The sequence below is a fragment of the Rhinichthys klamathensis genome, unplaced genomic scaffold (genome assembly GCF_029890125.1).
Source record: "Rhinichthys klamathensis goyatoka isolate OS25496 unplaced genomic scaffold, OSU_Roscu_1.1 h1tg000571l_1, whole genome shotgun sequence".
In the NCBI taxonomy this organism is placed as follows: Eukaryota; Metazoa; Chordata; class Actinopteri; order Cypriniformes; family Leuciscidae; genus Rhinichthys; species Rhinichthys klamathensis.
This window is the reverse complement of record NW_026607037.1, coordinates 367,312-511,490: the sequence shown is the minus strand read 5'-3', so window position 1 is coordinate 511,490 and position 144,179 is coordinate 367,312.

The following is a 144,179-nucleotide window of genomic DNA, read 5'->3' as shown; positions in this document are numbered from 1 at the left end:
GCTCATTCTTTCCATTGGACTAGTTGACATTGATGCTCAGACGCATTCACGCTGGGGGCGTTCCCAAAGCGTCAAGTGACGCATCGTCTCGTTCCCTTTCTCAGGGAACTATGGTTACAGTAGTAACCTGAGACGATTTTCTTATTGCTGAAAGACTGATGTTTCACACTCAAAGTAAATGTGAAAAACTGATGCACCCACTGACTTTTCTCCCAGCAATATCCTTGCAGGTGTAAGTGTAGGCGTGCTTTGCCAATTTGTATTCCTCTTACAAGGCTTTTAAAATATCAGAAGGGCTCTTTTGATTAGAGTACTGATTTCGGGAATCAGTACGTCAGTCACTTGGCATTTTCATAAAAGCATTACTTGACTAAATTAAATTGCATTTTTGGATTTCTAATGGCAGAAACCTAAAAATTGTACAGGGCTGGCAGAGCCATGACAAGTAAATAAATAGTTTGGGAAGGACAGCAACTGCTCAAAACTGCTAACATTGTGACAAGGTTGTGACAATATCTGATATGAGAGGTGCCTTTTGTATTGAGTCCAAGTGTTGTGTTTTCCCTTAAGGCAGAAAACACTGATACTTCATCTGTTAAGCTATAGATCTGACAACATATTTTATGTTTTTGAAAGAAGTCTATTATGTTCACCAAGGCTGCATTTATTTGATCAAAAATACAGAAAAAAAATGTAATTGTGAAATATTATTACAATTTATAATACGTTTGAATATTCCATTTTAAAATATAATCTATTCCAGTGATACAAAGCTGAATTTTCAGCACCATTACTCCAGTCTTCAGTGTCGTATGATCCTTTAGAAATCGTTCTAATATGCTGATTTGCTGCTCAAGAAACATTACTTATTAATCATTTTGAAAACAGTTGTGCTGATTAATATTGGAATTGTGGCAACCATAATATTTTTTTCAGGATTCTTTGATTAATATAAAGTTAAAAAGAAAAGCATTTATTTGAAATAGTAAAGACTTTTACATTTTTTTTATTTAATGCATAATTGTCAGGGTTACGTTGGGTTCAATGTGTTTTGTTTCTGTTCTCCCTCCCTGTGCTTGTCATTTGACCCAGTTTCCCAAGTGTGTCTGATTATTGATTCTATTCACCTGTCCTATTTATCTTGTTTTCTCCTGTGTATTTATACTCCCTGTTCTGGGGTGCGTTTCCCGAAAGCATCGTTAGCCAACTATGGTCGCAAATTGGTCGCAAATCCCATTGAACTCTATTGGTAACGACGGAACTTGCGACCATAGTTGGCTAACGATGCTTTCGGGAAACGCACCCCTGGTCAGTTCTTTGTCTCGTCTAATAAATGCTTCGTGGTTGTTTCTCCTGTTTCCCTGAGTTTTTGCCTGCCTTTAGCCTACCGTGAGTTCTGTATTAAAGACTGTTCTAATGATATCTTCGTCTTTGTGTGCTTCTATTGTGCAGCCACTCGTGACACATAATGGGTCCTATTTTAACAATCTAAGCACATGGTCTTAAGCGCATGGCGCAAGTGCACTTAGGGCATGTCCGAACGACGTTTGATGATGGGAAAAGGTCGGCGTGCCCGCCGCATGGTCTAAAAGGGTTATTCCTATTCTCTTAGTGAGTAATGGGTGTGTTTTGGGCGTATGTGCAATAAACCAATCAGAGTCTCATCTCCCATTCCCTTTAAAAGCCAGTTGCACTCGCACCATGGCAGATTCGCTATTTACACAGCGGATTTTACAAGCGGAAAAAAGGAATGCTTCTCTAGCGAGGAAATGGATCTGCTTGTGCGTGAGGTTAAAGCACCCGCGTTGTGGACCCGCTTATAGGCACATATTACAAACGCGCTTTTTAAAAAACAAACAAAAAATTGTTTACGCAGTTTATTCAGCTGCCTCACGCCAACAATGCGCCTGAACACACCTCGTTTTCCGACCAGGGCGAACAGATGGGCACAAATGCATTATTTAAACAACGTGGCGCAGGACGTGAAAATGATAACTGTGTCGGGCTGAAACTAGCAAAAAACACTTGCGCTGCATTGCGCCAGGTGTATGATAGGGCCCATAGTATGCTATATTGAAAGTATTCTTTTTTCTTTTTTTTTTAAAAACCCCAAACTTTTGAATGCATTAATCCCTCAACACCAAATATGAATGAGCTTTTCATGCTGATTGTACCAAAATGGTGGAACTTCTGACAAGATTTTAAAAATAGTCCTGTCGATGTAACTGAATATAGCATTTTATTTTATTATATTATTTATATTAATTTAATTTTCATAGATGTTTTCAAGATGATGTTAAAATCTCTCTGAAGAAGTTTCAAAAGGTGCGATTATATATTTATAAGCGCTATGAAAAGTTAGATATTTAGACTTTACTGACTATATCTGCTTATCCAGAGCGAGTTTGAAGACTTTTGCTAAAAGACTATTGCACAAACATCATAACGAGCACTAAAAAAAACATGCACACACATCCTAACAAGACATGCTGATGTTGCGACATACCGATCTACCTGTCAAGCCTTTTGTACTGCTGCTGCAAAAAGCCATGCTAATTATGTGTGTGCTTTTTTTTTTTTTTCTGGGCCAGCCTAACTGAATAGCACAACACTTACGGACAGACTCATTATACCTGGTCGGCTTGGCCAAAGGGCTTAAATAGCTTTTGTCCTGATTCATAATATGCACTCAGACTGGGATAGCCTAGAGCTTATTTAACTAGTTATTTAGCCTAGTGTACTCCTAAGCTTTATTTAAACTAATGACCCAAGATAGCTGTGTGTGCATGAATCAGATTTGGCTAAGGCTTATCTAAATACACTAAAAGTGTCCTTGCTGAAGGTCAAAGCAAAAAAAAACTTGTGCAAAGTTTTGTCTGATTAAATAGCAGGAAAATCCCTTATTATGGAATTTACACAAGTCTTAGGCCGTGTGTCCACCAAAGCGTTTTTAGGCAGCTGAAAACGCTTGACGCACTGCTGAAAACGCCTAGCTGTGAGAGCGTTTTGGAAGCGCAGCGTTTTTTCCGTTGAGACGTTCCGTTGCTATGATACAGAATATCCGCAGCACAGTTTACTTGTAACTGATTTCGCAGGTAATTTGTTTCATACTAAAAAAATATTTTTCATCCATTTTGTTCGGTTTGCTCTGCTGGTTGATGTCGTTGTACAGAAAGAATGTTGTGACAGTTGGTCGGTGTGATATTAGTCTCGCCCCTCCTCCACTGTGATTGGACGGTTGGTGAAAAGTGACAGTGATGAGCGCTGCGTTTTATCCAAAAGTTGAAAATTTTTCAACTCTCGGCGACCAGTAAAAACGCCGGGCGCTCAGCGCTTCAGCGTGTAAAAAACGCCGAACGCTCAGCGCTTGAGCGTTAAATACACGCTCAGCGCCTCGTTGCGCTCATGGCGTTTAAAAAACGCGGCGCTCCCATTGAAAACAATTGAAAACGTACGCCAGGCGCGAGTAAAAACGCTTTGGTGGACACACGGCCTTATAGTCTCTCAATAAAAATCATTCACTCAGTTTCAAACACTGTCTCACTGTTTACCTTGGAAATTGTTGATTTGCTGCTAATAGCTTAAAGTCAAATACGCACAAAAGGTGAAAGTGAACGGTTATATCAAACGGTGTTTCTGATCGTCTAGTTGCTTTTATCTCAGCAGTCTGCCTGCATCACTCATCTCAGCTTCCTCTGTCTTCTGTCATCCCACATCCTGCTATCCAGGTGCTGTCCAAAAATAAGTAATTGGTTTCCCCCTACAGGCTACCAACCTAAGACACACAAAGGACTAATGAAATCACCTAAAACCAGAGAGGGCCCCGGAGGTTGTTTCTATAAATACAAAGAAAAGGCGTACATGTTTGACATACTAATTTTCCGCCGGCACATCCAGGATTGGTTGGAGTCGTTAACAAAAAGAAGAAAAAAAAAAGGGAGGTGGGGGAGAGGAACTGGAGGTCTTTATATTAATGACTTTGTACCATGTTTGTATCTTTATCATATTTTTCAGTGCTATACAGTGCACATGGTTTGATGGCATACAATGATTTCAAAGCCGGAGATCCATAATTTGAGAATGTAGAGCTTTTTGTGCTTATAGGAGTTCATATGATCAGGTTATTGCTTATTTAATTAGTGACCTAGAAAGAGTGCAGCATATATAAAGCAATATATTACTTTAGACTTTGTTTAGAAAGTTTCAAAATCTAAATAAAATTCTGGGTTTAAATTAAAAAACGATTTTCAGTGTGGTCTCTGACTTTTGAACTGTTTTGGTTTCTGTCTGAGGGTTTCAGTGTTTATATGGCTTAAAATCTATCATTTCTTATCTTATTGTTGATATCAACCTTACATTCCATCAATTTCAGCTTTTGGATTCTATTTGTTCTCTTATTATTATTAATTTTATTATTATTATTTGACTTTTATTATTATTATTATTATTTGACTTTTGGAGACGGACAGCTTTAAGAGGACTTCTAATTGGTTAAAATCTTTCAGTTTTAAATTATTATAATGAATCATGTCAAAAATTTGGTTTCCACACAATTATCAACCAATCTAAAAGGTTTCATTTAGAATTGTCATGATTAATTTTGATTAAATTTGAAAAGTCCAGCAATTAAAAACCGTAACTGCACATGTACCATGATAACTTATCACCAGGGGCGTCACTAGGATTTTCATTTTAGGGGGGCTAAGCCCCCAATATGATTTTTTTTTTAAAAATAAAAAAATGTAACACTTTAGTTTAGGATCTAAAGATCACTATTAACCATTTTCATTACGATGCAAAGGCACGGTTTTATAATAACTGTGGTCCCTAATGTGAGGTAGGGCAAATAAGGGGGTTCGGGGTCTCCCCGAGAAAATTTTGATTTCTCTGATCTACATATGTGCATTTTAAGATGTTCTGAAGGCCAAAAAACTTGGATAGTGGGCAGCTGATTATTTTTCTCTCCTCATCAGCATCACACTCTTTTTCTCTTTGTTTTTATCTTGCCCTGTCTCTTCCCCTCCTAAAGCTGAGCTTTGACTGATATAGGCTTTTCATTTTTGTCTGTCAGTGAAGAAAGTAAACATAGGGTCAATTGATAGGTTGATTTTGCCTATGAATCATTTTCTCAGACGCGTTTATTTACTGAAAGCTACTAAAGGGAATTAAGTTTATTAAATGCATTCACAATATGTAGGCTACACATTTATTATTGATCTTATGCCTAACACAGGGCCGTAGACAGGGCTTTAGTCACAGAGGTCCTAAATTTGAGGTTGGTAGGGGGTTCAAATTTTTTATTTCTCTGATATGTGCATTTCAAGACGTTTGAAGACCAAAAAAGGATAAGAAATAGCTTTAAAACCATGTCAGTGGGCAGATTATTTGTCAATACCTGCTCTCTTCTCATCTCCATCACTCTTCCTTTTTTTCTCAGTCTCTTCATCCCTTTCTCTTCCCCTCCTAAAGCTGAGGTTTTTTAATTTACTAAAGGCTACAATTTGTATTATATCCTCAATATGTACACATTCATTATTAATCTTGTGCCTAACATGATGAAAACGGCTTTGTTAATGTTTCTTGTAAACTAATTATTACATTACATGAGTCACGTTACAGCCTATTTTCAGTTCAAAATGGCGAAATTAGACAAAACTATATTAGTTTGCCTGATTATTTTTTGTCATTCGTTTAACATTTATGACCTAAAAAAAGTAAAATATGAAATGTTAAGTTTAGCTACTTACATCTTATCTCGCACTTGACCGTACGCGTCGAGTCGCACTGTTAAAATTCGCGCTCAGCAGCGTCTGTGAACATAAAGCCTGCCTACTTTGATTTGATTGGTCATCTCAAATATTCTGACATTGACGAGCAGTGACAGACCAATGAGGCTCAGATGAACACACATGAACACACACACACACACACACACACACCCTGTCCTCTGTTTCTGACGTGCTCTCTGTCGGCGCCGCTGCGGATTGAAGATGAAGAACGCGCTGAATCTGATTATAACAAGACTGAAGCGAACACGAATTTGTGTAGCCTACATTAATCGCACATTTTTAGGGGGGCTAGGCAGAAGTTTAGGGGGGCTGAAGCCCCCCTAAAAAGGGCCTAGTGACGCCCCTGCTTATCACCGAGTAATTTATTTATATGTTTGTTTGTTTGACTGTATGTTTTTACAGCATCAAAAACTGCTGCAAAAATAAACCAAAAACTTTTGTATGCAGTGTTTCTGTACATAGGTAAAAAGACTCTTAAATTGCTATGAAACATTTTTCTTAATTTTATCCTCCTAAACTAAGGGAACAATTACACGACAATGATATGCTGAAAAACGGATACGTTTTTCCTTTGAGTTTTTATCCACGTACAGACGACACCATTGTCAAAACGATCCCCATTCACACAGATCCACGAAAATGACTAGAAAAGCTGTATTCTGCTGCCAGGCCATTATATGTCAATGAAACACTATAGATTTAACACGTAATACACACGTGCATGACATCTTCATTTTCAGAGATTCGCATTTTTGTTGTTTACACAGAGATCGTTTTCAAAACTATACACTCCCTCAGTCACTTTATTAAGCCCACCTGCTCAACTGCTCATTAATGCAAATATCTAATTAGCCAATCCCATGGCAGCAAATCAATGCATTTTGGCATTTAGACATGGTCAAGACAATCTGCTGAAGTTCAAACTGAGCATCAGAATAGGAAAGAAAGGTGATTTAAGTGAGTTTGAACGTGGCAACATTTTTTCATGCACAACCATCTCTATGATTTACAGACAACAGTCAGAAAAAGAGAAAATATCCAGTGAGCGACAGTTTTGTGGGTGAAAATGTCATGTTGATGCCAGAGGTCAGAAGAGAATGGCCAGACTGGTTCGAGCTGATAGAAAGGCAGCAATAACTCAAATAACATCTCTGAACGCACAACACATTGAACATTGAAGCAGATGGGCTACAGCAGCGGTCCCCAACCTTTTTTGCGCCACGGACTGGTTTAATGTCAGACAATATTTTCACGGACCGGCCTTTAAGGTGCTCCTAAAAACGCGTAGAAAACGCTAGGCGCGAAGTTGCACTTCGGCCTCCGTTGCTAAGCAACCATCAGCTGCGCTCTCCGTTACAGCAAGGAAATTTCAGCAATGGATTTCCACCACCGAAAAACCCTTGCTGTAACTCTGTTACAAGATTTATTTACTAAGAAGAGTTAAAAAAAAAAAACGCTGCAGTGTTTGGGTGCAAGACCGTGCAACCGATACTACAATGCAAACGCAAAAACCATGGGGAATTTCACCAGCTGATTCAGGAGCTCCGCCTCAATGGGAGGTTCAAAGCCTATTTCAGAGTGGACAAGGACCAGTTTGATTATATTTTAAGAAAAGTTGGCCCAAGCATCAGTAAACGGAGCTTCTGCCGTGAAACTAACTTATCTCTCCTGCGCAACGGCTCTGTATTTGTCTGAGGTTAGACTATAACTGAAGTGGTCATAAAACACCAGAAATAGCAAACACATACACATTTATATATAGAATATAGAACAATTCTGTATAAACAATGATGGATTTAACAAGGAATCAGTTGTGAGCATTAATATTTTTAGTAAAAATATTTTTTACTAGTAACTAGTGCAGCAGTTTACAGTGTGGAAGATGATTGGTTGGTTCTTGTCACGTGACCTACAGTGCGCTTTCGGCATTCTGAAAAGTTGAGATGTTTTTATCTCGATGCGGCGCGGACGCACTTGGAAAAAACGGGCGCGTCGCTTCAATTATGAGCGCGCATACCGCGCGCCTACATTTGAAATAACAAACTTGAGCGCGCAAAAGACACGATATGTGAACAGGTAAATGTGTGAATAAATAAAACGGAAATAAGTTATTTATTCTTTCTGTGCGGCCCGGTACCAAATGACCCACGGACCGGTACCGGTCCGCGGCCCGGGGGTTGGGGACCCCTGGGCTACAGCACATTGGGTGCCACTCCTGTTAGTAGATTATCAATTTTACAAAGTCTACAATTACATTTACATTTTACATTTACATTTAGTCATTTAGCAGACGCTTTTATCCAAAGCGACTTACAACTGAGGACTAAACCAAGCGAGTCATCGTGAAGAGGCAAAAGCAACGCAAGAAGTGCTCAAAATACAAAGTTCAGACATAGCTCGGAGTAGCATAAGCCAGGCAAGCGAGGATTTAGAGGAAAGGATTTATTTTTTTATTTTTTTTATGTTAAGTGCTCCCGGAAGAGATGAGTTTTCAGTTGTCTTTTGAATGTTGTCAGGGATTCTGCATTCCGGATGAGGGTGGGGAGATCATTCCACCAGCATGGAACCGTGAATGAGAATGTTCTGGAGAGTGATTTTGTGCCCCGCTGTGATGGTACCACGAGCCGTCGCTCATTGACCGATCGTAGGCTTCTGGTAGGGATGTAGACTTGTAGTAGAGAGTGGAAGTAGGAGGGAGCTGAACCTGTGGTCAATCTGTAAGCAAGCGTCAGAGCCTTGAACTTGATGCGAGCAGCGAGTGGTAGCCAGTGCAGAGAGATGAACAGAGGAGTGACGTGGGCCCTTTTGGGCTCGTTGAAGACCAGACGAGCTGCAGCATTCTGGATCATTTGTAGAGGTTTAGTTGCACATGATGGAAGTCCAGCCAGAAGAGCATTGCAGTAATCAAGCCTAGAAATGACCAGGGCCTGGACGAGAAGTTGTGTTGCATGCTCAGTTAGGAAAGGCCTGATCTTCCTGATGTTGTGCATAGCAAACCTGCATGATCGAGCTGTCTTTGTAATGTGGTCTGTGAAGGTCAGCTGATCATCAAAGATTACTCCAAGATTTCTGACCGACCTTGATGGGGTGATTGAGGATGAATCTAGCTGGATAGTGAGGTCGTGCTGTAGAGACGGATTGGCAGGGAGGACGAGAAGCTCAGTCTTTGCCAGGTTGAGCTGCAGGTGATGTTCCTTCATCCATGCCGAGATGTCCGCCAGACAGCTTGAGATCCGTACAGCTACTGTGGGATCATCTGGTTGAAATGAGAGGTAGAGCTGGGTGTCATCAGCATAGCAATGGTAAGAGAAACCATGTGCCTGTATGATAGGTCCCAGTGATGTGGTGTAAATGGAGAAGAGGAGCGGTCCGAGAACTGAACCCTGAGGAACGCCTGTGCTCAGTTGATGTGCTTTGGATACCTCACCTCTCCATGTGACCTTGAAGGACCTACCTGTGAGATAGGACTCAAACCAGTTGAAGGAGGTTCCAGTGATGCCCAGTGATGAGAGGGCGGACAAGAGGATCTGATGATTCACAGTGTCGAAGGCAGCAGACAGGTCCAGTAGAATGAGAACTGATGATTTGGAAGCAGCTTTTGCGATCCGCAGGGCTTCCGTGACTGACAGCAATGCAGTCTCAGTTGAATGTCCTTTCTTGAAGCCAGATTGGTTGACATCCAGCTGGTTGTTCAGAGATAGGAAGGATGATACTTGGTTAAAAGCAACTCGTTCAAGTGTTTTCGCAATGAATGGTAGGAGAGAGACAGGTCTGTAGTTCTCTAGAAGTGATGTGTTTAATGTTGATTTTTTAAGCAGAGGGGTTACCCGAGCCTGCTTAAATGCTGTAGGGAAAATGCCAGTGTGGAGGGATGAGTTGATAATGTGTGTGAGAGCTGGTAGAAGTGTGGGAGAGATGGCTTGTAGAAGGTGTGAGGGGATGGGGTCTGAAAGGGCAGGTGGTAGGATGACTGGAGAGGAGAAGTTTAGATACTTGTGTGGGAGAGGTTAGTCTGGGTTCCTGTGTTGAGAACTGACTGCTGATAGTGGTAGTTTTGTTAGTGAAGAAGTTAGCAAAATCATCAGCAGTTAAAGAGGAGGTGGGTGGTGGTGGAGGTGGACAGAGGAGAGAATTGAATGTCTTGAACAGTGAACGTGTGTTAGAGGCGCTGTTGATCTTGTTGTGGAAATATGAAGATTTTGCGGCGTGAACATCAACAGAGAAGGCAGAGAGCAGAGATTGATACCTACTGAGGTCAGATGTGTCTTTTGATTTGCGCCATTTCCTCTCCGCTGTCCTGAGCTTGGTCCGGTGTTCACGAAGAACCTCAGATAACCAGGGGTTAGAGGGAGCGGTGCGTGCTGGCCTAGAGGAGAGAGGGCAGATATTGTCTAAAGAAGAGGTTAGGATGGAGCATAAAGTATCCGTTGCAGTATTCACATCCAGAGATGAGAAATGTGAGGGTGAGGGAAGAGAAGATGACACAGCAGAGGAAAGATGGGATGGAGAAAGTGAGCGCAGGTTTCGTCTGAAAGTAAATGGTGGGGAGGTTGGTGGAGCATGGTTAGTGAGTTGTAGATTGAAAGTAATGAGGAAATGATCTGAAACTTGGAGAGGTTTCACCAAAATGTTGTCTGTGATACAGTTGCGTGTGTAAACCAGGTCCAGTTGGTTGCCTGACTTGTGAGTACCGGTGGTGATGAGCCGTTTTAGATCGAAAGAGGCTAGGAGAGAGATGAAGTCTGTTGCATACGGCTTCGCTAGGTGAATGTTGAAATCGCCAAAGACTACAAGTGGGATGCCATCCTGAGGGAAAGAGGACAGCAACACATCCAGCTCTTCTACAAAGCTTCCCAGTTGACCTGGGGGGCGATAAATAACTACAATATGGATCTTCATGGGAGTTGTAAGTGTAATAGCATGATATTCAAATGAGTTGTTATTGCATAGAGAAGAGAGAGTTGAATATTTCCAATTGTTAGAAATGAGAAGACCAGTGCCCCCACCCCTGCCCGACTGGCGAGGGGTGTGAGAGAAAGAGAAGTTGTTAGAGAGAGCAGCAGGGGTTGCTGAGTCTTCTGGACGGATCCAGGTCTCAGTCAAGCCCAAGATATTAAGAGTAGAATGAGATGCAAAGGCTGGAATGAAGTCAGCTTTATTGACTGCTGATTGACAATTCCATAGACCCATAGAAAGAGTGAGAGGTGAGTGTGAGGATGAGAGAAAAGGGCGCAGATAAGCAGTATTGCGCTGCCTTCTGTGCGTGGTGAGAGAGCGTTGTCGAGAGACAACAGGAATGTGTTGAAAGCACATAATGATAATGGGAAATAAGATAAAGGTAGGAAAGGGAAGGGTGTAGAAGATACTTTAAGTGCCTTGCAGGTGTCCTTGCTCGGTGGAGTCGCGCAGGTAGAGTCGCAGGTCTTTCCCCTGAGTAGGACTTTACACGAGGAGGCTGAACACGAGAGCTGAATGCTTCCGCTGACGCTTCCGCGACAGCGCGCACACTACATAGAAATAATGCTATCAATCGTCTGAGTGAGGACAGCTGTGGTAGTCCTTGCAATTAGCACAGCGAAAGCAAATATCCCGACAATGGCCCAAATCGAAACTAGCTGTTATGAACAGCAATACTTAAGTGCTACAATAACAAACAGACTACAACCCTTAAGACGGCAGATATTCAAAATAGGAACGCGACTAATTAAAATAAAGATATTTAGTGAAGATAAAAATTACAAAGAAGCAAAGAATCGAAAATAGCCCTACTTACTTGACAAATGGTAAACAGAGCAACAGGAGAACTGGATATTAAGAAAAAAAAAAAACTTACGCGCTCTTGACGTTCTCGCCGAGTGACTGCTTGTCCTGGCTTTCACCTGAATTTACTTCTAATTTATATCTGCTTTAACAGCCCTTGCAATTAGCACAGCGAAAGCAAATATCCCGACAATGGCCCAAATCGAAACTAGCTGTTATGAACAGCAATACTTAAGTGCTACAATAACAAACAGACTACAACCCTTAAGACGGCAGATATTCAAAATAGGAACGCGACTAATTAAAATAAAGATATTTAGTGAAGATAAAAATTACAAAGAAGCAAAGAATCGAAAATAGCCCTACTTACTTGACAAATGGTAAACAGAGCAACAGGAGAACTGGATATTAAGAAAAAAACAACTTACGCGCTCTTGACGTTCTCGCCGAGTGACTGCTTGTCCTGGCTTTCACCTGAATTTACTTCTAATTTATATCTGCTTTAACAGCCCTTGCAATTAGCACAGCGAAAGCAAATATCCCGACAATGGCCCAAATCGAAACTAGCTGTTATGAACAGCAATACTTAAGTGCTACAATAACAAACAGACTACAACCCTTAAGACGGCAGATATTCAAAATAGGAACGCGACTAATTAAAATAAAGATATTTAGTGAAGATAAAAATTACAAAGAAGCAAAGAATCGAAAATAGCCCTACTTACTTGACAAATGGTAAACAGAGCAACAGGAGAACTGGATATTAAGAAAAAAACAACTTACGCGCTCTTGACGTTCTCGCCGAGTGACTGCTTGTCCTGGCTTTCACCTGAATTTACTTCTAATTTATATCTGCTTTAACAGCCCTTGCAATTAGCACAGCGAAAGCAAATATCCCGACAATGGCCCAAATCGAAACTAGCTGTTATGAACAGCAATACTTAAGTGCTACAATAACAAACAGACTACAACCCTTAAGACGGCAGATATTCAAAATAGGAACGCGACTAATTAAAATAAAGATATTTAGTGAAGATAAAAATTACAAAGAAGCAAAGAATCGAAAATAGCCCTACTTACTTGACAAATGGTAAACAGAGCAACAGGAGAACTGGATATTAAGAAAAAAACAACTTACGCGCTCTTGACGTTCTCGCCGAGTGACTGCTTGTCCTGGCTTTCACCTGAATTTACTTCTAATTTATATCTGCTTTAACAGCCCTTGCAATTAGCACAGCGAAAGCAAATATCCCGACAATGGCCCAAATCGAAACTAGCTGTTATGAACAGCAATACTTAAGTGCTACAATAACAAACAGACTACAACCCTTAAGACGGCAGATATTCAAAATAGGAACGCGACTAATTAAAATAAAGATAAAAGACAATTCACACGGGCTCACCAAAATTGGACAATAGAAGATTGGAAAAATGTTGCCTGGTCTGACGAGTCTCGATTTCTGCTGCAACATTCAGATGGTAGGATCAGAATCTAGCATTCACAACATGAAAGCATGGATCCATCCTGCCTTGTACCCTGGCTCCTGCCTCTGTTAAGTCTTCGTCATCAGTTAGGAACCTGGGTGTGCTCTTTGATACCAATCTTTCATTTGAAAGTCACGTGTCTAGTATCTGTAAAACCGCATTTTTCCATCTTAAAAATATATCTAAATTACGCCATATGCTATCATTGACAAATGCGGAACAATTAGTTCATGCGTTCATGACATCAAGGCTAGATTATTATAATGCTATTATGGGTGGTTGCCCTGCACGCTTAATAAACAAACTACAGCTGCTTCAAAACGCTGCAGCTCGAGTTCTTACCAGTTTATCTCTGTAAAGCTGCTTTGAAACAATCTACATTGTTAAAAGCGCTATATAAATGAGGATGACTTGACTTGTATTAATGGTTCAGGCTGGTGGTGGTGGTGTAATGGTTGAGGTATACTATTTTTTTTTTTTACTTAGCCTGGCTCTGCCCTCCTACATACTTCCACTCAATTTTCATTTTGGGATACGCTGGGATTGTGGTGTATTCTTTGGTTTTCTCAGGTAAATTTTTTACCGGTCCAATCACCGAACAGAGTGAGTGGCTGAGAGTGATTAATTTGATGTCGTGCGCTAGTTTGAGTGGTTTGAGTCGTCATAGTCACGACCAAACGTCAGCGATTGGTTATGGCAGATCCAGAGTGACTCTGGGCAGATCCAATAGTTTTAAACTTCAACAGAGTACCCGCCTACAAGGAAGTTAACGCTTGTCAATGGAGAGAGGCCAGACTCTCGTACAAATGAAATGTACGACTACGAGAGTCTGGTGGGACCAATTGAGCATCGTTTAAACTCCACAGCCTATACCTGAGTATTGTTGCTGATTATGTCCACCCCTTTATGACCACAGTGTACCCATCTTCGATTGCATACATCCAGCAGGATAACGTGCCATGCCACAAAGCTCAAATCATCTCAAACTGGTTTCTTGAACATGACAAAAAGTTCACTATACTCCAATGGCCTCCACAGTCACCAGATCTCAATCCAATAGCGCACCTATGGGATGTAGTGGAATGAGAGATTCACATCATGGATGTGCAGATGACAAATATGCAGCAACCGCGTGATGCTATCATCTTTAAATGGACTAAATCTCTGAGGAATGTTTCTGGTACCTTGTTCCTTCTATGCCACGAAAAAAATGAAAACAGTTCTGAAGGCAAAAGGGAGTCCAACCCGGTACTTTTAAGGTGTACCTAATAAAGTGGCCAGTGAGTGTACAGTATAATGATTTTACAATTATTTAACATTTAAAGTTTTTGCTGAAATCTTGTAATAATTTGTTTACTGGCAGGTTCCCATGGTAACATCTTATAAACCATAGTATTAATTAAAGGGGTCATATAATGGTACATGCACTTTTACAAGTTGATTGTACTGAAATGTGTGTTGGCAGTGCCTGTACACAACCATCATATAATGATAAACATCCATCCAGTGTTTTTGTTTTAATCTCCTTATATGTTTTCCCCTGCCTCAAATCAAGCCGTTCGACCGTGTTACGTCACACGGTCGGACGCCCCTCCTGCAATTGTTGATTGACAGCAGCGATTCTACACAGACCCGCCCTCGCTCGTCCTGTCAATCATAGTCCGCGCGGATCGGCGCGGTCATTGTTGATATGCTGGAGCACTGTCTATGAGCAGAATGGCGTCTAAGCGATTGTGGTGTTCTGTTCTTAGGTGCAATAACACAGCAGTCATTTTAAGTTCCTAAATCCGAACCGCTGAAGACGCAGTGGCTGAGTTTGTTTTCGAAGGGAATATTCCCCACGAGCAACGTCAATGCTTTCGTGTTTGCGCGAATCATTTCTCAGTGGACTGCTTTATAAACGAGGAGGGTCAGTATAAAGCTGGTTTTGCTAAGAAGCTGCACCTGAATAAAGGATCGGAACCTATTCGTGTTCCTGCTGAACTTTCAGAAGAACTAAAGTGAGTGTAACGTTTTATTAATCTTTATATTAATATTTATATTAATCTTTGCAAATCGCTAGCTGCACGCTTCACGATGAATGTGTCGGTTTACACTCAGGGTACATTACAGCATGTTTTCTATGTACAACTGTAAAGACGAGGCTGAGGCAGCATTAGAATCCATTTGCTGGTGTTTATTAGCAGCAGGTTGTAGTGAAGGGAATGTTAAGCCAGGCAATAGGTCAATATCACAATAGCAGTCCGATCTAGCGACATACACAAGGGTAATCCAAAAGGCAGGAAACAGGCAAAAGGTCCAAACACAGTCATCAGTCCGAAAAACAGGAAACCAGAACAGAAGGGTAATCCAAAGAGCGTGAATCAGATAAACAGGCAGAATCATACACAAGGTCAGAAGGCAGAGAACAAAGGTAACGCTTGGTAAGGCAGATGAACTGGCAATACTTCGCAATGTGCAAACACACAAACTCTTCTGAAATACAATCCAAACAGGAAATGAAAGTAGAAGCAGAGGGAGCGGTACACAGTCAATATTCAGGAGAGGGCTCCCTCTGCTGGCGTGGCATTACAACAACGTTCTCAATATAATTCATAATCCCACGTTTATAATGAACAACGCGTTATGGTTATTGTGTTATTGTGTTACAAACGGTGTATGCGCAGAACAGAGAGGCGGGGTGAGCAAAACTCATTATCATTTAAAGTCATATGCACTGAAACGGCGTGCTGAAAACAGAGCTGTTTTTGACCAGGTAAAATAAGTGTTTTCTTACAATACTAATGAGAATTTTTAATTAAAGTATATTACAAACTTTTAATTTAGACCCTAAAGAATCATATTAGCTTGTACAAAAATGGCATTATATGACCCCTTTAAGGCCAATGTGTTTCGGGAAACTGTATCATTGTACAGTGCAATAACTGGAAATAACCGAAAATAAAACACTGAGCTGAAATGCAAAGTAGTAATGTGTGACAACTAGCCCCGTTCTCTCATATAATTTAGTATGGAAGAAAAAAAAAACTACATGGGGAAATATCTGATAGCAACACTTTGCAGTCTTTTAAACAGAGATAAATGTATTGATGGTAATGCCAGTGAGAAAGTCTTTAGTGTCCTTGTGGGGCGGCAGTGGCTCAGTGGTTCACGTAGGTTGTCTGCGAACCGAAAGGTTGGTGGTTTTTAGCAAGACACCTAACCCCAGATGCTCCCGACGAGCTGGATGGCGCCTTGTATGGCAGACACCGCCGTCGGTGTATGAATGAGTGTGTGAATGGGTGAATGTGAGGCAAATGTAAAGCGCTTTGGTGGCCATTGGGTCTGTGAAAGCGCTACATAAATGCAGTCCATTTACCATTTGTGTGCCGAGGGTCTGTTCAGCTCAGCTGGAGACCACCAATGTTCTTTCTTCTTACATTTGATTATTTTATTTGGAATGACCAATACTGATTAAAACAACACAGCATCCAAATATTCACAAAGAGCCTGTTATGTTTCACCTGACAATACACACATCGACAATAGTCACAACCACATGAATATATAAATAAATAGACTATGGATAGAGGTGACATCGCCTTTTCCAAACATGCAGACTGCCTATGATTGCTGACACAGAACAGTATTTGGCTGTTTGCTTAGAGATCTTTTTACTCAGTCCAGCAATTTGCAAACCCCTGACGCATAATCTGTGCACATGTCCTACTACCAAACTACCAAAGATTAGGATGATCAATTTTGTGCTGTAACCAGCATTTGTTAATGACGGGTATTTTAACATTTTCTCAGAAAAACACAAGTCCATGTAAATATCAAAACAACAACCCACTTCCAGAATCAGAATGTTTTTAGAGAGTTCATTGACAACTACAATGTCTGGAGTATTTGGATTTTCTCTGAGGACACTTCGTAGAAGGTTTGTGTTATCATTCAGATTTGAAAACCAACTAGTTTGAACAGTCTTGTTTGTATGTATTGCACTTTGTCCAGAAACTTTGCGCAGTTCTTGAGCTGTTGTATTTACGATGCGATCGTGGCGCGCAATGTAAAGGCCTTTGAACGCAGGGCACCCGTTCATTATGTGCTCTATAGATTCCAGTGTTTTATCGCTGTGTAATAAGCAGAATGGTTCGTGGTGTTTGGGAAACCACAGGGAAAGATTGTACTTAGTTTGGGAGAGTTTGCAGCCGGGCTTTAATAACAAATTTTAGGATACCTCCATTAACGGCTGAGTTTTGTAACGCCGAGTGTGAGACCGTATGATCCGCGCACTGCAGGCATGCAAGCTTACCTTGAAGGCGCAGGTTAACCCAATAATCGCGCTGTTGAGCTTGAAAATATTGGAGGATCTCATACCTGCACATCCGGTTGTTCAGTTTCTTACTGGTTCCAGTGTGATGTATAGTCGCCTCAGCATGCACGTTTAGATCCATGATCTGCCCCTCGCTGATCTTCACCTGCTCCCCGCCTGTGTGTGCCCAGTTCAGCTGTATACTGGTGTCGCTGCACGAGTCATTCAGATCGGGCCAATCCGAACGTACTCCAAATCCTGTTGCCTTGGTATCCAGCTTTCCGCTAGTTCGGAAGCCGAGGAAACCTGGTTCTCCATCTGCAGCATAGGGGACCTTGCGTTTACTCAGATCCAGCAGAAATGAGCGCCGGGCCACTTCTCGAACTGTCAGATTGTCGTTATTCAACATGTGCAGTAAATGTTTTATTCTGGTAGCTGTATATATCCATTCAATGTTGGGAATCCCCAGTCCCCCCTTAGATTTGTTCATAAAGAGAATACTTCTTGATGTGTGTGTATTGAGACTTAACCATTTTCTTACCAGCTGCACGGTCTTACTGTTCAGCTCCTTCAGATGCTTTTTAGCAATGTGGACATTGGCAAACAGATGTTGGATCTTAGATAGATGTAGCATATATAAGTGCTGCAAATATAAATAAATTAGTGGACCAGTATCAGAAGATCTTAGTTTGGCTCAGGGAGGAAATGGTAGAGTTCAATGATACACAAGAGTCATGGCTGCAGTGCAATTGTGAATTGTATTACCTATAAGACAACACGTATTTACAATATTTACACGTGCACATAGGAGGTATTCAGTTCAAAGTTATTAATGAGCATACAACAATTTCAGAATTCACTCAATCATAAAAAGGTGCTTGAAGCCGCCGCGGTTCACAACACACAGCCACGAGACAGACAGAGTCCAAAGAGTCCAGGATGGAACAGTTCATAAGATCAGTACCAATATATAGATGTATAAAGTGTCCAAAGGTGTGTGAAAATGTCTCTGAGGGTGTGCGCGCAGGTGTAGCAAAGTTAGCAGCTGCAGCACCTCCTACCACACCGGTAGATGCACTCCAATGCATCAGGGTTGGGCCTAGTTGCTCGCCATCAATGCACAGAACCTGGCCTGTACAAAACAGGACCAATTAATACATCACTCTGGTTCCAAGCATCACAACTAATCACCATAATCATAATATAATAAAGTCATCATATTATCATAATCATAATCTCAGTTCATTCGTTTCATCATGTACATGATTCAATATAAATACTGCATATAGCAATAAATAATTTAACAATCAGCAAGAATACTCTTATAAATAGACAATATCGATAAATAACTTCAAAATACATTTCAGAATCAAAGAATAGTTGATAACTTTATAATTCTACAATATTAAGATTAATTATTAATGTTTTGCTCATTTAAATAAGCACAAAGTGTATATATATAGTCAGACTCAGTATGATTAAGCACAGCCAGCGCCAGCACCGACTAACAGAACCATATACATACAACACACTTTTAGCATTGTATAACAAACAGTGACAACTCACCAGTTCCCACATCATTAAGTCACTCAACAGCAGTCATTTGCAACGGTAGAGGCAATCTAAAAGATTGGCATACATAATAGATAAACCAGCAGTTTAATTAATAAAATGTTTTACAGGGCTAAATGCCTACCTGCAGCAGCTCAACACACAGCTCGCGCACACACATACCAAACAACAGTGCGCGGCCGTATTTAAAGAAAATGACGCAACACTCCATCTCAAGTCTCAAGACAACGCGAACACAGAAGGGAGCCGCGAATAAGGAGAATATAAGGAGAATAAGGCAAAAACCATCTGGGTTACATAGAGCTATATCTCAAACTGCCTGGAGCTTCATGCAGGTCGGCAGGGGACACTGGTCTATCATGTCCAGTCTGCTGGAGAATTCCTTACAGATATCGCTCACTTGCTCTTGCCATTCTCCTGCAACATTAAAAATGTGTCCTAGATAATTGTATGATTCATGTCTTGAATAGACTCGAATTGTGCTTCCAGCAATTGTGAATAATGGAGGCTGATCATGCTTGGCTCTATACCATCTATTGCCACCGCTGTGTCGCTCATAGAACACCGCACATTTGTTGTTCTTGACTTCAAGTCCAGACCATTGTTCTTGACTTCAAGTCCAGACCATTGCAGAAAGCGATTGGTGTGTGACAGCATGTTGTTAATGACGTTCTCCTCCCTTGATAATATGAGGACGTCGTCGGCAAAGGCCTGAACTGGGTTTGGAGATGTAATCCCAGGCGGGGCAAGGAGGCATAACCATTTCAGCCAATGGTTTAAGGCCACTTTGAAATTCACAGCGCTCCAGGGACACCCCGTCTTAATCCCAACTTCAAGTTTAACCGGTTTAGTTAGTTGATGTCCGCAAATCACTTGTAAAAATGAATTGTCATATACATTCTTGATTATATGTATATACTGTTCCGGCAGTTTTATTTCCTCAAGGGAATGAAGCATTACACTATGAGGTAAAGAACCAAAAGCGTCTCGAAAGTCAAGGAACACCGCATAAAAACGGGAGGATTCATGTTTAAAATCATCAATGGCAGTCTTCAAACAAAACACGTGCTCATTCATTCCTTGCCTCTCTATACGCTTTTTGTTTTGTTGTTAATGTTCCTGATTCCACCAGCCAGGGTAAAATTCGGCCGAGAATACACTTCATAAATACCTTGTATATGGTGGGGAGCAGCGAAATATCTCTCCAGGTGGAGGGGTCTTCTGGAATGTTGTTCTTTTTGGTAATCCTATAAATAATAGCCCCCTTCCAGGAGTCGGGAACTTTCCGATTAATTAAGCAGACATTAAAAATCTGAGTGAGAGTCACTATTGAAAATTGTTTTGTTGCTTTGAGCACTTCATAAGTCACGCCGTCTGCACCACATGCCTTGTTGTTCGGAAGGCTGCAGAGAACTCTTGAGATCTCCTCTGTGGTGAAGTCCGAGGTTGCGGGGTGATCTTTCGGGTTATCCAGGTCAAGAGCGCCAAGCCATGGAGGGCTGCTTATCTGCTGATGTAACTGTGCAGGTTGACATTTTGCAGCATAATACTCATAGACTTTATCCACGTCACTTACCGCAGGATCTGGGTAAGTGCTATAATTTAGAATAATATGTATTGCCTTGCTCCTACGGTGTTCCCAAAGATAAGCTAGTTCGTTTTCGCTTACCACTGACCACCAATGTTCTTTCTTCTTACACACACACACACACACACACACACACACACACACACGCACACACACACACACACACACACTCTCTCTCTCTCTCTCTCACACACACACACACACACACACATCTTTGTTAATTATCACCAACGTCCTGTCATAATTTTGTTTACTCGTGTTCCTGTGAAAAAGAGCCTTGACCTATAAAGGTCAATGTTGCCACTGGTCAGAGTAATTAGAAGAAACAAATGTTTCACAGTGTGAGGGAGGCACAGGTTCCTGTGAGTGATGACAGAGCAGAAGACCAGGAGAATCTGGATCTGTTTGTCTCTAAAGAGATCTGGAGAAAACTCTCTTAGTATTGCCATTTCCCTTTTCTTTTCTTTTTTTAAAAACTAAGGAATACACTTCAACAAACGTGAGGTCCAAAAGCAAGACAACAGTATGGCACATTTAAATACAGAAATAAGTGGAGACATAGATTAGATGGATGGATGGAAGATGGATGGATAGATGGATAGATAATGAACACAGGATAAACACATTACTAAAAATACAATGACAGACGGAGGACTACGGAGCCCGGGAAGTCACCTGTGGGGGAAAAAAAAACAATCCGAGGCGACGGTTTTGCAATCCGTCCCCTCAGTTTAGAAAACTGTACTCACGAATTCTTAAACTGTTCCCTCGGTTTAACAATTCGTGCCCACGGATTAATAAACCGTACCCTCGAGTTCCCAATCCGTGCTCTTAGATTTGTAAACCGTGCCTTCAGTTTTTGCAATCTGTACCCACAAATTCATAAACCGTGCCCACGCTTTCGCAATCCGTACTCACGGGTTTGTAATCCGTACTCACGGGTTTGTGGCTCGTCCCCCAGAGTGTGCCGCGTGATTCAACCAGGCCTCCTGTTTAGATGCGGGATGCATTGTTTTTAAAAGGACTTCACATAAAAAAAAAAATAAAAAAAAAATATATATATATATATATATATATAACACAAACACAAAGTTATAGGCCTATAAAAATAAAACATTCATAAATTGTTTTATGATTAACATATTCCTGTCTTAAGTGAACTCATTTAAAGTTATAAACGCAAATAATAGGCCTAATAATAATAATTAGGCTATTATTATTACATTTAGGCTACATATTTAGATATAAGACGCTTTTATCAAAAAAAAAGAAACAAAGCAATTCGTCAAATGTCAGTCATAATACAGGTTAGACAATAATACAGGGCTGAGATTATCACAAATAAACACAAGATTTTGACGCATATCCAAGTGTTTGTGCACAAAAAATAAATACCATTGACTTTTTGCCTTTATTAAACATTTAAAATTTTCGCAAATTAATATGGAAAAAAAATGGATTTTACTTTCTAAAAACTATATTTTGCCCGCAGTGCTAAATGAGAAGAGCATGTCTCTGGAACCATAAAGAGAGATGATTTATAGGTGATTTATAGGCTAATCATAATAAATGTTTCTGAAAAATAACGATGGATTTTTATTGTTTAAATGAACATTTTTCTAGTGACGGGCTAAACATATCTCCATCTCCGCTGTAAAGGATGCACCTTTAGAGAAATGCAGCTTTCGGATTGTATAATCAGACGGTATTTGCTTTCGATTCGAATTTGTTCGTTTAAAAGTGGACATTTCAAGCTTTATATAGGCTTTTGTTTCAGTTCATTTATGAGACGCGCTCCGGAGATCATGAAAGCGAGCCTGATTGTTTTATTTTATTTTACAAATACACAACGTTTTCTTGTTATTGTGAGTTTACACAAATAAAAGTAGTTGCAAATAATGTATTATGTATAATGTATTTTTTCTGTATGACCAGAAATGCTAGATTATTTTAAATTGTTCCACTGTTGATAGGAACATCATATGCAAGCGTTTGCGGCCGCGGATCAGTGCGCGCTCCACACAAACACTTGGATATGCGTTAAAAACCTGTGTTTGTTTGTTATCTTAGCCCATTATTATTGTCTAAGACTGACATTTGACGAATTGCTTTGTTCTTTTTTTTTTTCTTTTTTTTTTTTTTGTGGATAAAAGCGTCTTCTAAATAGGCCTATGTAGCCTAAATGGATTTTGATAGCTAATTATTATTTGCGTTTATTACTATGAATGAGTTCACCGAAGACAGTAATATGTTTAGCCTAACATAAAATAATTTATAACTTATAACCAAATCTTTTACAGTTTTTGAACTGTGTTATTATTATTATTATTATTATTATTATTTTCGCTTACTATAGGCCTACTGAGCTTTTTCCTCTAAAAAATGGACTTTAAAGATAAAAGTAGCCTAAATGTTTTTTTTTTTAGAAAATGCAAGAAATTATCCATTTAAAAAAAAGGGGTTTAAAAACAATGCAATGCATCCCGCATCTAAACAGGAGGCCTGGTTGAATCACGCGGCACACTCTGGGGGACGAGCCACAAACCCGCGAGTACGGATTGCGAAAGCGTGGGCACGGTTTATGAATTTGTGGGTACAGATTGCAAAAACTGAGGGCACGGTTTACAAATCTGAGAGCACGGATTAGGAACTCGTGGGTACGGTTTATTAATCCGTGGGCACGAATTGTTAAACCGAGGGAACAGTTTAAGAATTCGTGAGTACAGTTTATAAACTGAGGGGACGGATTGCAAAACCGTCGCCTCGGATTGTTTTTTTTTCCCCCACAGGTGACTTCCCGGGCTCCGTAGTTGACTGAACTGAAGATGGAGTATATGTCGGAGATAAGAATTAACTAAATAAAACACAGCTGATGATTATAAGTAACCATAGAAACTAACAGGAACATGATCAGACACTGAAACTAAACAGAGCAGGAACACACTAAAGAAGACAGAACAGAATATCAAAATAAGAGTCCAAGACCGTGAGTTTTTTTTATTTTTTTTTTTTGTTAGGTTTTGTATGATAAACAATTTTGATACCAGTGTTGGGCCGCCACTTGATGGAAGAATCTTTGGAAAAGGGTTTTGTACAATATCAGTATAAATATCATTTTTTGATTTCTATGCATTAATAAGAAAAAACAAAAACAATGAAAACAGTTTATTTTAAATAAAAATGTTAAAAAAACAAACAAACAAATTAACAAAAACAAACAAACATCTTTAACCAGCCTAATCTGGGGCCTGTACCATTATGGCAGTTGAACAAACTCAGGGTTACTGATTGGTCCAAGTTCGGTTTGCAACCCCTTGCCTGGAGCATAACCTGCCCCGGACCAGGTTAGCCATGAAATGCAAATTACTATGGCGACGAACACTGCTAAAAGCCAAACCACTTTCATGGTACCTAAAACCCAGGGTTGGCGCAAACTAAACTGAAACATACCTGGCTAGCCACCTAAACAGGCTTAATGGTATAGGCCCCAGATTTGCTTGTTTTATTGGGGTTTTGGTAGGTTGGGAGTCCAGCTAGACTAGCTGAAGATCGGTTTGGCGACAATTTTAAACTAAGGCCAGTAAAGCCATGTTCCCTTTCGTAGTCACTTCTAGTTACATCGAATGACGACAAAATGGGGTTTCACTTAGAAAGCCTATCAACTTCGAGTTTTACAAAACAAGCCAATGGCAAAGAAATGCCATGAGTCTGCGGAATTTGCATAGCGTAACTCCGCCCCACCTCGTGGGTATAAAAGGAAGGAAGCTGGCAACATGCAGATATGTTTTCGCTTCGGAGCCAAGAGGATCTCTTCGCTCCACAAGCCAACTCTGAGTTTTCTTCACTCTACGAGACGAGCGACTTGGTGTGACGGCGATCTCCAGCGAGTACACATTGCCTGCTGATCTGTGCAGTGGTCTGCCAGTGTGTGTGTTCTCCCTGGTCGCTTCAGCATCCGCAGAGTTTTTTCCTCTCTAAAAGAGCTTGCACGAGGCACGTCTTTTTAAAGACATCCCCCTCTGTCACCAGACCCCTGGCAAAGCAGGTCCCCGTGGAACGCTGGTTCTTCCCTGGCCTCCTCTGTCAGGACGTGGCTAATGACCATGCCCCCAAACCGGGCCGCTATGCCACCCACGTCCAGGCCGGTCATTCCGCCTCGCTGCACCACCGAGGGGACGTCTGTGATTCGCATGACCCCGCTGGTACAGTCCTTGGGAGCCTGGCTAGAGCTTCCCAACCTGGAGGTTGCTACCCTGCTGGCGAGGGGTGAGATCGAGATTGTCCCTCCAGCCTAAATGAGGTCCGGGTTCTACAGCCCCTACTTCATTGTCCTGAAGAAATCCGGTGGGTTACGGCCAATCCTGGACCTGCGCGTCTAGAACCGCTCCCTTCACAGGCTGCCATTCAAGATGCTCACGGCCAAACGCATTTTCGAATGTGTGCGGCCACAGGATTGGTTTGCAGCGATCGACCTGAAGGACTCCTACTTCCATGTCTCCATTCTTCCTCGACACAGACCGTTCCTACGGTTTGCTTTCGAGGGGCGGGCATACCAGTACGTGGTTCTCCCATTCGGGTTAGCCCTGTCTCCTTGCGTCTTCATGAAGGTCGTTAAGGCAGCCCTTGTGCCGCCACGGCAACACGGGGTTCGCATCCTGAACTATCTTGAAAACTGGCTAATCCTAGCTCACTCTCGAGACCAGGTTTGCGAACACAGGGACCTAGTGCTCCGGCACCTAGCCCGTCTGGGCCTTCTGGTCAACTGGGAGAAGAGCAAACTTTGCCCCGTGCAGAGGATCTCTTTTCTCGGTATGGAGATTGACTCGGTCGCCATGTGCGCGCAGCTTACAAGCGAGCGTGCCAGGACCTACTGCTGACTTGCCTTCGACAATTCGAGGGCAAGAGTGCGGTTCCACTGAAACTATTTCAGAGGGTCCTGGGGCATATGGCATCCGCAGCCAGAGCAACACCGCTCGGATTGCTTCATATGAGACCGCTTCAGCACTGGCTTCGTGATCGACTCCAGAGGTGGGCATGGCAACACGGCACGCTCCGAGTACCAGTAACTCCAGACCATTAGAACAAGTTTCCAGGCATGTTGTTGTCTCAACAGATGCCTCCACCACAGGCTGGGGCACCATGTGCAATGGACATGCTGCCGCGGGCTCCTGGACAGGACCCCAGCGCCTTTTGCATGTCAACTGCCTCGAGTTGCTGGCAGTACGTCTCACTCTGCACCGCTTCCATGTGTTGCTCAAGAACCAGCACGTAGTAGTCCGATCAGACAATACCACGACAGTAGTGTACATCAACCGACAAGGTGGTCTACGCTCCCGCTGTGTCGCAACTCGCCCGCCACCTCCTCCTATGAAGTCAGAAGCATCTGAGGTCGCTTCAAGCCATTTATATCCCGGGAGACCTGAACTGTGCAGCCGACAAGCTCTCATGACTTCAGCCTCTTCCTGGAGAATGTAGACTCCATCCCCAGTCGGTCCAGCTGATTTGGGATCAGATCGGGGACGCACAGGTAGACCTGTTTGCCTCCCACGACTCGTCCCATTGCAACCTGTTTTACTCCCTGACCGAGGGCACGCTCGGCACGGACGCACTGGCACACAGCTGGCCGCGGGGCCTCCGCAAGTATGCATTTCCCCCAGTGAGCCCAGACCCTGTGCAAGATCAGGGAGGACGATGAGCAGGTCATTTTGGTTACGCCTCATTGGCTCAGCAGGACCTGGTTCTCCGAACTTGTACTCCTCGCGACAGCACCTCCCTGGCCAATTCCTCTGAGGAAGGACCTTCTTTCTCAGAGACGGGGCACCCGATGGCACCTTTGGAACCTCCACGTGTGGCTCCTGGATGCGGCGAGGTAGATTTGAGTACCCTAGCACCAGCGGTGGTGGCTACCATCACTTCCGCTAGAGCATCGTCCACTCGACATGCGTTGAAGTGGAACCTCTTCGTCAACTGTTGCTCTTCTCACCGAGAAGACCCCAGAAAGTGATCAATCAGTGTCGTGCTTTCCTTCCTGCAAGAAGGGTTGGAGCGAAGGCTGTCCCCCTCTACCCTGAAAGTGTACTTTGACACTATCGCCACACATCCCGACGCAGTTGAGGGTAAGCCCGTGGGAAAGCACGACCTGATCATCAGGTTCCTGAGGGGAGTGAGGAGACTGAATCCTCCTCGCCCTCCTCTCGTTCCCTCTTGGGATCTTTCAGTGGTTCTAACTGCCCTGCAGAGTGCTCCCTTTGAGCCTCTGCAATCAGTGGTGCTTAAGTTCCTGTCAGTTAAGACAGCGCTCCTAGTTGCATTGGCCTCCATCAAGAGGGTAGGGGACCTGCACGCATTTTTTGTTGACGAAGCGTGCTTGGAATTCGGGCCGGCGTATTCTCAAGTGATCCTGAGACCCCGGCCTGGATACGTGCCCAAGGTTCCCACCACTCCCTTTCGAGATCGGTTGGTGAACCTGCAAGCGCTGCCCCTGGAGGAGGCAGACCCAGCCTTGGCACTGCTCTGTCCAGTACGCGCCCTCCATGCTTACATAGACAGAACGCAGTGTTTCAGGACCTCAGACCAGCTCTTTGTCTGTTATGGTGGGAAGCTGAAGGGAAAGGCTCTCTCCAAGCAGAGGCTGTCTCACTGGATAGTGAACGCCATTGCTTTGGCATACCAGCAGCAAGGTCGACCGTGCCCCCTTGGTGTGAAAGCCCACTCCACCCGGAGTGTGGCTTCCTCTTGGGCTCTAGCGCATGGCGCCTCGCTAACAGACATCTGCAGAGCTGCAGGCTGGGCGACACCCAACACATTCGCCAGATTCTACAATCTCCAAGTGGAGCCAGTATCCTCCCACGTACTCGCTTCAACCAGCCGGTACTAGGACCCGCTCAGGTGTCCACAGGGCACTGGAAGACAGCCGAGGTGGCGTGATTAGACCGGGAACCCCACTACGTCGTCATTCGACGTAACTCGAAGTGACTACGAAAGGGAACGTCTCGGTTACGTAAGTAACCCTCGTCTCCCTGCCACTTCCGCTGTACCGCGGGGATCACCTGAGTTCAGTCTCGGCTCCTCAGAGAAGAAACATATCTGCATGTTGCCAGCGTCCTTCCTTTTATACCCACGAGGTGGGGCAGAGTTACACTATGCAAATTCCGCAGACCCATGGCATTTCTTTGCCATTGGCTCGTTTTTTGTAATACTCGAAGTTGATAAGCTTTCTAAGCGAAACCCCATTTCATCGTCATTCGACGTAACGTCTCCGTTCCCTACTCAGGGAACGAGGGTTACGTAACCGAGATGTTTTTAGGAGGAAAACACTAGAACTACAGTATTTTAAACTGTATTGTAAGTGGCCTGTTGTGCACTAACTTTAATTGGCAATCAATCAGTAAAGGTATAATGGTGTGCAAATTTGGAAATGCAGACTGCTCCTTACTGATAAAATCCGCCCATTATGGTCTACCGCATGTACTGACTGTTAATGTCAAACAATGTGCACGAACGATATTCTTAATTTCATAAGGCCTGTTGTTAATTGTAAAATGATGTGGACAGAGGGGATGCTTATATAATCTATTGAGTGCTCACATGGTTTTAGTAAATGTACCATTTTTCATTCTGTTCACACAGCAAACCAATCCATAGGCCTTGCTTGAGAATAGAAAAAGGTGGTGGTTTTTGTTTCATTTTAATGTTAAGCAGCCAGCAAGCTGTGGCCCCAGTGTACCACGTTACATGCACACAGCAGTGCTGGTAGGCCATGCAAAATAGCAAATTTGAAACAGGCCTCTCACTAGGCATTTCTAAATTCATTTCAATGTATGTATTTATTGAAAGCATGATTGACAGGAACCAGCCTAGCATGCTGATAATTGTATTCCTGGAGCATGTATGCATAGTTTTGCCCAACAGGGAGGAGTATGAGAAGCTATTACATTTATCATTTAACTCCTATGGCAGAAGAAAATGAGTCGTACTATTTTTTTGCATGGAAACAGAAATCTGATCCGCACATCAGTCCAACATTATGTAAAAATCATGTAAATTACAGGCTTTAATCACAAAACTAAAGGGACTGAAAAATATCTATCTATCTATCTATCTATCTATCTATCTATCTATCTATCTATCTATCTATCTATCTATCTATCTATCTATCTATCTATCTATCTATCTATCTATCTATCTATCTATCTATCTATCTATCTATTTATCTATCTATCTAAAAAAAGAAAGAAAGAACCCACTGCGCAATGTGACGTCAGAGTGACGTCTTATCTATGTAATTTTTGGACGTACAATTTCGGTCCACTGAAGGGGTTGTTCTCTTACGAGAGGTTCTCTCGTATTGCGTAAGCTAGCTTACGCTGCGGGAAAGATTCATCTTTGCTGAGATATTGAAGCCAAAAAATTATTTCATAATTTGTATCCATTGACAACGCAGTTCCTCTGCGGCAGACCTAGAGCAGGCTAGCTAGCAGCTCATTGGTTCGCTCAGAGAGAACTGCTTAAGCCTATGGGAGAGCGGGGCTGAACCCGCTTCCAATGAGAGGCGCCCGCGCACTCATTGCGTCATGGCCCGCCAGAATGGGCGTGGCTATGGTGTATATAACAGTCTCTCCCAGGCTTATATGTTGATTCATTTCATCTTCAGCAAGCTGCACGCTTCTGCTGTCCTGAGAAAAGCCGTCGCCGTCGAGAAGGCATCACTCTAGCGAACTCCCGGACCCTGAAGAAGCCGGCCGTCTTCGCCACCTTCAGCCGCCCTGCAAGCTAGCGCCATCCGACGACTGTATCCTTCTCTTTTCTCTATTTATATCTAAAAGAGCCGAGCGTCTTTTTAAAGATGTCTCGTTTTTCCTGCGGCTCTTGCCGCGCTCGTCTCGAGGACGGAGACCGCCATGTCATCTGCGCTCTCTGCCTGGGACTCGAGCACGCAGAACTCGCCCTCGCGGATGGAGGATGCGACTTCTGTGAGAGCCTGCCGTTGTCGTCCCTGCGGGCACGACTTCTGGCAGCAAAATCCGCTCCCACGCGGCCTCCCTCTTCGCCGCGTAAGAAGAAACGCCGCTCCCAGAGGCCGCCGGAGCCCCCTGCGGAACCATGCGGGCCGCCGCCGCCGCTTCCCGCTTCCCGCTCTCCCTCCCCGCCCCTGCCGGACATACAGTTGTCGCCGAGTGGCCGCTCTGTCGCTTCCGATGACGCCGCGGAGGAGAAGGACTCCTGTTCACTGCTCGCATCAGACAGTGAAGAATGGTCATCTCTCGGATCCACGAGAGAGTCGGCGGGGATCCGCGCCGGGATAGAGGAGGAACTAATGCGCCTCCTCTCACAGGCCGTCGAACGCCTCGGTCTCGAGTGGTCTCCTCCACCCGAGCAGGCCCCGAACCGGATTGACGGCAGCTTTTTTCATCGGCGCTCGACCCCCGCGTGCAACCGGGCCGCCCCATTCCTGCCTGAACTTCACACAGAGCTGACGAAGTCCTGGAATGCCCCGCTCTGGCTAGAAACCGCTCCGATATATCCGCCTCGCTGCGCTCGGTGGCCGGAGCCGCCGAAAAAGGTTACTCAGCCATGCCGCCCGTTGAGGACTTGGTCGCCGCACACCTCTGCCCGCCCTCTGCTAGATGGCGCTCTTCCCCCACGCTTCCTTCGAAAGCTTGCAGAGCGACCGCTGCGGCCAGACCGCCGTCAAAGCTTCGCCCTCTGCCAGTCCCCGTTGTTTCGCCGACTGCTGTAGTGTTGACCGCCACAAACAAGCCGGTGTCCCAGCCCGCTTGCGAGCGACAAAAAGCCGTTTTTACGGCTACCTGGAGAAATCTCAAAAAGAGAAAATTTGCCAGTTGTGTAGAAAATGTGCCCACAATCATGTGCTCACCCATACACACAAGCATAACATATCCCGTGTCTCTATCAGAGCCCCATCACATGAAACGGGCACAGCCCGCTCTAATATCAGAGAACATAAACACGCCCACGAGCTCGTGCGCGTGTCCCCTCTCTGCTCGCTCTGTTTCACGGCCCATAGACTCCTCTCTGAGTGCAAATCCCGTTGCCACACACATTCAAAGCGCGCCCACACACTGTGTCCAGCCCGCTATGTGCAGCAATCAGGGCGATATAGCCATTCGGCCACTAGCCGCATGCTCCAAAGCGTGGGAAGCCATTCCAGGCATTTCCCCGTGGGTACTAAGCATTATAAAGAACGGCTATCTGCTACAGTTTCGCCGCCACCCGCCTCGTGCGCGCGCGCGGTTTGAATCTACTGTCAGCCCGCTGGCCGCCGGCACGCTCCGCTCAGAAATTGCGACGCTGTTGCAAAAGGGCGCCATAGAGAGAGTCCCACCATCTATGACCGAGTCGGGGTTTTACGGCCGTTATTTTCTGGTTCCCAAGAAAGACGGCAGCCTCAGACCGATTTTAGATCTCAGGTCTTTGAACAAAGTGCTCATGAAGAGACCGTTCAAGATGCTCACTACCAGGAAACTCCTCGCGCAGGTGCGCCAGGGGGACTGGTTCATCTCTCTAGACCTGAAAGACGCCTATTTTCAGATCCAGATAAATCCCCGTCACAGGCCATTCTTACGTTTCGCCTTCGAGGGTCATGTTTATCAAAACGCCGTTCTCCCGTTCGGCTTATCCCTGGCGCCCCGCACATTTACGAAGTGCATGGATACGGCGCTCGCCCCCCTGCGGAGCCAGGGGCTGCGCATATTGAATTATCTGGACGACTGGCTGATTTTGGCCCAATCACAGACGGAGCTTCTGTCGCACCGCGCAGTTCTCCTCGACCATCTGAAAGCGCTGGGCCTCTCTGTCAACTGGACAAAGAGCTCCCTTCAACCCAGTCAATCGATTTCCTTTCTAGGAATAGATTTGAACTCGGTCACGATGACGGCTCGCCTGTCTACACAGCGCGCGCGCAGTGTACAGCGACTGGCCGCCTCGTTTCAGATGGGCACCCGCTCACCTCTGAAAACTTTTCAGAGGATGCTGGGTTACATGGCCTCAGCCTCCGCTGTGCTTCAGCTGGGCCTTCTGCACATGCGTCCGCTTCAGCTTTGGTTAAACAGCCGTGCACCCCACCGCGCGTGGAACACGGGCCGCCAGCTGATCAGAGTTACGCAGACATGTCTCACGGCGCTGCAGCCATGGACAGTAGCAGAATGGTTTCGACAGGGCGTCACGATGGGGACCTTTTCCCGCCGAAAGGTCATCTCGACAGATGCATCCAACACGGGTTGGGGTGCAGTCTGCGAGGGCTCACCGGCCTTCGGCCATTTCGAGCAATTTCTCAAGGAGCGAGGACGCGCTAGCCCAGGAATGGCCTCGCCGCCCGCTCTATGCATTCCCTCCGATCGCTCTGCTACCACAGGTAATTCAGAGGATCAGGGACACACGCCACTCGGTGCTCCTCATAGCCCCGCGTTGGGAGAGTCAGAATTGGGTTCCGGAGCTCACTCAGCTGTCGCAGACAGCCCCGTGGCCCATCCCAGTCAGAGCAGATCTCCTCTCTCAAGCTCGCGGCACGATCTGGCACCCCCATCCACGGCGCTGGGCGCTACATGCATGGGTGATCAACGACTATTCGTCGATTTGCCAGAAGGAGTAAGAAACACTATCATACAGGCTAGAGCACCTTCCACGAGAAGGCTCTATGCGTCTAAATGGTCTGTGTTCTCAAAATGGTGCACCGACAAACATCTGGACCCACGGTCATGCGAGGTGCCGTCTTTGCTTGTTTTCCTTCAAGAGATGCTGGACAAGGGCAGGTCCCCCTTCACTCTCAAGGTTTACGTGGCAGCCGTCGTGGCGTTCTCTGAACCCCGACGCGCTCAGTCCCTGGGCAAAGACGAGTTAGTCATCCGCTTCCTCAGGGGAGCTAAGAGGATGAACCCTCCGCGCCCCCCTTCGGTTCCTATCTGGGATCTTTCTATAGTTCTCGAAGCTATGAAAGCACCCCCGTTCGAACCGCTCGAGTCTGTGGACCTAAAATACCTCTCGCTCAAAACCGTTTTTCTGACGGCTCTGTCCTCAGTAAAACGCGTGGGGGATCTTCACGCGCTCTCATCCAGCGCCGCGTGTCTCGAGTTTGGTCCGAATGATTCTGTTGTCATTCTCAAACCTAGACATGGCTATGTCCCGAAGGCGATTGGTACCCCGTTCAGGGCTCAGATTATTTCCCTATCGGCTCTGCCTTCATCCGATAGTGAGCGCGACGCCAATCTCCTCTGCCCGGTGCGGGCTCTGAGATTGTACACTACGCGCGCTGCCGCGTTCAGACGTGCTGAGCAGCTTTTCGTGTCGTTTGGGGGGCGCACCAAAGGTCTGGCCGCCTCTAAACAGACACTGTCTAGATGGATAGTAGACGCTATCGCCTCTGCTTACGCATCTAAATGCCTGCCCTGCCCTCTGGGCATCAGGGCGCACTCCACTAGAGGCATGGCCTCATCGTGGGCATGGTCCTGTGGAATTTCCATTCATGACATTTGTGTGGCCGCGGGATGGGCCTCCCCGTCCACTTTTGTCAGATTTTACAACTTGGAAGTTCCCGCCTTGCAGGCAAAATTACTAGCTGTCTAACGACCAGCTCCCTAAGAAGCTGCATTACTGGGAGTCCCTCACACAACCGGTTCGCCCCTTGTGCTCTCCTTAAATGCTTATACATCATAGATGCTTATGTATACACTTCATGTGCCCGCTCTGCCAGCCTCATAATACATTCACTCCACGTTAAAAATCCCCCGGTATCACCCTGGGATTCATGAGTGGATTCATAGCGCGCACGGCGTTGACCAGGTGTTCCCGCAGCGTAGGCTAGCTTACGCAATACGAGAGAACCTCTCGTAAGAGAACGAATCGGTTACCTAACGTAACCTCGGTTCTCTCTAGAAGAGGGAACGAGTATTGCGTTCCCGGCCGTGCTTGCGCTACTAGCGTTTCGCTTCACGCTGAAATAAATCAACATATAAGCCTGGGAGAGACTGTTATATACACCATAGCCACGCCCATTCTGGCGGGCCATGACGCAATGAGCGTGCGGGCGCCTCTCATTGGAAGCGGGTTCAGCCCCGCTCTCCCATAGGCTTAAGCAGTTCTCTCTGAGCGAACCAATGAGCTGCTAGCTAGCCTGCTCTAGGTCTGCCGCAGAGGAACTGCGTTGTCAATGGATACAAATTATGAAATAATTTTTTGGCTTCAATATCTCAGCAAAGATGAATCTTTCCCGCAGCGTAAGCTAGCTTACGCAATACTCGTTCCCTCTTCTAGAGAGAACCGAGGTTACGTTAGGTAACCGATTCGTTTTGTAACGCCAGACGTCTACCGCACGTCTAATATTGACGTCCGTGGGACCAAATGTGATCATTTGTGGACGTCCTTTCAACATCAAATTTAGACTAATTTTAGACGTTGTTTTTATACACCTTCTATAACTATAGTACCATCTTTCAAAAGGGTGGAGGACATGTTTTCTGTACGATGTATTTACATTTATGTATTCGGCAGACGCTTTTATCCAAAGTGACTTACATTGCATTACACCTTTACATTCCTATCAGTTCTTGCTTTCCCTGGGAATCGAACTCATGATTTTGGCGTTGCAAGCGCCAGCGCTCTACTGTTTGAGCTCCAGCTTTACACCTCTGTATGCGTCTCCAGTTATCACCTGGTGCTGAGACAATCAAATGGAGTTTTTGGAAAATGATCTTAAATAATTATTAATAATCTGTATTCATATGTATTAATCATGTTGATAACAACAATGTTGATATTTGTAAATAAAAAAATATTGCATATTAATCATGTAAATTTCCTGCACCTGTCATAGACGTCCCAAAAAAATTACCTATTTCAAAGGTCAAATGTTGAACGTCAAAATGACGTCCATGTTGGGTCATGGTTGGACGTCCAAATAGTGGACCTAGTTTGGACGTCGAATAGATGTCCAGAATTGGTCATGGAACGACGGACCCAATATAAGCCTCGCTCACACTACAGGAGTTTTAAAATCCTAACCGATTTTGAAATCTGGTTGCAGCTCACACTTAAGGAGAATCTTTGCAGATTTTCTTACCTCAAATCTTAAACATCCTCACACTACAAGATTTGAAAATCGTGGTGCATCACACACTACACAATGTTATTAAGATTCGTGCCAGAGAAAGCGCCTCACGTGATCTCACGCAACAGATCGGAAGCGGAAAGGTGGATGTAAACAAAATATCTGTCCTTCATATCAAGTCATATTCGTGAAAAGGTTGCCGTATGACCAAGGAAAGCGAAATCTTTAAAAAAAATCATCCTTTTAATAAGGATATTTCTAATGAATGGCGTCACCTCTGTTCAATACAATGAATCAATGCCATAGATCTATGGCAAGCCGTTTTAACTTTTATTCATTTCCAGGATATGAATACTTGATATCAACAATTCAATTTTCACTAGTTAAAATTATAATTATTGATATCAGGAATAATATTTCTACTAGTAACAATGGCAATTTTTAAAATCAGGAATTACATTTTCACTAGTAACAATGTTAATTCTTGACATCAACATTTACATTTTCACTAGTTAAAATGATAATTCTTGATATCAACAATTGAATTGCAACAAGTAAAAACTATAATTCTTGATATCTGTAATTGTATTTTCACTAGTGAAATGTCACTATAGGCTGCCATTCAAAATCAATTCTTGATATCAAGAATTTATTTCTTACTAGTTGAAATTCCAATTTCACATATCAGAAATACAATTCTTACTAGTAAAAACCTTTATTTTTGATATCAAGAATTAAATTGTCACTAGTTGAAATGTCTATTCTTGATATCAACAATTGAATTGCTACTAGTAACAATGTTCATTTTTGATATCAATAATTCAATTTTCACTAGTGACAATGTTAATTTATGATATCATGAATGTGATTGTTACTAGTAAGAAAGCCATTTTAGATATCTGAAATAATATTGATATCAATAATACATTTTCAGATATCAAGAATAAACATTTTTACTAGTAGCAATTCAATTGTTGATATCAGGAATTCGCATTTTTACTAGTAACAATGTAATTCTTGATATCAGGAATATAATTCTTGATATCAACAATTGAATTCTTGATATCAACAATTGAATTCTTGATAACAACAATTGAATTCTTGATATCAAAAATGTAATTCTTGATATCAAAAATGTAATTCTTGATATCAAAAATGTAATTCTTGATATCAACAATTGATTTTGAATGGCAGCCTATGGTGACATTTCACTAGTGAAAATACAATTGTTGATATCAAGAATTCAATTGTTGATATCAAGAATTAAATTGTTGATATCAAGAATTCAATTGTTGTTATCAAGAATTCAATTGTTGATATCAAGAATTCAATTGTTGATATCTAGAATTATATTCCTGATATCAAGAATTACATTGTTGATATCAAGAATTCAATTGTTGATATCAAAAATGTAATTGTTGATATCAATAATTATAATTTTAACTAGTGAAAATTGAATTGTTGATATCAAGGATTCATATCCTGAAAATGAATAAAAGTTAAAACGGCTTGCCATAATAGATCTCTATAAGGTAAAGCATCAGCAGCGTTGCTCAATGCCCATTGCTGCTCAGCTGAGCATTGTAAAGTGGAGCTCAAAGTTAAAATTAAAATAATTAACAGCTTGTTTCATTTAACCTATCTTTGAATGAATATAACTTTATAATGAATATAAATATTTTATAATGAAAATATTTTTGTGTAGGGCTAGGCCTAATTCTGTGAATTACACTGTGCAAACCAAAGTAATAGCCTAGCTACTACCCACCGGATGAAGAAAGGGCTCTCAGTCTCCACAGAACATAAAATATTCATATTATTTTATTTTTCGTGTTGACATTTGAGGAAAAAACAATGTTATGGACATGACCGCTCTAAGCGACTTTAAAATATGCTTTAAAACTTTCACAAAGACATCAAACAGAAAGCACAAAACCTTTCTTTAAATCGAATTTCGTTTTGTATTAATTGTATCTTAATTTTAAACAATGTTTCATCAACCAATTGCCTGGATTTTTATAAATAAGAAGTAAATATAGCAGACGATAGATAATCACGAAACGGAGGCGTCGGCGATACTTCATAAATGAACCGAAACTCAGCGTATAAGATAGCCTACTTGCCTCACAGACATGTCTACTTTTAAACAGAACAATTCAAAACGAAAGAAAACAGACTACAGACTGCTCTCTGCTTATGTAATCCGTATGAAATGTGCATTTCTCTCTGGCGCGTTCACTACTGAAGATCGCGTACATCCTGCGGAAGACGGAAGAGTTACAGATGGTTCAGGATCGATGTCGAAAAATCTATATTTTTGACAACACTAGATTGTAGGCTACTTAGTTTATTATTTCAGATGCCTTTATTATGCATTTAGTATTTTATTATTATTTATTATACTGTATTATGCTTATTTATTTAGCAATATATGGATAAATGGAGATAATGCGCGCATCGCGCTGATGAGTCACTCAAAATTACCTCAATGGAAATTCCTTCACCATGACAGCCCTACTTATTGGCTATTGTGACAGTACTGACGTAATCACAATCTTGCTCATCCCGATAAATATCAAACATGTTTGATATGATCGGGGCGAGCCCGATTTGTGTAAGAGCAGATCGGGAGGTGCAAGATTCGATCTGTGAATGCCTCACATTACCAGATAATCTGTGCCGAACATCGGAACCGATCGAGGTCCTCGACAATATTTTTTCTCCGATTCTCGGGAGGGGAAAATCGGGCATAAATCGGCCTAAAACTCCTGTAGTGTGAGCCAGGCTATAGACATGATCTGCACGTCTATCCGACTTCCAATGTTTAGTGGGAAAAGATAGAAAGAAAGAAAAAGACAGAGAGAAAGAAATAAAGAAAGAAAAAGATAGTTAGATAGATAGATAGATAGATAGATAGATAGATAGATAGATAGATAGATAGATAGATAGATAGATAGATAGATAGATAGATAGAGAGCTGTTCACAAGAGCTGACTGTACGCACAAATTATTCCTAATATTGTAAACAGAACAGAATACAGAACTACCTTACAACTGAGAAGCACTTTTAAGGACACATTGTTTTCATTAGCAGCAGGTGCTTTACCCAAGTCAAGAAACAACTGAAAATGGGTTTAACAACTCACAGATTTACATGCGTGAGAGTCAGGAAGTCAGAATAATCTGATGCCTTCAGGGAATCCAACAATGGAACAAACTTGACTGTGTTCAGCTGCAGCAGGACATGAAAACAAAACAAATAAATGAATGAAAATAAAAGGTAGGGTTGAAATAGTTATTTATTCAGATATTCTAACACAAATGCCTTTTGGTATTTCCTTGACATTTTCTTCCTAATGACTGCTGGAAACTGTGGTGTACTTTTTGAACATGTTTTGACATAGGCCAACATGGTCTACAGTGCACAGTGGATTAAGAAAATAGAAATGTTAAAAAGTATAAATGCACAGCCTGCCAAACTATTACACATTTCCTATGCTCAGAGGCCCTAGACAAAATTAATCAATGAGGCCCCTTTTTAATGTATTTTATCTATGTTTTATAATATATAGGCCTACGTTTTTTTTGTTAATATATCTTCATTACCTAGAGATATTATTATACAAAATTCTAAAAGTATAGTCAAAACACAGAACATCTAACAGAACATAAGTTGTTAATTTTTTTACAACATTATGTGCTTATTTTTTTAATTATCGAAATGTCAATCTTCATCTTTATAACAGAAGATACAATACAATACAACAATCTTCAAGATACAGTAAATCTTCAAATGTGTAAGAGATTGTCACCTTTAAAACAGTCATTTGCATGGTGGAACAAGCAATGCCATATAGAAATATATAGTTAGCATCTTCATTTAATCTTGTTAAATAATGTTTTATTATTTTATTAGTTTATTAACTAATTGTTAACTCAACCAATTTAATGTAAAGAGCTGGATACTAATTAAATAATGTCAACTATAGAAAATGAATTGATTAGAGTTGCCATAGAATAAAGATTTTTCTAGTCGACTAGTAATCATTCATTCAAGCAATTAGTCGACTAATCGCACGTTTATATTAATTTCTGCTTAAAGCTGCAGTCCGCAGTTTTTCCTATTTGTTTTCCTCTTTGAAATCAATTGCAGATTTCGCCATCTCTGTTCGAAATCTGCAATTGCAGTCATTCGCGGAATTATCAACTTTACAGTATGACCAACATAAGAATTTTCACCCTAAAATGTAATCTGAACAAGTAACATGCACTTTTGTTCTTCTGACCAACTAACTGAAAAAAGCATTGCAGTAAATCGAGCTGATTAAATCTAACGATCGTTTATCATATCACGTCAAACCGTGCAAATTATACTTTGTTCTCAAATTACAACATCAGCATTGCGTGACTACATTTTTTTAATGCCCTTCAGATATTTATACTTGTTTTCGCATGGGCCCGATTGCAGTCTCTTTTCCCAAACTCTCAGTCCAAAGTCTTTTGCATTTTACAATGGGTGATTCTCCAGTTGTCACTGGTGATTGTCGTTTGAACCTTTCTGGATCCGCCATCAAATTAATACGTTTAATTATATCAAGTGCTGTGAGAAAAGGCAATAAATCTCCACCTCCAACATCCTCACACGCAATTATAGCCTACTAGCCGAGACTCCTTCTTTATGTGTACAGATGTGACGTAATGACGCAAAGACATGCTCGAATTTCCTGTGGAAATCCACCAGTAGCACTGGAATTAAAAACATTATTACAAGCTTACCGTTTTGAATCGAGCTAAGGCAAGCATATAGTTTTGAACACTGGCTGGTTATGTACTTGCTCAAAAATTTATTTTGGATAATTTTTAACCCAAAAAAGTTACGGACTGGAGCTTTAAATACTGGTTGCATGGAGGAATATAGCCTATTTCTGTCAGGACCACTATCGTCAAATACAATTGACAATTAGCATACAGTTTGGATTGGCGGTATGGTTCCGTTCTGGGCGAGAACTCCCTGCGCATCCATGCAGCCTAGCATGGATAAGAGCAGGGAGGGCAGCAATAACCCCCCTTAGGGTAAAAAGAACAGAACCAGCATGAATGTATTGCAGATATCATTAATTCAAGATTTTAAAATACAACATAATTTGAGAATTTATTCTGATTCAAGGGGAATCAGAATGCCAAATGCTGACTGGGCGAGAGGAGGAGCTGGGGATGGAGGAGGGTAATTAGCTCCTGATAAACGTGATAACTGCTGATAATACTGAAGGAGCTTATATATGTGTACAGTGATAGGCGTCGTATTCCTATAGGTAGACGTGGATCAGCTGAGAGTCAGCTAATGCGAGCTTGACTAACGTGACCTGCCAGAACTGACGCTACGCTTGATTCTGCGCTCAAGCGCGTGTATAAATCTTGCCGCAAAAGCAGGCTAATAATAATAAATATGTCTTACAGTTTTTCTCAGTCGCTTTGGTACATTTCTCGGATCAGAAATTCTCAAAACTACCTGTTCAATCTTCACATCATTGTGTCACTTGTGCACATCAAAAAAGCAGTTTCTCATTTCTTTGAACAAGTTGCAAATGCTTTGGTACATCCATGCAAATTATTATGTACAATTCTCTGCTGTTTCCTACATTATCAATTGCTTATATCATGTTGATCAAAATGTATTATAATGGGTCTCTGTTGAATTGTCTCACCCACCACAACATTTAGGCATTAGTTCATAGCATAAGTCTTTACATGCAAAATGGTTGAACAAGTTGTCATAATATGTCAAGCATATTTCTATCCATTTCCATTAGACTTTTTTTCTAAATCTGTCCTGTTCACATTTCTACTTTTGTTTTGTTTTTTCTTTGTGCTATGCAGTGCTGTCTTTTCCTTTCTGTATCACAATGACATGGTCTGTCAACAAATTACAGTACAAACAGTAAAAGCATAAATGTGAATCTTGTCCAGTCTCTTGCAATCAAACTCCCACATACACTAAGGTGTGTAACCTACAATTTACAATAATTGTCAAGTCAAGTCATCTTCATTTATATAGCGCTTTTAACAATGGAGATTGTTTCAAAGCAGCTTTACAGAGATAAACATACAATTTACGGTAACAGAGATTGTTTTGGCTTTATAGCGATTTTGAATAATGTTATTTTCGGCTAAAGTTGATTTTGATTGATTCACTTCCAGCAAAATTATCATTTGTTATTACATTAGGGGCCACTAAGACGACGGCGTTCTCTCTAAACAGACTTTAAACACGAACCTGTGACCTGATGGCGTTCACATGCGCATTAAAAATTGATTCCATAGTTATATTTGTTTGAATATGTGTGCGCAGGTTTGTAATTTCCCTACAAACCATGCCTAAACAAACTACTTGTCTTGCCTATAAATTTGATTAAGCGTGCAGGGCAACCACCCAGTAGAGCATTACAATAATCTAGCCTTGATGTCATGAACGCATGAACTAATTGTTCTGCATTTGTTAATGAGAGCATATGGCGTTATTTAGATATGTTTTTAAGATGGAAAAATGCGGTTTTACAGAGACACGTGACTTTCAAATGAGAGATTGGTATCAAAGAGCACACCCAGGTTCCTAACTGACGACGAAGACTTAACAGAGCAGCCATCAAGTGTTAGACAGCATTCTAGGTTATTACGTGTGGAAGTTTTTTGTCCAATAATTAGAATCTCTGTTTTTTCAGAATTTAGTAGTAGAAAATTACTAGTCATCCAATTTTTTATATCGGCTATGCATTCCGTTAATTTTGTGAATTGGTAAGTTTCGTCGGGGCGTGAAGAAATATAGAGCTGAGTATCATCGGCATAACAGTGAAAACTAATTCCATGTTCCCTAATGATATCTCCTAAGGGTAGCATGTACAGAGTGAACAGCAACGGTCCTAGTACTGAGCCTTGTGGTACGCCATACTGAACTTGTGATCGAAAAGACATATCTTCATTTATTGCTACAAACTGATAACGGTCAGATAAGTATGATTTAAACCATGCTAGTGCAACTCCACTAAAGCCAACATAATTTTCGAGTCTATTTGCAGTTTTTTTTATTCGCTTTGGTACTATTTTCACAAGTAAGGTGAACATTTTCAAAACTCTTAGTACAAAAATCCAAACTGATCACACTTGTAACGCAGCTAGTCATTCTTTCAAAACCTGATATAATGCTTTTAGTCAGTTGCACATGTTTTCAGTCCACCTAATCATTGTTTCAAACACAAGATTATTGTAATATGTAATGAGAACATTTGGTTTAATCACCGAAACACAACAGTATGATCTTCTTTCAGTTTAGGACTTTTAACAATCAGTTCATCCAACAGCAAACAATGCAAGATACATGTTTCCAATCGGCCTTAGAAGTGCTAAAATTTATATGCTACAGTACTATAAAAGACAGATTACACAGTTTTCACATTAGGCAATACACTTACATTACCCAACATTTACATAATCTGTAATTTCCAAAATATCCATCCTATGTGTATATCAAGTGAAGGATCAATGAAGACATCCTCTACAATCATTTGAGCAAATTAGTTTTTATTTTTCAGATATAATTGTAACATAGGTATACTTTCTATAATGAAATGTAACGAAATGAGAACAAAACATAACATTTAGTGCACACATTACATTAATTTGGATCAAGCCTGTCTTGAGCATTTGGCCATAGATTCTCGTCCACATCACAATGAATGTTATCATTGTTCATGCACCTTGGGAAAAACCTTTTGGCGTGACGAATCCATGCTTGACATTGGTCTACACTGATGTCATCACATGCTTCATCCATGGCCTGAAGGAGGGTGGCACGCTCAAGGGGTCGGCGATCATAGACCTTCCACCTCCATGCTGAAAAAAATTCCTCAATAGGGTTGAGGAAAGGAGAGTATGGAGGCAGGTAGGGGGTCATGAATCGGGATGGGCCTGAAACCATGCTTGAACTACCTCTGCATGGTGGAACCTGACATTGTCCCACACAATTACATAGGTGACCCTTTCACCTTGACAGGCCGGCTCAATTTCATTGAGAAACTCAATAAGATGTGCAGCATTATAGGAGCCAAGTAATGGCCTACGTCCTACGACACCATCTTCAGAGATAGCTGCGCACATGGAGATGTTTCCTCCACGTTGCCCAGGCACTTGGACTGTGGCCCGTTGGCCGATGATGTTCGGTCCACGGCGACGAGTTTTGGCCAGGTTAAAGCCCGCTTCATCAACAAAAATGTACTTGTGATGGTTCACATCAGCGTCAAGCACCATAACCCTCTAAAAAATATATTTTGGTTAGTTCTTTTTACAGTGTTGTTCCATATACATATGACATAAGTGATGCATCAAATAGTAACAGTAATACAATATATAGAGCTGTACCTGAACTAACCCCACTATGGGGTTTTCTGTCAATTCTAAGCATAGAACAGAGTATACTGTCAATAAATCATACTGTACCAATACTGTAACATGTCGGATGAATTTACATGCATTACAATTTACTGTAATTGTAATACTGTAGTATACGTCCTCCACACTTACCGGTTTTCTTGGCGAAAAGTTCGGATGATAGAATTGACAGTTGATCTTTTTAGATTTGAATCAACTAATCTGGCAGCCTCTGCCATAGTAAGGCCTCGGTTCACCACATGATCAACGATGATGGCCCGGACTTCATTAGAGACAACAGTTCTGCCTCCCTCTCTCTGATGACCAACCCTTTTGACGGGCTCCATGCCCACCTCTCTCACCTCTCTGCCCACCTCTCTCACCTCTCTGATCTCTCTGCCCACCTCTCTGACCTCTTTGCCCACCTCTCTCACCTCTCTGACCTCTCTGCCCACCTCTCTGCCCACCTCTCTCACCTCTCTGCCCACCTCTCTCACCTCTCTGACCTCTCTGACCTCTTTGCCCACCTCTCTCACCTCTCTGACCTCTTTGCCCACCTCTCTCACCTCTCTGCCCACCTCTCTGACCTCTCTGCCCACCTCTCTGACCTCTTTGCCCACCTCTCTCACCTCTCTGACCTCTCTGCCCACCTCTCTCACCTCTCTGCCCACCTCTCTCACCTCTCTGACCTCTCTGACCTCTTTGCCCACCTCTCTCACCTCTCTGACCTCTTTGCCCACCTCTCTCACCTCTCTGCCCACCTCTCTCACCTCTCTGACCTCTCTGCCCACCTCTCTCACCTCTCTGGCCTCTCTGCCCACCTCTCTCACCTCTCTGACCTCTCTGACCACCTCTCTGACGGATTCCTTGCGGTCTATCCTGCTCCATGTTGAAAAAAATTGCCAGTGTTTACACCCCCACTTTATAGTGACCAATTGTGGTTACCACGGTGTGAAATCAATTAGCAATAACGAGTATTCATCATGTGTGGTTACACGTAATTTATATGTTTGTACAAACACACATTTTATTTCTGTAGTTCTCAAAATCCATATACTGTATATTGCTGAAATGAAAATCTATAGGTGTACCAAATGATTAATTGATTAACCATTAAGATCAGTTGGATTAAATAATAGACAAATGTATTAAACTGAACAAAAAGAGATGCAAATCAAAAGTTTGATAATAAGAGCTTTATGACAGGCAGTTACTGTGAATGAAACAGTTATGTAGATGAAACACTTATTTTGTGTTGTGAAAAGGATACTTTGTGATTTTGTGAATTGTGCACTTTTGATGATCTGTTGTGATATTAGCACTAAGGGTTTTGAAAATGTACACCTTACTTGTGAAAATAGTACCAAAGCGAATAAAAAAAACTGTAAAAGAATGTTGTGGTCAATAGTATCAAATGTAGCACTAAGATCAAGTAACACTAATAGAGAGATACAACCACGATTGGATGATAAGAGCAAATCATTTGTGACTCTGATGAGAGCTGTCTCGGTACTATGGCACGGTCTGAATCCTGACTGAAAATCCTCGCAGATATCATTTCTTTCTAGAAAGGAACACAGTTGTGAGGATACTGCTTTTTGTAATATCTTTGATAGAAAAGGCAGATTCGAGATCGGCCTGTAATTGACTAATTTTGTATGATCAAGTTGCGGTTTTTTAACAAGCGGTTTTATCATAGCCAGCTTAAAGGTTTTTGGTACGTATCCTAGAGACAAAGACGAATTAATGATAGTAAGAAGAGGATCTATGACCTCTGGAAGCATCTCTTTCAGTAGTTTAGTCGGTATAGGGTCTAACATGCATGTTGTCGATTTAGATGATTTAACAAGTTTAGAAAATTCGTCCTCTCCTATGGCAACAAATGAATCAAATTTTTCCTCATGGAGACTACAATGCACTGTCTGATGCGATACTGTGGTAGACGGTTACATAGTTATAATTTTGTCCCTAATATTATCGATCTTATAAGTGAAGAAGTTCATAAAGTCATTACTGGTGTGTTGCTTGGACACTTCTGAGCTTGAAGCTTTCTTTTTCGTTAGTTTAGCTACTGTTTCAAATAAATACCTAGGATTATGTTTATTTTCTTCTAATAGGGTTGAAAAATAAGCAGATCTAGCAGCTTTTAAAGCCTCTCTGTAAGCAATCGAGCTCTCTTTCCATGAAATCCGAAATACCTCTAGTTTAGTTTTCTTACAGTTGCGCTCCATTTTTCTGGCTGCTCTCTTAAGGGCCTGGGTGTGCTCGTTGTACCACGGAGTTGGACTATTTTCTTTAATCTTCTTTAAAGCTGCAGTCCGTATCTTTTCCTCTTTGTCGCCACCTCTCTGTTCGAAATCTGTAACTGCAGTGATTCGCGGATTTATCATCTTTACGTGGGTTGTAAATCGGCATGAAACAGCGCGGATGAACACAGTGCTTTGAGGCGAGTGCTGCTGTCAGTCACCGCGCTGTGTGGATACTGTCATACAGAATCACAGATTCACTTTTTGAAAGTTTGACCAACATAAGAATTTTCATAAGAAAATGTCTTCTGAACAAGTAAGTAAAATCCATTTTTGTTCTGACCAACTAAGGGGGAAAAAGCATTCGACATGATAAGCTTCGTTAGATTTAATCAACGCGATTTACAGCAACCGTGCAAATTATAGCCTACTTTGTTCTCAAATTGTTCATGTTAACAACATCAGCATTGCGTGACTAATGTTAAATTTAATGTGTTTTATGGTTACCTGTGTAGTTCAGAATTCATATTCTCCATAATAGCAAAATGAGAAAGGCACAAGGAAACTCCATAACTGTGTGAATTAAGAAAACGTACTGTTACACGATTGAACTATTGAAATGTCTTACTTGTTCAGCAGAAAAAAGCCGTCTCTTCTTCCGTTTTGAACCCCTTCAAAACACGGAGTTCACGCACTTTTCAAAAGCCCCGCTGATGTTTAAATCCTTGTGTTCGCATGAGACGGTTTCTTTCTCTTTCTCTAGCCACCTTAAATCCAAAGTACGAAGTCTTTTGGGTTTTATAACTGCTGAATCTCCAGTTGACACTGATGATTGTTGTTTGGATCTTTCTGGATGCCATAAGTTTAATTATGTAAAGTGCTGCGAGAAAAGCCTATACATCTAAACATCTCGTCACGCGCAGTATAGCCGGCTAGCCGAAACTCCTTCTTTATGTGTACGGGTGTGACGTAATGACGCAAAGACATGTGCGAATTTCCCGCGGAAACCCACCAGTACCACTGGAATTAAAATCATTATTACAAGCTAACCGTTTTGAATCTAGCTATGGCAAGCAGATAGTTTTGACCACTGGCAGAATAAGTTTTTTTTAATATAATTATTTTGGATTATTTTTAACTTAAAAAAGTTATGGACTGGAGCTTTAAGCGCAATGGAGCAACTGCGTCTAAAGTGCTGGAAAAGAGAGAGTTAAAAGTTTCTGTTGCAATATCGAGTTCTTCTAAGCTATCTGGGATGCTGAGATGATGAAACTGATTAGGAAGATTATTGATAAAGCAATCTTTAGTGGCAGAAGTTATAGGTCTAACGCATTTATAACACGGAGTCGGCTTTGCAGCCTTGGCTAAATGTAATTTACATGAGACTAGATAATGATCTGAGATGTAATCGCTCTGCTGCAGAATTTCAACGGCATCAATATCTATTCCATGTGATAGTATTAGATCTAGAGTATGATTACGACAATGAGTAGGTTCCGACACGTGTTGTCTAACTCCAATTGAGTTTACAATATCTTTAAATGCCAATCCCAATGCATCTTTTTCATTATCTACATGTATATTAAAATCACCAACAATTAGTACTTTATCTGCAGCCAATACTAATTCTGATAGAAAGTCAGCAAATTCTTTGATAAAATCTTTATGGTGCCCTGGTGCCCTGTATACAGTAGCCAGCAGAATTCTCAAATGTGATTTATCGTTTACACTATATATTTTTACTTTAAGAACCAACACTTCAAAATAAGTATATTTAAAACTAGATTTCTTAGTGGTTTTGAAAATATTACTATAATTTACAGCAACACCTCCCCCTTTGCCTTTCAGACGAGGTTCATGTTTATAACTGTAATCTTGTGGGGTTGACTCATTTAAAGTAATATAATCATTTGGTTTTAACCAGGTTTCTGTCAAACACAGCACATCTAGATTATAATCTGAAATCATATAATTAACTATGAGTGATTTTGGAGTAAGGGATCGAATATTCAGCAACACAAGCTTTATCATTTGCTCATCTGTATTATATCTGTTTTTTATTTGTTGAACATCAATTAAATTTTTAACCTGACGTTTTTTGGATTTCCAAATTCGGGGAACAGACACAGTCTCTATATGATGATATCTAGGTGAAAGAGTCTCTATGTGATGGGATTTATCTGACCTTGGTGACGTGAGGCCGCTAGCAGACGGTCGGTTTAGCCAGTCTGTCTGCTTCCTGACCTGAGCCCCAGATTGTCATGTTTTAGCTCTAAGACTATGAGCCAAATTACTAGAGAGAAGAGCAGCACCATCCCAGGAGGGATGAAAACCATGTCAAGTCAATACCTCTTTTCAACAGGTCAGGCTTGCCCCAAAAACTTTTCCAATTGTCTATGAATTCTAAATTATTTTGCGGACACCACTCAGACAGCCAGCGATTCAGTGAGGCCAATCTACTAACTATCTCATCACTCCTGCGAACAGGAAGGGGGCCAGAACAAATTACAGTGCTTGACATCATACTGAGTTCACACACCTCTTTAATATTAATTTTGGTGATCTCCGACTGGCGGAGTCGAACATCATTAGTGCCGACATGAATAATGATCTAAGAGAATTTACGATTAGCATTAGCCAGCACTTTTAAATTTGCTTTGATGTCAGGCGCTCTGCCTCCGGCAAACATGTGACTATGGTGGCTGGTGTCTCTATTTTCACGTTCCGTGTGATCGAATCACCAATTACCAGGGCACAATCAACATAATTCTCAGTGGGTGTTTCACTGAGTGGGGCAAATCGATTTGTTATGGGAATCGGAACGGAAGAGTGGTTCTTTGATCCGCGACTAAAGCGGTGATCTCTCACAGTCACCCATCTGCCCTGCTGCACGGGCTCTACTTCAGCCGGAACCGAATCATGTAACGAGTTCACTATGCTAGGCGCATCCAAAACACTATCTAAAGATCTAGCATTCTTACCATCCTCAATTAAAGTTTGGATGCGTGTCTCTAGTTCTGAAATCTTCTCCGTCAGCCTGACTGTCTCCTTGCATTTATCACATATAAATCCTATATTGTCATCGGAGAAGTAAATAAATAAATAAATAAATCGCACGGGTGGCGCGTTAACAGGCTAACGTTAGCGAGTTAGCGTGCTGTGTTAACAATAACGGAAGCTAGAGATGTAAGGTTAATCTCAGATGTTGGGTAAGCTGTATTTAGTAGTATAAACAACTAGAAATGATAGTAAATGATAAATGATGGCTCAAAACAGAAAGAAATACGAGGCTCAGGCGGAGCTTACAACCTCGAAGCAAACAAACACACAGCAGGCAGCGAGGCAGACAGGAGCAATCGATCAGCGATCCAACTAATCAGCTAATGTTCACTAATCAGCTAGAGTTACTCCTCTTATTTGAGGTTATGGGTGATTGTCAAGTGGCAACCTTCCGGTCTCTCTCTTGAATCCCCCCATTGTCATCAAAACTTTTGCCATAGTTTACATCAGAACATCCCTCCAGAGTACACTGTTATATTGACAACATGACTAAGCAATTTGACTGTCTTATCTGTGCACAATGACACAAGGACTTGGCACTGACATGTTCATTGACACAGATATTTACTTTTGAGAGATGAACTAAGGATTTTGAGAAAGAGACTGGCTTTTGCAGGTAATCCATGGTGTTTTGCTATTTGTACAAATTGTTTTGAGAAATGCACTTACTGTTTTGCAAATTTCGAGGATGATTCGAGAAATGTACCAAAGCGACTGAGAAAAACTGTAAAAAATAACAAGGCATTTTAATTGTTTATTAATAAACTAGTGTTTTCTAAATCAGTGTCGGCTGCAAACATATCTCCATACATCTCTGCTGTAAAGTAGATGCGCCTTTAGAGAGAAATGCATCTTTCACATGGATTACATAATCAGATGATACTTGCTTTCGATTCGAATTGTTTATTTTAAAAGTGGACATTATTTCTCATGTATGTGAGGCTAGTATACGCTGTGTTTCTGTTTATTGTTGAGATACGCTCCAGTTCAAGGGCGACCATGAAAGCGCACCCTGATTGTTTTATTTTATTTTACCAAATCACAACGTTTTCTTGTTATTGTGAGTTCACACAAATAAAAGTAGTTGCGACTGATGCATTATTCTTTTTTGTATGGCCAGAAATGGAGTATTTTAAGTTGTTTCCACTGTTTATAGGAAAATGCATGTAATCGCGCCGGCACCTCCATGCCATGCAGTGCGCGCTCCACACTTCGCACAAACACTTGGATATGCGCCTAATGATAGCGAACATTTATAGGTTAACGTTAGAGCGAGCGGCCAGACCAGACGGATAAGTCCTTTTCATGTTTAACAAATCAAATCATTCATTTTCTACATACTGTGAGTAAGTGCTGCTCCAGTTTAAAAAAGGCTGCTGAGGCGAGTCGGTAAAAGCATAACCAGCGTAACAAGAATGGGGCCCCACTAAGGGGGATGCAGAGATGTTGCTGCGTCTTTATATTAACATTATATACGTTAGGTGACCTAACCAAGATGGCTGCGCTCGGTGAAGTGCTGTAGGCTTAAGCATCAAAATGTATGGTTTTTCTTGCCTAAAGTGTGAGTAGAAACGAAAAAAAGTAGAAACGAAATAAAGAAGTACAGGCAAAGTTTACGATGGGACCGAAGAAATCAGCAGCGGAGACAAAGATGGAGAATGATTTGGAGGAAATCCGTGAGTCCCTAAATTACATGTCTGGGGAGCTAACGAAAGTGACGCAACAGTTGATGAAGCTAGCGGAGCTTTTTGAAGAAGTGAAACAACTTAAAAATATTGTAAGAGAAAGAGACACAACCATCGAGGAGCTTGAGAAAAGAATCGACAATCTAGAGCAGTACACTAGAATGGAAGATGTAATAATTACTGGTCTTACTATCAAGCCACGCTCTTACGCTCGAGCAGCTATGGAAGGCAGAAATATAAGTGAGGATGCACATGTTGAGGATTTACAAACGCTGGAAGAGCAAGTTTTGAACTTCCTGGCAGAGAAGGATGTTAACCTGGATCCGAACGCTATCACGGCATGCCATACTTTGCCGTGGAGGGACAAGGCAAGTCCAGCTATCGTCTTGCGTCTTGCAAATCGCAAACATAAGACAGAACTTATGCGTCAAGGGAAGAAGTTAAAGGGAACATCAGTCTATCTGAATGATCATCTCACAAAGAAAGCGGCTGGTATTGCCAGAGAAGCACGTATCCTGAAAAAAAATGGGAAGATTAAAGCGACATGGACGAGGAATTGTAAGATATTTATCCAGCTAAATGGGCGCACTCCGGAACAAGCTAAAGTCATACTGGTAAGAGAAATGAAAGATGTGGACCAATTCAAATAATGTTGAGAATTCCACTGAGTATTATTTTTGATATAACTTGTGAGAAGACAAGCCCTAGTGTTTATGACTGAGTGTGTTCGTCTTGCGTTGGATGGAGGACTTAAGTTTTGGGACATTTTCCTTAAGGGATATAATGACATTGAGTCCTTTTCCTATTAATGGTTGTGCCAATGGTATTCAGTGGAGTCGACAAGTGGATCTCAATATTTCGAATACAATATTTTGTTTTCGGGCGGACTGGAAAGTGTAAGAGACATCTCCAAATGGTCTGTAGTCTTATGTGTGCATCTTATAGTGTGTTGTGTGTGCGCTCGTGTGTAATTATTGGTGTGTTGCCCGGTCATAAATCTGGATCTGTACGCTGTTTGTGTGTGTGTCCTGCGTATGTGTGCATAAATGTGTGCTCCAAGAGTGTGAAGGGTCTTGGGGTTGGGTTGTCAAATGTTATGTATGTTTGGTGGCAAGGTGTAGGTATGACAAAACTAAAAAACAAATGTATAACAATGAGGATGAATTGAGTGATGTGGATATGAATGATGTAGAATCTATAAATGGTAGTGAAGACAATATTCTGTACGATGATATAAATTATAGAACAAATAAGTTTGGCTGTGACATATATCCGGATGAGCATTTGTTTAATAATATAATTAATGATTGTGATTACTATACTGACGAGCAGTTTAAATGCATTAATATGAATGGTGCCTTTAGTATCATACATTTCAATAGTAGGAGTCTGAACAAAAATTATAACGAAATTAAACAATATCTTAGTCAGTGTGATAGCCTAAATAACAGGTTCGTTTGTGTTTGGATGATGGAAGGAGACACGGGGTCGGCGAATACTGGGACTCGTGCACTTTTATTTAATAGGCTTTTCCCCCTTTTCAGTGCGTAATCACGCTCAAACAAAGTTAACTCAGAATATAAAAAAGTCAAAATAAACAGCAGACAATAATTCTCTTCCCGCTGGACACAGCTTCACTGGACACAATTCCACTAGTACTCTTCCCGCTGGATACAGCTTCACTGGACACGATTCCAATAACACTCTTCCCGCTGGATACAGCTTCACGTGTCAAAGTTTCAGCAACACTCTGTTCACTGGTCACAGCTTCTCACGCGACGAGCCTCTCTCAAAATGCTGTCAGCACGGCCCGCTTATATGCGGTCTCCTCACGCCAATTACTGAAATCACAAACAGGTGTTTGTCATTTGAACTTGACCCACTTACTCACCGCTCGGCTCCGCCCTCGCTCTCCCGCTACAGACTTCGCTGAACCACGCCCCCCTCGCCACAGTCAGTTTAATAAATTCAGTGCCATTGCTGTTTCTGAGACTTGGTTGGATGCAGACAGGTGCTGTGAAGTAGAATTAGATGGATATGATTTGTTCACTACCAATCGGATAAATAAAAGAGGTGGGGGTGCACTATACATAGATACAGATCTGGGGTTTAAGAGGATTAATAGTGAGTCAACCACCATTGATGATGTTTTGGAGTGTATAACATGTGAAATTATTTTAGAAAAATCTAAAAATATTGGTGTTAGTTGTGTGTACAGAACACCGGGATCAAGTCTAGACATCTTCAATAAAAAAATGGACAGTCTTTTTAGTAATCTAAACAAGGTCCATATTGTGTGTGGGGACTTTAATATAGATCTTCTGAACCCTCAGAAAAATGTCAAAACAACATACTTTATTAATACTATGTATAGCAAGTTAGCAACACTCTATTTCCTCTTATTGTTAAGCCAACCAGAATTACCACGGATACATCAACATTAATAGATAATAGTTTTACTAATCAATTAGCAAGTCAAATAACCGCTGGAGTACTTATCAATGATATCACTGATCATTTTCCTATTTTTAGTATTTTCAAACAATTACGAAATAATACAACCAAAACAAATGATTTTAAATTCGTAAGACAGAGAACTCCTGAAGCTTTTGCTGCTCTCAGGGATGATTTATGTTCCCAAACTTGGGAAGAAGTGTACACAACTCCTGACCCTGATAGGGCATACAATGCCTTCCTACTTACCCTAATCCAATTGTATGACCAGCACTGTCCGCGTAAGAAATATTATATTAAAAACAAAAATAGCCAGGAAAAGCCATGGCTTACCAAGGGCATAATTAAGGCTTGTAAAAGAAAACAACAACTCTATAGAGTCTATTTAAAGCAAAGGACTAAACGAAATGAAGAAAGGTATAAAATGTATAAAAATAAGTTAATTCAAATAATAAGATTTAATAAAAAAGTATACCACTGCAATTTGCTGGAGCAGAACAAGAATGATATCCAGGGTACTTGGAGGGTTTTGAATGGTATTATCAGGAATGGGGAAAAAAAAGGAAGAATATCCAAATTACTTCACAGTGAATAACTCAATCATCAGTGAAAAAAAGGAAATTGCAAATGCATTTAATAGTTCTTTTGTCGGTGTTGGGCCTAAGTTAGCTAATGGAATTGTGCAATCAAAAAATGTAAAAGAATTTGAAGAAATTAACATTAAAAATAATTTAAACTCACTTTTCATTGAAAGTGTTAGTGAGAGAGAAATCATGGAAATTGTACATTCCTTCAAGACCAAGATAACAACAAATGGATTTGACATTGATATGGTCCTCGTGAAAGATATCATTGATTGTATTGTTACTCCGTTAACGTATATATGTAATCAGTCTTTTTTAATGGGTATCTTTCCGAGTAAAATGAAAACTGCCAAAGTAATACCTATTTTTAAAAATGGAGAAAAGCAACAGTTTACCAATTATAGACCGATCTCAATACTCTCGCAGTTTTAAAAAATATTGGAAAAACTATTTGTGAAACGACTTGATGGCTTTATAGGCAAGCATAATCTGTTAAGTGAACATCAGTACGGTTTTAGACCCAACAGGTCCACTTCAATGGCAGTTACTGAACTAGTAGAACAGATATCAACATCTATTGAGAACAGTGAGTATGCTGTTGGTGTCTTTATTGATCTTAGCAAGGCCTTTGACACTATAGACCATTCATTGCTTTTAAATAAATTAGAAAGGTATGGTGTCAGGGGCGTAGCACATACTTGGCTAAAAAGCTATCTAAGTGACCAAAATCAGTATGTACATATTAATAGTATATGTTCAATGGAGGCAAAAATAACCCACGGTGTTCCTCAGGGCTCCGTTCTGGGACCTAAACTATTTATTATGTACATTAATGACATTTGTGAAGTCCTTAATAAATTGCAATGTATCCTATTTGCTGATGATACTAGTTTGTACGTTTCGGGAAAAGATCTTGAGCTGCTTTTGAATTCAGTAGAAACCGAACTTAAGAGACTCAAAAAATGGTTTGAAGTAAATAAACTTTCCATAAATCTGCAAAAAACTAAATATATTGTGTTTGGAAACAAGGTAGTAAACAAACTATGTCGACTCAAAGTTGGGGAGGTAGAAATTGAAAGGGTGTATGTAATAAAGTTTTTGGGAATTAATATTGATGATAAGTTCAATTGGAAGGTGCATATAAATATACTAAAGACTAAAATTTCAAAACTTATTGCCATACTGTGTAAAATAAAAAACTTTTGTGAATCAAAACGCATTGTATATATTGTATAATTCCCTCGTCTTTCCATACCTTAGCTATTGTGTGGAAATATGGGGGAATACCTATAAAACTAATATACAGCCAATTTTTTTATTACAGAAGAAAGCAATTAGAGTGATTAGCTATGCTGAATATTTTGCCCCAACAAAGTAGTTGTGATGTACAAGGCTCACAATTTCATGCTTCCTCACTGTTTACAAGAGATGTTTCGAATCAGAGAATCTAGATATAGCCTCAGAGGAATTGATTTGTTACAAAAACCCATGGCGAAGAGTAATACTAAGAGAAGGTGTTTATCAGTTAAAGGAGTTAATTTATGGAACAGTCTTCTTATTTCACTTAAGAGCTCTAAAACTATTAATGCATTTAAGAAAAGATATAAGTTAAACATTATGGAAAAGTATAGAACACTTGAATGAAGAACATTAGAAAAGTAAGCGAAAGTGGATGCATAATATAATTTTGATTGTTGAAGTTTAAGTTCTGTGCTTACATGTTATCATTTTTGGTATAAGAGAATCCATAAAATTGTGTCATCTTTGGACATAGTGTTTTTGTTGTAAAAGGGGTTAGGCAAAATAAGTCTTGACTTCAGCCTAAACCCCTTCGGTCAGGTATTATTTAGCATTTAAATTCCTAGGTACTCATTTTGTATTTATCGTTCTAATGTATTTAAATTTTCTTTTCTTTCTCTATTTGTTTAATTGTTTTATGTTTTTTTTTTTTTCATTGTATTGTGTACAGGATTTTTGAATTACATATGACCTAAGATTTAATTGTTCAAAATGACCGAAGAAAATAACTAACTAACTAACTAACTAACTAACTAACTAACTAACTAACTAACATTCCTGATAGTTCAGCCCTTGGGAGCCCCCTTAAAATGCGGGGCCCCAGGCAATTGCCTGGCTTGCCTGCCCTATTGACACCTCTGCATTTACTAAACACCAACTTCTCAGTACAGCTCTACTATATTTTGCTACTTTCAGTGTAGAAGATTACATTTGAAATGTAATTCCACAGATGTATTTGAACTTTTTCCCTGTCGTTGATAGAATTTTCCGGCAATCCATGTTTTCAATGTTATACGATAAGGGGCACTATTACACATCTTCTGAAAGAGTACTGAATCTCCGGATCAAAAGACAGGAGAAGAAGAAACAAAAATGGACATGTAAAAAAAATTCAAAACTGCCTAATGTTACGGAATGAAATGTCGACCCAGAAAGATATATACAGGACTGTGCAAGCTTTGGGGGTGTTGATGGACGCAATCACATAAAAATATTCCAAATTTTAAAAAATGCTGGTGCTAGCTGGCAACTTTAATTAATAATAAAAAAAGAATTTAAAAAAAACTCTGGCGGGGGAAAGAGTTAAAAGCCAACTTGAAACAGCCTTCACGCTCCATTTTAGGTCTGTAATGTGGCATATTTTGTATACTGAGTGAGATGTAGAAAAATTTAGAGACCTGTTTTTATTCATCAGGTATTGATTGAATCATAGGAAAAGAAAATAATTGGCAGGAAAAGAAAGTTAAAACTGAGTGCAACTGTGACACCTAAGGTTCTTGCCTCAGATTTAAAGAAACCTTTACGCCAAAGGTTATATAAAAGGTAGAAATGTCGATAACTCTTTACTTGAAGGGGTGTGCATAAGACTGACATGACACCTTCATAATCATGACATGACACGTCATGAATATGAAGGAGATTTTATGCATGTTTATGACAACTGTCATTAAGTGTCATTCGCTCAATTACCAAGAACATTATAACCTGTCAGTGTCTTGCTAATGACAACTTGACATTACCAAGACAACAGAAATTGTCATAAATATGTCATAAACATGACATAGCAGATTAATTATCAAACTTAAGAAACCACTTAACTTTATGGGTTAACATTACATTAAACTGTCATGTGGTTGGTTTTGACATTAGCTGTCATGAGGCCATTATAACTGTCATGAATATTTTTCTTGACCTCAACTGCAGTGGTACAAATTGAATTTGTCATTAAAATGTTATAATGGCCTCATGACAGCCAATGTCAAAACTACCTGACAGTTAAATGTAATGTTAACCCATAAAGCTAAGTGGTTACTTAAGTTTGATAATTAATCTGCTATGTAATGTTTATGACATATTTATGACAGTTTGAGGTGTCTTAGTAATGTCAAGTTGTCATGACAAAGACACTACAGGTTATGATGTATTGGTTTATGTCAAGTTGTCATGACAAATACACTGACAGGTTATGATGTATTGGTTTATGTCGAAGTGTCATTACCAAGACATCTCAAACAATGTCATATTTGCATTAAAAATGTCATAATTGAGCGAATGACACTTAATGACAGTTGTCATAAACATGCATGAAACCTCGTTCATATTCATGACATTTGCCATGTCATGATTATGAAAGTGTCATGTTAGTCTTATGCACACCCCTTCAAGTAAAGTGTTACCGAAATGTCTTAAATGATTGCATAATTTCATGTTTAACGGGTTGTTAATTTTTTTGGGGTGATAATGTAAACTGAACCTATTATGGGTTTTTTTAAACATTTTTAACTATTGTGTAATGTTGCCGTTTGAGCATGAAAAAGTGCAAATTTATAAAAAGCACATGCCTGGTTGAGTTGCGTTAGTAGTGTGTTTTCACCATGTCCAAGAGACGCTGTTTTTTCCACCCCAGATCTAATGTAAGCATAAAAACCTAACATGGCCTTTTTGCACACTGGAGCGATAGACATCTGATCGTCCGGCGAAGCCCGAATGAAACAACCGGTCCCCCATGAAGAACCAGCGCCTCCACCCGGAAGCTCCACAGCTTGCGGTGTGCAAGAGGAGTGGGGGGCCCACAGGGACTGACTCTGCGGGTTAGCCCCCACTGTGATCTTCAGATCACCCTGGCTATTTACCAAAGTAGCCCTCTTCCTTTCAGAAGAGGAGTTAGATTGGGGTAGAGGCGAGGGGACTAACACCTCTTCTGAAGTACTCAAGTCTTGACAGTAACACTGTGATGGTCATCCTCCCGCAGTGGGTACATGACTCATCCACGCAAGCTACCTCAGCGTGCTTGACGCCCAGACACATGATGTTTTATTAACAAAGTTCGGGAGGAGCACGTTCAGTTAATTAACACGAGTGGAGTGCACCCAGGAATCTATATATAAGAGGTATATATAGATTCAGCAATCTCACCTCACTTCATTGATAGTTTAGCAGCATCCCTCCACCGCCCCTTCTCCACACTTCTAGTCCTAAACACTTACATGGGAGGAGTACTCTGGGTTCGGGCCAAACTCCGAACTCGGAGCCCTCCCCCGGACAGCACGCCAAATTATCCACTCTAATTGTATGTAAGTGTGAACTCGTGAAGTAAGGCAAAGATCATGACTGTCAGCCAGCGACAGGTAAATATCACATCCAGAAACACACTTTAAAAAGACGTAGTGTCACACCCGTGTTTGCTCTTTCAGGGAAATGTAGCTCTCTTAAAGTGCTGAAGCGCACAGGGGAAATGACCGCAGCACAGCTGGCAGGGAATAGTGCAGCTGTTTTAGGGCTGCTATAAACAGCAGGAAATGCTTTGGAGATCGCGACCACCACTGCAACGCCGTCACACCAACAGCGGATAGCAGAGGCCTCTTCCCGGAGAGCATTTGCAGAGACTTGTTGTCTTCACTCTTTATGTGACTGGATAGAGCAAGACAGAACAGAACAGAAGAACCGCTAGGCTCCGAAGCGAAAAGCTGAATGTGCGTTGCATCTGCTTACGTATTTACACTCACCTAAAGGATTATTAGGAACACCTGTTCAATTTCTCATTAATGCAATTATCTAATCAACCAATCACATGGCAGTTGCTTCAATGCATTTAGGGGTGTGGTCCTGGTCAAGACAATCTCCTGAACTCCAAACTGAATGTCAGAATGGGAAAGAAAGGTGATTTAAGCAATTTTGAGCGTGGCATGGTTGTTGGTGCCAGACGGGCCGGTCTGAGTATTTCACAATCTGCTCAGTTACTGGGATTTTCACGCACAACCATTTCTAGGGTTTACAAACAATGGTGTGAAAAGGGAAAAACATCCAGTATGCGGCAGTCCTGTGGGCGAAAATGCCTTGTTGGTGCTAGAGGTCAGAGGAGAATGGGCCGACTGATTCAAGCTGATAGAAGAGCAACTTTGACTGAAATAACCACTCGTTACAACCGAGGTATGCAGCAAAGCATTTGTGAAGCCACAACACACACAACCTTGAGGCGGATGGGCTACAACAGCAGAAGACCCCACCGGGTACCACTCATCTCCACTACAAATAGGAAAAAGAGGCTACAATTTGCAAGAGCTCACCAAAATTGGACGGTTGAAGACTGGAAAAATGTTGCCTGGTCTGATGAGTCTCGATTTCTTTTGAGACATTCAGATGGTAGAGTCAGAATTTGGCGTAAACAGAATGAGAACATGGATCCATCATGCCTTGTTACCACTGTGCAGGCTGCTGGTGGTGGTGTAATGGTGTGGGGGATGTTTTCTTGGCACACTTTAGGCCCCTTAGTGCCAATTGGGCATCGTTTAAATGCCACGGCCTACCTGAGCATTTTTTCTGACCATGTCCATCCCTTTATGGCCACCATGTACCCATCCTCTGATGGCTACTTCCAGCAGGATAATGCACCATCATGTCACAAAGCTCGAATCATTTCAAATTGGTTTCTTGAATATGTACACTGTACTAAAATGGCCCCCACAGTCACCAGATCTCAACCCAATAGAGCATCTTTGGGATGTGGTGAAACGGGAGCTTCGTGCCCTGGATGTGCATCCCACAAATCTCCATCCACTGCAAGATGCTATCCTATCAACATGGGCCAACATTTCTAAAGAATGCTTTCAGCACCTTGTTGAATCAATGCCACATAGAATTAAGGCAGTTCTGAAGGCGAAAGGGGGTTAAACACAGTATTAGTATGGTGTTCCTAATAATCCTTTAGGTGAGTGTATATGCCAATGTGCATGGGTCGTTAAGTTTACACTCAAATGTGTTTGGGCTCACAGACAAGATCCTAATTCGTCAGATCATGTCTGACGTAACGTCGAACGTAATGACTGACTGCTAGGGAAACAAAGTTATGTCATGAAACTCTAGATGGCGCAGATTGATTGGTTATTAACTCAGTCTGTTGGCAATCACATCATTCTCTATAGGGCACAGCTGATTGGTTCCTGCTGTATCAGTAGCCAATAAGCTCGTTGCTCAACCTTTAAATACTTAGTCAGCATTTGCTGTAGTAGTGCAGCATGCTTTCAGAAACCCTCCACCTTCCCCAGCTCCACCTGTATAGATCTGCTATTGGTAATTTATGTATGCTATTTTGCACAGCAGCAGCGTCTTACTTGATCACAGCATGTCGTGTACTGTATATATTGGCAGTAGCAAGTCCTGTACTTGCTCTGCAGCAGCAATAACAGCAGCAGCATAGCAGATCTATTCTGCCAAGATCAAACATATCAACATTGTCATATCCATTACGAGAGTTGTCATGACATAAATATGTATGTAATGTTTGTCTGTATATCTGCATGCATGTATATTCTGTGCAGAATAGTGAAAGAAATCAAAAGTGGTCAGTGAAAACTGGTTCCTTCTCTTTCAAGCAGCAGCTCATTAAATTCAAAGTGCTGTGTAGTATGCAGGTGTCCTCTGGTGTGCTGCCTTTAGTAATCTCATACTGATTGATTGCCTCCGTCTTGATGTGGGCTGCAATAAGGCAGCTCTCATGGATTTATCATGAACCACAATGCTGCTAGAGTAGGATGAGGGTCACTTGGGAAGCTACACAAGTGGATTTTAAACTCTTTCATAGAGGGTGGCGAAGACAACACATTTGTTCTTCAAAACGTAATATTAGTGGTACAGGTACTGGCACTGGACCCACAAGGGAGAGGTATAAGAAAAATAATGAATTTTTAAAAAAAAAAATGTTTTGGGTCGGCACCAACCCTTTGACAGTCACAAATGTATAGCATTCATTTTGATGTTGTAATTATGGTTAATGTTGCATTTATCAGAGCCATTTTAGTTGTATTTATATAATATTGTAGCATTTTGATTAAACTTTTTAATATAAATATTTTTATGCGCCTTTGTAATTATTATTATTGTTATTAATTTAATACGTTTTTTTACTTCAACTTAAATTTATTTTAAGTTAAATGCCATGCCAACATGTCTTATTAGCATTACAGTTTTTGTAAGTTTACATTTTTCATCTAATATTTTATTTTATTTTATTTTATTTTATTTTATTTTATTTTATTTTAATTTAATTTAATTTAATTTAATTTTATTTTATTTTATTTTATTTCATTATTTTATTTCATTATTTCATTAAATTTCATTTCATTATTTCATTTCATTTCATTTCATTTCATTAACTTCATTTCAATTAACAAAAATTATATTTTTAATAATTTAGTTTTATTTGACAATATCACCGTCCCTTTGCTTCTTTTTTTTATGAATTATGTGTGACAAGTCCTCATGCATCACAAGAAGGTAGCCTATTTTATCTTTCTGTACCTCAAGGGAGAGGACCATTGCTGTAAAGTATTTATTCACCCAACAATGATTATTCGGTCATCATTTATTCAGCCTCATTTTGTTCTAAATGTGAATGGCTTTCTGGTGGGGGGGAGTTTTAAAGCTTCAACAAGTATGCAAAAGCTGCTATAAAAGCCTATAAAAGTCTTTGGCACTCCTTGTGTGTTTATAAGAGAAATAGTAATGTCCTATCATGAACATATTGTTCTTTTGAGTTGGATCTTTTTTTTTTTTTAAGGAATATGATTCTGTTCACAAATCATTCCTTCAGTAATCAGACTGATCCTGTCAACTCATTGACTTGAGTTCACCTGCGAGCTCCCTGGACTGGATTGAATTTTGACTCAAAACGTAATCTTAAAACTTAATCTTAGTTTAATCTGTTTCTCACACAAAGCAATCATTTGGCTACATAAGTTATTTAGATGCCTTAGATATATTGCACAAATCTAATGGACTGCTTTTATGGTGTTTTTGCACCCTGCTTTATTTTAGTTCGTTTTAATTTTGTCTCATGGAAAAGAGAAATAGCCTATTAACAGAAAAGCAAGTCATCTGAGTTTGAAATGACATCAGGATGAGTAATTTTTCCATTTTTGAGTAAACTGTCCCTTTAATTCTTGTTCAACATGTGTGGCTATTGTTGGCTGCAAGTTCAAAAGACTTAAGATTTACAAGTTTGCATCAGAGACAGGGGAGGGGTACAATACAATTTATAGAAAGGGTTCACTTGTGACAGTAATTAATGACAGTAGTTCATAGTTCCTCAGTCTCATTCTCACATTCTAATGTCTCGCAAGACTCGCATACTCATAAACTAGCATCTCACAGTGCAAATGTTATAGATTGAACCATTGACAACCTAAAGAACTTGGTCTAATATGATCTCAGGAAATTCAAAAGGTTAGCCTTTAACAGGTAATTGAAACCATAATAAAAATTAATAAATTAAGCATAATTTAATGTAATTTATTTTCACCCCTCCAGTTTTCACACACAACTGAAGCCTGATGATACAGCACTTGTGAAAATGGTTTGTTAATTTACATATTACTCAGAACTTTTTCTGTAACAAGTGTCATCATGAGGTGTAAAGAGGATTACCCTCCCCCTCCCTCTCACTCCCCCTCCCTCCCCCCCTCCCCTCCCTATAGGTTAAATATATACCTATTTGCATTTAATGATCTTTTCTCATTACAAAGGCTGGTCCATCCTGTCAAAGCATCCTTCTTTTTCTAATTAACATTTTATTTGATTTCATATGAATGAGATTTAAAGTTTAATCGGGGTAAAGAGCCTGCCGTATTAATGCATATTAATATTGACTTGTAATAACTTTTTATGGACCATTCTTTAAGATAACAGACGTGGCTATTTGTGGTTTTTTCCCCCCTGTTGGATATGGAAAATAAAATGTCACACTCTTGATTATGTTAGGCCTGAAGTTATTTACTCTGCTTAAAAATCATGCAGATTTCACAATTTAGAATATGCATATACTATAATGAGCCAGCATAGCCTTTTTTGACAAACAAACAAACCAAAAACCGGCTGAAAGAACAAGCTTAATCTGTTTGTGTATACATGGCACATTGGCACACTGTGAATGAGCACCATGGCATACAGCGCCACTTAAATCTGGTCTTTGAATTTTGAACGTGTTCAGTTTCAGGGCATTGTCTCAAATGACAGTCTCTCCATGGCAACCAACGTCTGGTTCTGTCCTCCCCTGTGTTGTTGCATATAGCAAAACCACAATCTTTGTGCGAATGCGTTCTTGACATTTGATCAACATATTGCAGCATGTAATCATAGCTGTTGTTGTGGCTATAAATCTATGTAGAAACAAAGACGGACGACAGAAACTATTAATTAGACAATATGAGAATGTCTTATCTAAGGGATTATTATAATAGGGCACTAAAGCATGTCATCGCTCAACATGAATCGACTTTTTCACTCTAGTGGAAAACGCTAGTTGGCATGTCTGTTCTTCCTATGTGGAGTAGCGTATCAAATTAATGAGAGTATAAGTTTAAACGTGGTCATGTGAATAGCTTTTAGTAGTTCTGTTGTGTTTGCTTTATGTTTGTTCTGAATATAGACATGACTTTTTTTCCTCACTGGAATTCCTAACTTGTAATATTCTAAAACAACATTCGGACACAATAAGGCAATTCTAAGATGTGTTTATTGTGTGTGCTAAAGTCTGTCAATCATCATTAGAGCGCCTCCCTCAGACTGAAACGCGACATTAGAATTCTGCCAAAAGTGGTCTGCATGTGTTCAGCGATTAGGATATAAAGCTTACAAAATTTTTATCATACCCATGGTGCTAAGACCCAGAATCTGCCCTACCTAAATTTATGGCCAGGAGTCGCTACTGGTCACAACCTATTAATGTTATTTTAGACATTATTTTCATAGTATTTTAAATCATTTTAATGTACTGCATGTATTTGTGAAATGTTAAATGTTATCTATGCTTCGTCAATGTTAAGATTCTTTTTATTGTGGGAATAAAAATACTGCAGGCTTTCTTCAAGTCATGTATTTGGAAGCTTGCAATGGGAATCTCTTAAAGGTGCTCTATGGAACTTTTAGCGGCCTCTAGTGGTGATGTTTCAGATTGCAACAAGAGCGCTCGTGCTCGTGTGCGTTCTCAGGAGCGAGCATTCACTACCGGCCACACGGAGACTTTCAACGCATCGGCGAAAGCATCACACAACATGCTGGAAACTCATGTAAACTCCCACTGCAACGTTACAATACTAGGAGCATAGGCTACTTTTATCAGCTTGACGTTGAATGCTCCATGCTCGTACCATGATAACGTTACATTGACTGCATTTAGCCGACATGTGATGTTATCTAGCATAGCCTACGGCATTTCACTAACTATTCGTGTATCTTTCACAATCAACAATGTCAACATAGGTAAATGTATAATAATGATAACGAAAACGGTTAGTGAACTAGACTGAACAATGTCAGTGTAACAGTAAGACAGAAGTAACATTACTGTACTGAACATGTCTGGAAATGTTTATTATAAACAATATGATAGTGGGATGAATTACGTTATAGCGTAACAATCTATAACGTAGATCTAGTACATAAAACAAGTATCCTAAAGCACCTTTTCTTATCCTGGAACAGTCTTTTGTATTCATTCCATGTCTCATGTAGTTTACCTTGCTATTTCATTTGAGTTTACTAATAATTCAAAAGCTCTGCCTATGTTGATCCGTGTTTTCGTCCTGAGTCGATCAGAATCACGTTTGGCCTGACGAGCTTCAGCAGATAAAACTTTGTTTTGTTTTTTATATTTATGTGGAGTTAGTGTTGGAGTGTGTGTTGTGCTGGAGGCAGGTCGTTTTTGGGTGTTATCAGACTCCATGTCGTCAGCTGCAGTGCCGTCGGTCGCATAGACTGTATATAAGGAGAGAGGCTCGGGAGCGCGCATGCACGTCACATCCGATGGATTTCGCAGTAAATCCGACCCGGAGACTTCACATATAAATATGAATACTGGCCTTCAGAGGTAATAGCAAATCCCGACAAGTGGATCATTGTAATGTGTGATTACAACCCCTTCACACACAGGCAATAAAATAAGGATTCATTTTAGAAGAAAAGTTCCATATAGCACCTTTAAGTGAGAACGAGAAATGTAAAGCTTACAGGCTTTAATATGTGGTCCACCCGCATTGTCATTCTATTCTCTCTAGTCTGCACTCGATATCAAGAACACATCCGGGTACTTTCACGCATCCTCTGTACTTGTTTTTGAGTACTGGAATTGAACTTCGACAGTTGGTGATGATGTAGTACGAGATCACAAGTGCTGCTTCCTAATTCAGAGGCTGCATCCTTCGAAGGCTGATTGCGTCACCACTGTGCGGCGAAGGCTCCTTTAAATGCGGCCTCCAAATACAGTACGTCCTTCGTTTTCTGTGAAATAAAGGATACATGAAATGGATCCTTCGCGGCCTTGTCTACCCCACAATTTATTGCGTGCCAGTGACGACAGGATTCTTTTGAGAGGGGTGGATCCTAAAGGGGTGGAGCTGAGACATGAGGAAAGAAAGTGAGGAAAGGAAACGAGGATGCACAAACAAGAAATGAGAAGCACCCAAGGACGCTAGATCACTTAAGAATGCATAATGAGAAACAGCAATAATGTTCTTATGGAGATGACGCGATTACTCTGCGGCATTTAGAGTAAACACCGCTGCTTTTTGATAGTTTTTCTATGTAAATATGCGCTAGATTGCGCCACGTCAAGCAGCTTTTTCAGCGTGCTGCACTAGAGACCCTGCCTTCCTTTTCATTCATCAGTGCTGCAGCTCTGGAGTTGGATACTATTATGCGTGTCTCAGGTTTTTAAGAGCAAAAAACCTGTTCTGTGTGACAATTATCTTATTCTTGTCTTATGCTTGTGCGTTTAAAAATAATTTTCAATGACTGGCATTACAGAATTTACCGGTATTTTGGTGCTGATGTGTGAATGGTCTCTGAACGGTAAAAAAGCCAGAGAGCCATTGAGCCATTGCTTGAGTGAACAGTATATTTGTGCATTTACCAGCAAAGTCATTTTGGTAATTTTACGGTAATTTACTGTGATTACTGTGTGAAAGTTGCTAAGTGTTTTGGAAAAATTGGTTGAATGATTGATTCACTCATAAAGACATTTACTGGTGTAGTGATGTAATGTGCAGAGTTACTGAAAACAAACTGTTGTATAATAAGAGTTCAAATGAACACATTTGTTGTGTTGTCAATAAAGGAGTACTTGAGCCTTATTGATGGGGCTTTGGGGGTGCATAAGACAAAAAACAAGTCTATTACATAGCCAAACCCTCGGGGCCTTTCCAAGATTTTGAAGTATTCCAGTATAACTAAGCAATAACTCCCAAAATTAGAAGTGGAAAATATTGTTCATACACCTTTTGCAGTTAATTAGATAAGGTCAATATGCAAAGCAGCCAGGGAAAACTTTATTAGGTGTGTGGGATATTAGCCTCAGTTATAGCTCAGCCTAAGGTATTGAAATGTATTTGGCAACGCATTTGGCCTACAGGGGAACAGAGAAGACACATTGGGGTGGTCTAAAATCTTTCAACATGGAACAGCAATCCTATTTCGTCCCAGATATACTTTGTTTTTATGTTAGCATAGCTCCTGAATGCTAATAGGCTACTTGTTCATTGTCAGACATAAACTTTTGAATCTCAAGGATAAATTTTGGTGGTGGCATGACTAATACGCTTTCTTTTTAATGATGTTTTATTAACAAAGTTTGTGAAGAACACGTTTAAATGATCTATCCAATCAGCACATGAGGAGGCCTATATCTATATATATATACTCTATCTGATTAGTTGTAAGTGTGAACTAGTGAATCAGTATTCTGAATTATTCAGAAAGTGTGAGTGCAGAGAGATGTCAATCCTCGCTGCTAATAAGTGCAAATTCATGTATCTGCTTCTAATTAATGTTCTCAACACAAGAGCCAAATGTGGTGGCGAGGACGCTTGGAAGATGTTGTTTAGGGAAACAAAATGGCAATGCTATCCGTTAGTACAACGCTATCTCACGACCAATTCGTACGAATTCGTACGAGTGATTAAAAGGTGGCAAATTCGTACTAATTCATACGACCTCACTCGTACGAATTTATACGATTTGTCTAAACCCACGTGATGGATAGGTTTAGGGGCGGGGTCAGGGGTAGGTCATTCGTACGAATTCATACGAATTTGGTAACTCGTAAAATATGTACGAATTAGCAAAAATCACACGAATTTGTACGAGTGAGGTCGTATGAATTAGTACAAATTAACCACCTCGTAAAATTCGTACGAATTGCCGTGAGATCGGGCTGGTTAGTAAGTGTAACGGGTTTATTACTTATAATTTAGGTCTTCACTTTATGGACCAATTATGAAATCAGAAGATCACTATGTTTGACTACGGAGGTGGAGGGTAATTGCTGAGGTATGACAGGGGACCACAGTTAAGGTAAATATATAGAATTTTTATAAATGTTTGCTTAACTGCACAGGCCTTTCCCTTTTTAAAAGTAAACACAATAAAATAAAATAAATAAACAATTCAAAGTAAATTACATCAATACAATGAAGAGAAATTAAAGAACAAATCACTGAGCAAATCACTGTCATTTTCATACTAGAAATACATTTACCATATACCCAACAGTAGAATGAATGTTCAGACTCAACCACAATTTTGTAATATCACGCAGCCGTCGATGATAGGTTCAATTTCCAATTGTTCAATCACGGCATATCAGTTCCTTCTATTAGTTATCTCAGTTCTCAGTCCTGTATGGAAAAACACAGTCTGTGCAGGAATAATTTTACCTTGAGCTGGGAAAAAAATGAAATCAAGATACTCTCTTGGTCCTGTAGGATGAATTTTCTTCTTTCTCTTCCAGTGAGAAAGGTTGGCTTGCCATCAACAAAAATCAACTCCAATCAGGAAAAAAAAACTTGACCTGTTTAAAAGGCCAGAAATTCACCACTGCATTTAAGAGATTTAAAGACAATTCTCAAAGTTTTACTCAGTTATTTTGATTTTCTTGATCACTAAACTTATTAGCGAATTTCTCTCAGCCTTCTCCATTCTCCGGTCTTGCGCAATCTGCTCAGACTCAGCAAGTGGGCGGTTCCTATCAACAGTATTCTGATTGGCTGAACAAATAAGTATTTGTTAACATCACCAATTTTTAATTATTTACTTTTGTGAACCTCATTAATTTATATTAATATATTTTATAATCCTAAATTAGTCTGGGTTACATAAGTGTTTTAAGTCCTAACAACCAAACAACCAAATTGCTAAATGCAAGGCTCGCATTTATTCTTTAGGCATATGATTATCATCAGAAAGGATAATTTTGGCATATTTTTCACACTTATTTCTGTAAACTTTTGCTAACAGATTGTAATGTAACATAGGAACCTTGACTTACTGATGCATTTTATTTGATTAAGGACACTCAAATTCACTAACTCAAAAATAAAAATGGTCATCATTTTTTTGAGCTACGGCAGAGGGGGAGATTATCGTCTCGGTTACGGATGTAACCCTCGTTCCCTGAGTAGGGAACGGAGACGTTCTGTCGGATGACGACGAATGGGGTTTCGCTTAGAAAGCCAATCGACTTCGAGTACTACAAAACGAGCCAATGGCAAAGAAATGCCATGGGTCTGCGGAATTTGCATAGCGTAACTCCGCCTCACCTCGTGGGTATTTAAGGAGAACGCTGGCAGCAAATAGGCATGTTTTCTTCGCTGAGGAGCCAAGACTGAGCTCAAGCGTTCACCGCGGTACAGCGGAAGTGGCAGGCAGACGGAACGTCTCCGTTCCCTACTCAGGGAACGAGGGTTACATCCGTAACCGAGACGTTCCCTTTCGTTGTCACTCCGAGTTCCGTCGGATGACGACGAATGGGGATACCAGTCCAATCACGCCACTTCTCAGCTGTCTTCCAGTGCCCTGCGTAAATCTGAGATCCCTGTCATGAGACTAGCACGGACGAAGGACTCCTATTTAACACAGGAATACCAAGGTACACTGGGGAGCATATCCCAGATCTTTCAGGGAAGTATGCAATTACTGCCAACCCAGAGGGGGGGGGGACTTAAAAATACACATATGACCCGAGGGATGCATATGGGGAATCACTGGGGTGTCCAGCCGCAGGTGGAATATTTCAACCCCAGGGGTGGCAAGGTGGCTTGCCGAGGGAAAGACACATGCTCAAAGAGGCTTACAGTGGAAATACACATGTGGGGGTAGCTCAGAGGAGGTACCATGCACACGGAAGGCACCTAGCCGACGCGCAGGCAATAGACACTGGCGCCAGCGTCAGCAGTGCTGGAGGAGCTCAGGGCTTTCGGGGAAGCTCACCTGAGGAGAATATCGCACGTATCCAGTCCGAGGAGTGGCATGGCGAGCAAGCGAAGACACCTAACGGATCCCATGTTAGCTTGAAAAAGACAGTACACGGGAGGAGACTGGCTCCACTCGGAGATTATAAAATCTGGCGAATGTGTTAGGTGTCGCCCAGCCTGCAGCTCTGCAGATGTCTGTTAGCGAGGCGCCATGCGCCAAAGCCCAAGAGGACGCGACACTCCGGGTGGAGTGGGCGGTCACACCAAGGGGGCACGGTCGACCTTGCTGCTGGTATGCCAAAGCAATGGCGTCCACTATCCAGTGAGACAACCTTTGCTTGGAGAGAGCCTTTCCCTTCAGCTTCCCACCATAACAGACAAAGAGCTGGTCTGAGGTCCTGAAACACTGCGTTCTGTCTACATAGATGCGAAGAGCACGTACTGGACAGAGCAGTGCCAAGGCTGGGTCTGCCTCCTCCGGGGGCAGCGCTTGCAGGTTCACCACCTGGTCCCGGAAGGGAGTGGTAGGAACCTTGGGCACATATCCAGGCCGGGGTCTCAGGATCACGTGAGAGTCACCCGGCCCGAATTCCAAGCACGCTTCGTCAACGGAGAATGCGTGCAGGTCCCCTACCCTCTTGATGGAGGCCAATGCAGTCAGAAGCGCTGTCTTCATTGACAGGAAGTTAAGCTCGACTGACTGCAAAGGCTCAAAGGGAGCGCTGCGCAAGGCAGTTAAGACCACTGCGAGGTCCCAAGAGGGTACGAGAGGAGGGCGAGGAGGATTCAGTCTCCTTGCTCCCCTCAGGAACCTGATGATCAGGTCATGCTTCCCCACAGACTTACCTTCTATCGGGTCATGATGTGCGGCAATAGCGGCAACATAGACGTTGAGGGTGGAGGGAGACAGCCTTCGCTCCAACCCCTTTTGAAGAAAGGAAAGCAGGACACTGACCGAACATCTCCGGGGGTCTTCTCGGTGAGAAGAGCACCAGTTGACGAAGAGGTTCCACTTCAACGCATAGACGTGTCTCGTGGATGACGCTCTAGTGGAAGTGATGGTAGCCACCACCGCTGGTGGTAGGGTACTCAAACCTGCCTCGTCCCGTCCAGGAGCCACACGTGGAGGTTCCAAAGATCGGGACGAGGGTGCCATAGGGTGCCCCGTCCCTGAGAAAGGAGGTCCTTCCTCAGAGGAATTGGCCAAGGAGGTGCTGTCGCGAGGAGTATGAGGTCCGGGTGAGAACCAGGTCCGGGTGGGCCAGTACGGCGCGACCAGAGTGACCTGGTCCTCGTCCTCCCTGACCTTGCGCAGGAATTGCGCAAGAAGGCTCACTGGGGGAAACGCATATTTGCGGCCCTGCGGCCAGCTGTGCGCCAGTGCATCCGCTCGCTCGTAAGCTGCGCGGACATGGCGACCGAGTCGATCTCCATACCGAGAAAAGAGATCCTCTGCACGGGGCAAAGTTTGCTCTTCTACCAGTTGACCCGAAGGCCCAGACGGGCTACATGGCGGAGCACCAAGTCCCTGTGTTCGCAAAGCTGATCTCGAGAGTGAGCTAGAAATAGCCAGTCGTCGAGGTAGTTCAGAATGCGAACCCCGTGTTCCCGAAGGGGAACAAGGGCTGCCTCGACGACCTTCGTGAAGACGCGAGGAGACAGGGCTAGCCCGAATGGGAGAACTGCGTACTGATATGCCTGCCCCTCGAAAGCAAACCGCAGGAACGGTCTGTGTCGAGGGAGGATGGAGACATGAAAGTAGGCGTCCTTCAGGTCGATCGCTGCAAACCAATCCTGGTGCCGCACACATTCAAAAACGCGTTTGGCGGTGAGCATCTTGAACGGCAGCCTGTGAAGGGAGCGGTTCAGAACGCGCAGGTCCAGGATTGGCCGTAACCCACCGGTTTTCTTCGGGACAATGAAATACGGGCTGTAGAAGCCGGTCTTCATTTCGGCTGGAGGGACAGTCTCGATCGCACCCTTCGTCCGCTCTCATGATAGGGGCATTGCCACCGACCATAGTGGAGCGGACTCCCCTGAAGCGGGGAGGAGACCGCGCGAACTGAATCGCGTAGCCGAGCCTGATCGTTCGTGCGACCCAGCGGGACAGGTTGGGAAGCTCTAGCCAGGCTCCCAAGGACTGTACCAGCGGGGTCATGCGAACCACAGACTTCCCGTCGGTGGGGCAGCGAGGCGGTATGGCTGACCCAGACGTGGACGGCATAGCGGCCCGGTGTGGGGGTACAGCCATAGACCGCGTTCTGACAGAGGAGACCAGGGAAGGACGAACGTTCCACGGGGGGCTGCTCTGCCAGGGGTCTGGCGACAGAGGAGGATGAGAGCGGCACGGTCCGGGGACGGCGCGCACTGTCATCCGGCTCTGGGACAGAGGAGGACGAGGGGTGCACGGCCCGGGGGCGGCGCACCGTGTCGTCCGAGAACTCTGTGTGCTCAGGGATGAATGTGTCACTTCTTTCTTTAACCACATTAGGGTGCTGCCCACCCGAGGGTGAGCAGCGGGCAGTGGAGAACAAAAGATTCTCCCCCGGCCCTCCACCGGGGGAAGGAGTGGTCCTGCTACCATCTCCTGAGAAGTGCACATCATCCCTGAGCAGCCCGTCTCAGGAGCGCCGCTTGGCCCGGCGTTTAGCGGGGGGCGGGGCTGGAGAGGGCTGGGGCGCCTTCTTACGGCTTCCTCCGCGACCGGGCCCAGGTGAAGGCTGCTGCTTGGGCCGGGCGGGAGGGGCGGGAGCCGTAGGAGGGCGCCCTCGGCGGCGAACAGACTGAGTATTCTGCCCGGTCGGCTGGGTGGAGGCAGCAGCGGGCCGTCGGGGCAGAATATGCTTAATAGCCTCAGTCTGTTTCTGAGCAGTCGAGAACTGTTGGGCAAAATCCTCGACTGCACCGCCGAAAAGGCCGTCTTGTGATATGGGGGTGTCGAGCAGCCGGGACCGCTCGGCATCCTTCATATCAGCAAGGTTCAGCCAGAGGTGTCTCTCCTGGACCACGGCTGTGGACATCACCAAACCCAGGGAGCGTGCGGTCACCTTCGTCGCTCGGAGAGCAAGGTCGGTGGCGGCGCCCAGCTCATTGAAGAGCCCTGGGTCTGTCCTGCCCTCGTGCATGTCCCTGAGCATCTGGGCCTGGTAGACCTGCAGAATGGCCATGGCATGCAAAGAGGTGGCTGCCTGTCCCGCAGCTCTGTAAGACTTCGCCACTAGAGTAGACGAGTACCTACAGGCTTTGGATGGGTGCTTAGGCTCACCACGAGAAGAAGCGCTCTGAGGACACAGTTGCATCGCAACAGAGCGTTCAACCGGGGGGAGCCCAGTGTACCCACGGGCAGCGGCCTCATCGAGGGGAGGAAAGGTGGATGAAATCATCGAGCGGTCACGGGAAGACATGGGAGTCTTCCAGGACTTCGAGATTTCATCATGCACGTCCGGGAAGAAAGGTATCGGGGCCTGACGGGGACGGGGGTCCGCAGCCTGACCCAAATACCAGTCATTCAGCCGCGAGCGCTCGGGACAGGGCGGAGGGGTCCACTCTAACCCGATGCTCGCGGCGGCTCGAGACAGCATGGCCGTCATCTCCGGATCAGACTCTGACACAACTGTATTCACACCCGAAGGTGGCAGCTGTGATGAGTCTTCACTTCCAGAAGATTCAGACCCACCTTGTGATGCCGCGATAGACATCGCGTCCTCCTCTGGAGCGCCAAAGGTAATCCGCGGGACACCCGAAGATGATCCCGCCGGAATCCCCTGAGCACTCACGGGTTGCAACACTGGAGAGGGTGCGGCTGGGCACAGACTGATAGTCGGCGCTTGGTTCCAAACCGTCACCCTCAGATCACCCTGGCCACCAGCCGAAGTACTAGCTCTATTTCTAGAGTCAGTAGATCGGGGTGTGGATGAGGGGGCTCTCACTCTTGCGAGATCACTGAGTCTTGATCGTAATGTTGCGATGGTCATGTTCCCGCAGAGAGAACATGAGTCATCCACGAGCGCTGCTCTAGCGTGATCAATGCCCAAACACACTATGCAACGCTTGTGCCCATCAGAGTCGGCAACGAGTCTACCGCAACCAGAAGTGCACGGGCGAGGCATCTTTAAAAAGACGTGCCGCGTGCAAGCTCTTTTGTGAGAGGAAAGAAACTCTGACTGTGTTGAAGCGCCCGGGGAGAAACACACTCGCTGTCAAACCACAGACAGATAAGCAGGAAGTGCGCGCTCGCCGGAGATCGCCGTCACACCAACACCAGAGAATCTCGCTCGTCTTGAAGAACTGACAGTACAGGAATGGCTTGTGGAACGAAGGATCACCTTGGCTCCGAAGCGAAAACATGCCTATTTGCTGCCAGCGTTCTCATTAAATACCCACGAGGTGAGGCGGAGTTACGCTATGCAAATTCCGCAGACCCATGGCATTTCTTTGCCATTGGCTCGTTTTGTAGTACTCGAAGTCGATTGGCTTTCTAAGCGAAACCCCATTCGTCGTCATCCGACGGAACTCGGAGTACTTTACAAAACAAAAAAGTCATACAAGTTTATAACAACATGAGGGTGAGTAATTGATGACAGAAGTGTTTTAAGAATGCAGTCCAGAGTTGAAGTTGCATTTCTGATGTTAAACGGTCTGCATTTAAAAGCTTAAACTCAATTGAGCTCACTTTGAAGAACCCAGAGAGTCTTTTCTTCTCTGCGTAAAAGGAACAAACGAGTGAGAGAGAGAAAGAGAGAGAATAAAAGTGGTGAAAACAGTGGGTCCCAACACTCTTCAAGGACTCAGAGCCACTTGTCAATCAAGTTTGGCCATTATCTCAAAACTTTAGAGTTCAATGTCACCTCAAGCTATTTATCTGTCCTTAAAGATTCTTTTTTTTTTTTTTTTTAAAGAAGAATTGTTGTATTTGTGCTGATGTAAACTGCCAGAAAAAACATGAAAAGTCTTCAGCTATTCTTGGATTTAATTTGTTTATATATATATATATATATATATATATATATACACTCACCAGGGCCACTATAGGCTCTAATCATTCAAATTGGTTTGCTTGAACATGACAATGATTCACTGTACTAATATCCTCCACAGTGCACCTAGATCTCAACCCAAGTAGGAGCATTCCTTGGGAGTTTGGGTCATACTTGAATGATTCGCATCACACAGATGTGCTTTGTCGGCTGCACATCCGTGATGCGAATCTCCCGTTCCACCACATCCCAAAGATGCTCTATTGGGTTGAGATCTGGTGACTGTGGAGGCCATTTTAGTACAGTGAACTCATTGTCATGTTCAAGAAACCAATTTGAAATGATTAGAGCTTTGTGACATGGTGGAAGTAGCCATCAGAGGATGGGTACATGGTGGCCATAAAGGGATGGACATGGTCAGAAACAATGCTCAGGTAGGCCGTGGCATTTAAACGATGCCCAATTGGCACTAAGGGGCCTAAAGTGTGCCAGGAAAACATCCCCCACACCATTACACCACCACCACCAGCCTGCACAGTGGTAACAAGGCATGATGGTTCCATGTTCTCATTCTGTTTACGCCAAATTCTGACTCTAACATCTGAATGTCTCAACAGAAATCGAGACTCATCAGACCAGGCAACATTTTTCCAGTCTTCAACTGTTCAATTTTGGTGAGCTCTTGCAAATTGTAGCCTCTTTTTCCTATTTGTAGTGGAGATGAGTGGTACCCGGTGGAGTCTTCTGCTGTTGTAGCCCATCCGCCTCAAGGTTGTGCGTGTTGTGGCTTCACAAATGCTTTGCTGCATACCTCGGTTTCTGAAATACTCAGACCAGCCCTTCTGGCACCAACAATCATGCCACGTTCAAAGTCACTCAAATCAACTTTCTTCCCCATACTGATGCTCGGTTTGAACTGCAGGAGATTGTCTTGACCATGTCTACATGCCTAAATGCACTGAGTTGCCGCCATGTGATTGGCTGCTTAGAAATTAAGTGTTAACGAGCAGTTGGACAGGTGTACCTAATAAAGTGGCCGGTGAGTGTATATATATATGTGTGTGTGTGTGTGTGTGTGTCTTCAAGGCCACACAGTAATGATACTTCTGCTGTGGGGATCGATGCAAGCTGAGGGCAGGATTCTCCGTATTGACAAAGATGCAGCTTGCCTCAAGAGTTCTAGACACTCAGACAGAAACACTTATTTGAAGGAGTCACACACATCGGTAGAGATACATAGCACTGTTCTTGGGTTGGCTTATTACACAAAGAGTAAACGTATCCATACTATTTAAAGGGCTATGTCAACATTCTAAGATAGTACTTCATTATTCCTTAATTTACATGCTGCACAGACTGTGAGTAGACATCTTTCTCTTCTAAGGCTATGTTCAGACTGCAGGCAAATCAGATTTTTTCAGGCGACGGAGGAGATATGCAAAAAATTTGCTGGCAGTCTGAACAAGTATTGAGAAATTTGTGTTCAGGTGGGTACCGCACGTTACTTCTGTTATAGATATGTTGCCTACACAAAAGCATACACTTTAAAAAGCATCGCTTAATTCAGTGTTATATTGTTTGAGTAAAATGTGCTTAAAACAGAGTATTGCAAAGTAAATTTCAACTAAGCAGAAATAACTCAACAAACTTTAATTGGCCAAGTTAAAGTTACTTATTTAGGTTGTTATTTTTACTTAAGTTAGTTAAAATATTTTACTTAATTCCATTATGTTTTAAAAAATATTGACTTGAGTTGAAATATTTTACTAGGTCTTAAAACGCAAAGCTTCTGACGGACAAACTAGACGGACATTTAAGGGATACTGTACAGTCATAGCACTCATTACAAGGCACTTCGCCACATAAATAATTATGGGGATTAGAGATATTGGTTTGAGTTAAAACTGTTTTAAAATCTTACCTGTTTGTTATCTTATAATCTATTACAGTGTACAAAACAATCGTCGCAAAATGGCAGCAGCTGCGTTTGTATGAAACAACAGAGCGAGTCTGCGATACCTGGAGGACATAATTAAATAATTGCATAAAAAATATTGATTTGAGTTTTAATATTTTATTAGCTAACCAAACACAAAACTTTGATGAAGAAAAAACGTTCCTAGCAAGCGTCTAGCTCTGACTTCACCCGGATGAGCCTGTGTTATCAGTTTTTACTGGTTGTTATTAGGGAATAACATGCCGCTGGATGGCACAATTGACCAATCTGAATCAAGTATTCCACAGAGCTGTGTAATAAAATAGAAAACATTTCAATTGTAGTCATATTTTACAATTTACAATATATTTGAGGTTTTTTCCCCAAATAAATGCTGCCTTAGTAAGCATTAGAAACTTTTTTAATAAAAAATATGTGTGTGTGTGTGTGTGTGTGTGTGTGTGTGTGTGTGTGTGTGTGTGTGTGTGTGTGTGTGTGTGTGTGCACTGACATGTACTAAACATCCTATATCCATGGGGATAATCCTCTGTGAGGTCAGTCTAACAGCAGGGAACATTTTGAAAATTTCTTTCAAATTTATTTTATACAGAAATCTTATACTTTTTTATGTGTAGTTTTTGGAATGACTAATTGAAGGGTTAGTTAGAGAAAGGAGACAGCTAAGGAAGCAATGGAAAAGAGCAGAACAAAGTCAGAAGGAGAGACTCAATCTCTTACAAAGGGCCATAAAAGATAAGCTGGCAACATTACGCAGAGCTGAGCGCCTACGGAAACGCTACAAAAAGAAGGAACGTGCGAGGGCTAATTTCTATAAAGACACATTCAAATTCGTAAATAAGTTATTCACCAGTGAGAAGAATGGCATTTTAAAAGCATCTAGGGTTGATCTAGAGAGATATTTGGAGGAAACGCATACAGATGCAAAAAGGCATGAGGCCTATGTCAATTCCATCAGACATCCCACCTATCAATCCACCAGAATACCAAATGGAGGTCTGTGGTGGAAAGAGGTAGAGCAGGCTGTGAGAAAGGCAATGGCTTCATCATCTCCAGGGCCTAATGGAGTTCCGTATAGAGTGTACAAGAGTGCTTCAGGAGTTCTGCGAATTCTGTGGAAATTGATAAAAGTGGCATGGGAAAAACAGGTTGTACCTAGAGCATGGCACAGAGCAGGTGGAGTCTTTATACCTAAAGAAAAAGATGCTACAAGCATCAGTCAGTTTCGTCCTATTTCACTATTAAACGTTGAAGGTAAGATTTTCTTCAGCATTATTGTTCAGAGATTGTCCACCTACCTATTAAAGAATGGCTTCATTGACACTTCAGTTCAAAAAGCAGGCATTCCAGGGTTCTCAGGATGCTTAGAACACATCGATGTTATCTGGCAACGAATTCAGTCAGCTAAAAAGGAGAGGAAGGAGCTCCATGTGACATTCCTGGATTTGGCTAATGCATATGGTTCAGTGCCACATGAGCTTCTTTGGGCAGCATTTGATTTTTTCAGAGTACCAATGTCAATAACAAATTTAGTGAAAGCTTATTTTGGAGATTTGCTATTTAGTTTCTCAACTCCAGAATTCAGCACTACATGGCAATGCTTAGAGGTTGGAATAATGGCAGGATGCACCATTTCTCCACTGGCTTTTACCATGGCAATGGAAGTAATCATTAGGGCATCAAGATGGGTAGTAGGAGGAGAGCGCTTGGCTTCTGGGATGCGACTACCACCAATCAGAGCATACATGGATGACATGACAGCCATGACTACAACAGTAGCCTGCACTAATCGGTTATTGGGTAAGTTAACCGATAATATTGAATGGGCACAAATGCAATTTAAGCCCTCTAAATCAAGGAGCATCTCGATAGTTAAAGGAAAGGTAGTAGATAAAACATTCTTCATTAATGGTGAGGCAATACCAACAGTTTCTGAGAAGCCAGTGAAGAGTCTTGGGGGATGGTACGATAGGGATCTAAAGGACACAGTTCGAGTGGGAGAAGTTAGACGACAAGCAGTGGAAGGGTTGAAGAGCATAAACAGCTGTGCTCTACCAGGCAAACTAAAACTCTGGTGCTTTCAGTTTGGTCTACTGCCGAGGTTGCTGTGGCCACTGACTGTGTACGAGGTTTCTTTGACAACAGTGGATAAGCTGGAAGCGTTAATAAGTTCATACATCAGGAAATGGTTGGGAGTTCCACACTGCCTCAGCAAAGTGGGACTTTATAGTAAAGGAATATTGCAGCTGCCAGTCTCTGCTTTAACCGAGGAGTTTAAGTGCGCCAAGGTCAGACTGGAAATGACCTTAGTAGAGTCATGCGACAAATGTGTAAGGGAGGCAGCACCTGTGTTAAAAACTGGTGCAAAGTGGTCAGCAAAGAAATCTGTGGTAGAGGCAAAGGCTGCCCTTCAAATTGGTGATATCGTGGGACAGGTACAGCATGGAAGAGGGGGTTTTGGGCTCAGTTTAGCTCCTCCTAAAGAGCACAAGGCAGGCCCAGCTCAAAGGAGGAAGCTGGTAGTCAACGAGGTGCGAAAGCAGGAGGAGAGGATGAGGTGTATAAAGGCCATTTCCCAGGCCAAGCAGGGAGAGTGGATGAGATGGGAGAGTGTGGAACAACTCAAGATGGGCTGGCAAGACCTTTGGTCAATGGAAGAGAGTAGGATCAGTTTCCTTATCAGGTCTACATATGATGTTCTCCCATCACCACAGAACCTAAACCTCTGGGTAGGAGAGGATCCCTCCTGTCCTTTGTGTTCATCACCTGCCACATTAAGGCACATTTTGATAGGATGTAAGGTGGCTCTGTAAGGTCGGTTTACTTGGCGCCATGACCAAGTACTGCGATGTTTGGCTTTAACATTGGAAGGCAAGCGTAACATGACCAATAAGTTGCCACCTGTTCTAGCAAAACATTACACACAGAAGACAATATTCCTCCGCCCAGGCGAGCAACCACCAAGAAAAGGTGTTAAAACCAATTCTCGCCCAGGACAACTGGAAGCTGCTAGGGACTGGAAAATGCTGGCTGATCTTGATCAACGGCTTATTTTTTCACCTGAGATTGCCACCACTAACCTCCGACCAGATATTGTTTTGTGGTCTGGATCAGCACGCATTGTTCAACTGATAGAGTTAACAGTGCCACGTGAGGATGCTGTAGATGAGGCATATGAGAGGAAGAAACTGCGGCATGCTCATCTGGCCACTGAAGGAGTGCAGCGAGGATGGAGAGTCCAGGTTTATCCAGTGGAAGTGGGTTGTCGAGGATTTGTGGCACACTCTACAACCCGGTTCCTCAGAGACGTCGGATTCAGTGGTCAAGAGTTACGTCGCACAGTAAAGAACTTATCTGAAGCAGCAGAGAGGAGCAGCAACTGGCTGTGGTTGAGACGGAAATATTCTGGCTGGCTGTGTACAGGCCGCCACGCTACGGTTTCGTAGAATTCTTGAAAAACTCGAAGAGTCTGTTGGTTTATTTGTATAGTTTTCATAGTAATTACAGTTATTACGTTCCTGTGTATATTGCGTGAATGAGGGTTGGTGTTTGGGCAGATATTGTGTTTTGCGGTAGGTAGTATGCCATACGGAACTGTTGCCACTGAACCTACTTTAACGAAGACAGTGGGGCTCGACAGCCTTAGTCAAACGGGTTGGCGCGTATGGTTGGGTTGCGGAGAGATTGTGAGATTGTGGTTAGGTCACATGTGAACTACGAGGAAGGAGCAACCTCAGCAGCAGGAGGGATGTAAAGGTCAGTAAGCTGGGCTGAGTTGAGTGGGGGACAGAGGGGGGTGACTCTGGGACGCCAGAGTCACTGTCGAGCCCTCTTGAGGTGTCGTGGGATAGTCGACGAAACACTGAGGATGAAAGGTGCCCACTTGAAGACCCTAGAGATGTCCCCTACTCGGCTCAATCCAGACGGTTGTCGTGCTGGACTACACTGTAGTTGCAGCCGTTGTGTGTTCTGACGCGCCAAGTACACTGCAGTTGTTAACGCCGGACAGAAGGAGATTCACATCACCATATGGAAAGAAGCGTAAATGGATGGAGAAGCATAGGTTACTGCAAAGCTACGTCTTAGTTTGTGCTTATCTTGGCGAAAGCCGAGTACAAATCAGCATGAAGTTTTAACATCTAGTCTCGTGTCATGGAAATCATGCAATCACCACAGTGCTTCTCAGGCTAACAGGAACTTTGAGTAAACTAATGGAAACTGTGACATTCTGTGATATTGTATTAGAGATTTGGCCAGGTACTGAGAATGGCTTGATTAAAAAATAATGTCTGTGACCTCCTCTGGGATAATGCAAGAACTGGATGTGATCCACAGTAATACACCATACAGATGTAACCTCTCCTTGTATTTTAATCTAGAAAGTTTCCATTTAAATCTTATTTTTAGTATTTGTCTAATGTTCTGTCGTAATGCTCTTTCAACAGTGGTCCTTTCTAGGGCTACATTCACAATTTAGCCATACAGTATTTGATCACAAGTTGGGAAAGAGGTTGATAAAGTGGCACACCTTACACAAATCGTTTCTAAAAGACGAGAAAGTCTTTGCTTCTGAGTTTTGGGAGTTTTTGTTGCAGATCAGGTTATGCGGGCCACCTACACCCGGGGTAAATGCTCCCACAGGGGTCCTTAACCATTTGTTGGCAGTTTGCATAACAGACAACTAGAGCTTGAGTTCACTTGGCACAATTTATCACACACCGAATAGGTCACTGCACTTGTACTGACTGGACTGCATCTCATCTCATTCTTTTCTAGTCAGCTCAATTTGCACCTTGGCAAAATCTCTGTGGATTCGTGTTCCTGATCTCTTCTCTGTGGAGTCATGATAAAAAGTACAATCAAGCTCAATAATGTCTCAAAAATTACAGTTGGCTTTTAATGATTATCACCTTGTGCTGTTTTCTGCTATGCTTCCCACCATTGGCCTATTTAATGGAAGCATTTATATTCGCTCTAATGTAATGAGTTGCATTTGCCATCAGATGGATCGTGTGCATAAATACTCTCTTTAATGTAGCTGCAAGGTGCAGTGATACTGAATTGCTGCTAAACGGTCATTATATACTCAGCCAAAATTTGCTTTGGAATGAATTTATTGTGTAGGCGTTATATTGCCTCTTTTAAGCAATTTTGCAGAAGATACCGTCCATTTATTTCCTACCGTACTTCTCAAGTGTGTGTGCTTCCTGGAAAAGCCCTGACCTCTTCATGAAGTTCGAAGTTATGCTGAGCAAGGTAAAAAGAAAGCATCTCTTTTTGTGAGCGTAGACTATATTAAAGGCACTTACTCCACCTAGCTGGCTTATGCCATGGAATATTTAATCTAATTATGCAAGCAACATTTTGTTTCCATAGAGGTGCAATAAAGTGTGTTGCACTTTACAAGTGCAATATTTCTCCACAATCTTTTGGTTGGCTGCTCCGCTCACATTAACTCACATGTTAGCTGATACGTCTGTTGCAGTTCCAGCACAACGCAGGGGCCTGTTTGTAGTGAGTGTCTTTATGAAAGGCCAAATATTGATACCAACTGTGTAATTAATTAAACCACATTCATCTCAGCTTTTCATCACACATTTCATTAAGCACATTTGGTGTTTAGATGTTGATTCAGAACATGAACTGCTTTGAAATGAAAAGACAAATCAATGCTCCTAATCTCATCGTCTCACTATCAAAGCTAAATGTGGGCTGAGTTCCAGGCCAAGTTGTCATGCCCTTCACTCGCTAACTTCCCTCCGTCTCGTTCACTTGGATGTACGTCATTGCTTATGTTGCATGAGTGGCCAGTACTGACAGAACCTTTGCAATAGGCTGAATTGGAACGTGCTAAGCCCTTGATAACTTAGAATCCACTATGGGGTTGATTTTTTTTTCCTTACGGAATTGTTTAATGCAGCATTCTATATGTATATAGGTGTGTTTTTTAAAAAAAAATAATTAATATATCATAGACAGTGATGGGAATAACGGCGTTATAAATAACGCCGTTACTAACGGCATTACTTTTTCCAGTAACGAGTAATCTAATTGATTACTCTTCTCATCTTAATAACGCCGTTCCCGTTACTGCCAAAAAATGCGGCGCGTTACTATAACTGATGAAGCTGTTTTTTTTTTTCATCAGACCAACTAGATCTCTGAGCGAGAGGCAAATACTTTTTTTACTGTTCTTCCTTGGTTAGTGGGCAGAGCACGAGACAAGCGCATAAATGCTGACGACTGAGGTAGAGTAAAATGTCATTGTAAGCCAATCAGAGGTAGAGTTGGGTGGGTGTGCGAAAGCACGCATAGTAGTAGGCATTCGGCACTTTTGACTCAGCTCACTGAAAAGAGCCGGCTCTTTTGGCTCACAAACGGCTCTTTAAATGACTTTGACTATAATACTTATTTATTTTTTTACATAATTATTTAATTTCTATAGGCTAAATTTGTAAAAATATAGTCGGCTCTTCAGATATGCGAGCCAGCTCCCGACGTTCACCTAAAAGAGCCGGCTCTTAGAGTCGCCTCAGTCGCGAATCGCGAACGACCCATCAAAAGCTCATTCGCGAACGAGTCGATCCATCATCACTAACGGCTAACGCTCATGAATTGCGAACGACCCATCATAACGCATAGTCGGACAGGACAGGACACACAATGAACAACACAAGCAAGCCAGTCAGTCAACGAGAGACAGGTATGGCGACGAGCTTAACAAGCTTAATTTAATTTTGCCCAGTTGTGGCCTGTTGAGGGGCAATAAATATCAAAAGTTCCAAAACATCTATTGTGTTATTTGCATTGATCCACTATATAAACATAATATCTACATGGCATTTGATTGGAGGCTAGTCTCACTTTGTCCCACAGCAACATTTTTTTTTTTTTTTTGATGTGTGTACAATGTTTCATGTTTCTGTTAATAATGTATTGTATTAAGTGTCCATTTCATGATAATATTCAGATTTATCATAAATAATTGAACATGTATTGTAAGTTCCGTTAAAGAGGGGTAGAGGTGGGGTCACATTTGAGCATTTAAAATTTAATTTTACTTGAAAGTAACGCAATAGTTACTTTCTTAACCCTTGTGCATTGTTCAAATTCACTACCCTTTCGTTATGTTCGTGGCTGAAAACAGCCACTACTTTAAACTGCTGTAAAAATGTATCAGATAAATATTTTTTTCAATTTTTTTTGCATAAATCTATTAATCAACCTCAGTCCTGTTCAAAACTACTAAATGTTTAAAAAAAATTCAGGATTTTAACTCTTTAATTGCCAAATTCATAAATGATGTCACTGATTTGGGGAAAAAACACACAAAATTACTTATTTTCAATATAAAATAAAATTGTGGACTGGATTTTTTTTTAACCTTTTATCACAGTCTTGGACATGTCAAAGATTAGAAACAACATTGGTTTTGATGCATTGTTAGTTTTTGTGCAGCATCAGATTTGAACTTTTTCTCCCTCATTTACTGTTCGTGGCTGTTTTTGCCCCATTGACTTCCATTATAACCACATTTTTTGATTGCAAAGCCATGACACCATATAATCATGCATTTTTGATTGTTGGTGGTTTTCCCTGTTGGGAAGAGGTAAAATGAGTAATTTTTACTGTTGATAACCAGGTGTCACCATTAACCCTTTAGATAGGCCTGTGCAAAAAAAAGCTTAGTTTCTGGCTTTTACATGGAGTTATATGGAGTATAATAGCATATTAAAGTGTGTGTGTGTGTGTGTGTGTGTGTGTGTGTGTGTGTGTGTGTGTGTGTGTGTGTGTGTGTGTGTGTGTGTGTGTGTGTGTGTGTGTGTGTGTGTGTGTGTGTGTGTGTGTGTGAGAGAGAGAGAGAGAGTGTGTGAGAACTCACCTTGATGCGTCTGAGAAAATCAAAATATGCACCTCAGCTCTCAGAACTACATGGAGTAAACAAAAACAAAGTAAGTGTATTTATGCATCTGCTGCCTTTTGATGGTGAGAAATGCAGACTAAACAAAAACAAAGCAAGTGGATGTAAACACTTGCATGCAAGCCTGCTGGTCATTTGATGGTGAGAAGAGCAGCAAGCAACATGAGAAAGGGCTTGACTTGTAGTGAAGTTTTAGAGATGATTATGCAGCCTGACCCCTCCAGCGAGCTGCAGGATGTATTGTGTTCTCCCTCTGACACCACAGACTCAGGAGAGTCAGATCGTGATTTGGATGTGGCATCCTCATCATCCTCTCTAGCTTCCACTGAAGGCGAGGAGGATTCGGAGGATCCTGGATCTGGGTGGATTGGGAGAAACGGCGAAGTGTGGTTTTCCACCAACACGGAGACAACTCCCTTTCTTCAGCCTGCCAGAGGCGTGACTCCAGGGCCGACGCGCTATGCCCTCGCAAGGGTCCAGAACATGGATTTTATGATCGCAGTGGTCATGTGATTTTTAGAGCTCTACGGCGAGCTGGTCTCTGCTCTCTTGGTCTTGGTCTGCTGATTTCATGGAATCTTGAGAGGGACATGGTGTCTCTAAAAATCGCACGACCACTGCGATCATCCCACAGGCAACGTGTGGACTCCCCTCTGGACCTGTAGACGCCGGCCAAAATCAGTAGCCCCATGTAGGCATGGAGATCTGTGGAGTCCACCCTGGTCCAGTTTCTCATTGTGCGGCGTCCATGGAGGTTGGTCATGCTGACAATGAGGTCAATCATCTCCTCCGTAAAAAACAGATTGAACACAGAATCCATGTTCTGGACCCTTGCGAGGGCATAGCGCGTCGGCCCTGGAGTCACGCCTCTGGCAGGCTGAAGAAAGGGAATTGTCTCCGTGTTGGTGGAAAACCACACTTCGCCGTTTCTCCCAATCCACCCAGATCCAGGATCCTCCGAATCCTCCTCGCCTTCAGTGGAAGCTAGAGAGGATGATGAGGGTGCCACATCCAAATCAGGATCTGCCTCTCCTGAGTCTGTGGTGTCAGAGGGAGAACACATCCTGCAGCTCGCTGGAGGGGTCAGGCTGCATAATCATCTCTAACACTTCACCACTAAAGCCTTTCTCATGTTGCTTGCTGCTCTTCTCACCATCAAATGACCAGCAGGCTTGCATGCAAGTGTTTACATCCACTTGCTTTGTTTTTGTTTAGTCTGCATTTCTCACCATCAAAAGGCAGCAGATGCATAAATACACTTACTTTGTTTTTGTTTACTCCATATAGTTCTGAGAGCTGAGGTGCATATTTTGATTTTCTCAGACGCATCAAGGTGAGTTCTCACACTCTCTCTCTCACACACACACACACACACTTTAATATGCTATTATACTCCATATAACTCTATGTAAAAGCCAGAAACTAAGCTTTTTTTTGCACAGGCCTATCTAAAGGGTTAATGGTGACACCTGGTTATCAACAGTAAAAATTACTAATTTTACCTCTTCCCAACAGGGAAAACCACCAACAATCAAAAATGCATGATTATATGGTGTCATGGATTTGCAATCAAAAAATGTGGTTATAATGGAAGTCAATGGGGCAAAAACAGCCACGAACAGTAAATGAGGGAGAAAAAGTTAAAATCTGATGCTGCACAAAAACTAACAATGCATCAAAACCAATGTTGTTTCTAATCTTTGACATGTCTAAGACTGTGATAAAAGGTAAAAAAAAATCCAGTCCACAATTATATTTTATATTGAAAATAAGTCATTTTGCGTGTTTTTTCCCCCAAATCAGTGACATCATTTATGAATTTGGCAATTAAAGAGTTAAAATCCAGAATTTTTTAAAAACATTTAGTAGTTTTGATCAGGACTGAGGTTGATTAATAGATTTATGCAAAAAAAATTGAAAAAAATATTTATCTGATACATTTTTACAGCAGTTTAAAGTAGTGGCTGTTTTCAGCCACGAACATAACGAAAGGGTAGTGAATTTGCCCACAGAGTACTGCTGAGTTTTTGAAAAATTTCAAAGCATTTTCCAAAAATATGTGTCAAAATAAGATTTGTCACCAAAAATCATTCCATTTGCTGAAACACGGAGAAAGTTATGGCCAAATTAAGACTCAAAAATACCCTGTAGTGGCTGAAAACAGCCACAACAGCACACAAGGGTTAAGTAACTAGTTACTTTTAAAATTTATAACTGAGTAACTAATTTAGTTACTTTTTGGAAGTAGTAACTAGTAACTGTAACTAATTACTTTTTAAAAGTAACTTGCCCAACACTGATCATAGAGTTGTTTGTGGTGGGGTAAATTAAATGCAATATGCGTTGATGTCACAATCGTGTTGCATTGTGGTATATGGAGCTGCCTGAAGTGTACATTAAGTAGACTCGCTCCCTCGGTCAAAATCGAGGGAGCGAGGGTCTGTCCATATAAACTTCCCTCGTCCACTTCACGAAGAGGAACACACTTCAAAATGGCGGCAGGGATTCCCCTGAGGGGAAGTGCTTAGGGAAGTTTGCAAGCGCGTGTCTAAAAGTGGACTGGAACGCAGCCGTGATCCATTTTCAACACTCCAGAAGTCTTCTACCCCAAAGTTAGTGCCAGGATGCATAACTTTAAGGGGTGATCAATTCAGATTATAACTATATAATATATGTCACGTACTGCTCTGAGACAAGAAGGTTGAGGATCCAAATGCAGTTTTATTGAACAGAGGGTAATCCAAAGGTGTAATCCGAATCCAGTCAAGGGTCATACACAAACAAGCAATCCAAACAAAAACAGAAAAGGGCTGAGGCAAGGAGAGAAATCCGAGGGAACAGGCAGAGAATCAAGGTAACCAGGACACATGAGAACCAGTAAAGTAAGTAAAACTTTATTCATATAGCACTTTTCACAGACAAGAAGGGCCACAAAGTGCTTCACAGTAAAAAACAAAAAAAATAAAACATATAATAACCACACCACACATAACAACAAAACCATATGGCTAGTTAAACGCTTGTCTCAAAAGATGTGTCTTAAGGTGTTTACTAAAAGTTAGGGATGGCTGACACGAAACAGTCGTTCCGAAGCTTTGCGAGATCCCGAAGCGCAGATGTTTTGAAACACTGATCCGAAGCGTGATTCAAAACACCCATGTCACGTGACTATGGCCAAATGTTTCACTAAGTGTTTCATCAGGTGTGATCTGCCGAATCAGCGTTTGATTGACACGGTCGGGAACAACAGACCACACAATCGCACATCTGTATAAAAGTGAAATCAACGCATATTGACCACGTGGTTTTTGTGAGAGGAGTTTGATTTTGAGATAGCGGATTTTGGTGATATACATAGTGCGATTTGATTAGTTATAGGCTATTTAGGCTTACATTTAAATTTACACAACACATTGACTGATATGCTAGAGACAGACAGAGTATACACTCACCTAAAGGATTATTAGGAACACCTGTTCAATTTCTCATTAATGCAATTATCTAATCAACCAATCACATGGCAGTTGCTTCAATGGATTTAGGGGTGTGGTCCTGGTCAAGACAATCTCCTCAACTCCAAACTGAATGTCAGAATGGGAAAGAAAGGTGAATTTTGCAATTTTGAGCGTGGCATGGTTGTTGGTGCCAGACGGGCCGGTCTGAGTATTTCACAATCTGCTCAGTTACTGGGATTTTCACGCACAACCATTTCTAGGGTTTACAAAGAATGGTGTGAAAAGGGAAAAACATCCAGTATGCGGCAGTCCTGTGGGCGAAAATGTCTTGTTGGTGCTAGAGGTCAGAGGAGAATGGGCCGACTGATTCAAGCTGATAGAAGAGCAACTTTGCTGAAATAACCACTCGTTACAACCGAGGTATGCAGTAAAGCATTTGTGAAGCCACAACACACACAACCTTGAGGCGGATGGGCTACAACAGCAGAAGACCCCACCGGGTACCACTCATCTCCACTACAAATAGGAAAAAGAGGCTACAATTTGCAAGAGCTCACCAAAATTGGACAGTTGAAGACTGGAAAAATGCTGCCTGGTCTGATGAGTCTCGATTTCTGTTGAGACATTCAGATGGTAGAGTCAGAATTTGGCGTAAACAGAATGAGAACATGGATCCATCATGCCTTGTTACCACTGTGCAGGCTGGTGGTGGTGGTGTATTGGTGTGGGGGGTGTTTTCTTGGCACACTTTAGGCCCCTTAGTGTCAATTGGGCATCGTTTAAATGCCACGGCCTACCTGAGCATTGTTTCTGACCATGTCCATCCCTTTATGGCCACCATGTACCCACCCTCTGATGGCTACTTCCAGCAGGATAATGCACCATGTCACAAACCTCGAATCATTTCAAATTGGTTTCTTGAACACGACAATGAGTTCACTGTACTAAAATGGCCCCCACAGTCACCAGATCTCAACCCAATAGAGCATCTTTGGGATGTGGTGGAACGGGAGCTTCGTGCCCTGGATGTGCATCCCACAAATCTCCATCAACTGCAAGATGCTATCCTATCAATATGGGCCAACATTTCTAAAGAATGCTTTCAGCACCTTGTTGAATCAATGCCACGTAGAATTAAGGCAGTTCTGAAGGCGAAAGGGGGTCAAACACAGTATTAGTATGGTGTTCCTAATAATCCTTTAGGTGAGTGTACATATAGTGACACATTAATAGATGCATAGATATAAATATATAAACAGCTAGATTAATAGATAGATTTGGCCAGAACTCATGATCCACTAACTTACTGGAAAGAGAGAGCTGTAATCTTTCCTCATTTGTATGTCCTAGCTAAAAAAATATCTTTGCATGCCAGCAGCAACAAATGTCCCTTGTGAGGGGATTTTTTCAAAGGCTGGAGAAATTATCTGTAAAAAAAGAAGTAGGCTAAGTCTTTCCACAGCAGAGAAATTAATATTTTTGAATAAAAATCTCTAAAAAAAAGTGAGACATTGTGGCTTGATTTCTTTTTTTTGAAAAGGACCAAAATAACATTATGCACAGTGAGGAGCCTATAGGTTACAAGCTTCACATATTAGAAAAATACAATAATAAAAAAACAACACATTTTTTAATGACTCGTCAAGGTTGTTTCAGATCAACACCTGTAAGTGACCACTAGGTGTCACAGTGGAGACGGGTGTCGGATTGATTCGAAGCCTCGAAACAATATGGCCCATTTGGTTCAACTGTTTCATTGCTTCACGAAGCCTCGATCTGCCCATCACTACTAAAAGTTTCTACAGAGTCCAGGGCTCTCAAGGCTAATGGAAGAGAGTTCCAGAGCCTTGGAGCCACCACACAGAAAGTACGATCACCTCTTGTTTTAAGACATGTTCTAGGAACGGTAAAAAGGTCTTGGACACAACCAGGACACAAACCAGGACACAAACACGCTCAGAATTGCAGTACAAACACTAAACAAGACTTCGCAAGGAATTAATGTGAAAACCAGGCTTATATGGGGTGAGCTAAACAAGGTAATGACATACAGGTGAATGTGATGATGGCTGATTAGTCTTGGCAAAGGATTATGGGAAATGTAGTTTGTGGATGTGTGGTGATTTTCCGGGTTGGAGTGCCCTCTGATGGTTATCCACTCTCACTGGTGATCGTTACAATATAATTTTAGCTATTTCTATTTCTATAGCCGTTTTATTTCTTTAACTATTTCCATATCTATTTTTATTTCTTTAGCTATTTCTATTAGCCTGACTGCGTCAGACTTCGTACTTCCGCTCTTTTTCAGTTCGCTTCTGTACTCAGTCTGAGACATCGACATGTCTCTCAGTTTTCCTCCGGCCTGAAAACAGCCGGCCTGCCCGGCCAATCAACGAACAGAGGGCGGGCTGAGAGCCGTGATGTAGACGATAAGCACCGAGTTTAAGATTGTATTTTAGGTTAGGGAAATCGAAACCGACCACAGATATGAAGACACGGGATGCAATTCACTCTGTTGTGGAGAATATTCCCGGCATTTGCAAACTGAAGCCCAAACAAGAAGAGTGTTTGTTAAACATTTTGAATGGAGGTGATGTTGTGGCCCTACTCCCGACAGGTTTTGGGAAAAGTTTAATTTATCAACTATTACCCCTAAATGCATTGAAGCAACTGCCATGTGATTGGTTGATTAGATAATTGCATTAATGAGAAATTGAACAGGTGTTCCTAATCATCCTTTTGGTGAGTGTAAATGCATGGGCAAACAAAGGGAGCTGATGAGTAAATGACAAGGAACAGGTGAACGAAATGACTAATCACACACACTGGGGAAAACTAGGTCACAGGACTAAACCAAATTAAAACATAATGAAGGAGGGAACACAGAACATACATGTTACAGTAATGTGTCACTGTGGAAAGTTGTACTTCATGAATGTTTAATTCTTTAATAGTATCACATAGAATATTAAGTAAATAACAGAACAGAGTATCATCTTTTAAAAAGGTATTCATAATCACACTTTCATCTTTGAGACCAGAAAGAAATATTCAGGGTCAGGACTAAAGGTTTTGCTGGATTTGTGTATTATGTGATTGCTTCAGACTAATTCTGTCAAGAGAATATTTGTCCCTAGCAGACGTGAGCTCAAGGTAAAGGAAACAATGTGGAATGAGCTCAAGCCAAACAAGTAAAGCCTACATGATCGATTACTTTTCCAGTAGTCTTTAAAAAAGCATATTAATCATGTGGATTTTGATGCAAGTTGATTTATTTAAAAAAAAATCATGAAGACTGTATAGAGTTTACTGGAAAAATATGGAGCAGAAATTTTTTAAATATATTGTATATTTGTATTTTGTATATATGTGTGTGTGTGTGTGTGTGTGTATGGTATGTGTGTGTGTGCTTGCTTATCTATGAGATCACAAATTTGTAGAATGACTATTACAACGTAAACATGGTTTATGAGGACATTTCCTGAGTCCTTGTAATTAAAATTACTTAAAAACATACTAAACAATGTTTTATTAAAAATGTAAAAATGCAGAAAGTTTTCTATAATTTGGGGCTATGGCTAGCATTAGGGGATAGAATATACAGTTTTTACAGTATAGAATGCCCTCATAATGATAGGTGCACCCATTTTGGGACAGAAAGTTGAAACTGTACAGTACCTTGTTGCTGTCTTTGTCCTTGCTATGTTACTCAGAATGCTATGTTATAGTCCATGCTGTCAGAATGACATCTACAAAGAAAGTATGATGAATCCTTCACAATCAGACCAGCTAAAATTGTCATAAACTTCATGTTGATTTTAATGTGTGCCAAATCAAGTACACTGTAAAAAACAATTTGTTGAGTCAACTTAAAAAACTTTGTTACCCCGCTGCCTTAAATTTTTTTGTCAACTTGACAATATATCTTTTGTTAAAGTAACTTCCCATTAGAGTGAGATTAACCATAATTTCCTAGTCCAGTCAACACAAGTTATGTCAACTGGAAAAATATTTTAACTTAAATTTAAAATAAAGATAACACATTTTGCCTTGCATTAATTTATTTAATGATAGACAACTCTTTCATTCACATTTAAGTTGAACAAGTAATTTCCTGTCAACAGATCAACTGAAATCACTTTTTTTTTTGTATTGATTTGTAAGCAAGACTAAAGGCACTCATCTATTTAAAGGAAAATGAGTGTACTGTACTATAAGAGAACAAATCATGGCACAATTCATGAGAAAGTTCCTAAATCAACTTTCTGCAAAAAGTAACCACGCCTTTTAAAGAAACATCATGACAAATGTTAAATACTACATTTCAATTCATTAAAACAGATGTAATAAAAGCATAAAGGTCTGATTCTACATAGCATAGCTCAAATAAGACAGATGTTTAAACATTGAATATTAACCTTGCAAATTTCATAAAATTTTCATAAAACAAGAAACAAAGATAGAAGAGGAAATTGCACATTACTGTATAGAAAATTGAGACGGGAAACATTAATGGGTTAGTTCACCCAAAATGTAAATTCTGTCAGTAATTACTCACCCTTATGTTGTTCCAACCCTGTAAGACTTTCGTTCATCGTTGGAACACAACTTAAGATATTTTTGATTAAATTTGAGAGCTGGATCACTCCTCCAGAGGCTTCTGTAGCCACTGTAGTCACTTGGACTATTTTAACAATGTCTTTAATAACGTTTCTGGGCCAGCAAGTTTCAATCCCATAGAAGCCAATGGAGGAGTGATCCAGCTCTCAGATTTAATCAAAAATATCTTAAGTTGTGTTCCAACGATGAACGAAAGTCTTACGGGGTTGGAACAACATTAAGGTGAGTAATTACTGACAGAATTTACATTTTGGGGTGTATCCCTTTTACATTTGTGTTCATGAGATGTGTAAACATGCATAGTCGAAGTCAGAACATGACAGACTTTAAACGTGTACTCTAAAAAGTAGCAAAAGGCACAAAAAAGCCTAAAGCTCCTTCAAACGTCTACTTTTTGCGCAAGAGCTTGTTGCGAAACCCATGAACACGTGATGAACAGCTGCTCCCACCAATGTTCATAACAAGTTTTTGCAGAGCTTCAAAGGTGTATTTCATTGTCTTGGGGTAGTCGATATTGACAACATAAAGAAGACCCATCAGGAGTCCAAATGCCTTGGGGACATCGGAGATGTCAGTGACAACAAGATGTTCCTCCAAAATGAGAGCGACATCAATTGTGTCTTTGGGAAGCACATCACATTGCTGCTCCTCAGTTACAATTAGAATGCCCACGTCAGTTCCTTTCACAACATCCTCAATTTCCCTGGATGGCTGAAAAAAGAAAAGAAAAAAGATTTTAACCCATTCCACACGACATGGTTATCCACTATTCTAGTTTATAACAGAATTTTTGTCATAGGTTATGATCTTTTTTATTTTATTTGTTGTTTTTCTTTATAATGAAGTTGTCTGTAATAAGTATATTGCGTTTAAAACACAAAAGAGTGATTATCACTTCAACACACAGAGTTATAGAAATTCTACTTTTTTTTTAAACTGCGCTGGTATCGGAACGTATCGGTCGATAGTCTGAATTGTTGGTATCGGATCGGGTTCAGAAAAAATGGTATCGGGACATCCCTACCCTCAAGTTGTTCTGTATAAATACTAGTGCTGGGCAACGATTATTTTTTTTAATCGTAATTATTATTCGCATGATTTTCTGCGATTAATCGCAAGATTCAATAATTAATTAAAAAGTAGTGTATTCCACACTTTTATTTTAAAAGTACTATATAAACAAAAGTGCTATCAAATGTGGTTTGCAAGCACTTTAATCAATTATGGTGCATTTTAACAGCAATATTCCCTTTACACAGTTGAAATATTTATTGTAAATCTCATCTTAAACATGAATGTAATCAAATCAAATATAAAACCAAAGCTATTTGCCACTGCCAGGGCATTCATATTTTATCTAGCTTGTTTATATATATATATATATATTAGGGTGCATCAAAAAACACAATTCTAGAAATTTTGATATGGCTGGGTGCTAAAAGTGTTCCAATATATGTAGAAACAACAAATGCAAAATATTTTTCCAGTACATGATGATTTAGGGGTGCCACCGTACATCTGTTTTTGTAGGATAAAGTGGTTAACAGTGCTCAATGGTCGCCATTGAGATCTGAGGTAAACAATACTACAGCTCAAGAAATCTGAGGTGATCTTTCTGTTTGAGGTGATCTTTCTGTGTTTGGTATGTATTATTACATATTACTATCATATCTGGAATTGTATCTTTGTATACTTATTTATCATAAGTCATTTAAGTCATATTTATAGGTATTTGGTGCTCATTACATCTAGCTAACGTTAGCTAGCAACAGTTTGCTAACCACAGTTAGCTATCTATGTTAGCTAAGCTATTAAGCTTAACATCAACAGTATTCTAGAGTGGACAATGTCATATTCACAGTATAGATGACTCATGTTTATTGAGAGTAGCATTGTAGTTGGTGGTAGACTTAGTCAATGCTAACAACAAGCTGCGGAAAATCGCCCAGGCCAATCGCTCCAGTGAGACTACAGCGAAACAATTGGAGAAAATGGAGTGCAGACTTGATGCCACATTTCCGCTGTGGCCTCCAAATGTTGAAAAGCTGATTGATAATCCAGAAGACCTAGCTTTCTTGGCCAGCATGAAGAATGAGAGAGTGGCCACATTTGGGGCCGGTTTCACAAAGCTATTTTAGACCGGTCTATAGTGTTAGAAAAGTCTAAAATTTGCTCATAGACTAGTCTAATGCAAGTTAGACTGTTTCACAAAAATAAAGACTGACTTAAAGTAACACCAGGTTACTTTTGCTCTCGGGGTGGGGTCCCCCTACAGTTGGGAAACAGTATTGTCCTCTAGACCTCTACTACTGTCGTAAACTCTGTCATCCTACATGCACGTGCAATTGTTGACAACCACGATAGCCCTGAACACTGTAGGAGGAGGTCACATGCAGGTGTTCTGCTTGCGTCTTGTCTGAAATGTCTTCATCCCAGGTACAGTGGCATATATTTCAGCATGTCATATGAATATAATTTCACGGGTTTTATTTTTTTCTAACGACAAATGATCGCGATGATCACGTTTACAAGCCAGCGTCATTATAGTAGCCTAGTCTATTGGTTACCGTTTTACTGGATCTATATGATACTTCAATGAAATGTTTGAGTGGTAGATAATAACCATATATCGTCAATATTATAATATCAAGCTACCATAAATGAATCTGCAAATTTTACAAATCGATTTGCATTATAGCTTGAGGCAAGACAAATAAACAAATATCACAGACATGTTAGGTATCCTAAAATATGATTTTGTACATCTTATATATTTACTTGCAAGAATGTAGCCCCTACCAAACTTGTACAAGCCGTTTAGACATAGGCTTTCATTTGACTTTTTGTTTTGTTTTTTGCCAAGTCTGCATCGGTCGGGCACCCCTCCTCCTCCTTCAGCTCACGCCAGCGAGAAAATGCTGGCCCAATTCTGTTCTGCCTTTAACGCGATCACTTTCTCTTTTTCTCTTTTTGCTTTGCTCCGATAAAACCTTTGCTTTCTTGTTTTTCTGTGCTGCTTCGGCCATGACTATAACATTTGGCTCGCACGTCCGATTTTAAGGAAGTGGGGGTGGTGGTGGAAGTGACGTATATGCCGTAAAGCAGTCGAATTTTGTAGTTCTCTTTGTTCGCCGGTTACTACCCGAAACCCGAAGTTTAAAAGTACGATTAAAAACGCTACAGACCCCGTCAGGCTATGGCAGACGTGTCATTCAACCTATTGTAAGTCGATGTACCATCACAAGAGACTTGGAAATATATTATGAAGGTTGAAAAGTTACCTGGTGTTACTTTAATTTAGACCAAAAAAATTAGACGCCTTCCCCGCCAGGCTAACTTAGGTCTAAGACTCTGTTACCTTGGCAACCAACAGTAACAATCAGTTACATTACAAACAGCCAAAAGCAAAGGGAAAATGGCCCTTTCCAAATTAAACATTTCTTCTTGTTACTACATTCTCCGCTAAATTTCCCAAGTAAAATGTCCTTGTAACTGTTATACTCCTCCAACAAACATATATTTTCCGCTGGGGTAAACTGCACTGAGCGGATGAATGCGCTTACTCGATCCGCCATGTTTTTTGTTTTGAAAAGTGTCTTATTTTACCCAGAATGCATTGCAGTGTAGTCCTACTTAAGATAGTCAGAGTCTTAAGCGCTTTGTGCAATGTCCAGCTTGGAGTCGGAGAGTGATGAGGAGACAGAGGAGGATACTAACACAGTCTATCCACCATCTGAGGGCGAACCATCCCACAAGCAGAAGACTGGAACAAACGTCTTCATTCCTTAGCCGACCAAGTGTCGTGTCACTGGCTACAAGGTTGAAGTTGTCACCAATGCAACAGGCTGCCTTCATGCGTGGCCTTGTTGCAGAGTCAGGCGGTGAATGTACACATCTCTCTGCATCTTACGCAAATGCTGACCGAGCAAGACGCCAAGTGCTGGAGACAATCAGTGAGGAACAGCACAAGCAGTGGACACCACCTCCATTGTGCACCCTACACTGGGACAGCAAGTTAACACAGATGCTCAGCAATGTGCGCCAGTTGGAGGAGCGTCTTACAGTAGTGGTTGGAGATACAGAGCGGCTGAAACTGCTTGGTGTCCCAGCGTATAAGAAGCAGACCAATGAGGCATGTGGAGTGATCATTGGCCGGTTGACATGCAAGTTGCTGCAGGACTGGTGCTGCACTGACCAGGTTGTCAACATGGCATTTGACACAACATGGCATTTGACACAACATGGCATTTGACACCACTGCGTCAAACACCGGCCATCTCACAGCAGCCTGTATTGCCATACAGCTCTCACTGGGCCGACCACTGCTTTGGTCTGGGTGCCGGCACCACATTGGTGAGGTCCTCCTGAACCAGGTTTTCACAGTGAGGTCAATGTACGTGCAATGAACGTGGTCAATGACTGTGTCCCGATCGTGGCGTCAAGCTCACATCCGACTTCGTCGCAGTGAGCAGAATGTGAAGGAAAGAATGTGCTGCAGGCAGTTGAACATGACCACAACATACAGCCAAACCTTCGCCGCTGCAAACACAAGCTAATCCCTGAATAGGACGGTTACTCTTGGGTGGCGGGTGGGGAGACATGTCTGGGGGAGACGCACTGGTTAGGTTCAGAGTTCAGGTTCCATTTCCTCTCTCTTTGTCCCTGGTGATGTTGCTCAGTGGAGCAGACTCTGGCACAGACTGAGCAATTAAGTTTAAAATTTAGTTAGTGTCAGCTCTTACCATTAGGCCCTGTTAGTTGCCAGTGAGTTAGCCACTAGACATCCATCCGACATCCATCCATGCTGCACAAAATTCAGGGTAAGGCCACGTGAACATGTCCCATTGACCTCCATTCATTTTGTCTATAGGACAAATGAATGGAGAATCTTGAAAGTTGAATTCTGAGAAATGCCCAAGTTGCCCAAATGGCAAACAAACAACTTTTACTTTTATAACCCTATATTTGTTACTGTATAAAATGTTACTGTATAAAAGTTCACTGTACTCAACATTCCCAGGTCAACCTTTTGGCAATTAGACTAAAAATTGAAATTTCGCCAAAGTTCATGTGTTAGGTGGCACCCCTAAATCTCAATTGAATTCCTTAAAACTTTGCAAAAGTCATTTTTATGTTAATTGGAACAAAATGCAATGCCAGCCAAATTGATATTTTGAAATTAAAATTTCCCATTCAAATTTGATGCACCCTAATATATATATATAAACTTTTTCTGAACAGATACCAGCAGAAACATTTTTCTTTTATCAAACTGTCTGTGTCCAGTAGGAAGTGTCCCTGTTAGAGTGAGGTAAAGTGGTCGAGCACAAAAAAATCGAATTTTAAAGAAGCGGCGCTGCGCTTCTCGTCTGGTGTGCAACCCCCTTAACATGGACATTTTCATTTAAAATAAGTTCACAGCTGGGTTTCACCGTGCAGGCCAGGGGACTTTTTAGTCTGTGAAGTCAACTTTGTAGTGGTTAAAAATAACTTTGGTTCTATCAACTCTGCCGTCAGCAGGGATGTAGTGGAGGCTAAACGCACGTAAACGCCGTTAACGCACCTCCCAATATTCGGAAATAGCGTTTACCCACCTCCAAAGTGCGTTTATCCACCTCTAATTGCGTTTATCCACCTCTAAATAGCTATAAATTAAGCTTATGTCGTTTTAGTTTCATATTGTTCATTATTAGTTTCATAGGTTGTTAAACCTAAGACGAACTCTTTCATATTGCGCTGCATTACTGTCAGTGTTGTTGACTATTACTGACGGTAAAGTTGCGCTGTTGACGCTCGCGCAGCCTCTCGAGGAGAAATCATAGACAGTATAAGAAAGGGAGAAATCTACACAAATGAGCGCACACACACACTCAGTTAACAACATACTGCCTATAAAAAATCTAAATGTGGAGTTTTATTTTTTATTTTTAACATATGTTAAGCAACCTCAATTATTTTTCCTGAACACCAACACGATTGAAAATGTGACATTGATTTCCTACAACAGTTCAATAAACAGTTAAAATTAAGTCACTTACATTTTAGATGCAATATTGGCTGTTTTTGTTCTGTTTCAGCAGCGAAAATAGTTCCAAACAAAAATCACAGCAGAACCACGGCGCATCTCACAGGAACACTCGACCTGTTTTCATTACTGAATGATTCAGCATTTTGAACGAATTGATTGAGTCAAAGATTCAATGACCCATTCATAAACATCTGTCTCATTCTTGAATGAATCAGCCGTTTGAACAAATCGTTTGAATGAATGAATCAATGACTCACTCATTAAGACGGTCCCCTGCCGCCACCTACTGGCGGTTTAGTGTTATGTTTAAAAGTAGATCATTCTTTCTAACGTTTCTTATTTGTAAATTTAAATCAATTTCATAACATTATTTTATGCAATTGGAATTTTTCAGTGTAAATGATTTAATTTGATCAACCTGATCAATCAGTGTCTTATTATTCGAAATAATTGAATTTATTGATAAAATTTAGGAATTTAAAATGAAAGATGAAGCATAGGCTACATTTAATAAGATTGGGGGAGGGGATGCTCTTTAAAGGTGCAGATATTACAATATGCCGATTTAAATATCAAAGCTGATTGAACACTGATGAGAATATTGTTTCAGAATAAATAAATAAATAAAAATCCGGACTAGAAACTTTTTTACTTGGACAAGTGGATGACAGATTAAGCGTATGAAAAGGCTTAATGTCGAGCCCTCCCTCTATAGCAATGTCATCAGGAGATACACATACACCGGTAGGCAGTGGCCCACCTTACCGGGTGACCACGTCGTGGTCCACCAGAATTGATAGTTTACCCACCTCTTTTTTTACCACTACACCTCTGGCCGTCAGGAAGATATTTTATATGAAAATGTCCATGTTAAGGGGGTCGCACACCAGACGAGAAGCGCAGCGCCGCTTCTTTGAAATTCGAGCACATTATTTTCATACACCGTAGGCCTACACACACCCACACCCACTGACTGTTCAAAATCCTGCTGCGCCATTTACAAAGTTTTATATTAAATTTACATAGTTTTATATTAAATTTACATTATATTTGTCTCAAATCATCGTTAATGTAGCCTGCTGACTTCAACCTATGCTCCAAGATACATTTAGTTGTTACATTCATTAAACATAAATCAGCTAAATCAGTGGATGAACATTGCTGATGTTATCGGATGCAGTCTGAATTAAAGTGTTCAGACTTCAGACTCAGCAACGATTGTATTTAATTGTACAGTACAATCATAACATAGTACAGACATAATCTTAATTTCATAATGTCCTTAAACAATATTGCTGGCCATAAACTGAGAATGTGCATGTCCGGTGTGCGATACCTTGAGTTGTCAAGACGCGCCGCTACGCTTCTCATTCGGTGTGTGACCTCCTTTACCACCCCAAATGCTCTATTTTTTTGAGACGCGCGAGGACGCCCATCCCAAAAAAATACTGAGGAAGATATTCATGTTTTGCAATGCATGCCAAATTTAATTCCATGACTATGAATTTAAGACCATTTGCTCTGACTTAAAGGATTAGTTCACCCAAAAAGTAAAAAATGTATATATTTTAACCACAATTGTTCATCTTTTCCCACAATTTCTGGTCTGCGACGCGCCGGGCATGACGTCATCACGTTGGAAAGGTCACAGCAGGTGACATCATTAAACATCCAGGATACGCACATGAAAGGACCACTTTAAACAATAAACTGACACAAAGACATATGTCATTCAACATACAATACAAATTTGAACGATCCTCCTTCTCCACGCTAGTAAACAATGGGGCGGTACTTACACGACCATTCCAAAGTGATGAAGAGTATACAAAAAAGCTTGTTTCTTTGAACTTGATTTGAATCGGATCAGTTGATTATCCGTGCTGTGTAAAACGTGAATCGCGATTCGTTTCAACATCAACTGACTTGAATCATCACATATTTTAATCTATTTTCAACCGGTTGCGAATGAATCGTGCCATCCCTACAGTAGTATTAAAATACATTTCTGTAGAGACAATTTTCAAAGAGCGCAATTAACCTCTTTTACAAGTATTGGCTGTCTTTATAAACACACCTCACAAGACTTCAAAAAACTGGAGGAGTTCTCACAAAGGAAGTGGGGCAAGCCAAGAAGGACAGCAGTTCGCTTGTTCTGGTTCGAGTCCTGAAATGTCAGTATGCACACAACACACAAGAAATCTATTCATATGTTGTATTATGTGGGTTCAAACAAAACATTTCACAAAACCCTTATTGGTTTACAAGAAATACTTACATCAGCATCAAGCCATTGAAGGATTTTATGAAGCTGTACACTGTCATGGTCCATGTTTTTGTAAAGCTCCAAAAACCTGGGGAGAAGTTCATCTAAGCCCCCATAGAATGAACTCATAAGGTCAGCAGAAAAGAGATGGCTAAATTCAGCAACAATCTAAAAGCATAACATTAAAAAAAGACCATGTGACTCAAATTAACATTCTATTATTCATTACTAATTATTATATGATTATAGTAGTTTAATTAACTGTCTTCTAAACCAATATTACAGGATTTGGGTGAGACAGACCAAAAAGATGATGCAAAAGGAGTTACATACTCGGTTTCTCATTCAAAACCAACCAGATCACGTTCAGTGATTAATGATAGATATAAATATAAGTGCTGTTAAGATGAACGCATGCATCCAATTTCTTTCAGTTTGACGCATTAAAAATATTTTATGCAATTAATGCAGCATGAACAATTGTATTCTTAATATCGAAAGCATTTAGTGTTTGAAAATGACTCTAAATACCTGTCTTTCCGTGAATAACGCTGGCCATCTGGATTGAACATCACTCACTAGTGGCTCTTTATCAATGATCTCTTTTCTCCTTAGAGCATATGTGCTTGCCATGGCAGCATCAATGAATTTATTATTAGGGTTCTTCTTTTTAACCTCTATCAGCAGAGCTCCTCCTTTCTTCTTCAAGGGAGCTGGTGGTTTCGCCTTCTGGCATATCAGGCAAAAAATTGGTTTCAGACCGCCTCGGCTTCTTAAGGCGTCTTTTACCTGTGCCATCTGTGGAGACTGACAGTGCTGGACATCCTGCTACACGCAACTTCTGCCTGAAGTTTCATATTTAAAAATTCAAACTGAACTTCCAGCAGTACCAGCCACCCGAAGACCCTGGCTCCTTTAAGCATGGATGTTTTTCAACCAAGGCTTTGGCAACGCTTTCAATTTGTTCCTGTAATGGGTATGGATTAAAGTTGAACATAACTTCTGCAAGTTTGTTTAGGATTTCAGTTTTAAGTTCCTTTGTAACATCCAAAAGGGAACCATCTTTTGCGTGTGTATCATTTGATTGCCGGAGCTTCAGTTCCACATCATGAAAAACGTCCCGGGTTACGTATGTAACCCTAGTTCCCCGAAGGGACGGACGCTGCGTGTAATCGCAGTGGGAACGCCCTCCAGCGTGACGCGTCTGAAGCATGAATGAAATCAGTCAATGGAGAGAATGAGCGTATGGCAAGTGACGTCATCGACCAGGAAGCTATAAATATCCCCTGAGCACACAATACGCCAGCTTAAAAGTTACTGAAGCAAGCGACCCAAAGGGATGCCGAGAGTATGGCAGGACACGCAGCGTCCGTCCCTTCGGGGAACTAGGGTTACATACTTAACCCGGGACGTTCCCCTTCAGGGACTACCGCTGCGTGTAATCGCAGTGGGAACGCAATACCCACATCCCCATACGACCAAATCCCCGTCATGTGTCATTAGGCACAAAACCGACGAGAGAACCTGAGCCCCAGGAGCGGAGCTAAGGTCAAGGGAATAAAATCTGACGAAAGTGTGCGGTGAGGACCAGCCTGCCGCATCACAAACGTCCTGAAGAGAAGCTCCTGAAAGAAGAGCTGTAGAAGCAGCCATACTCCGGATGGAATGAGCCCTTACAGCCAAAGGTGAAGGCTGATGGGCCGAACCATAAGCAAGTGAGATGGCCTCGACCACCCACTTGCTCATCCTTTGCTTAGATGCAGGACACCCTTTCTTAGGTGACCTTAACCATACCAGGAGCAAATTCCAGGCACGAGGGAGCCACCGAAAGTGCTTGAATATCTCCAATTCTTTTTAGAGATGAGATAGCGAGAAGAAGGATAGTCTTTAGAGTAAGAAACTTTTCCGAAACTTCCTCGATGGGCTCGAAAGGAGCTAGGGAGAGACCTTCTAAGACGATGGCCAGATCCCAAGCTGGTACCCTCGTGCGAACTGCAGGCCTCAGCCTCAAGGTGCCACGAAGGAAGCGAGATATAAGTGGGTGTCTCCCGAGGGAACCTCCACTTGAAGGGGCGTGTTAAGCAGCTAAGGCCGCCACATACACCTTCAGTGTGGAGTGGGATAACCCTGTGGAGAGACGGTCCTGCAGGAAATCCAGCACTGTACCAACCGGGCAGTTAACTGGGTCCTGCTGGCGCTCTCCACACCAAGAGGTGAAAAGTTTCTCGCGGCATATAACTTCCTCGTGGAGGGAGCTCTGGTTTGGAGGATGGTCTCAACGACCTCAGTCGAGAGACCAGAATCTATGAGCTAGGCCCCCTCAGAGGCCAAGCCCACAGCCTCCATAGTTCTGGGCAGGGGTGAAGAATCGACCCAGCCGCCTGAGAGAGTAGGTCTCTCCTGATCGGTATCTCGAGAGGAGAGCCGTCGAGAAGAGACACTAGGTCCGCAAACCATACTCGAGCCGGCCAGAACGGGGCAATTAGCAGAAGACTGAGCCCGTCCCGGCGAACCCTCTCCAGAACTCCCGGAAGCAGAGCGATCGGGGGAAATGCGTACAGACGTGACCTCGGCCACGGACGTACCATCGTATCCAACTCCAGCGGGGCTGGATGGCTGAGAGAGAACCACAGCGGGCAGTGTGATGTTTCTCGAGAAGCAAATAGGTCTACCTCGGCACGACCGAAATGTTTCCAAATAGTTCCACCACCTCGAGGTGAAGACTCCATTCCCCGGGCCTCGGTCCCTGTCTTGACAGGATGTTTGCCCCCTGATTTAAATACCCCGGGAGATAAATAGCTCTCAGAGAAAAAACGTTTCCCTTGGGACCATAGAAGGATCTGACGTGCCAGTTTGTAAAGCGGGCGAGAACGCAGACCCCCCTGATGGTTGATATAAGAAACCACCGATGTGTTGTCTGTCCGGACAAGAACATGGTGGCCCCTTAGGTCTGGGAGGAAGTGTTTCAGAGCCTGAAACACCGCCAACATCTCTAGGCAGTTTATGTGCCACAGACGATGATGGTCCTCCCACAGACCCGGGCGACCATCCATGATCGCCCCCCAACCTGTGAGAGAGGCATCTGTCGTTAGCATAACGCGACGACAAGGAGCTCCTAACACAGGGCCTTGGGACAGAAACAAAGGATCTTTCCACATGATCAGGGCGCGATGACACCGTCGCGAACTCACGATCATGCGAAACGGATTTCCCCTCGGGGAGAATCCCTTGGTTCTGAGCCACCACTGTAACGGTCTCGTGTGCAAGAGGCCAAAAGGTATCACGTTGGACACAGCTGCCATGAGACCTAACAGTCTCTGGAACTGTTTTACAGTGGATGACTGGCCTAGCTTGACCTGATCTACTGCGGCGAGAATCAAAGCAATACGAGCAGGTGACAATCGTGCCTGCATCGTCGTTGAATCCCACACTACACCTAGAAAAGCGGTTCTCTTTAATGGAGAAAGAACACTCTTTTTGGCGTTGAGCCTCAGCCCCAGTCTCTTGATATGAGCAAGAACGACATCTCGGTGCCGAACCGCCTGTTATTCCGAATGAGCTAAAAACAAGCAATCGTCTATATAATTCAGAATGCGGATGCCCTGTAACCTCAGCGGGGCTATAACAGCATCCATACACTTCGTGAATGTTCGGGGTGACAGTGCTAGGCCGAACAGAAGAACCTGATATTGGTACGCTTCGCCCCCGAAAGCGAAACTCAGGAACTTCCTGTGTTGAGGGAGGATAGATACATGGAAGTAAGCGTGCTTTAGATCTATCGTGACAAACCAGTCCTCGGATCTGATTTGAACATCCCGAGTGACAGACACAGCGCCCTGTAACGCACTGGCAGGGAACAGCTGGTCTGGGCACTCCACAACCCTCCTTGGAGGGGGCGAGCGTCCCTCGGGAAATCGCTCGCCGAGTCTCTCTACGCCCTATGAAGGCAGGGTTAGTAGAGCAGACCCCTGAGGGCATCGGAAAAGACAGGGCACCGTGTTTTTGTGCAGTGAACTCAAGTCTTTCACGATGGGGACCACCCTCAGAGTCCTGATGTTTAGCACGTCAGGATTTTTTCCCCGACGCGGCCTTCTTGGCGATAATGACTGTCCTCAGATCAGCCCTACCGCGAGAAGGTCGCGCCGGATTTTAACGATGAAGTACCGGCTGTAGTATCCTAACTCCCTGCTGGGTGGGGGGACGCGACACTCACGAGACACGACACTCCGTTTCTGCTGCTTTTCGCTCTTTTTGAGGTACTCGGCGACTGCCCTCCGCCGCCGAGTAAGCCTTCCCCACTAACACAGAAGTATTTTAGTGGTTTAGAGGGCAGAGCCGGTGCTTTAAGTGAAGACGATGAAGCAGGCGAGAGATAGCTCACGAGCGTCTCCTCTGCCTTCGGCATCGTCACATAACCAGCAGATTTAGCACCAACAATGTTAAAAAAAAATAATTCATAAGCATTGGACTTCCATCTGCGAGCCCCAAGACAAGCGCCGCCGCTCTGCCTCAACAGAAGCGGGACCCGAGCCTCGGGGTGCTCGCAGCAAACCACTCTTCTCGAAGAGCGATCGCCGCAAGCGCAGAGTTCTCAAGGGAAAACGCTCGCAATGCTGACAATCGACTCCCTCGAGAGCCGACTGGGCATGCTGCACTCCCAAACAAGCCACACATAACTCGTGTGAATCCCTACCCGCGTGTACAGGGGGAAACACACTTTCTATACTGCTCGCTCATATTGGTTTTTTAATATATAATATATATATATACATGTGGCAAAGTGGTGCGGGAGCGGCAGCTCTATTTTATATGACATTGGGCGGAACAACAATTTATACCTACGCTCAATTCGGTTTATTATTTCCGACTACGCCACTTGGGGAATTTCGCCCCAAGAATTTAATATAACCTCTAAGCTAAGGCACGCACAGGTTCTAACCACAGTTGGAGTCAGAGACATAGGCATAGGTAATTGAAAAACATATATATTTTATTAATTATTAAAAGGCAGTTCTTTTTATATAAAAGGTGTTGGCCAGCAATCACACTCTTCAATTTACTAGGTTCTAGAGTGGGCGGCAGGGAAACCTGGGCGTACCCAAGGGCAGTCTCGAGATATCACCTCTATGAAGAGTACTCTATTCAGTGCACACACACCAGCACAGCACACACTCCACGACTCATGTCAGAGAAGACCACGACACACAGTGAGGACACTACCACCTAATTGCTCTCTCGTCTGCCCCCGGGTGCCCAGGACAAACAAAAAACAAAAGACATTAAAGAGCAGTGTTATGCAAAACAAAATAACAACAAAGTATGAAAATTATTATACACTTCCAGGGCGGAACCAACTCCTTGGTCCCGACCTGATCGTCACCAATCAAAAACCAAAAAATAACAACAAAATCACATAAATTCAGCAGTACACTTCAATCAAAAAAAAATACTATAAATGTATAAATTCACTAATACGATAATTTGGTTCAAAACAAAACACTACTTCAAAAATACTCAAATAGTTAAAGAAATAAACCAAAAAAAGGAAACAAACTCAAAACATATCACAGACACAGAGCCATCCTTCACTTGAAATGGTTCACTTGAATGGCTCACTTAGAACGGTTCACTTGAATGGCTCACTTAGAACGATTCACTTGAATGGCTCACTTAGAACGGTTCACTTGAATGGCTCACTTAGAACGGTTCACTTGAATGGCTCACTTGAACGGTTCACTCGAGACGACTCACTCACGACAAAACAGCACACACAAAACAGAACAGCGCAGTCTCATCCCAAGACGTCATATAACTGACGTCTTGGGACGTCTTTTGACCATACGTCAATATCCGCCTTTTTAGGGTACCCTTAAACGTCGGTTAGATGACGTTATCGGATCCTAACTCTACCCCAGACCTAAACCTACCCCTAAACCTACCCCGTCACCTAACTGACGTTAAAGGTAAAGCGTCAGTTGTATGACGTCCCAGGATCGTCATAAACCGACGTTTAAGGGTACCCTAAAAAGGCGGATATTGACGTATGGTCAAAAGACGTCCCAAGACGTCAGTTATATGACTTCTTGGGATGAGACTGTGTTAAACAGAACCCAAACAGAACAGCAGTTGATGAGGCACAGCGCGAACAAAGTCTTATGGCGAAACAGGGCAGATAATACTCATTCAGAAGGTCAGTATCGTCCTCATCGCATGCCTAAAAAATAAAACAGAGAGGTGTTACACTGAGAGTTCTTCTCCCTTGGCTTACGCTCAAACAGTATACTCACAACCAAGCACGCTGTCCCAGAATCACCATCCCCAGACTATGCGATAGATGGAGGCGAATGTCTCCGACAAGCTCGTTGGCATGAAGCGCCGATAAATCGTACACTAAGCATATAGATAGTCAGATTACTCGCCTCAAAGCAAACCATAAAACCTCATCTATAAACCACCCCGCATCCGAATACTTCTCTTACCTGTCTCAAATGTCCACATTCAACTCTCCAAACAAGCCCATAGACCCGTCAACAGCACCGCCAGCGGTTAAACAGCTTCGGCAAATTTTACAAGCAGCACGTTACGCTGAACCCAGCAGAAAGCAGCAGGGCGCATAGATGACGTCACGACCCCGGATAAAGACACATGCCAAGGAACTGGTAGCTCATGCTCTTATACGCACCGGAACCCTGGCCGTTGGCCAAACACTGAACGATGACGTAGGAAGTAGGAGGGGTAATAACCCTTCCTGCTACATATATATATAGTGAGAAACTCCTGTCTAAAACAGACAAACACAATCGATAGATTTCAGACACACACAGAGCTTGCTGAAGTAACAAAAGCTGGCGTTTTGTGTGCTCAGGGGATATTTATAGCTTCCTGGTCGATGACGTCACTCGCCGTACGCTCATTCTCTCCATTGACTGATTTCATTCATGCTTCAGACGCGTCACGCTGGAGGGCGTTCCCACTGCGATTACACGCAGCGGTAGTCCCTGAAGGGGAACTTGGAATGATGAAGGGCTCAGGCCAGACCTTTGATTGACTGGGTGTACCCGACACCAATGATGATGCAGATGTGCTGGCGGTGTCATGGTTACTGCGGTCATTAAACTGTTCATTTGGTGGTGTCCTCTGGATGATCTTCAGTGTCGCTCTCTCCTTAGGTAAATCTGTTAATAATAATAATAATAATAATTCATCACATTTATATAGCGCTTTTCTGGACACTCAAAGCGCTTCACTGTTAGTCTTGTCAGATTGACTAAATCATTCTGGAAATCTGGATCTTCATATTGTAACACAAACTCCCCATCCAGATTAAGTTTAGACCTCAAAATCAACTTCAGATCTTCAATGCTTTCTGGCAGCTCATCAATCACCACCTTCCTGATGTCATCTGGTGACAACCCAACCCTGAGCAACATCCTAAATGTGTAAAACACAGAAGGGAAAGAACCGAATGTCCCATTAGAAGGGCTTATCAAAATACAAGTAGCAATACGCAGCTGGTCATACAAGGCTTGAAATTGCAACCATTTTGGTTGTATATGCTCCAGAAATCTAATCTGTGCGACCCTTAAAATATATTTGGGAGAGTGCAAATAATTGTTGAGCTGTGACCCGTTTACATTTCTCGTTCACTAATTACTGCACAGTATGTGCCTGCTGTAAACTGATACATCACAAAATGACTGAGTGTACCTTTAATGAAGTAAAAAGTCTTTTGGAGTGAGCAAAGAGTCGTTCAGCGGAGAGTTGGTTAGGCAGTTCAAAAGACACAAGATGCTCAGAGTGCACAGCTGAAAATGTTCAATTAACAATACCTTACTAGCATATTTAAAAAAAGCAACATTATACCTTCAAAAGTTCATAAAAATTAAAATGACTGAGTGTACCTTTAATGAAGTAAAAATATTTTGGGTGTAAGAAAAAGCCGTCTTTGGATGGTGTAAGAATACAGTGGGTAATAGTGGTTTAGTTCCTCGGGTTGTAGCAGAAGGAGATCAGCAGACAGTTGTCTAAACAGTTCAAAAGATCCGAGATGTTCCAAGTACACAGCTGAAAAAGGTTCAACAACGAACAATGCCTTGTTAGCCACTATGAGCAGTTTGACAATTTTCCCAAAATCAGGAAGCCCACTTGTGCTGCCAACGGAGACGAACATTCCCTCTGAATATGTTGTTCCATGCAGAGAAAGTGTTGTTGCCAGGGAAACAGATGCAACATCTTCATATTTCCTGTTAATTGCCTGCTTTAGGCCATGGTCCAATATATCACCACGGGGTGGTGATGGCGCAGTGGATAAGACACATGCCTTTGGTGTGAGAGACCCGGGTTCGGGTTCCACTGTAAGACACTGTTCGGGTTCCACTGTAAGACAAACTGTCTGAGCAAGACACTTAACCCCTAGTTGCTCCAGAGGTGTGCGACCTCTGACATATATATAGCAATTGTAAGTCGCTTTGGATAAAAGCGTCAGCTAAATGAATAAATGTAAAATGTAAATATCAGGAGAAAAAACAGAAACACTCTGTACTTCAAGTTCTGGGTTGAAAAGGCTGGACATATCAAGATAGTAGCCAAACATAAGTTGGTGTTTTGTGGCTAAAGTGAGTAAAATGTTTTTAAAATTGTTGACATCGCGGACAACTTTTAAAAAAAAGCTATGTTTTCCCTCGAAGCAGATTGTCCAGAAGTTCAATAAAGGTCCCAAACAATGGATAAGTTTAGGATAATGTTCCACAAAATGGTGTTTAGGTTTTGAATTCCTTCAAAAAGATCATGTAGAACATCAGGTGGAAAACCTGTTGATGAATGAAAATGTTCTAGTCTATTCAAAACACAGCTAGCCTTTACACCCTCAACACTTTTTAGTGTTTCATCTCTACTGAGAAACAAAACATGGCCATCATGGGAAAGTTTATTTCTGAGTGCGAATGATCCACTCCTAACTGGTACAGTTTGAAAGTCCTTTCGACTCGCAAGACAAAACCTACAACATTTGTCAACAGAGAAGGATTCTTGGAAACCTACTAGTGAATGGGCTGCTAGATTATCTGCAGATACAAAAGCAACTGTTCCCTGAACATGTGCCCCTAGTCTTTTGATGTACAAACCTTGATTTTCAAGATGTTCAAGGTCTCTAAGAAGTGGTTCTAAAACAGCAGCATATCCATAGCTTTTCAAGTCATTGCTGTAACATAACAGTGCAAGATTAATAGATGATAAAGATGATCTAAACCGAAGTGGTAGATTAGCCAGAACCCAATACACGGCACAAATCTTGTGCTTTTTTCCTTGAAGTGCCTAATGGGTTACAAACTTCAAAGTCATCAATATACAACACTATCGCAATACGTAACACTTCTGCTGAGAAAAACTGATTTTCCCTGAAATACTGTCCATCAAGAAAACTTTCATACACCCCAGAGTTTAACCCAGAAACCTTCTGTCACAGGTCGGGAGAGTCGACTGGATCTACCCCCTCCCTTTAGAATGTACCACTGAGGAGCAAACCAGAAACCAGGCGGACAAGAAAAGTAAAATGTAACAGGCTTTATTGATTAAAAGAATTTGTATATCCTAATTAAAACTCCTCCTTCCTCCCCAGCATCCAGTGGCCGCCGGGACGTCGGCTGGACAACAGGCGGGGACTCGGTCCACTCAACCCCTCAGACTCTTCGGGTGCCGAGGCTCTCGGCTATAGAGGGGACGCGGATTTGACCAGCAGGTAAGTACTCTAAGCACGGCTTATCCTTCTCGGGCTCTGAGCGGACTGTACTCTTCTCGATCTCCCAAGTACAGAAGTTTACAGCGGTGAAGAGGGGCGTCGACTAGACAGCAGGTGGGTACTTCGGGTACGGTTGGTTCTTCCCTATACAGGGGATGCAGAAAGCTCACGGCTGTGAAAGGGGCGTCGACTAGACAGTAGGTGGGTACTTCGAGTACGGTTGGTTCTTCCCTATGCAGGGGATGCAGGAAGCTTACGGCTGTGAAAGGGGCGTCGACTAGACAGCAGGTGGGTACTTCGAGTGCGGTTGGTTCTTCCCTATACAGGGGATGCAGAAAGCTTACGGCTGTGAAGGGGCATCGACTAGACAGCAGGTGGGTACTTCGAGTACGGTTGGTTCTTCCCTATACAGGGGATGCAGGAAGCTTACGGCTGTGAAAGGGGCGTCGACTAGACAGCAGGTGGATACTTCGAGTACGGTTGGTTCTTCCCTATACAGGGGATGCAGAAGCTTACGGCTGTGAAAGGGGCGTCGACTAGACAGCAGGTGGGTACTTCGAGTACGGTTGGTTCTTCCCTATACAGGGGATGCAGGAAGCTTACGGCTGTGAAAGGGGCGTCGACTAGACAGCAGGTGGGTACTTCGAGTACGGTTGGTTCTTCCCTATACAGGGGATGCAGAAAGCTTACGGCTGTGAAAGGGGCGTCGACTAGACAGCAGGTGGGTACTTCGAGTACGGTTGGTTCTTCCCTATACAGGGGATACGGAAAGCCCACGGCAGTGTTGATGACACAGAATGCAAGCGGCTTTAGATGGGGGACACTCAGAACAGCAGATAACTGGATTTCCTCCGTTCTCCAGGACAGCGTCAATGATGAATCAGAACACAGCAGGCTTGGAATGTACAACACTCAGAACAACAGATACCTGGGTTTTCTCCGCTCTCCACGACAGTGAGGATGGAACAGTATGCAAGCGGCTTTAGCTGGGGGACACGCAGAACAGCAGATAACTGGTTTTCCTCCGTTCTCCAAGACAGCATCAATGATGAATCAGTACACAGCCGGCTTGGAATGTACGACACTTAGAACAACAGATAACTGGATTTCCTCCGTTCTCCAGGACAGCATCAATGATGAATCAAACCACAGCAAGCTTGGAATGTACAACACTCCGAACAACAGATAACTGGAATTTCTCCGCTCTCCACGACAGTGAGGATGGATCAGTATGCAAGCGGCTTTAGCTGGGGGACACTCAGAACAGCAGATAACTGGATTTCCTCCGTTCTCCAGGACAGCATCAATGATGAATCAGAACACAGCAGGCTTGGAATGTACAACACTCAGAACAACAGATACCTGGGTTTTCTCCGCTCTCCACGACAGTGAGGATGGGACAGTATGCAAGCGGCTTTAGCTGGGGGACACTCAGAACAGCAGATAAACTGGTTTTCCTCCGTTCTCCAGAACAGCATCAATGATGAATCAGAACACAGCAGGCCTGGACTGTACAACACTCAGAACAACAGATACCTGGGTTTCCTCCGCTCTCCACAACATGTGATGATGGAACAGAATGCAAGTGGCTTAGATGGGCGACACTCAGAACAGCAGATAACTGGATTTCCTCCGTTCTCCAGAACAGCATCAATGATGAATCAGAACACAGCAGGCTTGGACTGTACAACACTCAGAACAACAGATACCTGGGTTTCCTCCGCTCTCCACAACAGTGATGATGGAACAGAATGCAGCAGCTTTAGATGGGGGACATTCAGAACAGCAGATAACTGGATTTCATCCTCTCTTCAGAACAGCATAAATGATGAATCAGAACACAGCAAGCTTTGAAATTCCACCGTCACTTAATCTCTTCCTCAGCAACTCCAAACTGCAACACAGGGCAAGGCTGATGGGGACGTGACAGAATTCGGTATAGTAAGCATGCAGTAACTTCACTTCAAACACACACGGTGGGGCACAGCATCAACTCACGTCACTCTCAACCACTCTGTGAAATATAAGGCCACAGCCCACCTCCTTGTTCTGAACAGCAGGGACAGTAAGACGGAAGAATATATAGCGACCTCAATCAGGCATCACAACAGCTGTCTTCTCATTACGGTGTCTAGACTCCTGTTCCTAGATCGCTTCTCTTCATATACAGTATCTTGGTGTATAAATCACATACCAGACGGCCAGTAAAAGGTTTGCACTTATCTCTACCCAAGAACGGGACTTGATATCTCCAAGGCGACTTCTCCTCTGCTTCTCTGTTCCACACCACCCAATCTTTCGTAGCGGACTCCCTTCCGCGGGTCGATCTCACCAGTCAATTTGTCCCACAGAAACTCTCAGCCTTCCTCGACGGAACAAAGTCAGGACACAGCACCCGAACCCCGAACACAGAACACTGCACTGAACTATATCCTCTTGATCTCCCAAAGCTTGGTTTTTATCTGTTTCAAAGCGCTGTGTGTCCCAATCATCAAACAGCCCTTTGATGCGCCGCACCTGCTGTCACTCTGTCATCAGCGGCTGCTGTTGCCATGGCAGCGACGCATACCAGGCTGGCTGGGTGTTGCGTCGAAAGCGCTCCGGGCGGAAACATTCCTCCGTGGAATATATAGTTCCGCTGCTGGTTCGTCACCTTGTGACACTTCTCAGGTAAAACTTTGTCAAGGACATCATCTCTATTTAACAACTCATTCAGTACAGGTAAAATCGGGACATAAACTTTTTTTCTACCCTTATCTAAATCTAAAATGTACTCAATAGGTTTAATAACCTTAAAGTTTTCCTAAAGACCAGTCCTTGACAAGAAAGAAAGAGGGATCGTTTTGTCTAAAGTTTCTGTTATCAGTGTTGATGTTTCTAAATTAACATTGTTTTGCAGTAGAATTTGTTCTATACATTTCTTGCTTAGTTCTCCTGTGAGGACACTGACCTCATAAAACCCATGTATTATTTCTTGAGTGGCTGACTTTGAAACGTGCAATAGTGTTTGCATTCGCAAAAAAAGGGATGCCAGTTTTCGCTGCAGATACACCTCATCATTGGCATCATCATGTTCTTCAACATCAGAAATGGACTCATCCAATTCAACCACAGATGCACTACCTTGATTGTCTTCATCCAAATTAGAATAATTCTCACGAAACAATTCTGGTCGAAAGTCCTTTACGCTACCTGAACTGTGAAAACGACTATGATGTGCTGTAAATGTGGTGTACACGTTCGAACGGAATGAACACTGCTGATAAGGGCATTTCACAGTTTCCTTATTTTTTTAGATGGCAGCGTAAATGTGCCAAATACTGGCGAAGGTGGCAGGGTTCTGAAAACCACATAAGTCACAGAGTAACTGAACAGTTAGGGGTTCTGATGAATTTTGTGATGGCCCATGCTGCCTCAAATCCCTTTTCAGGTCAATTTGTCTTTTGAATGTACAAACACAATCCTTATACAAACATGGTAAGGGACAAAAGTCCAGAGAATTATGTTACACTGCAGTAACTTAGTTTTTTTAGGTTAAGCTAAAAATCTAGGACTAGTTCACAAAAGTAGGATTTTTAAATAAAGAGAAATTTGATTGACAGTAGTGCTTATATTAAACACCAAACATTTAACTAAATGAAAAAGATGGATGTTATGGTTTTGTCACGATCAATACAGATGAACCCAAGCGCAAACAGGATGTATAACAAATAGTTTATTTACAAAAACAGGGAAAACAAAACCCACGAGGGGTCAAAACGTAGACAAGACACAAAGAGAATAACCTAGACTGTGACTAACAATAACTAGACAATACTCTGGAACAGGATATCACAAGGTCTCAAAAACTCACAATGATCACACAGAGGTATGGGTCACAATGAACCGACACGAGACAGCAAACACAAGGAGATTAAATAGAAGAACCAATAAAGGGAAGAGGTGACACTAACTAGACAATCATGACAAACGAGGAAAACAAGGGGGCGGGGTTAAGTAACGAGACACACAAGCACATGGCCCAAACCAAAGACCATGTGTTGTACACAAACATGGGTCTGCCATGATCCTGTCTCAGAACTAGAGAACTCAAGGACAGAATCATGACAGGTTTAGGCCTAACGTTAACTTAACGTTACTCATGCTGTAGTAAAAAAAAATAATTTTCTATTTAAGTTACCCTACATTGAAATGAATGCTTAGTTTGTTGTTCATCGTTATTTTAATGAAAATACTGTGATAAAACGAATGCGAACTCACGTATATTAAACGAAGAAATGCAAGTTTTATTAAAAGTTCTCTTGCGCATCCCATCGTCCTGACAGTCAATGTTGACGTTACACCTCACTCAGCCCTGCTAAAATACATACCGCGGCTTTGTGAGTGGCAGCGGCCGGCCCATTCTTTGGAAAAGCCTTCCGGTGCTCAGTTCGTACCTGCTATCTAATATTAATTAATCGAACTCTAAATACAATATTAGTCCAAAAGCAGGGAAATTGAATACATTTTAAACGCTACTATGATCAACAATTTTATCCGAAATCTACGTTATGTGCTTCTTCGGCGCCATTTTACGAATTGCTTACATTACGGATAGCATCATGCAAAACTGTAACCAATCCATTAATTAGGATTAAAATTCGACCAGATTAGTTTAGTATCATAATTATTAAACCATCATAAATTAAATTCCACTCAACTAACGTTAACTTATAAGGATATCTGCTGGATCACCAACGAGGGAGGGAAACAAACAAGACAGACCCAATGTCAGTCCACATCTGCTGTTTATGCCAAATATTAAAAATTAATACAACAAAATTCAATATTAGTTAAGGAGATGAGAAATATTGCATTTTAACCACCATCATTAACAATTAGATCTAACGTAACTAACCTATGGTTATTGGTTAGGCGAATAGGTGCCATTTCGAATATCTTAACTGCTATTCAGTAGTTAACTACTGCTAGTTACTAACTAACTGCTAAGCAGTAGTTAACTGCTACCATCATGGAAAAACAGCAACCAATCCATTTATTAGGATTGAAATTCGACCAGATTAGTTTACTAAACTGCTACCATCATGGAAAAACGGCAACCAATCCATTTATTAGGATTGAAATTCGACCAGATTAGTTTAGTATCATAGTTATTAAATTATGAATAAAATTGAACTCACCTTATTATATGCAGAGACGATGGTTGTTTGACGATGCTGAATGAAGACTCCTGCTGTAACGTTAACTGACTGATTGAGTTTCCACCTTAGACCTGCTTTACATCTCGCAATAGCTACACAGAGTAAAGCCCGCGAAAATCTATAGTACTGAAAACAAAAGGATCCTTGTGGTATATTAAAATGTATTAAACTAACCATCTTATTTTTGTACATGGTAGTATTAAAATTCAATGAAAACTACAAATTCTTAAATAAACATTTAAATATGCACCTTTAAATGTATATAATCATATTACTTTATGAATGTTGCTTTCGGTAGAATAGATTTTAACTGATAATGAAAAGTGAATTGTTTTTGATGTTAGAGCAGTAAAATGTAGCCTACTTAGAATTTACTCTTGCAAATTGTTAAGAGGATTTTATTAAGTAAATATACAAGTTATTTTGTTGGTGTATGTGCAATTGTATCAACATACGTTTTCTAGTTGAAACAACTATACTAGTTAATTTAACTTTCAGCTTAGTTGAGGACAATTAAACTTAAAGGTTCTTGTTGTCTGGACAATTTCTACAAATTTAGTTGTGTCTAAAAAAAAAAAAAAAAGTTGAAATGGCAATTATTTTTTACAGTGTATACCAGCTGAATCAAGTATACCAGCTGATAAAAGCATGACATCCCTCTTCTACAGCAGCTGTATTGTGTTTGAGCTGCAACAACTGTTGTAATATCTCTGCTAAATCATAGTTGTTGGAGGCAGTCACGGCCAGCAGGTTTTGTATGCCAGTGAATCCCTTTCTGGTAAAGGCTGATCGCTCACCTCCCACATACAGGTTAGCATGACTTATAAGGACAGTTTCACACGCACACACACACACACACACACACACACCGTCTCACCAGAGCAAGTGACTGGTAAACAAAAAACCCTCCCCCTCTCCCCTCCCCAAAAAACCCTCAATCTTTACCAGAACACTGATGGAAGCGAGCTGTCAAACGACTACCCATCAATTTGATCAGCTCAACAAACAGCATTAACCCTATAAAGCCTCTGTTCGCCAATTTTTAAGGCCTCTAATTATCAACGTGATCAAAACTTTGCTGTTTTGAAAACCTGTTAAAGTTACACAATACACTAAATGCATTCTGTCATCTTATTGATAGTTCTACTTTTTCTCAAATAGGCTTTTGGGGAATGTTAATTAGTACATCTTTCAATTATCAAGGTATTGCATTACACATTATATTTAATATTCAATATTATTGATAATTATGAAAACATTTACATTTTACATTTAATAATTTAGCAGACTCTTTTTATCCAAAGTGACTCACAAATGAGAAGAGCAAATGAGGCGAAAAGAAAAAGGATTGAACCAAATATTAAATTACTAAAGATATCAGCCCGCATAAGAGAGGTGTTTGTTGTACCACATGTTTTTTGTTGTGGTACTATATATATATATATATTTTCTATAAGCTTTGGAAAAACATTGAAAAACAGCTTCTTAGTTATATATTGTCCCATAATGCAACACGTGATGCCGAAAATATAGCTTGGTTCATTTGTAATTCATCATGGCATGATCTTCTAGACTAATATTTGATATGATACTGATTCAAATTCAGAGGAAAGCATCTACGGACGAGAGCAAAACCCCAACAATGTCCAATACATACAACCCTCAAAATCTGAAATAATCAATAAACCATCAGGCCATCTGTCACCAAAAGCAGATTCAAGGGAAAGCGTACAAAATATGTGAGATGAATGATCGCATTTCAGCAAGCTGAAAAGAAGTGATTGCGATCCAAGGTTTCTTTTTCAAATAACATGAAGGGAGAGTCACAAAGGTACTCCGGTGACTGAGAGAGTCTGGGTATGATTCATTGTGGAGGGAAAACTTCAAATAGGCCTAATTTTAGAAAAGTATGAGAGGAGAGAGCAGTGGCACTGAGAAGAGTCTGAAAGCTATACCCTATAATAATATCCCATTGTCTCATACGCTACATCTAAGTTAGGCCTGAAATAGAGGTAAATCAGCAAAAAGTGCCTACAAATTATTATTTCATTATTTAGGTTTTTGAAGATCTTGCACAATAATACCAGTACTGAGAAAGTAAATATACGCTCAGGTTTTTGCTCCGTTATGTTGACTTTCACATTGAAAGAAACACTTTGAAGAGCATCCGTCGCTTCATAATAGTTTCAAGGAAGGCCTTCATATTTGTGATATTATATTTCCCATTAATCTTTAAACCAGCAGACAGCGTCTCTCTGTCACAAGTGCAATATTTCTGATTTGCAATGGGGAGCCGTACGTCTAGGCAAATGATCCAGGAGATTAGCGGTTGCGTTTTCCGTACGGAACATAAATGCATAAATATGCTGTCTCTTTTCTATCACGTAGACCTGACAGACTGGAATGAAGAATGTTGCAGGATGAAATTACGCTGTTGTTGACAAAATGGGCATGAAAGCATATTCCAGTTTCCATACTGCAGGGCTAAATCTTGGCAGTCGACGTTAAAAATGAAAATTGAGCTCCCGGTTGTGGCTGATTGCAGGAAAGAGAATGAAGGGGGAATACTGAAGAAGTATACTTCTTTTTTTTTTTTTTTTTGTGGCAGTAATATTTCTGAGTTCAGATACAGATCAAACCTGAGGCAAAACAAAAGAAACAGGCCTATTTAAGACACTGACAGTGACATTGCGACTTTGATATGAACCGCATCATCACTGTGAATTTGGACATACTTTTTTTGTTACATACTGTTTTTCGCCTACTATATAGTAGGGAAGTATGCTAGTGTTCTTTATAAATAATCTATACTTCTATCTATACTTAATAAAGATTTGTCGCCACCTGCTAGACATAACTGTTACAGTCATTAGGCTTGTTCGACTTGAACCGGCGCTGCACGACCGATCAGTGTATGACATCAAAGTACCGCGAGAGTCATTAGAGAGCATACAGCTCCGTATGCTTTTGAAATGCTCTCGCGGTACTTTGATGTCATTGACAAATGGCGCAGTGGATAAGACACATGCCTTTGGTGTGAGAGACCCGGGTTCGAATCCACTGTGAGACACCAATGTGTCCCTGAGCATTTAACCCCTAGTTGCTCCAGAGACGTGCGACCTCTGACATATAGCAATTGACCGTTCGCAGGCCCCTCCCCAAAAACGGCTATTGTCCAATCACACATCATAGCAACCGTTACTATGTGAGCAGGTCCGTCAAACATTGACTCCAAGCAAGATGGTGAAGCGGTGCGCCCACGGCGTTTGTAAATCGGACACTAGATACCCCGAGAGATTGTCTGGAGGAGTTGTGTTCTTTCCGTTTCAAAAGCCGAAAACACAACGTGCGCTGTCCCTACAATGGATAAAAACAGTGTGGACGGCCCCACTCCCAGTTAAATGTGTCGAACATGGTTAACTCGCGTGCAGCGTGCGTGAGACTGAGACAATGAGATTAGTCAAAGACACATGGAGAAAGCAGATCAAGAGGATCCACAAAGGAAGTACGTTTTCTAAAGTGTTGTTGTTAACATGATATTTTCGGGGGGAAATGAGCAGCAGCACCTGTAGACTACAGTTTAGACTAACGTTAGAGGAGTGCACGTTCGCAACGGGGAACGCATGAAGTTTAACTTACTTGACAACATCAGTTCATATCAATATCGTAACGAATATAAATAATGTATGGTTATCTGCATCTTTCCGTCTATTATGTATAGTTACTTTTTAAACACGAAAATCGCATTCAGCATGACACGCAAGCGGTTGCCGTGGTAATGAACAACCTGCTTGTTAAAGCGAATGAATAATCCTGTATCTGAGGCAAAATTACTAAATATGCAGCGCGAGTTATATATTTCTAACTCCAAACAATTAGCCACTGAAACAGGTTATAGAATCTTCTTCAAGGCTGTGCTGGTTGCATTTGAGGTAACGTTACAGGTCATGGGGTTTCTCAGATTTCGCTTTTGACTGGTTTGAGAGCTTGAGAGCATTATTAGCCTCGATAGTAGTCGTGTCTCCTTCATTGCGTATTTTTATATTTTGAATATATCCCTCCACTGCATACTGTAACCCCTTTTGCCTCGATCTGGAGGATATCGCGGAGGTATTGCTCCAAAAAAGGTCACTGACGCACCTCTTCCCGTCACGGCAATCTGTGGCGCTGGTCGTGTTTGACCATTTGTTTGACGGGCGTAGCAACAATAACTAGGGGGCGTGGCTTTTGCGAACGGTCAATTGTAAGTCGCTTTGGATAAAAGCGTCAGCTAAATGAGTAAAATGTAAATGTTAACCGATTGTTCTGTGCAGCGCCGGTTCAAGTCAAACAAGCCTATCGTCTGCACCATTCTGTCTTCCCTACACTTCCCAGAATCCCTCGTGTCTTCACTCCTGAACTCACTCCCTCATTACACACCTGATCATCATCCATGTCACCTGTCCTCACCTCGTTATTGTTCATTTGTATCTGTATTTAGTTTCCTTCTTCCCGGTTAGTCCTTGTCGGTTCTTGTTAATGTTATACTGTGTTAAAGTGAGTGTTCTCCTGAGTTTTCGATTAAATCTGGTTTATTCCTATTCTCCGGCTTCATCGTGATTTTCACTACACCACGTTACGTAACAGTAACGATGCAACTTGTAAAAAAGTGACTGAAATACCCACCAACATCTCAAAATATTTCATTTTATTTTTTACATACTTTTACAATTCTTTTAGCAAAATATGTAATTTTTCCTTAATTGTCAATAAAATCAAATTGAGCTGTTTTAGTGGTGCAAAATGATTAGCTAATACAGCAAATGAATCGCTTCAAGAAAAACAATACATTTAAGATTTTCTTTTCGTTCGTTCTTTCTTTCTTTCTTTCTTTTTTTAAAGTAACTTGAGAGGCTGTAACTTTCCTCTGGCTAAATGATGTTACAGACCATCCTTATTGATCATGTCACTTGGGACCATTAGCGGACTGATATGAAATGCTTGACTCGTTTCCTTTTATTTTTCTGCCTAAGAGCAATTTACTTGCTACCAGCTTTGTGTAGGAAGCAAGCATTTAGAGATACAACATTCTGATCAAGAGCGGGCGTAGGTGGACATGCAGTCAAGTCAGACACTATAGCTGGGGAAAATCTGATTTCAAAGTTAATCAAAAAGAATAGAGATGTAAGAAGTTTCTCTCAAGATATATTTATCCCTCCCTCTGAATACTGTCTGTGTTTTAAGTTGTCCTCATATTTACCTAGACTTCTGTGGTCTTCTCTCCATCATGCAATATTCACCAGAAAACTCCTCCCAATATTTCCGGTGTCAGGATGAAATGGAGTAATGAAGTCCCAGAGCAGGACAGAGCGTCTCAGCTGTCACCACTGGCTGCTGATCGCATCTCTTCTTGCTGGTTTAATATCTCGAAAAGGCATCTTAAATACAGTTTAATGAAGTAAGCAAAACAAATGAAATTTAATTTAGTTAATCTTCTAGCTTTATTTAACAAGTGCTGTCTGTATTTATAATACCATTATGTATTCTGTTAATTATGTGTTCTGTGAAAATTCAAGGATGTTTTTACACAATAGCTGTATTTATTTAAGAATAATGTTATTGTAAACACTTTAAAAGTTTGGGGTTGTTAAACAGCTGCATTTATTTGACCATTGGTAAACGGCTGCATTTATTTGACCAAAACTACAGTAAAAACAGTAATATTGTGAAATAGTATTACAATCTAAAATAATATATTTAACAAACATGTGATACAATACAATAATACAAACACGCCCGGTCGCCGATTGTGTGTTTTTCGAGCTAAAACCGTCCGGTTCCGATTGATGGCCAGTCGACCGGTGCAATCTCTAACGGACCTTATTCTGTGAGGGAGGGATGGTGTGTTGTGATGTTATTTAATGTGTTTTTGGATTGTTCTGCTGATGAAACAACACTGCAAAAATATCTTACCAAGAAATTTCAATAGACAACAAACTCCAGACAACAACATGAGGTGTGGAAATTTATAATTGATCTAGTAATACAGCTTTTTACAGCAGATGCCAGTGAAAACACTGAAAAATCTATCCAGCCTCACTTTCATGGCTGTCATTGCGCTGCTCTGAATAAGGTAATTGTCATTTTTGACAACTTGCTTATCTTTTTTTCTACTAGGCCTACAACTGATTCTTTTCAATGAATCACTTGAACTGGTTCACAAATCACAAAGAATGATTTACTCGTGAATTGAACGTATTCTCGATTACCAATGTTGTGCTAAGAGAACTAATTGATTGATTGATTCAGTGATAAAGTCTCAAGTTAATAACTCATAAAATTTGTGATAAATCTACTGCAAGCTGTACTTATACTTTTACTGAATTATGATTCCATTGTCTGTGTGGAGCACCACTGAATTTTTGTACCATGCAGGCCTACAGTATAACAATCTGTACCATGGTACTCCTGCCACATTATTTATTAGTTTTTGGTTAAAATCTCTCCAGCTCTTCCAGTCTTTTCCATCCAAATACAATCATCACGTTTGTGCAAACAAAATCAAAGCATGTCCTGTTATATATGATCAACTCAAGTGTCTATGATAAACAAAAGCCATAATGGACTGTGAAGGAAATGGACTCTGAAGCAAGGAGAGGAAATAGTGAATGATAGCTTTTTTATCAGGGTTTAAGTGCAGTGTGTGAATTAATCCTGCTGTGGTGGCGGTCCTAACTCGTGCATAGGAGGCTGTGGGAGAATGATATGTGGAAGCCAGAGCTGCTGTCTATCTGTCAGCCAAAAACACTCCGTACATCTGCTCACATAATACCGTAGAGACCGGTCTGGCACGGAGGAAACAAGGGGGGGTTAAGAAAAATATTTCAGGGGCAGGAGAATACAAGGGGTAGCGAGGGAGGTGGCAATGAATCAGAGAAATGTCAGCGCCAAAGCCCTTGATTGATTATTGAGTGAATTAGCATGGCAGCATTAGCAGCCCCTCAAGAACATTTCCAGACTGGCATATCTAATTATCTGCGCTTTTGCCAGGAATTATTATCACTTCTGAGTAAACAAACAGACTAGCGTTAGCCTGCGCATTCAAAATATTTCATTTAGGCCCACAAAATCGTAGCCGAGTCGCTCAAGGCTAGCGGAGACATCAGGTCGAGTGTGCTGGCAGGTCTTGTCGTAAAAGTGTCGAAAGATCCACTCTCCTTCCATTACCTAATAAATCTATGAAGCGCAGTGTAGCGCACAGCTCCACTGTTCTGTAGCATAACATGCTAACTAGAATATCTTTTCACGGCTAGATATATCTAACTCAACTCAGAAAATAATACAATATTTTTTTTCAAGTATAAATATCAAGATGTGCTTCTTAAAGTAGCAAGGGTTGTAGATGTTTTCTGGCAGATTGAATTAAGCCTTTTATTTACCTGTCAAACTTAATATTACCTGGTTGGTCTCGTAAAAAAACATATTTATGAGGTAAATAAAGCAAATGAGATTCAGTTGAGTTCATCTTTGAGCTGTAACAAATGCTATCTGTATTTATAATACAGTCATGTATTGTGTGTACATTTTAGTGAGATTATTATTATAGTGAGATTATTGCAAGGTAATTATTATCAGCTCTGTTTCTGACTAGCGCTTGCCTTCGCGCTCAAAATGTAACGTCCAGGCCTAAAAAAACGTAACTGAGTCAGCTCAAGGCCATCGGGTCGAGTGTGCTGGCAGGTCTTTTCATAAAAGATTCACTCGCCTTTCATCCCCTAATAAATCTAAGAAGCTATTCCGCAGCACAGCATGCTAAACAGAAGCGAGTACCAGAAAGTCATGATGAAGTGAGTGGATGAAAAAGATTGCTGATGACTCTGTCCCCAGTTGCAGTACATCACCACGACTGGGCATCTCATAGAGAGGACCTGGACATGCCATGTCCTGTTTTACTCTAAGGGTTTAATTCGCCCATCCAGCAGGCGTGTATGAGATGAATGAGCATGTCTCTGTCTTTGAATCTTTCTCTCTCTCTCTTTCCCACCCTCTCCTTTCATTCTGGCCTGGCTTGTGTAAATTAACCAGCCAGCATGTTGGTGCTGCGTGCCAGTGCTCAGGAACACTGATGCGACATTACAAAAATTGCTAAATCAATGGTGCCAGCCTGGTCACCCCCATCTGTCCATCATCTTCTGACAAGATGAATTCACCTACACTCTGACAATTACCTACTGGCGGCTATGTGGGTCTGGGGTGCTGCTAGGCTGGAGGGGACCTGGGGTTTATTGAAAGATTACATCCCATATATTGCTGTCAAATGTGGGAGTGCTACAGATCGGATAAGACACAGACATGTGATATTTGATGGGATAACTGCTGTTGTAAGGATGCATAGTACCATAACCTTATTGGGTAACACTTTACAATAACTGCACGCTATTAATCATTAAGTAAGCATGAGTAAACAGTTAATTCATCATTTATAAAGCATTAATAAACATTAATAAGCAGTTTGTAAATACAGCTATAAATACATTTGTCTTGATTTATAAGCATATCTATAATGTGTTTAATAATTGTATTTTCATACTTTGTTAATGATTAATTAATAATTTCTAAATGAAGTATAGCATTATTTACAAACTAGTTATTTAAGAGTTGCCAGTGGTTCATAAGATCATTAAGTAAATGGAGTAAATTCAGGTAGTGATAAAGCATTTAGTAGTGGTCAGTTAACTATTTTTGTGAGCTCATCTAAAGTAAGGACTACTCATGCCTTGTAAAGCATTTATAAAGGAGATTTAAAGACTCAGTTATCTTCTAAACAGAAAAATGAAACACACACAACACAGTGATACAGAACATAGAAATTATTTTAAATCATTTAAATCTCCTTTGTAAATGCTTTACAAGGCATAAATAGTCCTCACTTTAGATGAGCTCACAAAAATAGTTAACTGACCACTACTAAATGCTTTATAACTACCTGAATTAACCCTGAATTACAGCATAAATACATGTTAATAAAGCATTTATTAACACACCAAGTAACTATTACTATGTGTCTGAATAATAAGATGTATGAATGTACATTTAAATAGTTTATTAATCATTTACTTACACTTTCTAAGTAATGGTATGAACCACTGACAACAATGCAATACTTAATTTAGAAATGCTAAATTGATCATTAATAAAGTATGAAAATACAATTATTAAACACACTATAGATATGCTTTTAAATCAAGAATAAAGCATTTATAGCTGTATATATAAACTGCTTATTAATGTATGTTAATGCTTTATAAATGATGAATTAACTGTTTACTAATGCTTAACTAATGATTAATAGCGTGCAGTTATTATAAAGTGTTACCGTTCTGGGTAACACTTTACAATAACAGGGCATGAATAATCATGTACTAATACCTGCATTAATAGTTACTTCAACATGAACTCATGATTAGTGAAGTTATGAACTAATCATGAACCAATGAAGAGCGATCCTTAACTACGACAGGAGTCATAATGATTCATGCATGAATAACAGCAGCCTTAAACATGTTAGTATACTAACATGTTTAAGGCATGTATACATGTTTGATCTCAAGCATTAATTAACGTTTAGGGGTAAACTAAATCAATCAGGCTCCATAAGAATAAATAAGAATCTAAATTTGAATTAAACTGTAATTGTCACAATTATGTTCTGTCTTGTCTGCACCTGTTCTTGTTAATCCCTGATTACTTAATCTTCCTCCACCTGTGTCTAGTTAGTTTCCTGATTTCACCCTGTGTATTTATACTTCTGATCTATCCCTTGTCGGTTATTGTTTGTGTGAACGTGTATGTTACTCCCAAGCTTACTCTTAAATACCTTGTTTTTCTGCATATCCTTCGTCGTGCGCTTTCTACAGCCCAGAAACATTACAGTAATATCATAATCTGCCATCTGCAGCTTTTTGACAAATAATTGCAATGGCACATGATTATTTAGCCATTAATTACACAGATCCATCTAACCAAACATGGAAAATAGACTAATAACTACCACAAATAAATTTTATTTGATCTAAACCGTTTTCTGATTTTTATAGTTCATTTAGTCCAATGTTTATTCATTTTCATTTTTGGGTGAGCCATCCCTTTAAGTCAGAGAAAAACAATGAGAAGAGAAAAGTCATTTGATCGTTGGTGTCCACTAAAGTTGAGTTTTGAAGTCATCACCACTGTCGCTTTTTTAATGATGAACGGCTTGCATTGATGAGTATCCGATCTGTCTGTTTACATGGCAGATGCAAATGCATGTATCCAATATCAGATTTATTTCTACATATAAATGAGGAATCCATGTGCTTTTTTCCTGCTTATACTGTAAGGTCGAGGGTCATATCCGCTCTGTGTCATTTGGGAGGAAAAACATCGGAATTGGGTCACTTGAACCATGTAATGTACTGTACATGCGGCCTAAGTGTTTGCCTTGTGTTCTGTGACACAAATTTGTGTTGCATTGGATCTAGTTTTGGCCACCTGAGTGTGAGTGTGTCAAATTAAGTAATCTGTTTCCTTAAATGTGTTCTGTCTCTATTGTCTGCCTTTATACTTTCCTTAAATGCTGAAATGTACCCTGGTTTCAGATAGAAAAAGTCTCATGAAAAGATAAAAGATTTGAATGAATGAGGCATTTATATAGTGCTTTCATATGTGCTACTGTACACCCAAAGAGCTTTTACAATCATATCAGGGAATCTCTCCTCAACCACCACCAGTGGTGGCTTTGATGCTAATGAACTCCTCCACACTGCCATGCCTTTGTCTTTTTAAGAAATAGTATTGCACTTTATTTATGTTTTAAATGTTTTTAAGGAAGTTTCTTAAGTATTTTTATTACTTTAATTGGTCGTACAATGAGATCTGATATGCTGTTAGTGTCATGAATTTTCACGTGAATAAACCAGCCCGTTCTCATCCCAAGGCGTCATACATGTGACGCTTTGGACATTTCGTCGAAATCTTACGCACATGGCATCCTTTAGCGTCAATATGAGACGCAGATCCCAAGGCGTCATAACCGTAACCCTACCCCAGACCAAAACCTACCCATAACAGTGCGTGTTATATTGACGCTAAAGTATGCCATGTGCGTAAGGTTTCGCCGAAATGTCATATGGCGTCACTTATTTGACGCCAAAGGATGAGAATGTGTTGGAATAAACACACATGTACTGTAATGGTCCAGTGGCAGAATTTTTGGCAAGCGTGTCGGAGGTTCTGGGTTCTAATCCGCACTCGAATAGCACTCGCAAAAAACGATAATGTTTATCAGTGGTTGTATATCAAGCAGGGACGTGTTTGTATGTATTTTGTTTGGCGATTTCACCGGAACGAATAGAGAATCTCCGCAACGGATTGAAGCGCGCGTCCGAGTGAAGACATTGTGAAGACATTGCGCGAGCAACAACAGAACACTGTATCCGCGCCACTGATCGCAGAGGCAACGAGCACATGATCACTTGATTAAAAAAACAACACATTAGCGCTAGATCGCCTCTTTTTTAACAAACGAACGATACGAATGCTCTGCTAGTTAACTGGAGATGTTTTACTTGTATTGGTACAAAAGTGGTGGGGACAAAATCGACCCTGGCAAATAGTGGTGGGGACATGTCCCCCCCGTCCCCCCCGTAAATGACGCCTATGGTTGTAGTTAGGAATATTTATGTGCACATTTGTATGCGGTCAAACTGTAAACACAAAACAATTCACAATTAGTATCCAGTAACATCACCAAATACATTACTCCAAACATTATAACATCAGCTTTAGATAATAAACATTAAAGTATACGCTTATAAATCAAAGATATCTCCTACAAGCAAATATCAACATATTAGCATGAAACATTATCACATAGGCTATGTGTGATACAACTGTCAATACAGATCTATAAAACAGTCGCTGTATAAACCCTGTTTAACAAATAAATGCAACATATATTGTAAGAACATTTCAATAGGCAATTTAAACTATAAATGTCTAACCAAACATAATAATCAAACTAATAGCATTAGGTAGAGTTGGGGTACTCGAACTAAGACACGAAACGAGCGGTTTGTGTGAGAAAACGAACAGTATTTATATCGTTTTTACCTCTTGTAAACACAGCCACGTCCAAGTGATCTGAGGGCGCGGGTGCTTCGGTCTGTGCGTTACAAGAGGTAAAAACGATATAAATACTGTTCGTTTTCTCACACAAACCGCTCGTTTCGTGTCTTAGGCCATCAATGTGTACTTACATTTACGAGTCATTAAATCATGTTTAATTTGGACTTCTCTGTGCATGCTCTTTGAGGTGGTGACCATAGACCTGCATAATATGACTGACAGACAAGAACGGTTTGACCTAATAATATCAAAATTGAAACTACTGCGGAAACAAAGACACCCACATCTTGGATGCCCTTGAGGTAAGCTAAAACATATCAAAAATGTATTTCAAAGTGAACTATCCCTTTAAGGACTTGGACTTGACTCGGACTCGACAAAGGTGGACTCGGACCCAACTCTAGCATTAGGCGTTTAGGCGCTAATTGCAAATAGCGATCTACATAGTGATTGTATCAACATACTTATAACAACAAAATGTTACTCACCACGCTGGGAATATGTAGTTTAGATTAAGGTTTATCTGAAATTGTTATAGAAAGTTCGAAAGTTTGCATATGAGCACAACATTGCTTTCTCACTCAGTTTGGTTCAGTTCAGTTTTTGTTTCTTTTTTCTGCGCCTCTTCCTAGGCGATCACATAAGCCCACAGAATGAACGTCCTTAAAGGGGCAGAACCCTACAATCATCACTTACAAGTGTTTTTTTATTTAACTGAATACATCACAAAAAGCTAAAACGCATGCGCATGTTATTTTACTTCCTGAACAAGTGCGCACCCGAGTCCTTGTTGCTTTCACATTCACGCGAACCGCGGCACGGTTCGGGAACAACAGAACTCAGACCACCTCCTCCAGGTAGTCTCGGGTTCAGTACCCCAGTGCGCACCCGGGTCCGCATGACAGCCTTCACATTAGCGATTTTTCATGTGAACCGTGCCCCGTTCCGAACTAAACTGCCAGTGTGAAAGCCCCCTTAGATGGTACAAAGAAAGTGATATTCAAAAAAAGATGGGAAAGTGTGCTTTCAAGTCCCACTTAGGCGTTACGAGAGAATGCAGGTTTACTGAGGAAAAGAGAGTACAGTCAAATATATGAAGTATATTCTTCAGTGATGGTGTTTAGTGATGAATGATAGACGTAGCCTACATTGCAGCTGCAAAGATAAATGGAAGAGTTTTGATTCTAGTTTATGCTAAAGTGGAAGTGAATATTAGATGGAATTTTGATTCAATTTATGTGTCCCAGTTTAGGCAGGTCACCCTCAGAGGCAGAAACTGCTTGTTTTAGGTAGATATAAATGTGTAGCACTGCGTCTACCACAGTCAATTAACTGTGATCTTGCTTGATTAACAACTGTTGAAGCTATGACAACCAGATCCTCTTACAACAGCAAATGCACTGTGTACAGTATATCCTATGTGTTCAGCTCTGAATAAGATCCAATTAGGCTGATAATGTGCCTAGTGTGGATTTTATGTTAATAAGAATAAGATGTATTATTGTGCAACTCATAAATTAGGTTGCACCACAAATTCTCAAGCAGTTTCATCAAGCCTATACTCTTCCTTTCTGGTAGCTGTTGGATATTACAGTGTCAGTACTTGTACTTGAAATGTATATCCCTTTAGACCAGTGTTTCTCAACCTTTGACTTTAAAGCCCTCCCATTGCCCAACATAATATTCAATGGACTCCCATTTAGGATAAGGTATTTCCTTCAGTATTTTTGATGTAGTTATGACAAAGCTGCTTGTTTTCAAAGTTTAAACTAAATTATATTAAAATAATAAGAGTATTTTAATATAATTTATTTGAAATAATTTGAAATCTTTCTGTGGCCTCCTTTCTGTGGAAATTTGCTGAAGCTTATTAGTGGCCTCTGGTCCCCTGATTGAGAACCACTGTTTTTGACACTTCCGGAAATTCTTTAAATTCAATTTCGGACACTTTCTTTCCCCATTAAATCTTCCAGACTGATAAAGTAGATAGAGAAGAAAGCATACTCTATTATCCTGAGGACTAAATTGGTTTCACTCATCAGATGAGGCTTTGAGACCACAATGAGTAGGGCACAACAACAGCAACCTGGCTTTCTGCGAGGTGGTTATATTGCTTTGCTGGGTCTGCTCTTCATGAAGGCTACTTTCTACTTTCGCTGTCATTTTTTCTTAGTCTTGCATCGCGATGGATTTTGTCACTGCAGCAGTCTCCATCAAAACTCAGTAATCATGGTGGTGGACAGATTTTCCAAAGCCTGCCATTTTGTGTCTCTAGTCATTACTGTACTGCATAAAGAAGTTGTTTGATTGTCTAATACTATTAAATGTAACACCATGATGGGTGAGTTTGGAATCTAGTTGTCACAAATGATACTTGAATACTGAATGCTAATTGTGATGCAATAATGGTTCATTGTAAATGCTGACAGGTCTCAAAAGTTGCCCTTGGGCGCTGTCAAATTTCAAACTCAAGCATTACTTGCCTGATTAAACACTGACGTAATCAACAGTGCATCCAGAGCAGCTCATGATTTATGAAAATAACTTCACATGCAGGCAGGCAGCCATCGGAAAAAAGGAGTGATCGGAGCACCGAGTGCGACCTACGTGTGTACGTGCCTGCCACTAACCAAGGACTCATTTGTTTGATTGAGTGTCGTGTGTGCAGTATTTTGCTGAGACCTCCACTGCATGATCTCTGAATGTTGTTATGGCCTCTTTGCCTGAGAGAAGGATGTTTTCTGTGAAATCAATTGGTCCGTTTAATCAGAGACTGTAAATGGCAAGGACAATCCACACACATATATGAGAAATTGCAGCAATTGCAACTCTCAAGATGGCGCCCATAGTCTTACAGGTAAAATATCAGTTGCCTTTTTGATAGAGGCCTCACAATGTTACAAATAAAGGTCCTGCCTTAGTTAAGAAAGCTTAAATACACTGCAAAAAAAAAAAAAAGAAAGATAATAATTCGAAATGAGTTTTTGATTTGTTTTCCAGTAAAAATATCTACAAGTTTATGTAACATGATAGATTTACTTGAAGTAACACTGCATAAGACATGAGACTTGTTCACATAGATTGAATGTGGAATGTAAGTGTATTTGGTCAATTTTTCATGTTATATTTATAAATATATTCTCAAAATACTTGTATTTAGAAAGCGGAAAAAAATGGAAAGCTCAGACTTTGTTTCATATAATAAGTAGCAAAACACAAAGCTTATTGCGATTTATTGGACAAACATTCATGATAACCTGAAAAGTGATTCACAGTCTCTGTTCAACTTTCTCTTCAAAAATAAATAAATGCACAATCTAGTCTAAATGCTTGTCCTGTAAGTTCGTGAATAAATTTGACAATGTGAACAAAAACAGAGCCGGTTAAATGGCGTTTTATCATTAAAATATGAAAATTAAAATGACGGACATTGCGGAAGTCTAACGACCATAATGCATCACACCATCAATCTCACACACATGCTAAACTGTATCGAACACATGATAAGACTGATTTTTTTTGTAACATATAGCCTATGTTGCACTGTACAGCCCCATACATTTCAGCATTTTCAGATGCTCAGTTTTTATTATTTTTGTTGTGTTGTGGATTATAGTTGTTTTCAGCTCTTGCTTTGCTCATTACAAGCATGAGTATTTTGTCAGCAATCTAAAAATTTCCAATCAAAAATGTTGAATTAAAAATAAATTAGGTGTCATTTAAATGTATGAAAATAATTGAACATGCTCTGAGTCCAGCTTTAAGTAGATCTACAAACCACTGCTGTTCTGACTGATCTTATATATGGCTACAGCAGCATGCATTTACTTCCTCAGTTCAATCTAATGGAAAACTAGAAAAGTACACCATCTGTTAAACACCCAAGCACTGTTTTCCCAACAGACAAACACTCTTTAAAGGTCAAGCCTTCTTGCTAGTGTACTATAGTGCTGTTAGAACCTCTCCTATCAACTTATGCAATCAAATGTAAATTTTTACCTCTCCCCACAACCATTTCCATAAAAAGCTGATCATTAAAGGCTCTTCAGTAATACATATAGCATCCACTCTTCCATGTAGCTGTTTTGTGGAGAGGTTGAGATTTTAATTCTGAGTTCTCAAATTTTAAAAGCCTTTTTAAACAATCCTGCTCTCCTGACTATTATATGACAATGCCATGCCAAGGAAAGAAACTCAGCTATTCTTCTGTCAACAAGAGTGCTTTCATTTCTCTCTACGTTTCCTCTAAAATTATTTGCTAATATAATCTAAACAGTGTTCCTGAAAAGCCCTACTCAGGCCCCAAACTATGAAGGACTTAATTAACACCCAATTATCCATGTTAACAAAAGCTACCATTTTAGGCTCTTCAGCATTTATTAACACAAATAATTGGCTGACCTCCATAATTACATGTGCTCAGTCTAATAAAATTAGATTGAATACCTTGCCTGAACTGAGCATTACCTTCTCCAAACCAGCCTGAGTAGCACGTAACGGTCAATACCCGTTATCTGGCATTCCAATGATAAATGCCAGCATTGTATTGACTCTACTGCGGGTCACTGCTTAGCTCTCCACACCTGTTTTACTTTGACAAATAACCAACAAACTTCCAGGTCTTTTAACCCTGTCAGATACTGTGCCCAACAACATCTGCCAAATATAGAATGCCATCTGCTTGCTAAGACTTAGATACTAAAACCCTGGAAAGCCGCATGAAAACTCTGAGCTTATAACCAGTGCCATGCTATGAAGAACATTTAAAATACGTTTTTTTTTCTGTTGGAATATATTTTCAAATGTAATTTATTCCTGTGATGGCAAAGCTGAATTTTCAGCATAATTACTCTAGACTTCAGTGTCACATGATCATCCAGAAATCATTCTAATGTGCTTATTTGGAAGATTTCTGTCACGGTTTTGGTTTTGTGTCGTGTTCCTTGTTCTTGTATGTCATGTGATTCCCTGTTTGCCATGTGTCTTGTCTATTGTTCCCAGGTGTTTCTCGTTAGCCACGCCCCCTTGTTATCGCGTTTAGCTTGTTTGTCCTTGTATTTAAGCCCTGTATTTCAGTTCAGTCCTTGTGAGTTCTTGTGACGTTGTAATGTTTGCCTGTAGCTGTCTCCTTGTTCCTGTTCTGAGTTTTCCCTGGATTATCTTTTGTTTAATTAAATGTGTGCTTGCAACTGGATTCACTCTTCGTCTCTGCTTCAACGTGACAATTTCTTGTTATCATCAGTGTTGAAAACCGTTGTGCTGCTTAATAATTTGTGGAAACAGTTATGATTTTTTGATGTGATTATTTGAAGAATAGAAAGTTCAAAAGAACAGCATTTATTTGAAATTGAAATCTTTTCTAATATTGTAGATGTATTTACTGTCACTTTTGATACATTTTTTGTGTCCTCGCTGAATAAAAGTAGGAGTGTACAGTTCCTATTGATGCTTCTCAGATTTGTCTGTAGTAGTGCAGAGAAGGACGCTTTTTTTGCACAATATCAATATTTTTTAGTTTTGCTAATGTTTTTTCTTTCCTTTGGTTCTTATTTTGGTTCTATTGTCTCTGTTAATTTACATGAAAACATATGCTGCTTGATGATTGGTAACTATTACCTTAAGCCTTGCATTAAACATTACAGTAAACATCTAGAAAGGTTTCTTGAAGCTTAGCACGCAAAGTACTTTTATTTACTCAACAGGCATGAAAAGGCTTTCAACCATCCAACCCATCATAATGTTTAATGTAAACAAGGTTTGTTGATTCCTAATTACATGCTTTTAAAGCAGTATGAACGGCGTAGCATGTCTTAATAATCATTTACAGCAACAAAGGACCTTTATATCCCATATATGCGTGATGGTGGGGGGTGGGGTGCATCCAAAGAAACCGAATTTCTCGGGACAGCAGCATGTGTCCAAATTTTAATCTTAACCGTTCTATTTCATCAGAAACTATCTTGAAACAGGGCTTTAAGTGTAAAATACCGAACTTGTCCTTTAATGTTATTTCCTACTTGACTGTCCCAGATCTACTCTCTGGCATTGGCAGAGATTTTTTGTACTTTTGGAAATTATTGGACGTAAATGCAATGTTCAAGAGTTTTTTTAGTTATGAGTACAGTACTGATACAGACTTTTGGAAAAAGGTGGCTTGTCACCTCTTATGTAAAGTTTAAAAAAGTTTGCAAGAGAGAAGACAGGATGTTTTTCTTTTCAATAATTTCAATGATATGTTGCATTCTTTCAATTATAAAAGTACTTTTTTGTTAATATTAATGTAGCCCAATGGGAATTTGAAGTGTTTTCTAAAATCATTATTTTTTATTTTCTTTAAAATGTACATTTCATGTTGTTAAAAATGTGTAAATAATATTTATGTGTGTTAAATATTAAGTCAGTTAAAATTCATGTACTCGAAAGAAAGATCCAATCAGGAGTGAGGGTGAGAGGTCAGAGGAAGAGGAAGAGGAGACACGAGACGGGGAAGAAGGGAGAGAGAGTCGATTGAGAAGTGTGCTGTGAATTTCACGTTAGAAGTTGGTAAAACACCAATTCAATGAGTGTGTGTTAGTAAATGTAATTGTATATTGCACGAAAGTGAGTTGCAGACATTTGCTTAGTTTACAGTGTGAAAGTTTATGGTTTTGAAAAACTCGGTTAGAGTTTTCCACGAGGAGAAAAGAGTGGACGGCTAGTCAGCATGATCTAACTACGAGAACTTTGCAGTAAACGATTTACGAGTATCCTGCTCGGTTGCCCTGTTGTGCATTGTCTGAAGAAGCACTTATCTCCTGAACCATTCTCTGCATAGCTGTCGGACGACGCCTTCCATTGCCGGCATCGCGAGCACCACGGGGCCGCGGCTTAAATGGCGACGCGCCGATCAGCACTACCACAGCTGTGAGTTGTTGTTGGTTTTTTCTGCGCCACGGCGCGAAGCGACCGTTGTGTTTTAGGTCTCCCCGCTCCCAAGCAACACTACAGGCCTGCATCTTATCCTCCTCTGACTGTTGGGGTATTCATTTTATTTCATTGAGTGGCCATTTAGTTATATTTGCCGGTTTAGCTTTGATTTGGGGAATTTAATTGTGGTTTTATTTGAATTGCACTGTTGATATTTGAACTATATGTACATACTATATTTTTTCCAGTAAATGGTTCAAACGTATTTGGTTATAAAGAGACTATTGCCATTTTTCTTTAAGTTAAATTCTAACATTAAAGTAACTGTTAACAAATAGGTATTAGGGAATTACATTAAAGCATTAATTAATATTAGAGAGGGAGATCTCTTGCAAAATAGGAATTCGGGGAGCGCACTCCACAATAATAGTTAGACACGCTAGGGGGCGCTACATAAAATGGGGGCTCGTCCGGGATTATTAATGCAGTTAACTAATTTGTAATTTGATACTAATAGCCGTTAGCAGTAGCCGTTACATTTTTGTTAGTTTTTTTTTCCCAAAGAAATTAAGCCATAGTTTACTGAGAAAAAAGAAAAGAAAATGGAGGCTAAGAGTAGCACTGCAGAATTAGCTCAAGAGCTCAAAGACTGGTGCAGAAGAGAAGAGTTGGATGATGCTCACTCCCTCATGGTACTGATTCCAGAAGATGTTGCGAGTGCCCAGATTGAAGAAGCCCTGGGAACCATCAAAGCCTTGGGGCGAGTGCGAGTGAGAGGACGGACAGTTAGTTTGAGGCTGGATAGTCACAAAGTGCTATGCGAGTGTAAAGAGATGGTGGACCCCACCAAAGTCCCTCCTGAACTGTTGCCAGAGGGCAGGATGAAAAAGTGGATGATTGTTAATGCTTCTGAAAGTCCTGCTCCTGACCCGTTAAAGAGTTTGTTGGAAGAACCACCAGAGAGTGGCTCAGCAGAGTCTATTATTCGTGCAGTGGGTGATTTGTTGACTAAGATGGGGAAACCATCAGGTGACAACAGCAGTTACCGTCGTCTGAGAGTGTTCTTAGGTACTTTGCCAACACCGGTTGGAGAAGAGTCTCTTGAGCATTGGTTAGAACATGCACGCCTGATGGTCGAGGAGAGCGAGTGTTCCACTAAGGAGAAATGACGACGTATCATGGAAAGTCTGAAAGGCCCAGCGCTAGCTGTAGTAAAGGCTGTGCGGACTGCTGATCCAGAGGTTAGTCCTGCTCTGTGCTTAGAGGCCATTGAGAGTGCTTTTGGGTCTGCTGAAACAGGCAAGGACCTGTATTTTGCCTTTATATTGCTACAGCAGCAGCCAAAGGAAAGGTTTTCTGACTTTCTACAAGCCGTGCTGACCGTGCTCGAGTGGAGCAGCTGCTGAGAGGTGCTGTCCACTCCGATATGATGCTGTTCTCGCTCAAACTCAGGGAAAGGAAGGAAAACCCTCCATCATTCTTGGAACTGCTGAGTGAGATCAGAAGTGAAGAAGAGTACGAGTCATCAAGGATGAAGTTGAACACTTCTGTCCAGAGAGTTCAAACAAACCTTGCTACAGACAGTAGACAGGATGATGTTGAGCGTTTGAAAACAGAAATTCAAGAACTCAAGTCAATGTTCACGGCCATGAGTACTTTGCCTAGCCAGGTTGTAGTAGATAGCAAAGGACCTGTGTCAATGACAAAGATGCCCACCCCAGAGGCCGGCGCTGATAGTGAAGTAGCTGTTTTGAGAAAACAAGTGAAAAACCTGCAAAAGCAAATGACAGGCCATAAGCTTAAATTTTCTGAATCCCCTACTTCAGTTCTTCGAGTAGAGCCATCAAGACAAGCCCATAATGATAATAGAAAGCAAACATCTAACGACTCAGATGGGAACTTTTGTTATCGCTGTGGTGAAAACGGCCATTACTCCGCCAAATGCCAGAATGCAGAGAATCAAGCCAAAGTGATTCAAAAGCTTATACACGCTCTAAAGAAAGCTAAACAGGGTGATCCATCTTCTCAAGTATCAGGCGGTAGTCACACAGTGTGCTCAGCTAAGAAAAGTGAAGTAACCACCCTTGAAAGAGGCATTCCTCCAGGACTTATCGGGCCCTGTTCCATCATTTCAGTGAAGATAAATGGCCAGCACTGCGATGCACTTCTTGATAGCGGCTCTCAAATCACCATCATATTCGAGACCTGGTACAAGCACCACTTACCTGATGTCCCAATCCAGCCAGTGTCAGGGTTGGCAATATGGGGTTTAAGCGACACCAGTTACCCCTACCTGGGATATGTCGTAGTGGAGATGGAGTTTCCAGAGAAGGTCACAGGTGCAAAGGAGACACTTTCCGTCCTTGCTCTTATTTGTCCAAGTCCACAAAGTCCTGAAAAGACCCCTGTGATCCTTGGCACAAATGCAAACCTGTTCCAGAGACTGTCCATGCTCTGCCGAGAGACCACAGGAGTGGACATTGCCCAGACCCTGGGCATAAAGGAAAAATAACTCCATTGTTCACACAGACCAACCAACCACTGAGGGTGAAGAGGATGAAATTGCATGTGTGAAGTGGATTGGTCCAGGCTCACTAACCTTACCTCCTGGTGGCGAATGCTGCGCTATCTGTGAAGTGGAGTTGAGAAGGCCCCTGGGCAAAGACATGTTGATGGTTGAGGCATCACCCACCGCTCCATTACCATCCGGTGTACTGCTGCAGCCTATGGTCGTGCATGGTACTGCAGTGGATGATCACCTCACGGTCCTTATCCAGAATGAGTCCATGAAAGACACAGTCATCCCAGTTGGAACTGTCTTAGGTCAGCTGTGTCACGCTGATCCAGTTGTTCCATCTCTGAAAGTCGAAAACGAGGCTGTAACTGTACCAACAGAGTTAAACCCTCAACTGATTCAGTTTGGCGACTCGCCCATACCACCACAGTGGAAAGCGCGACTCTGTCAAAAGTTATGTGAGCGAGCAAATGTATTCTCATTGCATGAATGGGATGTCGGCCTGGCAAAGGATGTGGAACACCATATCAGGATGACCGTTTCAACCGTACGCTGCTCTCTATGCTGGCTACGTTTGGTCAAGAGAAGAAGAGATCCTGGAGTCAGCATGTAGCCTCATTAGTGCACGCGTACAACAGCACAAAAAGTGATGCGACGGGATACTCTTCTTACTACTTAATGTTTGGTAGGGAAGCTATACTACCTGTAGACCTGTGCTTTGAAACGGCAAAAGATGGAACTGAGGAGAGGAACCATTTCCAGTACGTTGAAAGCCTGAAACGTGACCTTCAAAGAGCCTATCAGCTGGCTAGCCAAGCTGCTGACAAGACTCACTTAAGGAACAAGAGAGCCTATGATCAAAAGGTCAGCTTTCAGAAGATACAGGAAGGAGACCGTGTTCTTCTAAAGAATTTAGGACTCAAAGGGAAGCATAAGCTGGAAAGCCGATGGAGTGCCATACCTTATGTAGTGGTAGGAAAGATGCCTAACTTGCCTGTATTCCATGTGAAACCTGAGGGAGGTAGAGGCGGAGTAAGAACCCTACATCGTGACCACATCTTACCTATTGGGCAAGCTGTGAGGATCCCCGTAGAGCAAACCTGTGAAGAAACCCCTGTGAGACCCAGAACACGTTCAACCCGAACAAGACAAAGACAGCCAATGCTGAGACAAAGAGAAGAAGTCCCAGAGATGACGGATTCCTCATCTGAAATGGAGTGTGACCATTCTAGTAGACCATACCGGGAGTACGTGGAACGTCTGCTGAAGAGGAGAGAAGTGTCCGATGGAGTCTCAGTGCGTTCACAGTATTAAGACGTAATAGAACCCAATCCTGTGGAGTCAGCAGAAGAAGTTGAGTCCAACATGGAAGACGACGAAGAAGGTCAAGTGGTGACAGATTCGGATCCTTATGATTCTGGAACAGATCTGGATGCTGGAAGAAGTTCTGTCTATGCACCTAAAGAAAAACTGAGCTCTAGAACAAAAGTTAATAGAGTACCTAGACCAAGAATAACTGAGAAAAGACCAATAAAACCAGTTTTTAGACTTACCTATGATAAACTTGGAAAGTCAAGCGAGGAACCACTTACCATAGTTCATAGAGGAGTAATTATTAAACTAGGAAAACATTAGGTTCCAACTTAGTTCATAATTAGGAGCTCATAGTTATGAATAAATAAAATAAAAAAGAGCAAACAATTTCATTACTATACATAGTTGTATGTGGGGATTGTGTTTTATGTCTTATGAGGACATTCAGACATTTAGTAAGGGGAGGATGTAGCCTATGGGAATTTGAAGTGTTTTCTAAAATCATTATTTTTTATTTTCTTTATTTTCTTTAAAATGTACATTTCATGTTGTTAAAAATGTGTAAATAATATTTATGTGTGTTAAATATTAAGTCAGTTAAAATTCATGTACCGAAAGAAAGATCCAATCAGGAGTGAGAGGTCAGAGGAAGAGGAAGCGGAGACACGAGACGGGGAAGAAGGGAGAGAGAGTCGATTGAGAAGTGTGCTGTGAATTTCACGTTAGACGTTGGTAACACACCAATTCAATGAGTGTGTGTTAGTAAATGTAATTGTATATTGCATGAAAAGTGAGTTGCAGACATTTGCTTAGTTTACAGTGTGAAAGTTTATGGTTTTGAAAAACTCGGTTAGAGTTTTCCACGAGGAGAAAAGAGTGGACGGCTAGTCAGCACGATCTAACTACGAGGACTTTGCCCGCGAGTATCCTGCTCGGTTGCCCTGTTGTGTGCATTGTCTGAAGAAGCACTTATTTCCTGAACCATTCTCTGCATAGCTGTCGGACGACGCCTTCCATTGCCGGCATCGCGAGCACCACGCGGCCGCGGCTTAAATGGCGACGCGCCGATCAGCACTACCACAGCTGTGAGTTGTTGTTTTTTTCTGCGCCACGGCGCGAAGCGACCGTTGTGTTTAAGGTCTCCCCGCTCCCAAACAACACTACAGGCCTGCATCTTATCCTCCTCTGACTGTTGGGGTATTCATTTTATTTCATTGAGTGGCCATTTAGTTATATTTGCCGGTTTAGCTTTGATTTTGGGAATTTAATTGTGGTTTTATTTGAATTGCACTGTTGATATTTGAACTATATGTACATACTATATTTTTTCCAGTAAATAGTTCAAACGTATTTCGGTAGTAGTTTTTTCATTACATTGGGTTTAAGATATTGATCATTTGATGCTTAAGCTAAGATAATATCCTTGAGTTACAGTATCTTGGTTTAAAGTGACTGTTTATAAATTCTGACTAATATAAGTGACCTTTAACTTGATGCTTATTGCCTTAAAGTCCCTTTAGGCAATTTCAAAAAAAAAATCTAAACACTTTATAAATGTTAGAAATGTATTGCTAAAACATGTTACAAAGACTGTGAACATGTGAAGTACTGAATTGTGGAGTTAGACCGTTAAACAGTTTTTCACCATTGCTATTTTCCGGATTTTATGGGCGGGGCTAAAACAGGGCTCGATGACGCACTGGAGCCCTTGAGCTCCTGGACACGCCCCTACTTGATGACGCACTGGAGCCCCTGAGGCTGGCCGCTCCTAACAATATTATAGAGCAGATTCACATCAGTGTGCCGCTCAATCGCGAGTTACTGTCAGTACTATTATTAGTAACACAGCCTACAGATTGCTAGCTACTAGCTATGCCTTCGTCACGGAAATGCGTACTACCTGGATGTGATCACCGGATCACGTACAAAACAGATCCTCGTTTAAATTTCCGAAAAACGATTACATCAAGAAGAAGTGGATTAATTTTGTGAAGAGCCACCTTGATGGAGAGCTGAGGATCACCGCCAAAACCCGCCTCTGTAAGTGATCATTTTACACGGGATAGTTTTATAAACTTTCGTCGGAGATAACTGTCTGGGATTCACTGATAATCCGCTGTTACTGGTGAATGGGGCCGAACCGACTCCCGCCTCAGCCTTCATCCTCCCGTTGCGCCGACAACTGGTGCCATAATCGGCAGTGCGTGCCCACCGTGCGAGCATCCATTCCGGCTGTAGAGTTGAGTGTGGCGAGTCGATGGCAGCTTTCACGCAAGTGGCCGTGGTTTCAGCGCAGCCAGCGGACACGCCCCTAGCGTTTGAGAGCAGAGATTACTGCTCATTTTTTCAAGATTTTGATAGCTTATTTTATGTACTTGCTGACTTTTTTTATCATTCAAATTTGGCTGGGTGACTAATAACAATTTTTTCTGTGGTGTGACAAACTCAAAACACATACTTAATTTTGACTTTACAGGGACTTTAAAGTGCTGATAGTCATTTATAAAGGGTGGAATATTAATGTAACTTTAAAACCCTATTTAACCAAGGATTTGAGATAGCTGCATACAATTAGTGTTTGACTTTAATTTGGTTATAAAGAGACTATTGCCATTTTTCTAAGTTAAATTCTAACATTAAAGTAACTGTTAACAAATAGGTATTAGGGAATTACATTAGAGCATTAATTAATATTAGAGAGGGAGATCTCTTGCAAAATAGGAATTCGGGGAGCGCACTCCACAATAATAGTTAGACACGCTAGGGGGCGCTACATTAATATTTATTAACACATTATTATTATTATTATTATTATAGTAGTAGTAGTAGTAGTAAAAGTAGAACTAGAATTAGTAATGTTATATTTTAATTTCAGACCTTTAGGCTTCTGAAGTTAATAGCTTGTTTTCACTGAACATCTTTGAACTTTAACTGACCTTTTGACATAGAGGGCTGTTCTCAAAGGATGCATTATTTGTTTTACATCTATGATCCACTTTTCTTTTTTTAATAATACAATATTTTATTTGTATAGTAAGTTGTTGAGTTTTAGGGGAATTTTTGACACTGCTGTATATTTGAATAAGCGATCTGCAGATCTAATTTTTGACATTCTTTTTACCTTAATGAGTGTCTGAACGCATATTCCAATGACAACTGTGATGAATTCTGAATGACCTTAGAGGCTTCACATGGAGCTTTGTGCCTATCTTGAGTGACACATGCCAGATTGGGATAAAAAATGATCCAATATATTTTAAGTCTATCTCTTTGTGTGTGTGATGTATTATTCACACTTGCTGACACATCCTCTGCAGTTTTATAAGACATATTACAGCTGTTTAAAAGTCAGTACTGTCAGATAGAGGCATTTAAGTTAAACATTGATCCACACTCATTTCCATTTCAAACCTGCCACTCAGAAACCTTGTTGTGATTCTGTGCTCCATGTGAGATTCTGCTTCCTTTCTCAGCTGAATTACTTGAGTTTTTTACACCTGCGAGCGCACTAAGAACTTGGCCTCGTCTTTGAAGTGATATTTGCTGTGTATATATATGCATATCATGAATATTTAAGTTTGAGGTTAGCTTTTAAAGTGATTACCTTCGATCGTAAAGCTTAGCAAAGAACCATATAACTGCAAAATTGTTCCTCAGAGGACTAAACAATTGTTATGGCCAATACAATACAATGTTTACAAGCCAAAAAATTGCTGCGACTGGTTCTGACTTTTTAAAGTCAGTTACATAATGTAGATTGGTCTGATTTGAATTGGAGAAGTAAGATTGATAATCAAGCTGATCTATCTATTTATCTGATTATCTGAACTAACTGCTATTGGTCAAACTAGTCCTTAAGTTTATGCAACTGAAGGTTTGTATTATTGATTTTTTTGTGCCTAATGGATGTAGCTGAAGTAGGTTCTCCACATATTATTGGCCATGTTGTGTATTCAGTTGGAGGGCAAACAGATTGAAAACTAGAGAAAATGCCATCAGTCATGGCAGGGAACTTATGACACACATCATGCTGCATTCACATTCCCATTAAAACATTTACTGAGGAAGTGACATTTAACATGTAAATCTCTTCATGCCTCAACTCTCACTCCTAATGTAGACTCCAGAGAGTGCGTCGTGACTCTGCACTGACCGATAAATAGATTACCGCAAATATGGTGAGGAAATGAATGAGCCGCACCGCACACAATACACTCTGCAACCACTTATACAGGTTCACTCTTCCGGCGAGTTTATCTGGAGGAAGAGTGAAGAAGAAACCTTAAAGGCAGAGATGATGGAAAGCCACAGACATATCACCCTGTAGCCCAAGACTGGTTGCCCACTGAAGCTAAGCAGGGTTGAGCCTGGATAGTACCTGGATGGGAGACCTCCTGCGGAAACCAGGTTGCTGATGGAAGAGGTGTTAGTTTGGGCCAGTAGGTGCTCACCCCATGGTCTGAGTGGGTCCTAAAGCCCCAGTATTGTGATGGGGACACTATACTGTAACAAGCACCGTCCTTCAGAGAAGACGTTAAAGAGAGGTCCTAACTCTCTATGGTCATTAAAAATCCTGTAGCCATGGTCAGATCTGCCATTTTCTTAAACTGCTGGTTTTGCATTCTTTTAATTCAGAGACTATGACAAAAGTAAAGGTCATGGGACTGTTGATTAGGTTACCGAGTCAATCACAAAGTCTCTCTGTTGTAATTTGCCACACAAAGCAAATGGGGCTGGGACTTGATTGAATTACTGACTCTGATTCACACACTGGCGTTTGCCACGAATGGTTAAACAAAGAAATGCATTGCTTATCACATATGACACAGACATGTGACCAAAGGGCCCATCTTGGAATCAGAATCACGTGGAAGAACCCCTCCGAAGGTGACAAGACGAACATTGTCCATTCAGATAAGCGCACACACGTGGAATCCCCCTGGGGTTTTTCGCTTACACACACAGAAGAGAATTGTAAGATTAGACAACTGGCCATTGTAGCAGTTGTTTAAACTCATCAAATTCGAAGCACACACGCTCACACGGGACTGGTCGCGAGTTCACCCCCCGTCACCATCGGTCAATGAACTCTGAACATACATACATACGCATGAACACACACACATACATACTGGACTCGATCACAAATTCACCGCGTGACCAACGCTGGTTGAACTTCTGAACACCCATTTACACACACGGAACACTCGGAACACATGGGATCAAAAATCCCCTTTTGTAAATGTATAATGTTTTGTGGTTGTGTTTTCATGATTCCCTGGTGACAAAACTGGTATAACTGTAAGCTTTTATGATATGTGATCAATTTAACATCCGTTTTAATCACGAAAATCATGTATCTGCATTTCACTAAGCCCTAGGAATGCCGAATTTGGTATGGTTGTAATCAGAATAATCAAAGAAGATTGAATCATCAACCCAAAATGTAATATGATGCATGCTTTTATTAATACTAGTTTAGAAGTGTATTTCGAACAAGTTTTATCCCCTATGCACATGATCCGGGAGGGCGTGAATCACAAGGTCTGCCGACCCGCCTTCCTGCAAACGATTGGATCAGACACGTGAGAAAGGCGTGTCCCTCGCCCCTTCAAAATAGACCGCCACCTTATCCTCTGTGCAGTTTCCTACGCCAGAGAGAGATTCCTAAACTTTCCTGCTAAACTCCAGCCGGAGTTTTCCTTCTTCGTCGTTTTTCTACTTTGTTTTAAATCTAAGTTGCTTTCTTTCGATCTACCTCAGTTGATAGTTCGGTTTCATTCACGAACGAAACAAGTTTAAGATTAATCGCCTCTCGTACGGGCCGCAGCTGGAGCACTCGCAAACATCTGCCTCCTACCGGAAGACGCGCCAGACAACTCCAACCACGCTGCCTTTGTAACACAACTCAACACAAAGGGACCGTGTTTAAATCAAGTAACGTACAAATCTCAATTAAGTGCTGCTTAAAGTTGTCTAGATTAATATTGGAATCCGTTGGGTCTCTGTTGAACTGTTTTGAACTGCTCTGTCATTCTCTCTCTCTCTCTCACACCCACTCTCCCTCTCACACTCTCTCTCTCTCTCTCTCTCTCTCTCTCTCACTCTCTCTCACTCTAACTGTCGTTTTTTAAATACGTCATATTGCAATCCTGTATTAATTGTTTGTTTTGATATGCATATTATTTACTCCTGCGTGATTTTTAGTAGTCTATATAACCCTTAGTATTGTGTTATTAAATTCCATAATCCTTTGAATCGAATCTGTCTCATTGTCCCATGATTGAAGTCTCTGTAATATGTCAAAGGTCTGTAAAGTTACCAAAGCTCTACCTCGGTTAACTATTTTAAACATCTGAAAGTGGCGTATACGAGCAGATACTTC